The sequence below is a fragment of the Lagopus leucura genome, unplaced genomic scaffold (genome assembly GCF_019238085.1).
Source record: "Lagopus leucura isolate 7727_CA_CO unplaced genomic scaffold, USGS_WTPT01 Super-Scaffold_100159, whole genome shotgun sequence".
In the NCBI taxonomy this organism is placed as follows: domain Eukaryota; kingdom Metazoa; phylum Chordata; class Aves; order Galliformes; family Phasianidae; genus Lagopus; species Lagopus leucura.
Window position 1 is genome coordinate 15741441 of NW_024962335.1, and position 143284 is coordinate 15884724.

Here is a 143284-nt window from a genome sequence, read left to right on the forward strand (position 1 = left end):
AGCCGCAGGGAGCACAAGCAAAGGCAGCTGCCATTAGCGCCAAGGGGAGAGCGATGCCCAGCTCTGCCCTTTCTTTTCCTGCCGTCACCGAGAGCTGGGAAGCTGGGACTCATCCTCTTCCCTCGACAGCAGGGAACTGGCAGCAGCCATCTTTAGCCATATTCACTAAGTAGCAAAAACAAAGTTTTTGGGTGTTGTTTAGAGTAATTTTCTCATCACCATCCTGATAACTGCATTTAAAGCCCTTTTCATCAGTAAGGAAATTTACACTGCAAGCTCTAACATCTCTGGAATAGGGCACAGTTACTGTTTAATTATGTGCTGCAACTACTTTGGTCCTGAATCACGCCGGTTCAGCTCGTTGCAGCTTGAGTCTGGCTTTGTCTTTGTGGCCTTGCATTTAAATAGCTGATAGAAATTCTTCAGGCCTGAAAAGATACATGACCTGTCTGGCAGGAAAGAATGAAGAAAACGAACTCTTTTAAGTGAAAATGTCAGGGAGTTTATGGCAAATTTGTCAAATTATTTGGCAGATGACAAAATGTGACAACACCAACTAACTGTTTAAAGGCTGCATTATCTCATAAACCAAGAGCTGTAAATATAAGTAAATAAGTGTTCTAAGAAATTCCTTCACTTAATAAATGTTTTTACTGCTTGTATAAGGATAAAAGTTTTCACAAAGCTTTTAACTGCCAATATTGATAACAGTGCCTGCAGGCATTAAAAGAAAATACAACCAGCTTTGCAGAATTTGAAAACACTTCCACTGAGACCTGATAGATCCACCATAAACCTGCCATTAAAAAAAAAAAAAAAAAGGAAAGAGAAAGACAAAGCAAACAAAAAATAAGAAAAGCCAAAACTAAGTCTGTCTTAAAGAAATTGTTTCAGAGCTAATAACATTAGATCCTGCCGCAGCATATTGAACTCACTGGGCAGAGCTCTGTTCGCACTGCCTTGGAGCACAACCCAGCTGCAGAGTCAGAAGGAGGCACCCACAGCTAACCCTTGCTGTCTCTTGACTGAGTTTTCATTACACACTGCCAAGGCTGATTGTCAGTCCATGTATGATCTAGAAAGATAACAAGTTACGCAATATGACAGGAGCCCAAGTTATGGCACTTGGACCTTACTAATCAGTCACACTGTCATGGAAGGTTCAGGTGGTGGTCAAGCAGAAGCGCGTATGAGACCTGGTAACAATGAATGACCAAGACATTATGTGGAAAACCCAAATATCTAGTGAGACATGCATGTATCACAAGGTGTATTTGACTACAGTGTTTTCAGTGTATCACACTTCCCACTTTCCCTTCTCCCTGGGACTCCTTCCCAGTCTGATCCCCAGCATCTTCACCCTCAGTTGTACTGGCACAATAGTTTGAGCAATGATCAGAACCAGCTAAAAAAACTATCAGGCAAAATAAATTAATTAATATCCACTAGTAAACTGTAGCATAGACACAGCCTGATAATTCTGCTCTATTACACTGTGTGGAAACTATTATAATTTTATTAGCAAAGAATACAAATCAGGTGCTTTAATGGCATTTTGAAGATGTGCCTTTAAATACTACATCAACTATTTAATTTTGCAAGGATCAGAAAGGAATCATAATGAAGCACAGTAGTCCCTCAGCCTCTGGATACAAATACATGACATCTGCTTCCAACGTGAAGGAAAAGAGAAGACTCTTCAATTTTCTTACAAAGTAACTTGAAAATAGTTATGATGCAAACAAAAAATATAAATTGTTCCCAATGAGCTGTTGAAGAATGGATTTTTTAAAATTTATGAACTACTTCTGGCCTCTTTTCTTTTCAGTCTTAATCTTGCCAAGCCTCACAAAGCCTCAAGTATAAAAATATTTGTCTTCCATTAAATGTGTCCATCAATGCTTTTAACAACAAGAGTAAACTACAACTGAACTTATTTTTAGGAGTTGGAAGAGCAAAGGTCTGCATGACATTCTCTTGCCCCTGCCAGTCACCAAATGCTCTTCTCTTCATATTGACGCTCACATATATATTTATAATGGTGTTTTCCCAACTCAGTTGAGAAGGAAGGGCCTGGGGATTCCCCAAAACAGAGGAAAGCACATTAGAGCTTCTCAGGGACAGGAGTTTCCATGAGTTATTAGGAAAGAGGAGATGCACTGTACCTTAAATAGATCTTTGACAAATTAGTTGGACAAATGACCTCTTTCAGAAGTCCTGGAAGTCAGTTCCGAAAGGCCTCTCTCCACAGAGCCTGATTCAAGGTGAGGAATACAGCAGAGCTGCAGCGTATTGACAGTATGTTTAATGAGATAATTATTCTGTCTTGTTTGCATAATGATTATTGGCTTAGAATATCTACAGCCCAGAGGGAAAGAAAAAAAAAAAAAAAAGAGCATTTCCGTCTACCATGTCTGCCTGGCGAATAGCAAAAGCAACACAGAGGCCACCTGGGCACCATGATGCAGAGTAGAATAGGAGACGGGCTTGGTCGCAGCCAATGCTGGCTCCTGCAGCTGCTGTTCTGCCAAGTCTCAGAGTTTCTGCAGTGTGAGGGTCCCTTGCTCTCAGTCTCCTCTGGCCTTTAGAGGTCTCCATGTCCTGCTCAGCTCCAGGCAGGATGGCAGGGGCAGCTGGAGGGGCTGTGTGGTGCAGCTGGGAGGTGAGAACATACCCTGAACCAAGGTCACTGGATGCAGCCCTGGCAGGCAGGCCGATATCCTGAGGAGAAACTGAGCAGTTTTATGGAGGAAATAAAAAAACTCTGTAGTCACCTAATCTGAGCTGCACTTTGCCATACCTCTCAACCCTACAGTGGAACTAACTGTGCTGGATTTCTCTAGTTATGCCCTATCCTGTGATCTAGATGCGGTCATAAATTGGACATAATTTTGAATAGCTTTTTTTTTTTTTTACTCTGAAATTCTACTAGATGAACACACCTGTGTTCTAAAAAGATTTAAAAAGAGGTTTTTAGCAGTCACAGCATCAGAGCTTGCAGAATTACCAAGTGCTTATTTCATCATGGCCTCTTAAGTTGGGTGGGAATTCTTTTAATTAGCCTTCAGCTCTAGATCTGCTTCCATACTCCAAACTTTAAAGCGGTTTGTCAACAAGCACGGAATTTTACTGCATAGTCTGCACAGGAACTTATGTTTCTTCCACAAAAGTTTGCTTGGAAAAAGCAAACAAATTTTGCAAAAAGCAAACAGAAATACAAAAGTTATGCCTCTGGAATAAGTCCCTGCTGTTTGTACACCCAGAGATGTGGTGGATGTCAGAGATGATGCAAGGTCAGACTGGAAGGGTTCTGAGCACCCTGATCCAGCTGTAGCTGCTCACATTCGTTGCAGGGATTTGGACTAGATGACCTTTAAAGGTATTTTCCAGCTCATGATCCTATGATGAAACAGAGATATGCTGTGACCCAGATTACTGCCTGAGCCATGCAACAACTTGGATGGCACGGCTGCAACTGTCACACTCATTTTTATTCATGGCTGCTGTTTCTTAGGGCAGATGTAGAAAAAAGTAGAAATTACCTGTGAGCAAAAGGATATAAATATTTGGATAATGCGATTACCAAAGGGCAACAAAGTTTCAGTGGATTTACAAGAGATCCTATTGAAAAATGAATACTCAGAAGTGATGACAGACATAATTTCACAGTTCCTGTGACAAAGGAGAAACTCTTGTTATGCATACAGATCTTACCACCCCTCTAGGTTTTGTATTCATTGTTCTGAGAGGGAAGAGTTTCTCCTCTTTTCCTGCAGCATCTCTGCCATATGTCTCAGTACAAAGCTGCTCATCTGGCCTAGTAGACCAAGAGGAAGTGATTTTAACCAGCAGATTTGAGAGGCAAAAGCCATACCTGAGGTAGCTCAAGAGGCTGACTAATAGCCATTGAATTTCCTATGTCTAGTTTGCTGGTTGATGATGTTAGCCAGATATTACACCTATCACAAAACTGTTTCAGTGGAGTTGATGGGATGATGTTCCATCTTTCTAAAGAAAACCCTTAGTGCCCTGACACTATCTCCAAGTAAACGCTGAGGACTACCTGGTTCATTGATACTTTTACTTGTAGAAGTTAACTTGCTGAACGTTGTCTTAAACACACTACCATCCAACAAGCCCTATTTTTTTTTTTTTCAAGTGAAGCCTATATCTAATAACACTTCACTGTCTTGTGTCAATTGGTCATACCAACTTAGAGAACAAATCACTACTTTAAAGCAGTCTCCCTAAGGCAAGAGAGACTAGCTCTTTCTATCAGGATGAAGATAAAGCAGGATGCAGATAAAACAGGAATCAGATGCTCATGCTCAGGAAGGCCTGCTCTAGAACCTGATGGCAACTAACCAGAAACAAGATTCATATGCTGTATCTCCCCTTAGCACTGCTGGTTATCCCTACGTCTGACACTGAGAAGTCTAACCCTGCTGAAGTGGTGTGAGGGCTGACTGCAGCAGTACATTCAGAGCTTTTAAAGAGCTGCACTTTGAATGAAAGCAAAGAAAAATCACCTTCTGAAGCCTCAATCCACTGTAAAAACAAGACCTCATCAAGATCTCCTAGCCTGGCCCCTCTACGTTAGAAACAACATTGTATCCATAATGTGACAGGGCTTGGCAACCACTGGCTCCCATGAAGGGTGTCAAACTTAGTGAAATCAACCAAAATCAAGCAGAACAAGCTATTACAGCCAGCTAATCAAACACAGGGAGATCTTCTAAAGTGTAGGTTTAAGCAGATGATATAATCTCCCTTCTCTCTGCTGGCAAGTGAAAGGTTTGTAAGACCACATCAGGGCTATCTTCCAAACACCGCTCTTTCTGATTTCCCCATTGCTCAGACATTCCCAGTTCACAAAACAGCTCCTCTTTGACCGCCAAGGTGGACCTGCCACACAGAGCCTGGTTTCCCTCTTTGGTGCCTCATTTGTTGTCATCAGCTGGCAGGGCACGTATCCTTCAGTTAGCAAGCACGAGCTGTCATGAACATCAAGCTCCACAGGAAATCATGCCGGTGTCCTCCTCGGTTCTACACAGCCATCTCCTGTTCTTCCAAGAGACCTGCTCCTCAGGGATGACAGTGACACATGGCCTTGGTGCAGATGGTAGAGCTGCTACCCTGACAAGCTGCCAGATACCTTGGTGTTTTGTTTGTTAATCTAACTTTATTTCGCTTCCAACAGGGCAAAATGTCGGGCACTCTTGTTGCAGTCTCATTTCTTTTGTTCTCATTTCTTGGCATACAGTTTTCTTGGAACTATTTCAGGGTTAATGGACGTTGGTCCAGGGCCTTTACTAAATGTTGGCAGGAACATTTTCGTCCTTTTCCTTGCTCTCGTGATTCTGGTGAAGCATAGTCAGATATGCTATGATATCATAAGAATGTGAAGAATGACTCTTCAATCTCCAAAAACAATTTTGTTTTGTTTTGCCACGTCTACACTCCTTGTGATCTTCCTACTAACTTATTTGGTAAAGTACATTTTAAAAAAATTGGCATACTGTATTCAAAGAGATAAAAGAAAAATCACCACAGTTCATCATCATTACACTTATCTAGAACACACGTGTTGGAAAACTGCATTTTACGAGATGCTGCTTTCTTGTTACTTCATATCAAGCAGAAGTTATGCTAAATGCAACACACTCGTTTAAGTACTACATCCACAGGAGGTAATATTCCTTATTAAGAAGTGACATCCCAAACATAGGGCAAGACAGTTATAAGTCCTAGAATACAGGATTGCTCTGTGTATTGATTCTGGCCTTTAGGGCAGCATCTAACCCAGATCAGACAGGTCTTCTGAAGTGCTGTACGTTCCTTTCTTTGGGATCACATATATTACTATCATATTACTGGCTGAACACGTTTGTTAATCAGGAGTAGCCTTTTCAATCTCTCAGTTACACATCACATGGTATTATCATTCTTTGACAAGTAATTTTCAGCAGACCAGTAGTCACTAGTTATTTGGTTATTTGGTCACTAGTTATTAAGGCCATTCCTCATTTACAGTGAAGGAAATCTCCCTCAGTTCAATTTCAGCCCAGTGGCATTCTCTCACCTAAGATCGCTTAAGCTAATAACACCAGTATTTGATGAGTTCAGCTTTTCCAGGGCACATAACTTGCATGATTATGCAACTTACAGCCAATCTTATCATCAGTAGGATGGTTGCAAATACTGTGTGCTTTCCAAGCACCAACTCTGCCTATAAAGAAGAGTTCCCCATGCTTTCATAGCATGAAGCATTACAGATCCTCAGTCTTTCAGGGTCTGCTACGTGTAAATGCTACCATCTCCAATTTATCCACAGGTTCCTTTCAAGAAAATGCAGATATGCCTCTTTGTTGCTTCCAGTTCTATTCTCTCCTACTAGAAAGCACAGAGCTTCTTGATGCCCTTTTTGCTCCACATTTCATTGACTTCTTATATTGTACAATTAATGTAAAGCACACTGGAGACCTCCTAAGAGGATGGCTTCACTCCTACACGCCTGTCTCAACATCCATGATCCTCCTACTCTACAGCAGAAGTCAGCCTCTGTTCACAAGCTATTTGGGTTAGCATTCCCTCTGCTACCACAGTCCCTCAGCACGCCAGCATGCATGAGAAGACACAGAGTCTTCAAATCCTTAATTCAGCTCTGCTTCATCAGTGCACAGGGCTGGAGTCAATTGGCTCAATGGGAAGCCTGTGACTCAGCAAGCAACAGGATCTGCAGCGAGTGTCTGCAAAATGCTTCCCTCTGTCACAGGAGCTGATGGACCCAGCAGCCAAGCCAGCTTGGCACAGAAATGGAAGTACATTGGTAATACAGGACCGCAAAGGTGACAAAAAAAATTGTGAGACATAGGTGGAAAATGCAAAAAACACTGGTTGTGGGGCTTGGGGTGGTGAGAGATGAGGGAGAAGGAGTGTTGTTGGAGAGGAGGTGAAAAAGAAAAAGGAATAAGTAACAAGTAAAAGGATGTGTCAAAAATAAAGGGTGGGAGGAAAGAGAGTAACTATAGAGGAAAATTTTAGAAAAATGGGAAGAAAAAGCAGTCAGATCCTGGACTGGAACTACAGGGACCACAGAAATAGGACTACTGTAAACGTTTCTCATAAGAAACAGTAACGGAGAAACAGACGCTTATGTGCATAGAAAACCGAGGTGTAAGGATGCAATCACAGCACTAAAAAAGAGTCACTTGACTGAAGAAGAGTCAGAGATACTGTATTTGCTGAAGTAAAGGCCACCTTCCCTCACTTAATGCACATCCATTCCAAATCTAGCAGTTGCTCGCTACTGCCAAAGGATGCAGCCATTACATTACTCACAACCATTTTGTGAGCAAATACAGCTCTAACCAGACAGAAAAAATGAGCACCGTTTCTTTCAGCTCTCAAAAAGCACCCAGAGAATTAGCTGAAAGGACATTGATAAATCGTCATAATGTACTGCCACAAAGACAGCTACCTCACAGAACTAACCCGTGCACTTAGAGCACGCATTTCATACTATTAAATTCACAGCTTAAATGTGCTTCCCAGAAAGTCTTCACTCAGTCCCAATGTGTCTAGACTTTCAGATTCACAAACTTTGCACGAATTTGGTTCCTTCCACGCTGTCTCTTCCACCCTTTTAGAAAGTACTATGAAACTGGACCAGTGCTTTTAAAACCACGAGCCTGGCTTTTCTGAGAAGCCTCCAGTCTCCTCTGAACAATATGCAAAGCAAACTCAGGGAGGGAACATGAGAAAAAAGAGAAGTCTTCTTTCCTCCTCCTCTTTTTTTTTTTTTTTTTTGCCTAAGACTCACCAAAACAAGAGTCTAGTATTGAATATTCAGCACTGAATACTAACTGCTCAATAGATGGTCTGTTTGCAGAGCTCAAAGTGGAAATGACCCAGCAAGGAGAAGAGGTGAACACGCTGCTCCATCCATGTGATTAAAATGCTCTGCAAAAGCAGTCCTCCCCAGTTCTCCCCACCTCTATTCAATGGAGGCCATTTGCTGCCCCTACCACAACTCATTAAAAAAAATGTTTGCATTAGAGGGGCCCCTGCACAAGTATTGTCCCCATGGCTCTGCGCTTAGGAATGTTAGCTCTGGTGGTGGAAAACCTGTGCTAGCCAGCCTGTGTGACCAGTGGTACCTGTTATTGCTCCACTCAGGAGAAGGGGGAAGCAGAGGGTACCTGCTCTCCACCTGCAGGAGACATGGAGTAAATTTCTCCGGCAGCTGCAGTGCTCTGCAGCAGGTCTTGGAGGCCTCTTTTCAGGACTCCTCCCCAAAGACAGCATCCATTCGCACCCCTTACCCCAAAGCCAGGAAGAAGCAGCCTTTAATGGACACTGCACACATTCCACAGGCCTGCTGCAATTGGTGTGATAACTCTTACTTCGGTTCTCATGTCACATTTTCCTCTTATGGGATGTCCATCCCACCCACTTCAGGCATGCTTGCTGCTTGGGCTAGGTCTGGTGTGCAGAAGCCTAGAGCTGAAGCACCATGCCAAGTGCAAGGAAGGTTAAGCACCTAGCTATGGCACGAGCCAGTGTACCTGAAGGAAGCTCCATCCCTCAAGGCATCCAAGGCCAGGTTGGAGGGGCCCTGGTCAGTCTGGTGGGTGGCAGCCCTGCACAGAGGATAGGCATTAGGTTGGAACTAGATGGGCTTTAAGGTCCCTTTTGACACAAGCCGTTCTGTAACTCTATGAAAGCCCACCACACAAGCAGGAAACTCTTCTTACAGAGTGGCATAGCTGGGCCCAGACATGGCACCTGCAGAGCAGGACTCTTTGTCCACATTTGCTTGCACCACACTTTTATGGTCTGTATCCAGTCACTGTCGCTTGAGGAGCAGCCGGGGATTTTGTTTCATTGTGTTGGATTTAACTTTCCCCTGGGCATTGGAGATGGCAACAGGTTACACTGGAAAAAACTGACATTAAATACTCATTTGCTTAATTAGGACAACCTGCCTTATGAGCAAAAACTGAATGTCAGATAAGGTGGAAATCACATAAGACAGCTTCTTGATGATTTCTTTCTTCCTCTGAAGGATAAGATTGGGCCTGCTCCCTATGCCCATCCTGAAATTTTATTTAATGAATGACCTGTTTCTGCAAGATCCTACAATGTTAGAAAAAACATACAGCCTTTCCTGGTGGTCCTCTGACATGGGGAAGCTTTCAGTCTTGTAGGAAAGCATTATGGGTTGAGGAAAGGATGATACGCGGGGCCTTTTGAGTGAGGTAAGCATTGCTGCCACCAGGGAGGACCAGAACCCAGGACACAGGGGTTTCACACAGTGCTGGATGCCACCAGCTCCTGAGTCCCCATCAGTGAAATGGACTCTTGTCTATGCTGCCCTTCCTCAGCTGCAACTGAGGATGTTTTAGCACTCTGATTTAACCCGTTATTATTGCATTTAGTTTTGTGCATATTTACATTTCTTTCCCACTACCTTCTGATTTCCTTTACTACTTTTTTTTTTTTTTTTTTTTTTTTTTAATCTGCTTTACAAATTTTACACAAGCCAGCTCATACCTGCTGGAGAGAAAACAACAATTACACTGTGTGGTTGACTTAGTGGTCTCACGTGCACACTTACATGCATGTAAGATATTCTGCATGCAATGAAATGAGTTCTGTTCAATCTAATGCATTTTTAAGTCTTGTCCCAAATAGCCAAGCCAGTGAAAATACCTACAAAGAAAACAGGATAAAGAAGACCTGACAGTAATTCTCTAAGCAGGAAGAGTTTTAAAAGAGAAGAAAGCAAAGCTGAGCAACAAGTTTTATGTCTAGAGACAGCATTCCAGAAAATGACAAGAGTCATTTAGACAACAGTCTAAACCTGCAGTCCTTACTACCAAGGCAAATCTCCTTATCTTCTGGATACGATCTCAACAAGTAAATGAAGAAAAGGATTTTGTATTTCTAAGTGTTTGAGTTCATACTACAGGGCTCACAAGCAGCAGGAAATTTACAGAACGCTAACCACTGCATGCCTAGAAAACATGAGAAGTCCCATTATACATGTCTGCTCTGCTGCTCCCAAGTTACCGCCTCAAACTACTCATGCTGTACATTTCAGAGAACTTTCACAAACTGCTCCAGCTGTTGAAAATGTACTGTTTCCCATTACCATAATATTTGAGATCCTGAGAAAAAAAAATGCTCTGGATAAGCTGCTAATTAGCTGTGAACCTGTCATTCATAGCTGTGAATCATCCACTTGGTTGCTGTAACAAATTCCATTTTAGAGAAATTAAGTTCACTTACCAATAGAAGGGAACAAAGTGCTTAGCTGTAGTTGAAGGGAATGAAACAGTGCTGAGCTCCGCATTTCAGCCTTGAGACAATTTAAGCTGCAAATGAGCTTTTCCTTCGTTACTGGATGCAGCGAGAGCCAAGGTTCTATTTAACCCTCTCCACATTTCCTGATTTCAAGTTTATCAGAAAAGCAAGAATGGGTCAAAAGTACTTCTAACCTATTATTGACACATGGAGAACGTAGAAGCAGGGCTCCTGCAGCAAGCCATGCCACTTACTAAGCCCCATCTCTAGCACGGGCTAACATTTTGCTTCTAACAGACTGTTTCTTTTTTTGCTCGCCTCCTGGGAGAAAATAAATGGGAAGGAAGAATGAAGACAGCCCAGGACTGCTAGTTATGCATGTGAAATAGAGGCAGTTAAGTTATTACACACATTTGCTGCCATTAGGAAGGATCGTCATGAGCTGACCCTGCACACCTGCCCTTTGGGGCAGCTACACAGGGACTTTCAACAGGTGCTTCCCTCAGGGAGAAATTGCAGCATTGGGATCTCTGATAACAAACTATCACAGCTTTAAACACAAAAACTTCCACATGTATGCACAAGCGTGCAGGATCTAGCAGACATGCATAAGCATGTTTTAATGCAAGCATAATAAAAAGCTTACAGAGGTCTCTATTCCTTCATCGACACCGCATTCTCTTCCTGCTCTTGCTATCTATGGGATCGCTCAGCCATCAAATACCCTTTATGCTATCCATCCTCCTAACCCGAGTGTCAGCAATGCGATCGCCTCGGCCGCCGGGCTGCTGGGCTCCAGCAGGGCCGGATCGTACGGGGCATTCATTTCCAGACACAATGAAACCAATGGAAAATCCGGCGCAGATGTGGGGAAACGGACAAGCGGGTGAACTCGGAAAATTCGCAGACCTCCGGGCTCATGGAATTGTGAGCTAATTATTTGGACTTTAATGTCACATCAAGTATCCCCCAAAGGACTGACCCTATATTTGTATTGGTTACACGACAGCCCGCTGCGGCTCTCAAGGCTTTGTTACAAAGCCCCACGCCCTGGCTGTATTTAAGGCCGCCTCTTCAAAAGTCCCCGTGTGAAGAGGCACTACTGTTTCCCCACCGCACGCAGCCCGGTGCTCCCACAATGTCATTTATTTTACCATGGCAAAACCCCACGTATTGAAATTGTGTCCCAGGGGACGCATCCCTTCTGACTGCTCCAACTTGCAAAACGTGAAAATTAAGCTCAAAAAACGCAAAACCGCTTCCATTTGGAGATGCTGCTGATCGTATGGGTGTGCAAACCTTCCTTCTCGGTGACAGCACCAGTGGCTGGAAAGCAGCCTGGTTTCCCACCAGCAAACAAGCTGACAATGCTGATGGGAGCACTAATCTGTGCTTGAGGGCAGAGTCACGGTGACTTTCTGTGGGACAGCTCTAATGCCCAGCACAGGGATCTCACAGCTCACAGAGATCTCCTCTCACCACTTGTAGAAGTGTGGGACCACCAGGGCTGTGGAGCTCTCAGTGCAGTCCCACGGGCAAAAGTGTCATCTGCCTGAAGCAGGAGCCCCTTCTTTAACGAAGCTTTCACCCAAATAAAATCTTGAGGACCATGAGCCCTAAACTGTGACTTAAATAGATGAAATAATTTCCTGCAGCCGTCCAGCTATTCTTATGTAAAATCTTGTTTCGGTTCTTCCTTTTCATCCCTTTAAGGAGCTTTCCTTTAAGGCAGGTAAAGAGCGGACTGCGGAGCAGTGAAAGTCCCCCAGTTCTACCTCCCGGTGTATTTTAGAATTCAGACAAGTAAATCATAAAATCATCCTTCTCTCCGTGTCAGACTTCGAAGGCAAACTTCTTCACTCGGGAGAATTCCAGCCGACTCACAACTCACAAAGCCCTACAAAGCCCCTCAGCCTGCCCAACGTCTGGAATGCACCCTCAGGAGCAGGGACCAGCACAGCACTGGGATGGCTGTGAACGATGGCTGCTGCCAAGGAGTGGGCCCGGCCACAGCCAGCAAGAAACAAAACAGTTTTGCTGCATTTTGTTTTGTTCCATTTCTTTCACATCAAATCGCGTTAAGATGTGAAATCACATGAGAGAAACAGCCAGGTTTGGTTGCGTTAAGAACCAGCGGTGCTTCTGCTGCGTGTTTGCATCGTATTGAGTTTAGAATTCAAACAAATTGAAGGATCATCATAACGGCTCAGCAGGTGAGAACCTTTGTAAGCAAACTGCAGAGCGGTAAATAACTTCCTTCATTTTCTGGAACAAACATAAATCTCAGTTTGGGTTGCCTGAGAGCTTGTAAGGAAACAACAACAGCAGCCACTTCATCTATTAGTAAATCACGCTGCAACTGGTGAAGCAAACAATTTTCAGCAGCAAAATAAACCACTCACTTGGATTAAAAAAGAAAAAATAAAATAAAAATAGAAGTCAGACCTTGGGCTGCACGCTTCTGTGTTACAGACATGTTCTAAATTGTCCCAACTGCTTTGCCTGCCAGCTCTGAATGCTACCAGTATCGGTGATTTCATGAACTGAAGCAAACGATGAAGACCATTCGTTCCCTTCTGCCAGTGCTGGGTGCTGGGTCCTGTTACACCGGCAGGCCGATGGCAGCCCAGCACTGTGCTGGTATCCTGCAGGCAGACCGGCAGCACGGAGCGCTCTGAGGGCCTCATCCCAACCTCCCATCAGCACTGTAGGGCTCTCTGCTGAGTTCATGGGCTTTGGGTTCTCTCTGGAGGTTCAGCTCCACATCCCAAGGATCCCATCCAGGCAGCACTATGGAACCAGAGGTGCTCCTGCCCGACTATGGCACGCTGCAGAGCGTGGAGCCTCTGCCCGATGGCCATGGGATATTATTATTATTATTATTATTTCGAGATAAAGCATTAGGGAGAATTAAAACACGAGGGATTTTTTTCAATGAAGCCATATTTCTCCGCGATGCAAAAGGATCTTTACATAACAACTGCAACTCGGGAGAAAAGCTAATTGGATTAAGTCCTCTGAAAGGGAGGTTAAGGTGTCTGAATGAGACAACCGCAAAGCCCCACTTCTCTTGCCATCTGTTTAGCAAGACTAAAGCGTTTTCTGATTAATATTATCTTAATCAATCATGCTGCCATCTATTACAGCCGCGCTGAACTTAAGGAACGGACAGTGCAGAGCCTCTGCCCGAGGACGGGCGGCGCCGAATGCAGGGCTAGGGAACCCATTGCCTGCTTTGGTTTTTCGGTTTGGTTGTCGGTTCGGGCGGTGTCCCCTGAAGGCCGGTTCCTAACAACGAGAATCCGCCTGCAGCGCGCTCGGCGCCGTCCCGGCAACGGCGGAGCGAAGCGGGACAGCTCCATCCGACGTCCGTAACTCGCTCACGGGCGGGACACGAGCGCAGTTCCCCGCGGAGCACTTTCTCCCCTCAACACTATCGGGATATCGTCCCGGGGTGAGGGACGAAAGAGCCCCGGGATCCGTCGGGGAGCCGCGGGGAGCCGGGGCCGTCCCGCAGAGCCGTCGGGGAGGCGCGGGGGACTCGATCCGCTGCGGGGCTGCGAGTCCCGGAGGCTCTGCCCAGGGAGGGAGGGAAAGAGGGAAGGAGGAGGGCTCGCGTGCCGGCGCCGGTCAGATAAATTCAAGCTGCAAAGGTTGTTTTGGCGGCTGTGTGCCGGTGTCCGGGCTCCGGAGGGTTTCGGCCGCTGCGAGCGGGCGGGTAGTTGGGGCCGTAGAGACGGCAGGGCCCGGCTGCCAGCCGCAGAGGGAACGCACGGCCCTGGGCCCTGCCCGCGGGCGGCCCCCGGCACGGCCCCGCTGCACCGCCGCGTTCAGTCGGGCCGCGCCTGGCGGCAGCGGCGGCCGTCGGGGCGCGGGTTGCGGCCCTCAGGGAGAGCATCCCTTCGTCACGCTCCTGTTCCGGCTTCTCCCCTCCTTGGGAGGCGTGAGTGAACGGGCTGAGCGGCCGGGCCGGCAGTTTGGGGACCGGGAGTCCCCAGAGCTCTCCCCTTCGAGGCGCTGCCCGTTGGACGAGCTGCGCACCTCGCAAGCAACTTCCCCGATAAACCTCGCCGAAAGGCTCCCAAAAAACCTAAAGCCTACAACTAGAAGCAGAGAGGGAACGAGTTTGCCGGCCGGTAGCCCGGGGAGCAGAAAGGGAAAAGGAAAAAAAAGAGAAAAAAAGAAGAAAGGGAAAACCCCAGCGCTGCGTCGCGTCGGGCAGCGCAGACCCGGGGCTGCAGCGTCACGTCGGGAAGCGCTGCCCGGGGGGCGAGGGGAGGGAGGGGGCACTTACCTGTGGAGTCCATATCGGGTTCCTCCAGCAACCCACAATGCATGCTCTTCCCATGGACGGGACGGGAGCCCCAAGGTGCCGGGGTGTGCAGAGCCCCAGCTCGGGGGTGCGCGGAGCGAGGGGAGAGGGAGCGGGGCGGGAGGGAGGGCAGCGGCGGCTCGTGGGGAGGGGGAGCGCGGGAGAGGGGGACACTCCGTAATCCAGCAGGGCAAAGCCAGACCCGTCAAAATGTTTGCGGATGTTTCATGGGAAAAAGCATCATTTTATAGAAGCCCTGATGGGAGAAATGTCATTGATAGGCCAGCCAGCCTGATGAATGGCTGCTACTCAGATGGGGATGTGGCAAGGCTCAATGTGAAGCCCATTGTGATGCTGTTTTGAATAAGAAAAGCTTTCCTCCAAAAAGGGGGGCCTTAGATCTACGCAATCCCAACACTTCGACTTCCCTCTTCTATTAGAGCATTAGAAACGTTTTTCTTATTTAAAGTTCCAGCGGCCTTTCCACTCCTCCCTTCCCCCCGGCCCCCACCCAGCGCCTTTGGCTCATTACAACCACGGATCAAAATCGCCTCCGATATTCCAACGGGCTCGGGGCTGCGCTCCTCGGGGCGCGGCCGGGCGGGCAGCGCCCGCTCCCCTCCTCCTCGTGGCTTCCTCGTGGCTTCCCCGACGTCCCTCATGGGGCGGGGGCTGGGGGGGGGGGTTAAGAAAAAAGGGCGATGTGTGTGGGTAGCGAAGGAGCCGGGGGAAGAGGCTGCCAGCGTCCCGCCGGGCGGTGCTGGGGCAGCTCCGGGCCGGGGCTTCGCGTTCCCGGAGGGAGAGCACGGGGTGCCGCTGGGCACACGGGAATCGGAGCTTCTACCCCGAGGGAGCGGGGATCCGTCCCGCTTCGGGGTCAGGGAGGAGAGGCTGGGAAAAGTTGGTGATTCTGCAGGCGGCTGTGTGTGCTGGAAGTGGAAGTAAAAGTGCAAAGCTGGGGCTGTGATAAAAGTGGCTGGTCCGGGGAAGGAAAAGCTGTGATTAGAATATGAATGGAGCTCCAGGAGAGGAAGAGAAAGGGGGATTATAGCTGAATTACTTTGACCATGGACAGAGCCAACATTTTCCACTCTTCTCCCCCTCTCCCCTCCCATCACCCAGACTGCCCCCCTTCCCTCTGCCCGTCGGTTTGCGAAGCTTTTTTTTTTTTTTTTTTTTTTTTTTTGTTTTTAACACCACAAACCCGCAGCAAAACAAGCGGCGAGGTGGCTGAACGGGGCGCCTTCCCCGCCTGAGAGACGGCTCTCCCTCCCCTCGTGGGGCTGCCCCAGCCCGCCCGCCCCGCTAGGCCTCGCCCTGCGCTCAGTCAGAAGCAGCCTGGAGGCCTCGAGACACCTGCAAGCATAGCGAGCTCGGACGGAGCCCAGGAGGGGACCTCGCAAAGCGCAGTGCTTCCCTCAAGCGCGGCCCTCAGCTTCTGCAGGCTGCCAGGGCCCTGCTGCAGGCACTGCCAGAACCTGGGAGGTCGGCTTGTAAAGGAGCTGCTTCTGCGGGGCTGATGTCCCATTGATGAGTGGAATAAAGTGTGTGTGAGCTCTTTCTAGGGTGAGATTCCATTGGGAGTCTGTGCTGCATGGCTGGAGGCTCATCTTTCTCTTCAACAGAATGCATGCTCCCCACCTCTCCAGATTAGTTCCTGTCCTCACGTTCATATGTTGCCATCTTCCTGCTTACCTAATCCTCAGTAGGATACATCACTCTGGTATCCTTCCACAGCTCAGTGTTGGTTGGGTTGTCCTTACATTTCCAAAAAGTGCTTTTGGATTTCCCACGCGATTCTCAGCAAAGGACATAATTCTTCTAAAAGTGTGGGGCGTTCTCCTCCCACAAAAATCTGATTAACCTAACGTGCAGCAAGTTGGAAGCTTACAGATGGTTAGACTGCAAAGCTTTTTTCAGTAATGTCAGCTGCAGGATTGGATTTGATACAGAGTAAAGGGCAGGTCTTGGCAAGAATACAGAAACTCTACAATTGGGGATTTTTGCTCCAGATTCTTGTCTACGCAGAACATAGACAAACCACAAAACCAACAGGATAACCCTAGTGCCTCAGTGAGGTGTTTTCAGGGGAGAGAGGCTGTGTCACTTATTGTGAAAGGAGAATCATAGAATCATAGAATTGCTCAGGTTGGAAAAGACCTTAAAGATCATTGAGTCCCATCACAACCTAACCATACTACCCGAACTAACAACCCTCCACTAAATCATGTCCCTGAGCACCACATCCAAACGGTTTTTAAACTCATCCACGGATGGTGACCCGACCACCTCCCTGTGGAGCCTATTCCAGTGCTTAACAACCCTTTCTGCAAAGAAGTGTTTCCTGATATCCAACCTAAACTTATCCTGGCACAACTTAAAGCCATTTCCCCTTCTCCTGTCACCTTCATTCAAGAAAGATGAATGGGTGCTTGGAGCGTGGGTGCTTGGAGAGAAGGGAAGGGTCATCGAAGGGTAGGGAGGGTATCCACTTAAAATCCAATAGTTTGAGCTCTTTCAAAAACAGGTTTCCGTGAGTGTCCTCCATTCTGCAGCCATTTGTTGCAGTGGGCTGCAGCCACACAAAATTTCCTTGTCGTAAGATGTTCCTCATGGTGGTACTAGACCCCAAATATCATTTCTAGACCCTAGCATAAATACTTTGGGAGTAAGTGCCAAGGAGTGAGGGCAGTTTCAATGAATAGTAGGGGAAGAAACCAAAGCGTAGTAAGAGCTATCAATTTAGCCATAATACCCAAGGCAACAGTAGGCTGAAGTTCTAGACAAGTTTTCTCTTGTATTAGCAAGGACAGGAACTTGTGCTAATTTTAGTAATAAGTCAATGTCTTGTGAACAGTTGTATAAAATGGTGTTGACAACATGAGGGACCTGGAGCGAATGGCTTAGAGGACCCTTTTGGATCCCCAGCATCTCAGCATGTACAGAGTGAGATTTTAGCAGTGGCTGCAGTCTGGGAGTTTTTTCATATTTTCTTGCTTGCCTAAGCCTGCTACCTCTGTCCCAGAATGAACAAACACTTCTGTCTGCTCACTTTCCCAGCTCTGCAGCTGTTTTGTTTCTTTCCTTACCTACTAGGAAAATCCTGCAGAAGAAAAAAAGAGAAGGATCTTGTTTATGTACTGGTTTCCCTCTCCCAATTACCTTCCTTATCCATACAGGAAATGTTAACTTTATTTTACATATATTAACACTCCTTAGGAAGCTATACACATAGGTGAAGGACAGGATATAGAGTAAACTGACAGAAGGCTTCTGGAATCAACTGTGTGTGCGTGCTTGGGAGTGTGATGCTGACAGATGCAGGAACTGAAGAACATCAGAAAGCATCCTAGGTAAACATGCACACACTGATCCCTCTTTCACTGACACAAGCACTGAGAGAAAGTGGCTGTGGCAGGCACATAGGCAAGGATCTGGGAGAAAATGATCAGAAGAGCTGAAGCATGCAAATGATGGATTGCACATGCATTGGGCAAGGGGGTACCTTCTTCTTAGATTGAATGAAAAGTAACGTTAATTGCAGCTGGCTTGCTGGAACAGTAGAGATGTCCAAAGCCAACTTTTGTTGAAGATGAGTATAGGCCCACCTTAACTGGTCTGCTTTTATTAATGCCTGTCAAAGGAATTCTGCTCGGCTGCAGTTCCTGGGTTCAGGGAGAACTGGCAGCGCCAGAGTTGCCAAAGGAACCGTGCAAAACAACTTGTTCACACTGGTCAGCTTCAACCTGCACAGAAGGAGGGAATTCACTCTTCTGGTCTTGCAGGTCTGGGCGACATCAGTGTCTGTAGGAGTCCAGAAGAACTCCTGCATCTAGGGCTGCTGCCCTAGGAGTCCCTTTCTGACTTCAGTACGAGGAAAGGGCAAGGAGTCATCAATTTCTGAGCTTATACCAGATTTAGCTGGCTTTTGTTGTGCGTGGCTGGTACTAGTTACCAGAGGATTTGTACTGTGCGTTGGAAGAAGAGCATATAAAAGCTATTATAGACAACAGACACAGAAAAGATCCATTCCAGACTGCCGAACAACTGGACGTGAAGCCGTCATATCCTCTTAGATGACTGACTGATAATGAGTTTCTTTTGATCCACCTGGAGCACAGAGCATTGCCGTCAGTGCCTGCCGGTGACTGGCAGGCTGAGGCTTGAATGCAGAGCTAAGTTTTCAAGTCACTATGAATTAAAGGTAAATCCATTTCCATTATCAGAATGCAATTTAGCAAGAAATAAAAAGTTATGTTTAGTGCATTCATTCATTTTGCTCCTTAGTTTTTGTATTATTTTTTCTGTTCATCATGTTTTGATGTTAAGTCTGAGCGCGCTGCCTGAAATTGAAAAACATATGCTTAGCTCAAGCAGCTCCCTGAAACTCATAGCAAGGAAAAAGTCACCGCTACTGTGAGCAGGGAGATGCTTTTCATTTGAACCAACACACTGTTAATATGCTGACTGGGATGAGGGGATAAAAAACATGCAAAATGAAGCTATTAGAAAAAAATACTTGGTCTTTGCAAACACCTCAAAGGCACCTGCCTCAGGAAACAGGGGAGTAAAAGAATAACTGGAATTAGGAGAAACACATACTTACTCTTTCCTGCCCCCTCCCACCCCCCAGCTGCAGGATGCAAGGAGCAATGGCCTGCTTACAAGCTCAGAAAGATTTTTCTGAAGGAGGAACAATGGTCCAAATTCACTCACAGAGTGGCTAACAGGAATCATTGCTGTTGACTTTTATGAGACAGGAATTAAGCCATATAAACTGCTTTTTAAAAATCTCAGCTGCAAATAATAGTAGTAATAATAAGAATTATGTATCATCTCTGATGGGAGCTTGGAGAAAGTTTAACCAAGTTCTGGTGTTCCCCTGGACAAACATTCATATGCATCTGTGGCAAAGATGGTGCATACGTCCTGTGAGTCTGTATGGTGAGTTCTTAAATGACTGCCAAGAGGCAAAACTGATTCACTGGCTGACTCCAGCACCCATTACTACTCTGAGGAGGAGATACTGATCAGGTCTACAGGCAACAGGTAGAGCAAGGTTGGTGAAGCAGCCAGTCACTGCTCATGCACTTCCATACCTCTTCCCAAAGAATGAATTTCCCCACCGAAAGCAGGTAGAAACATTCCATGGGAAGGACAGATTCAAGCCAGAGCTTGTGTTCAAACGTGCTCAAGTTTCTAGGAACATTCAGGTCTAAAACATGGGTCAATTTCCTAGGCTTCTGAGCCTTAGACGTAGAAACTGGAATGCAGACCTTCACTGTGCCTTGCACACATTAAGCTTCCCAGCACCGGTCCAGATAATAGCAAAGAGTCACCATCTGGCTGGATTTTACGGTTTGATGAAGTGCTCAGTTTTAAGGCAAGCACGTGTCTGGCACCTGGGGACTGCAGAGTCCTGATCCCAGTTCTGGCACGGTCTTTCTGTGGCCCTGGGCAAGTCACGTCCTCTTCGGAGGAGGGAATTCATCAAGTGCCCCATGGCCCCACTGAACCAGCAACGGGCTGTTAAAACAATCCTCAGCTCCAAGTGGGGAGCGGTTGGCTGGGGGGGCATTGCAGCAGTGCCAAGCTAGCTCCATGCCACAGCTCAGAGCTGCTGGTCCTGGGGCACAACCGAGAGCCTGCGCTGCTCCTGCAGGGCCCTGCACAAGGCATGTGAGCTCAGGTAGGTTGTTCCAGGGCTTGGGAGTGCACAGGCTTGAAGCAGCCTAGTTCTAAGATCCTCACACGGAGGAAGCACTGGTAAGTTTTGAGCCCTTCTTATATTTGGTTTGGTCTGCACAATGATATTTATTGCTACAATCCAACCCTACAGGTGCATTCTGAGCAGGGTTTACAAACCAATTTGCAGAAGTACAGCACTATTTATTTGCCATTTGTTATCACTAAACAACGACACAATCTTCAGACTTCTAACTTACTCCCATATTACTATAAAGCACAGATGTTTTCTATTTATGAGCAAGAAACCCCAAGTAATGTCGCAGCGGTAATTTCTCATCATTGTGGTCTATTTTTTGTTGGTTTTCCTCCTCTTTTTTTAAGCAGCATGTAACTAGGAGCCCATGGAATTCAAAGCCCTCTTTGCTGCATGCTCAAGCTTCTTTGCAAGCAAAGCTCTTAAGATATGGATATTACAAACAAAACCTATTCATTTTCTACATCTTAAAATTATTAAATCCCAGTATACCTGTATTTGATATTGTAACCTCTCTGAATGCCAGAATTGGCCAGTCTGGTTTCATTTTTCTTTATAGTTTTCTTGTTCATATGTTTGGAAACATTTACCTTAGAAAAAAAAGAAAGAAAGAAAGAAAGAAAGAAAAAGTCTTAAAGGGTACACAAATGACTAAGTGAGGCTGTTTTTCTGAACTCTAAACAACACTTTACCCACAACTCCACAAACAGCTGTGCTTTTTCTGCCCCCTCCTTGACTTGATTCTGCTTCTCACACCAGAGCAGTACAGCTAGGCATGGATGCTGTTTGAAGGGGTAGCTTTTAATGTCTGTGTTTTGAAATGAAATAACAATTTCTGAATTCTATTCCAGAAATACTCCTGCCATTTGATAGTGCTGAATCCTTAATCTGCAAAGTAAATGGGAACTTATGATACATGGAGTTAGATAGCTCTTCCCACAGCAGCACACACCTCTGGGCACGGACTGTATTCTGCCGTTCAGTTGGGACTAATGCTGGTGACCTTCAAGTTGAATAGCAATTGGAGTAGAAAGCCTCTCCTGGAGGCTAACTAGTGAGAGATAAAGAAGTTGCAAAAGAATGAACATTTTTGGCAATTTTCTAGCCACAAGTCCTCCTGCTAATGCCTTAAGATTTTGTTACGTGCTGTTCAGAATACTGTATCTCTTTCAGCAAACGTCTTTCGTGGCAGGGCTGATCTGGGGAAGTTTACTTACAGCAATGCAGCCCCTAGCTGGCATGAGACCTCTTTGTGAAGGAACTCACTGTATAAAAAGGGGGGGAGGGGAGGTCGGCTGAAAGATAATTGAAAGGATTGCAAAGATGAGGCTCACCAGAGGAAAGCAGTGTGACAGCTGTGGGATTCTGAGGATATATTTTACTCCACTAGTCTCTGTGTTGTAATTTGCCCTGTCTGCAGTAGGATTCCTTCACTGAACTGCCTCTTTCACCACAGCTGTCTGCTCAGTTTCTGCTGCTGGTTTTGTACTGCTTATTCTACTGCAAAGAACTTACTTGTGAGTGTCTTAAGAAGGAACACAGGCATCCTTTTCAAGAGAGGCAAGAAGTAAAAACTGGGATTTCAGCTCAAATCTGCAGGCATATAAACTCCTATATATTCACAGATTTTGGCGAGACAACAATAACGTGTAAATGAAGCTGATCAAGTATCACCAAAGCAGTTCATAGGGGATGACTCTCCCTTGCTCCTAGACATGTCTAGTTTCTGTGCTCTGCTGGATACACCCAATGCTAAAATTGCAACCGGCTTCCTAAACTACAACAGAGGATTTCCTTTACTGTCTCAAGATCTTCTCAAAAGCCATTGCCATGCTTTCAACAGCATGAGGTATAACAGCTGCAAGGTCCCCCCTTCAGGACTGCACACAGATCTGTACTCTCAACAGGGTTACATGGGAGCATGCTACTTTACTCTTCTCTGCTGCGTCTGCTTAAATTTCTGCAGGTGTAATTGCTTGCATTGCTTAGTCTTGATAACATCCTGTAGTTCAGACCTCTTAAGCCAGGAGATCACTTAAAAGAGGACTGGATAGCCTTTATCCTAAGAGTGGTTTCCTTGTGCCAAGTCAACACTTCTCCCATCAACGTGCTAAAGCCTGTGAGGCTCACTCCCTCTGGTGGTGCACCCGAGCCTCAGTTTGGCAATCATGGAGAAAAACAAGTTTGTTAATTTGGCTGGGGCTGTTGATTAACCCCTTCCTCTAGTAGTTCGCAAATGACAATTTTTGGTTTATGTCATTCTGCTATAAATCATCATAAATAACCCAGAGCTGTTCAGATCTCAGTAGAGGTGCTTCAAGAGCTTTTCCAGTCCAAATGTGCTGTGCTGAGATCTACATTGCCATCAGTCCTACTGAAAAAAAAAAGAAAAAAGAAAAAAGAGAATAAAATCTCCCCTTTCAGATTTTGTCTGTAACCTAAGACACAAAATTGCTAGTTTACATATTTTGTTAGCAGCTTAGGAAGTCTATTCAAGCTGGTACTCATTTGTGCTTCTTATGTGGCTAAGAGAACAGCAGCAACGTGACTGGCATAGTCATGTCAGGATCAGCATCCACAATTCAGCTGTATGAAGAGGCAGAGGGCACCTCAGGACTTTCACAGTCAATATTCTGCATTCTGATTGATCTAGTGCAGTATATTTCTATCAAGCACCTAAACATGCTCACAATTCCTCCTGACTTCAGTTAAAAAGGTAAATGTGCTTTCCTAAGAAAGGACTCAGGAGAGTTTAGGGTTTTGAGTGAACTCTTGGTTCATCTGCTCCTTTAGGTCTCTTTAGACCTTGTATCTCATAAAAAAAAATTGCACTTAAAAATGACTATTTCAAATTCTTTAGGTGCTGTTCTTTCATATCTCTAAGACTGACTAATTAATGCTTTAACAACATGCTTTAGGAATAGCAAAATGTTTTAGGCATTACGAGAAGGCTTCACCATCCTTAACACAACACAGCACCACAGATTCGGGCACAATTATTTAAAACATTTATTAGCCTTTCATATTCCACTAGTCTGTAAAACATGTTTTTAACCTCTCTGAATAGGATGTGCCCTGAGGGCAGCTCATGCCTTAGTCCAGCAAAACATTTTTCAAAACAGAGTATGGGGTTGCTACATCCTTGAAAGGGATGGATGTGCCTTGCTGGATCATGACTTCATTCCACCATTCCCTCGTGCCTTGTTCACTACGACACATCAATGCTTTCAGAACTACTAGTGAATGTTACTGATGAAGTGTCTTCTGTGAATTTAAAACAGGTAGAATACACACAAAAGATTTCCTACAACTGGTCTGCACCTCCTTCTGCCCACTTAGGTTGTAGAGTTACTCCCGTACACCAAAAAAATCTTTCAGTTAGATACGCTGGATTTCAATTTATACAAAGTACTTTTTCTCTTCTTTTTCTTGTTCATTCGTTGTACTTAGCTAGTTTTAGCCTAGGTATGATGTTCATCGACTGCAGTTCTTGGAATAAGAGTTTACAGGCATAAGGTATCCGCAGAGAAGACACGTGACAAGATGATTTGCAGTAATGGCACCTGTGGAAACAAGCAAAAAGAAAGTCAGAGTTTATGCACAAATAAAGCTCTGCAGAAAAGAGCAGTTGCCACTATCCACCATTTCCTTTGTCCACCTGCATTTAAATACTGCCTTCAGTCCCAGAAGGAGGTGAGTGCTGGAGATGCATTAGCACTTAAGGAAGTCACAACTTTAGGCTCTTAAATAAATCTGACTGACGTCAACAAGAGCTTCATGTTAAACCTGCACTTTTCTTGGACAAGAATCACAGTGCTTAGCAGTTAACAGGCCTGACTTCTACTTCTTCACCACTTGCCTAACTGCCAACTAATATTCAGCATTACATAATGAGAAAGAAGGTGAACAGAACAAAGTATTTCTGAAACATGACTCATGATTCAGTTTCCATCTTATAGACAGTCACAGAAAAGAGGGAGGAAGAACGAAAGATCACATTTAGTTGGGATTTTTTTTTCCTTTATTCACAATGTTACCCTACTAAGCTGCCTGAAACCAATCCACATTCCTAGCTCTGAAAAGGAACATCTCTCTCCTTAGGTCCCTCTGTAGAAACAGCAAAATCTTTTGCAGAGATGGAGATCTGGTAAAACTGCTTTAACACGTAGTCTTTGCACTCTTTACTCAAACAATGATATTAAAATCTGGGAAAGAATATTTCCTTTTTATTCTGTTTATACCTCTGTATTTCCTCATTCTCTTGTATTCTCCATCTTCTGGCTTTGGAAGATTGATGATGAAAGTTGATGTGTTTGCCTTTGCAAACACAGAGTGTGTCCCGGCACCTCCCTAATGGCCTACTCTCCTTCTGCTTATATATTTCATATTTATATTCTCAGCATAAAGTCAAGACAGTCTAAAGTTCCAAGCAGCTACATGCTTCTGTGGTGCAGAATGAGATAAAGAACGAACATCTGCAATAAAGCCAATGCTTAGTCATTTGTTTCTGTTATCAGTGACCTTGATCTAGGGCCTGAGGGAGTCACTGCAGCCAGGCCTAATAAGGCTGACTGATGTTAAGCAAGGTTCTTGGTTATGAAACTCACCATTAGTTCCTTCGCAGTTGCTCTTCCCTGACTATGCTACTTCTCTTTTATGGATATATTTAAAAGAACATCCCCAACAGATGTTCTGAAAAATTGACCTCCTCATGCTCCATAATTGGGGTATTTTTTTTTTTTCCTCCTGAAAATCATCTAAGATTTGACAACTAACGGTATAGAAGATTTAATTACATTTCTCTAGTTTATGATGTCTTAAATCAGAACGGGCATCAATTACAGGTTGATAACTATTAACTTGGTCCAAATTTATAGTGATAGCTGTGTTTTTACGAAGGGTGAAGTAGCCTAAACAGAAGCAATTTTTGATGACAGCAAATAGCAAACAATTGTACTAAGAACAAACAAACAAACAAACAAATACTTTGCAAGCCCTGGAAGCTTGATGAGTCACAACGTTTCTGATTATCAGCAGTAATCTAGTGTTTGATAACAGCAGCTAAGAGCTGAGGAATCCAAATTACTCACTGCACCACACCTTGAAGCTAGACCCTCCTGTGCCTGTTTTGTAGGTGCACAAGGATCATCCATAAAGGTTACAAGATACAATGTGCACAAATTGTAAATTACTGTCAACAGAGATCATAGAAATTGAAGTATCCAAGAGACCATTTGAGTTTAGGATTGATGCCACATTGAACAGAAAAAGGCAACAGTGCCAAAGCTGATCTTAAGATTTTAAGATGCCCAGACTCTATGGAAAAGAATAACTTATCATCATCAAAAAAGGACCAAATTTCATTCGAAAAATTCAGTACATAACTCTGTAGCACAGCAAAGCTGAAGGATCTGCACGCAGCTGGTTTTGTTGCAGCAAGCTTCTACCTGTACCTTTTATGGGGACAAATTCTGTCACTGCCACAACAGTCCCCTTCCACGAAAAGTACCAGTCCAGGCCCCAACACCGATGCACTGTTAGTGTGCTGCAGAGAGACATACCCAACTGCTAGTCCCTGTCTGGGAGGAGAGCATATCTTCCTGTGGACAATTGTCCTTAATGACATCCACCAAACAATATGTTTCACAAGGTTTCTCACAGCAATGCCTGATTAATGCTGGAATCACTGACCAAGCCAGTTTGGAAGACGTGAGTTTCTCTTAATGACCGTCTCCTCTGTGATGCTCATTATAGGGCCACTTGCTTTGGCTACTGGTAGGTACTGTGTATTACATAGCAGAATCTACCTCTTTTTGATTACTCCTGCACTCCAGACAGCTTTTCACAGAACTCAACTGCAAGAATGTCTCGCTCTGTCTGAGAGCTTCTTTCAGTTATTTTAAAAACTTATTAAACTTTGTTATGTTACAAACTTCAAAACAGAAAGCATTTGGATTAGCAATCCTTTAAAAACAAAGTTTAACACTATCTCTAATGTTTAACTTCCCAATTTCTTCAACGTGCTTTCATTGAATCCAGTCTCTGAAATTCAATCTTCAATTGTACTACATCTGCATGAGGGTATTTTTAAGGCACTGCATTACACAGTGAGAAGCGGTTGTTTGAATTCATGCACGCTCTTCCTTCCAGGCAACTGCCTTCAACTCTTACTTGTGCTGCAGCACTTTTAAAAGACCTGGATCAGAAAGAAGGCTCACTTGTTACATACAGTGCATACACACGCAAAAAAAAACAAGAGCTTAAAAATGTTTATTGCACAAAAGCCAGTAGGGCAATGTCCAACTAAATATCACCAACCAAGGCTTTGTCTGTATTTCTGCTCCATAGGGAACAGAACTGCTACTGGTATTAGCAAGCACGGCGAGTTCTTTCTGGCCAGACACACTTCTGAAGAAAGATTTGACCACAGCAAGAAAGGATAGCTGTCACTTCTATGTCTATAAACTGAAAACATGCCTTACTTCCTCCCATATCACAGAAAAATTACTCTCCAAGAACCAAAGTAAATAAAGCCCAACGTCCTGCCCTTCCTAATTGATATTGATATCCAAGATGCTACAAACTTCCAACGTTATTAGGAAATATTTAGAAATGAATCCTCCTCCTCAAACTCCTCATCTTCCCCAACAAATAAGCACTGAAGTAACTTGCAACTTGAACACACACAATTGATATTTTCTTCCCTTAGTCATGGGACTCTTGGCCAAGGGCGAAGTTCTGTCACACAGAGGCACATTTACTCTCTCTATAACATGTTGATTTATGTACCTTAGAGTTGAGGGCTATCTTGAAAATAGGAACATGTAAGAAAGACACCACATGCACACAGTGAAGAAGGGACACCATGACCTACAAAAGGTCATAACCACTGCAGTTAGACAACTTACCAGCCAGAGTATCCCAGCAAGCCACACTGCCCACAAACATCCACTTCAAAGGCATCACTTGAAATCATCAGTCTCTCCAATAACAGCATGCTGGCTCCATAACCTATCAGGCAATCCCGTTCCATCTCTCCAAGACGTAAACCACCATCACGGGATCGACCTTCAGTGGGTTGCCTTGGAAATAAATATTAGGAAAATGCAGTAAGAATTCCAGAACACAGGTTCCACCACTCTAGGAATACCTGCTTTCAAACTACAGGAATGGTATAATATCATCAGATAACAACATTCTACAAACCAGTGCTGCTGATCTCACAGATGTCATTCAAATTGAAGAATTTCATCTTTGCTCCTGCATTGGCAATGTGACGCAGTTCTGTGAGCAACAACGGCAGTGTCGTGCCACATCTTTACCTCACAGAATGTAGCTGAGCAAGCAAGACCAAAACAGTATTCAAGAAGAATATCTAGCAACCACAAACCTGGATACAGATACTCTTTTTTAGCTGAAATGTTTATTGTATTTTATAGTCATTTAAATGACTATAAAACATATAAAAACGATATAAACTATATATAAAAACTATAAAATTCAGCAGCTAATGAATGCGTCATCAAGATGAACCACAACTAAGTGAGGCTAAATTGTTAAAATAAGACCAATTTTAATCAAAAGTATCAAAACAAAGCAACAAAAAGCATGATCAACTACTCCCTTCTGCTGTGTGCGTACTACTAACTCTTTACTTAAAAAAAAGAAAGGTGCAGAATTTCAGTAACAATTATCTCATTTACTTTTTCACATCTGATGGTCAACAAACTAATTTCAGTGCTGTATGGGCTCTCTCTAGCTCCTCAACACAAACTGAAGTCTCACTACTTGTCTGGAAAGACCTATTTATCCTCGTGGTGCCAGAAGGAAGGAAGTTTTAACAAACCACAGAATTGTAGGGGTTTGGAAGCGACCTCTGGAGATGATCAAGACCAACTCCCAAATCAATGGAAACAGACATTGAAAATTTTGAGACAAAAAAGCAAGGTAAAATCTATTACTTAACAGTATATATATATTTTTGGTTGGTCGTGGCCAGAATTTTCAATATTCATTTGTCATGCTGCAGTGTAGTTTGGTATTAGTTCTGCTCTCATATATTAGCACACACAGTAGCACTTGGGCTGCAAATATGAAGAGTGAACTACGAAGCAGAAACAATCTTAACTTCCTGAAGCACTAATATATTGCATGCATGTCATGAAATACTTCAATCTTAGTATATTCCCCGAAGCATGACAGCAAAGAGAAGGAATAAAAATTGTTATCAGCAATCACAGGAGGCTTTGTTGGTCATTGAAAGCCAGTGTTTATGTGCTGTTCCTTTCTGCTAGGGCACTGTAAATCATATAAAATATACAATGCATACATAACTTTTGGAGTATATTTAGTTGATATTATTTCAATCTACTAAACATGTTAAATATATTAGATAGATTTAAAATAAGTTTTTGCCAACTTAGGGAAAAGGATTTCTAAAACACTTCAACATCTAATAATTATTTACAAGTTAAAAAAAATAATAATGTATAGCTAATTACCAGACCAAACTGACCTTCCAAAGATGCAAGCTGTGTTTGTTTTTTAGGGGAAGTAGCTCCCTTTACTCTGACCACAGTGGAACTTTAAGACTAATCTGCTTGTAATTCAAATTGCCCTTTTCATTCACATAACCTTCTATTTTTCCCTGCTGTTGGGAGAATGGATAGAAGCTGTTTACATCCTGATTAAACTCCCAAGCCCCCCCCCCACTCGGGCGATGGCACCATCACTGTTCAGACACAGTTTTAAAGGCCTAACCCTGTGGGAATGCAGTTTTGTGAAGCGCTTTGAGGCAGATTTAAAAGCAGTTGAGGCGTCCAGTTGAGCACAGACATTTGCTGCAGCACTGCATTAGAAGTGCCCGAGTTTTCTTCTACCAGCTGACTTGTCCAATAATAGTTAAACTTGGAAGCCTACTTTCAAGAATTTCACCAGGTGTTGGTCCACAGGATAAAATGCCAACAGAGCTTTATAAACGTGACCCCCCTCCCATTGCCCCCTCCCAAATAAAGTCACAATCCAATTAAGGGAGGATAAAAGCACTTGAAAAAACTATGGGGTCTCGATTCCAGCCCTTGAAGAGATGGAGGACGAAGATTTTTAAGGCAGCTGAAATCCCATTAAAAAAACCCACGCACACATGAACAAAAATTTCAACTTCAATCTTAAGCTCTTAAACGTTTCACTCCCACTGAATGTCAAAATTATCTCACTAAAAACAAAAGAAAGCAAATAAAACCCTTCCTTTCAGGGAAGTAGTCTAGTTCTAAAGTACTCAAACTTTCAATATCAAGATTTGGCCTTTGAAAAGAGTCTGTCTTTGGCTCCTTAAGTTTATCAGAGTTTTTTCAGCTTACACGAGTTGGAAAATTTTTCATGCTAAGGGTCGTTTAAAATATTCAGACAGTTTTTAGGAAGCATCTGTGCTTCTATACACATACACTGCAGCTGTTGCCACGGGTAACTGCTGCTGTTATTTATTCTGAACATAACATTCTGAAGACAAAGCAGACACTCAAAAGATAAGATGAGGAATATACAAAAAAAATTACATCTTTCATATTTTAAGGAAAACAGAGATCTTAAGACTCTTAAATCTTACGTCAAATGAATGGATTTTTTAAATTAAAAGAACTAATAATCAGGCCAAGTGGTCTTCATACTACTCAACTGTTGCATTTAGGAAAAAAACCCATGAGACAATTAACTCCAGTGGTTTAATCACATTAAGGGTTTATTGGTACTATTTTCTGGAAGAGCAGCAGGTTCAGCTTCATGGTGCCATTCCTTGTTTCAGTGGCAGTGGAGGGAAATGTGACCTGCTCCCATGAGCAAGGGGACACCTCCTGGATCTCACCTCAACTCCTTGCCTGCACCAGAGCTCTTGGCTGAAATGCTGATCTCCCAGAAGTGTGGCACTACCTAAAAAAACCACAGCCCAACAGGAGGTGGGAGCACCGTGCTCTCCAGAGAGGAACTCTGACCACTCTCACATTACGGCTCCACGGTACAATAGGAACTGGCAATGATAAGTTCAAAGGACGTGCAGGTGGCAGCTCTGACTGCCCATCAAAACAACCATGCCTGCAGAAAGCTTACACTGTTCTCTCACAAACAAAACTAAAACCAGTTTATCTATTAGATATTTAGCAAGACTGAGCATCTGCACAACACCATCTATAGAATTACGTTTTAAATTAATTGTTAAACACTCATGGGAAAAAAATAGTGAAGTCTTGCATTTCATTTAGCAAATGCCAACTCAGAGGGTAACATCCTGGTGGTTTTTGATCATGCTGACAGAGTGCTGCTTTGCAATTTCACAAAGTCCTGTTTAAATCTGAGCAGTACTTAACATTAGCAATGTTCAGGGAACTCAAGTCTTCTGCCTTACTTCAGATGGAAATGTAACTCCGTCAGTTAAGGTACACTTGATATATAATAACATGTATTTCAAGATGATGATTGCTAAATTCCATGTTGGAAGCTGTTACAAGATTACCTCAAAAGGCAAAAAAAAACCAACAATGTTAGAGGCAATCTAACAGGAAGTGCAATGGATGAAAAAACAATAGTGAATATGAAAGCTGGCAGAGCAGGCTCCCTCAGCAGAGGCAATGGCAATAAGGGCAGTTTAATTAGTTGAGGAGAAAAAAGAAAATTCCTAAAGGGCTAGTCAAGTGGCAGCATAAATTGAACATTCACTAGCTTTCCTCAAAGTCAAATAAAGAGACCTAGCTCCATAGTGTGATGTTACTGACTGGAACAAAGGATTCAAAGCAAGGGGTGGGGGAAATCACAGCACATTCATTTTTACATACAAGTATTACCTTGACTTGGGATTTAAGTTTTATTTAAATTCATTATCTCTAAAAAGCTGAGAAAGCTGGGGGAGACAATATGAAAGCTGATGAAGGGATTTGGATAAGCTAGGAGCTCTAGTAAAACAACTGTGTGCACCTCTAGCTGAGACTAAGTTTTCATTTTCGTACGAAGGGACAACAGTATGACTAACACAGAAAATGGGGCAGACAGACCAGTAATTGGGAATATCATTCCCACTATACAAATCATCATCCAAATTGTCCAAATCATACTGGCAAGGAGCTATGACACAAAAATTAAGAAGGAAAGTGCAGCAAAACTATTAGAAGTTTAGAAATAAAAGTTTTTCATGTTTTCTCTCCCTGTTTAATCTTTGATATTTTTCTCTATGGAATGTGTGAGACAACTTCAATTTGCCCCAGAGAAAGCATGGGGTGAGAGAGCTAAAATACATGGGAAACATGCAGCAAAAAGCAAGAGAGAAAGATACTTCTTTATCAGGTAGAGCAGAGACCTGCACCTCCACTCTGTAACAATGTAAGAAAGGCAAAAGCTGCACCTGTTAAGAGGACCGAGTGGCTAACATAGTGTGTGGGCAGACAGGGCAAGCTGTCTGGCAAGATTTAGCTGATAATCCTCTGTGATGGACAGAGTTAGACTAAGGGATTCACTAGAAGCCTCCTCAAAACAAAGACTGTGCCACTGAGCCACCTTCTGTGAGACAGGGATGTCAGCAATACAGCTCATGAGCACAAGCAGCCTTAGAGCTGGAGCCAAAAAGCTTATTTGCCTCCAAGGAGAAAAGGTGAGTAGCACCAATGAAAGCAGAATGCTGCCAACTCCCCAAAGGTGCAGAGAATGTAAGCCCACCTCCAGGTGTTTTTGTTACATTTACCCTAGTGTACATCTTCAAAATTTACCCAAGAGGACATCAATGCAGCAATCAACATTTTTGTTGGAGAGAGAACCAAGTTCAGGCTCGGAGCAATCAACACAGCTCCACAGAAACTGAAGACATATTTAAACTAGGCAAATAAAAACAGAGATTTATTGTTGTTGTCTCTGTAACCTTTGCAATTTATTAGTGTGAAAGCACAGTTCTCTTGCACAGTATTGTACAAAAACTGTGGATCACCACATAAAACTCTAAATTAAGTTTTACAGTTGAATGGAAGTTTTGCAAGACCAAGTGCAGTGTACTGGGGATGCATGTTATGCTAATGCTGGTTTGTGCTACAGTTGGGCCACATCAGTATTAACCTGCTCCATATCACAGACTGTTGAAATATCTAAATTAATTTGTTTCTACTCGTATCTTATTTTGTAAAAGTACAGTTGTTAAAGGGGAGAACTGGTCCTCCTAAAATGCCTATGATAAAAACAGTCCAGTGGGGAAGGGCCAAATTGTGCCCTGAGAATCAGAGCATGGTGCTTTTTAACCAACTGCTAACAGAAGTCTGAGAAGCACTCAGTTTTTGTACAGCACAGAGCACACCTGGATATTCAGAACAACCTCCTACCACAGCGCACTGTGAGAGCTCCACTGTGTAGAAGCGTATCAATAGCTGACAGCATCTTTTGTCAAGCATCAATAAATAAACTGCTGAATAAACTGCTGAATAAACTGAATAAACTGCTTGACACCCATCTGTTGGATGAGCATATTTCTGAGTGCAGGTGAGGAATTCTGCATCCAGCCTTGAACAGTACCTGGTAAGTACTGCTCTGGGTCCTCGAGCTCTTGCATGCATTTTATCCAACACCATGTGCTTCAGTTTCTGGTAATACACAGGGCCAAAATAGATGTACGCTTCCAGAGGCTCCCTGGATGAATTAAGAAAAAACACAACATTCACAGTTAGCACATATTTACTTTAAGAGAGATAAGCGTGCCACAGACAAGAAGAATTTAAAACAATCCGGGAATCACAAGTCCTTAAAATGTGCGTTGGGGCTTCCAGGTCTGAAAATCCTCCAGAAAACCCCTCTGAACAGAAGAGCAGTGCACTGCCAGCACCACGCACTGCTGCATCAAGGGACAAGCAAGGAACAAGCTCCTCAACTCTTGCCACATGATGTTCTATCTGCAGCAGGTGGGGGCCTGCTCAGCAGCCGTGCGCCCAGCACAACACTCTCTGTCTGGGCAGGCACTGGAGGCTCAGACAAGCAGGGTAAAGGGACCATTCAGAACTGCACTTAAGATGCTGAGCTTTGCATCCACACAGGAACATTTAGAAGCAGCACAGAGGGTGTTACTCATTTCTGGGAGCTGGATTAATAGGTGAAGATTTCTGTCTTTAAAATAGCCCCAACTGTAAGAACAGCACAAACAACTAAAGATCAGAAAGCAACAGCTGAGAATACTTGGTCATTTCCCAGTTGCCACCTTCAGCACTCACTAACAGCCAGATTTAACACAAAAACTCAGCACACTGCCAGCCATTTCTTTCTAGAAACATGCATGTGATGCAAAATCAAACAGCAGACAACCTCCCAGTCACAGCCCCTATTGATATGGTAGAGTGTTAATCCAAAAGCCACCCATTTAAGCCAGTAACAATATGCAACTAGACATTTGGAATTTGCATACGTATTTGGAATTTTCACACACATTTGCTTCCAAATTTCATAAAAAAAGAATACATGAAGCACATGAAATTTTGCCTGTGAGAATACCAGCAACCTAAAGAAAAGTTTCTAAATAGGACAAAAATCAGTACAAAGCTGAAGTTCAGGAGCGGGAGAATTCTAGAGCAAGATTATTCTCAGTGGGAAACAAGATTAGGCATGTTTGTTAAAATCATGAGTTATCAACAAAAAGTTTTTCAAACATTCAAGTACTTCACAAAGAATGTAAGGTGTAAAAAATCTTTGGTCTTGAAACAAAAGACAAACAACATATGGAATAAGTTGGTAAGAATAGCAATTAAAAATAAAACAACTTACAGGAGAGATCCGAACTTATTCCTTGAGAAGAAACGGACTTGGAGAATAATAAAAATAGCAGGAAGGTGGGATTAAGATACATTTTGGAAGGCAGGCATGTGGAACCATATGGCCTTTTCCTGTTCCTAAACTATCTTGTGTTCTTTGAACTCCATGCCTCAGAAGCCAGTCCCATCGGCACAGCAGGAAGGTTGCAGATTAGAGTGCAATGCCAGACTGAATCATTGTGTAAGTGAAAGGAATAATAAAATAAAGCACACAAAAAATATTCCCAAGGAACAGACACCTGCTTCCAAATCTACATTTTACAGTACTATTAGAATCACTATGAAAATGCTCATCTGACTCCAAGTACATACAAGAACTGCTGCTAAAAGAAAACTGAAATTCCTCCCAATCCCTCAGAAGGAAAACCTTGATTTTAACTTTTTTGCCATACAGGAGAACTCAGCAGATTTTCACGTCTCCTACAATAGCCAGTCACATTACAGCATTTCCCCACTCCCCCAGACAGCTAAATTACGCAGCAAATTCTTACCCAGTGATACCAGATGTTACATAGTCCTTCCCTAGGTAGTTATAACCATGGCGAATGAGATCTTCACACACATCCTTCACTTTACTGCCTCCAAAAGCTGTTCCGTAGTGAAATCTGCCATCTAGGACCCCAGCCTTCCCAGCCAGGAGTTCAATTAACTTTCCTACCTACAAGGAAAAGCAGAGTTAACAGCCTGCTGACCAGCATATGCTAGAACATACCTGGATCAATCACAGCGTTAGTAAGGGAGATGTCTAGTGGGAGGTGCCCCTGCCTATAGGAGGGGGGATGGAAGTAGGTATCTCAAAGGCCCCTTCCAACACAAACCATTCTGTGATGGGCCTGAGATGGCAACCTGTGTTACTGTGTGCAACAGAAACAGTGGGAGAAACCCAAGGAGAACAAGGAGGTATTCCTGTAGTGAGGGATGAAAAGCAGACGGGGTCTGGGATCCCTTTAAGTACCAGAGTCAGACATTCCCTTTTTTTTTTTTTCCAGCTTGTCTGAAAAGTGAGCACGATCCAGTGTGGCCTTCTGCTGTGGGAGACTGCTGCAGAGTTTGACACTGACCCACAGTGCAGCAGTGGGAACAGGAGGAAGGCAGCTAACAAAGGAAGAACATCACAGAGGTGTACAAAATAATCAGTAGAGGTTCCATACAAAGGTCAGGTTCTGATGTACATGGTACAGCCCCACAACAAGGCTTGCATGAATTCCATGGAGATGTCAGTGATCTAAGGCCTAGAACTATTACTGAAACTCTGCTCTTCCCCTCACTTTTGCCCAGCTTACTGGGCACGGTCACTTGGGAGGGAAAGACTTTAAGTGAAGTAATTGGTCGCTCTTCTAATAGTTTGATGCGGAACAAAATGATTGTGATGCACAAACAAAAAGCCCACATCCCAACTCCTTTTACAGAAGGATGTTTCAAAACAGATGGTTGAAGGTTCATAAGAGGGCAAGCATGTGGCATGAGGACTGGAGAATATTCTGGCTGTGACTGTATGGCTCTCACATACACACAGTTTTGTTTTTCTGGCTTAACAACTTCACTTTCTATTGCAGGACGCTGCCTCTTTAATGACAACATAGCCACTAACCGTCATACGCGATGGGAAGCCATGAGGGTTCATTATGATATCTGGACAAATCCCTGTATCACAAAATGGCATGTCCTCCTGAGGAACAATCAGTCCACACACCCCTGCAGAAGAGAGAATATTTCAATTCACCAACAGCAAACCACCAGCAGGGCTGACGCCTCATCACCAGATTTTCTTCGGTGTTTTTCTCCTCCTCTCTTTCTCATGGATCACTTTTTACCCAGATTCATTACCGTGACCGCTGCTCGGACCTGCAGACTGGAAGAGAGCCCTTGTGACAGGACTGGCTGCATTAGCATAGCCCTGCATAATGCTCCCTGTGACGTGTCAGCTAGCAATTAGGGAAGAAAGCTTCAGATACAGTTTTCAGATGCAACCAGAAGCTTTTGACCATCAGTCTGGAACATCTCAAGTGAAACTATTTTTTAGAGCTGATACTATAATTGTCTGGGAGAAAAAAAAAGAAAAAAAAAAAGAAATCAGGTCTCTTGCATTACCTCTTCGGACAAACAAAATTAACACTGATTCAGAATCCCTTTATCACGTGCATCTTCACTAAACGCTTAATAAAGTCAGCATTTGATACAAGCTGGGGCAAATAAAGGGAAAATACAAAAACCCAACCTTTTTTCAGGTAGTGTTCATTTGCTGAGCAAAGACTGGTCTTGATGAACTACAGGCAGTATAAGGAGGGGTTGTACTTTGTATTTTGTCTGCCCCTGAACACACATCGTAACTTTAGGGATTTTTTTTTTTGTCTCACTGGGACAAAACAAAAGAACAAAACACCAAACTCTAAAATTACTTGTGATGTGTTAAGCGGAAGCACGAAAACTCACTTAAAAGTCTATCACGCATCGTGGCGTTTTCCTTTCCATTCTTACAGTCGAATGCTGCAGATCAGAACACTGCAGTGATAAATGACCACGAGATCTAACATACAACTTCAGGTGTTAAAATGCAGCTGCTTACGCCCATACTCCTTCGAGCCAATGCTACCGTTTGAGCGGCCAATTTCTTCCAGAAGCCCTTACAACTGGAAAAGCCAACAAGCTGTCTGAGATGAGCCCGTCACACTCTGGGAAGGGCCCCACAGTGGAGGGGCTACTAATGGCTGGGGGTGCTGGGCAGATCCCCAAGCAGGCAGCCCTGGCCGCCAGCACACAGGGGGATGGCGGCGGCAGCTCAGGAGGGAGCAGCAAGGCAGGGAGAGGTGCACCAAGAGCAGTCAACGGAGCGGGAATGGTAAGTATGGGGGGAGGGAGGAGAAGGATGAGAGTGCCTGGGAGGTGGGGGTAGCATTTAGTTTTGAGCTTATTTAAATTAATTTTCACTGTTCCATTATGATAAAGCGGCAGCACCTTTCTACCCTCCCCACCAAGAAGCAACCACTTGCTGAAAATGAAAAAAAAAAACCACCAAAAAACAAAAAACAAACCCCACTCTTTCTTGTGAGCACAAGTTCTTTATCCTACATTCGTACACATAAATACTTTACTATGGGTTTATTATGCCATTTGTGTTGTGCCTTATTCCTGTTTAGTTCTAAGAAAGCATTAGGCTACATCTGGACTTTGGGGCACCTGTAAGCCAAAAATTAAATCTTAGCTAACTTAAAATTACTTTAGGCTCTGAAAACCTTTTATATGCCACGCTGGTTCCCATAGCAGACAGCCACTGTGTTGTTTGTTTTGTGTGAAAGTGAATGATAAAAGATCCATGAAATCGACACAGAAAGGCAGAACAGCAGAAAGAACTGAGGGCTCTCCATCATAGCGGCTTCTACCCTCCGCTGACTTGCGGAACAATGGGACCTACACACCCAACTGCAGATCTAACACAGCTGTGCATTTCATTAGATGAAGAGCACTAGTGACACAAGTAAATAATTAACTTATTCTGGTCCGCTGGCTGTGGTTATGAGACCAGTCATAGCTGACAGATTTTAATACAAGTTAACACAAAGACAGCATAATGAGCTTAGAAGTTAAAAACAAAATATTTAGAATCCAGCAATGGGAAGCTCGCTAGGCCATTTATAAAGTTTCTGTTATAGCCCAGGAAAAAAAAAAAAAAAAGGAAAGAAAGAAAGAAAGGGAAAGCTATGAAACCTGGGTTCTGAGCGTCTGTATTTTAAGAAGTTGCTGAGTTTAGGTAGCAGATGTACAGCACATTCAATTGCAGAGAAATATGCAGAGAACGGGATGGAGAGCAGCTTCTACTTCTCCGTCTTTTAAGAAAGTTTATTTTTTCTCCTAAGGAGAAATGCACAAACCTGAAAGGCACCTTCCTGCACACAACACAACTTCTAAAAGCAAGCAGCTGCAACTCACTCCAAAACGTGAACTTGATTCACTTTGTAGTCCCTCTCTGTCGGAGGCTCTTTCAGAGATCAGCTAATGCCTGCAGGTCTGCTCTGAGAGTTCCTGACTCTGCTTCTCTCTTTCAGACCCGATTGCTGTACCAGGGTTTGCAGCAGGGCAACAAAATGCCAGTTTTGCATTGCCAGGCAGCTGCAAAAAGGTGACTGAGTGAATTAATCCATTAGAAGTAGAATAATCATTTGAAACTGGCACATAAAACAGTAAAGGAGAAAAGGCAGAAGCTGGATTTAATACAGCCTCAAGTTCCAAACGCTGTCCCGTGCAACACCAACTACATTTCACAGCCAAGCTGCCCGGCCGTTCCCTATGCAATATCCATAAGTAGGACATGCTCAAACCCGTACTTAACTTACTGCAGGTTTTTAGGACTTCCTGATTATTATTCATTCAGACATCACATGAAAACTGCTCCCCAGCTTTCATATAGAACAAACAAAATTACTTGGTTTCATTCTCCCCCCCTCCCCAGCACGCATGTTCATGTGCTGCATGTGAAATCCAGCAATACAGTTTTAGCTTACACGCTGTATTCTGATGGGCCTGAATCTTTTCTCACCCGTAACACTGTGAAGTTCTTTTCTAGGACCAGAATCAAACACTAACAACCAGAAAAGGCAGCAATTACTTTTCTAGACAAAACAAATGCCGTGCTGTTGTATGCCAGCCAGTAAATGCCAGCCCTCATCACTCCCGATGGCCTCATCTTATGCACAGCTGTCTGCATCCCAGCACCCCGTGCCTCCACATGGCCCTACAGGACACAGAGCTCTCCCACCTCTTTTCTCCATTCCCTGATGGGAGATATTCCCATTTCCAGAACCGGTGTCTGCCCTGCAGCCTGCTGACAGCCATGAAGGGCCGGGGGTGGTGGGAGGGGGCAGGGTCCCAGTGATGGTATGGGAAAGTTTGTCACCAGCTCTGTCAGGTGCCCTCTATGCACACATGCCAAATGGAAAAAAAAATAATCAAATAAGTCAAAACAACCTAATATAGAAAACTAATTACTAGCAGCAGGAGGGACATTAGCAAGCAAAGGAGACAAAGTGAATGGAAGCAGCAGTAATACCAGCTCCTATCAGCAAGACAAAAAGAACTGCATTACTAAGTTGTCCCTGTTTGTTTATTCCAATGATAGAACGGCAAAAGAGCTCAAACTGAAAAGTGCCTACTTTAGATCTGCCAGGTTTGACAGAGTTTGGAAATACCCCTGAGAAAAACAAGTAGGCCATGTAATGAAGAAGAGGGGTACCTACAACACAGCGCTGTATATTGCGGGCAAAGGACCAACTGATGGGCAATAGTGAATAAGGTTAAGCAAAAAAGTACGTCTGCATCAGAACTCTGACTGCACACTGCCATGGCTAACTAAGCACAAAACAACTCCAGGAGAGAAAAGTGCCGCATCACACGAGCTTTGTTCAATATCAAATCATTCGCTGATCTATCGTATCACTTCCTAGATCCCATTTGACATAAGAACAGAATTAAAATTAACAGATAAATAATGCATAAGTAAACTTGATTAGTTTTCTTATTAAAAACATCACTCTAAATGAGAGGAGGTGCTAGAAGACAATACAGTTTGTACACTGCTTTCCCATGAGCTGCTGAATGGTCTGATGTGATAAATTTGCATAGTCTGAAGCACACAAAGAGCTGATTAATTGAAACCCTTACAATGCTTCTGGAAGCAGCTATTGTAAAACAATAACCATAGGAACTTTACAAAATACACATGGCTGAATGAGTCAAGAGCTTAATAAAATGTGTGTTCAGGATACACTATTTGGAAACAGAATTAGAGATTTTTATTCTGTGCCATAAAATGCTAAATCACCCTAATTTCAGAGGTTGTTGAGGATTTACTGAAGAGGTCAGAAGGTTACCTGTTTGCTGCTTGAGATAAAAAATGCCCTGATTTTCTTCCTAAGCAAGCACGCCAAGCAGCGGTGTTGTGAAAAATAAATAAACAAAGCCCTTAAGGGAAGTTTTAACAACATTCTGACATCTCCTTTTCTCATAACCAACTTCTGAAGACAAAAATAAGGTAAGAAATTCCCACCTTCCCCAATGTCCAATAAACGCTAATCATCCTGCATTCCTGCAGTCAATAACAGCAAATTCTTTTTAATACCGCTTTAACCATTTAATTCCTATAAACCCACCTATGTGTTATTAGAGATAATGCACTAAGTCTGATTTATAAGGTGGGAAAATGACACCAGCAACGATTTAAAGCTCGCATCTCAGTTTACACACACTGCCTACGTGTAGTGCAAAAGCAGCCACTGAGAGGACAAAGATAAGTTGTTCTGAGCTATGAATTCAGGCAAGCACGAGGCAGATGCTCAAACTAGTAAAAATTTTAGAAAGTAAGCAAGGTCAGACTTTGGTATATAAATGGCATTGTAATGAAGTTTATGTAGTTGACAATGCTATGAATGGATTTTGTTTTGACAATAAAGAACACGGTTCATTTAGGAAAACAAAGACCATCTTTCATGAATTTAAACTCGCTTCCTTGTCTTTAGAGTTGTTTAAGTGCAGATACTTCAGAAAGGTTTAATCCTTTATCTTAGATCTTCAGCTATTAAAAAGCTTCTGTTTGCCAGTTCAAACAATCTCTTGCTTAAATACAGTTTTTCCACTCCTCAGGAATACTGTTCAGCGTTGCTGCTTAGTTCTGTGATCTACAGGACCTTTGTTGGAGGTGTTAATCCTTTTTCACATGAGAGACTGAGAAATGTTCTTTCAGAGAAGTGATATATTGCTTTTTTTCACATCAAAGGAGCCCAACTTTTTCCTCATTGTGACTTGTAGCAAAGCAAGAGGAAATCTGGAAATATAATAATTTAGTTTGTATGGAATTCAGATGAAGCTTCTTTAGCTTAACAATCCTTTAGCCTTCTGTGCTTTGAAAGTGAATTTTCTGAAGAATGCAAGATTAGAAAACAAAATAATACACCAAAAAAGTTTCTTTATCCTTCTGGAAAATGTATGATATGTTATAGTTAAAGCAAAGACCTACAGCTTAAGATAAGTCGTGTCTGGTATGTATACATTTAGTCCTGAAACATTAGAAGCTTAAGGACTTTAATAACTAAAGGGACAGCCCTAAGATTTTACTGTGACATCCTGTTTGAAGATGAATATTGAGATAGCACAAAATACTAGCCGGTGGGTTTCAGAACACAACGCAATGGCCTAACTTTCCTTCTTCTCCTGTACTTTGTTGACAAGTTTCAAAGGGAAGGCGAGGGCTTTCCGGGCAGTTTGGAAGAAGTGCACTTACAGCATGGACTTGCATGAAAAGAGTGGACAGGCCAGGAAGTGGTGACCCTTGCCCATACAGTGTTGACATGGGAGAGGACACAAAGAAAGTAGCAAATACAGATGCAGTGGCATAGATCTAAATTATTACAGGGGCCTACCAAATCTACATGCGTATTTAATGAAAGGCTCTTCTGTAACAAAAGGCTAAAGCTGGTTTGTGAGATTTAATCTGTTGTATCCCAGACACTTTCCAATTCTGTTACCCTGCTTCCTTCTGCCCCAGTGACAAAGTATACCTTCAGAATACAAATCAATTTGGAACACATGGAAAAAAAAAAAACCAACATGAAAAAAGCTTTGCACAATCTTGTATTTAATACATATTTAATTAGTTTAAAACTGTGACCACAATATCATGAAATCAAATCTCATCTTCATACACTCTCTCCAGAAAATAAAAAATACTGACAATAGAGAAAGGACAGTAATTTGCTTTCTCTCCTTCTTACTAAATTGAGGTACTTGTTTAAATGGCTCTATGATGGGCTTAAAACTAACACTCACAAATTAAACTTGAAGAGGTAATCAGCTGCATTCAGACAAAGAAAGAACAAATTCAAGGCTAATTAAAAATTCTCTCAATAGAAAATGTTAAACCATTAGTACTGTGATTTCTGTTTCACAGTTGCCTATATTCTTCTGCTACAACAGATCCTTCTCTGATTTGATGTTAGAGAAAGATGATACTAGCAGTATGTTTACACAGCTAGCGCAGGAGATTTTCCCCTTCTTTTCAAAGCTTTTGTTGCCTGTAATCTAACATTAAGTCAGCATCCAGTTCTTCACTGTATGCTGAAGTCACAAAACAGTAAGCTCCAGTGTTCTTGTCAGTATTTATTTCTATGTATCTAATGTATTTATCTTCTCCCCAAGCACATTTCTCCCTTCCACCACTCTTCCTAACATTTTTTCTTCTGAAGTACTACAAGACAATAAACTGAAAAGCCTGCTACCAGTAAGGGCATAAATCCCTGTAGGATATAATATTTAGAACATGCCAACTCCCAGGATCACAAGAGATTATTACAGATTGATGTACTGGACAGCTAACAAGCACACGCCTGCAAAATCTGTAACACAACTGTTGCAATGTTCCCACTCTTATCCCCCCCAGCAAGTGGAAAGGGACATTTGGCATTCTGAATAATTGACGTTGGCTTATCATCATCACAGGTCCAAAGAAGGGATGGAGTGGGCATCAGTCATTCTAACCTGATATGACGTCAGGTATAACTGTGGATGCTCCCAAATCCCCCTACAGCATTTAGGATGTTGTTTTTCATTACAATGGGACTCACACAGCTATTTTACTTTAGGGAAAAAATATTATTAACGCTCTCAGGTTTTCTGGATATTAAAGAAAATACCGTGATTCCACTACCATGATTATCGTGTCTGCATGTGACCACAGATAATATCAGAGCATGACAAGGAGCAAGAATATCCAGTGAAATGTCTGTCCTTCAAGACCTCTAAAATAAGCTCTCTCTACTGGGAGATGCCTTATGTACATTTAGTGGTACGGAAGGCCCTCTGCCACCTAAAGCTATATTGCAGTTTGCCTGACACTTCTGCTTCCTCCTGTCATTCTTCCACTTCTCCCTCTTCTCCTCTGATGAATCTCAATTTGTGGAGAATTCTTCTTGGTTTTTGGAGCAGTATGGGAAACAGTTCCATTTTAATGCTCTCCAACTATTTCAATTGATGCACATCGATAGCCCAAGTCAGGAGACAACCGTACATGCTTACATTTTTCATGCAAGATAAATATTTGTCATGATTAACATAGTAGCTTCTTAACTATAATGTATAGTTTTTAAATTCCAATAAGAAAAATTGTCACATGCAGCTACAATGCTGCATTATGCCTGAAAGAAGAACGAACCAATTAGATAAAGTTTAAGAAAGTATGAAGAAATGGGCTTTGCTATAAAAACAGTCTCAAGCTTAATGTACTTCACATCTCCTTTGTGTCTTAGGTTGTAAAATTACTTCAAACAAATTCTACAGGAATTCTTCATGAAAGAGAAAAAAGGAATGGAGCAGCTAAACTATCAAGTCTTTCTATTTCTCTCTTAAGCTAATGATCTTCCTTCTCACTTACAGAAACTATCCTATATGGCTGTTGTGGAAGAACTTGACTGGATTTTAAAGGGAAAGTCAAGAATGCACTGTTTCTTCTTTACTTTTTTGAAGCCTTCCATAGGTATTTTTTCCCCAGATATGTAGGGAAACAGTGGGAATCACTTCTGTTTTTAGATTAAAAGCCACCGTGAAAATAGAACTGAGAAAAACGTTTCAGTGTTCATCAGAGGGGTTTATCTCCATTTCTTAACAGTAGCAGAAAAAAGGCGAAAGACCAGTTTAATTTCAAGATGGCAGCCCAAGTTTTAAGCCGAGCTATTACTGCAAAGTTCATTAACTACAAGTAGTTTTAAGTATGTGTGTTTCAAATCTAAAGAGTGTTCTCCACTGTTTCCTCAGTTTCCTCTCTCTTTGCTCCACGTAGACCTCACAGATACTTGTGTCACCAGATAGAAGAAGTTGGTGTGCTAACACTGAACGCTGTGGTTCCAGTTCCTCAGAAATCAAACTAGGGAAGTATAGATTTTGTTATTGTTGTTGCTGGTCCAGTAGTTTTTAAAGTGGTATCACATTTGCCCAGTAGCAGGAGAGACGTGTATATGCCTCTTTCCTTCCCCATTCCTTAGTCTCACGTCAGATGCACTGCCTTCAGTGAGACTAAGCAATGATTTCAAACCAAAGCAGGATCTAAATACACACTAGGAATACAACATTCAGGTAGCAGGTTTAGTATAGCACATACAATGCGGCAAAGGGTCATGCTAAATTTCTAAATTTCTAGATTTTCCATGTGCAAAGATGAAAAAGTGACTAACAGTCAAAACCAGTCCCATATTTAGACCACAGGGAACAAGACATGTTCACAAATCATTCGCAGTCAGACTGCAAATCTTCAGCCACTTCTTTCACTACGCTCCTCCCATGCACCCCCAATACTTTGAGATTCAGAGAGGATATTCCATGTCATGTTTTATTGCCGTTCATGCCAAAGGGATTTCATTACTATCTTCAAAAGATAGGGAAACAAGCTTCTAACTTTCATTTTACAATTAATATTCAACCCTGGAGATCACCATGCCACTGAGCAGCTTCCTAGTAGGAAGCTATTTTACAGCTCTTGGTTTGAAGATCAAGAGGTGCCCCAGATCACGTTCCATCTCTAGTCTTCTCTGTTATTCAGAATAGGTCCTCTCACTCTTTCCTTCAACACCTTTCTTGATTACTCATTGATAAATCTATCTAAAATCAAATTCACACTTGGAAAAACTACTTTCTAGGTTCATATATCAACAGTTTTGTTTGCTGACTCCTCCTTCTCTTTCCAGAAACATAATTGCTCCATTAGGCAAACTCAACCAATAAGGAATGCTTCTTCTACCACTGTAGTCATAAAACATCTGAAACATGCATGATGCATATATGTGATGGGAATACTCAACACGTATTTCTTTTTATTAAATACATAGCTTACCCTTCTGTCCGTGACGACTGCTAAATTTATCTCCAATTTCTGGGCGCCTCGTTTGCCTCAATAACATTTTGATCAAGAAAGCATCCTCTGCATTTGATGAAATCATTACTTTTTCAATATAAGAATCAGTAGCACCTTTATAGCTAGCAAAAGAAGACAGAACATGAATTTTACATTTACGAACAAAATCAGTTAAAAACAAGTACCTGTTTATTGTTAATTTTCTGTCTGAGATGCAGCCTTAATGGAGCCAGGATTATAACTGAAGAAAGGAGCTTAAGAAATATTCTAAAATAATTTAAGAACAAAATGAAGGCACAATATCATGTACTGGTATAGAAACGAAGGATGGGCAGAACACAGTATGGGATACAGAAAGAGAAGAACTTTGCAGGAATCACCTGAGTTTATGCAGCAGGAGATGCAGAAATTAAAAAGATAAATGCAGAATGAGGTTATATCAGATTTCAGTATCTTATGTAGGAGATTGTTTTGTCTGTTGATCCAGTAGCTGAGATGGTTGAACTATGACACCTAAACTTAGAGCCCTGTATGCATGTCTCTATCTCTTGATAATTATCTTGTTATATCACTTCTTTATTAGTATTTCGTAGGAATAAATTTTCAGCTTCCTATTGGTTCTGAATCACAGAGAAGTGCAGCATGGCTCTATCTGCCTTTCTGACCTGGACACCAATTTTTGCCTTGCTCTCCAGTAATTTATCAACATGCCAAAGCTACTGCCGACTAAATAGTGAAAAACTTTTCATGCTTCCTAATTTATGTATTTTACTTCAAAGTTTTCATCTCAGAATTCTTCTGATCTTTCAGGACACTGAGGGAAAAAAAATCTTTTTAATTGTCCTTTCCTATTCATTTGGTGCTTTCATAAAGAACATCTGCTGGAGTGCCCAGAGCAAGCTGACCATCGGTCACCATCAGCCTCTGAGATAGGAAGGCCTCCATCTTCTGGACTCCTACCTGGAAAAATGAGAGCTAAGCAGCAGTCAGTGTTTTCTGAGAGCCTCCATGGAGGAGATGCACTCCCTCACTGAGCATACATGTGTTCTCTGCCCTCCCACTTGTTCTGCTTCTCTCCTGTTTCTCCATTGCTTAAGCTATGTATGACACCACTCCTTGCCCACAGTGTCATCACTTCTTTCTTGGATTCTCCTGGGAAACTCAATGATTCCTCTCTATACACATACATTCAGGAGAGTTCCTTGTACAGTGGGACCTTTCCTCTATGCTACCTTCCCCAGGTAGAAAGTCAAGATGCAACATACGTTACTGGCACGTCTTTGTACTGTGGTTGCTGTGGCACACTGCTTCCTTCCAGAGGTGTCTGGGTCACTGTTGGCATTGATTTGTTCACAAGGACTTGTTTATTTTCTACTTTTTCACCTACATCAAAGAGAAAATAAAATAAAATGTATCTGGCTACCTATATTAGAAATATATTCAAAGCTACAGAATAAGGAGTACTGGAAAACAAACTGTTAGGAACACATCCAGGAAGTAGGCCATGTTATATTATTGAATATCGCATGGTTAGGGAATCATCAAACCAGCTTTTTTGGCAATCAGAACAGTTGTGTGTCGAGGGCACTTTGAGAAGATCTATCGAACATAGCCAAGGTCTAAATATAAATATGAAAAGGCATCTAAGGTCATTTACCATAAGGAGAATATTAACAAGCAACACTGTAATTAATTTTAGAAATTTCCACCTAAATGTCTGGACATTACATAACATCCACGAGTTGTGCAAGAGCACTTTTAGTCTCTCTTTCCCTGCCCAATTGCATTTCCCATCATATTTGTTTTCCTCTCTCCCTCAAAATATATTTTTGAGGTGTTAAAATGACAAAGCCTTACCTCCTCAGGGAGCTGCATTAGCTGACAATGCACTAGGAGGTTTTAATAATGAAAAATAATATAAAATCTCTCCTTAAAAGTCAACAACAAAAAATCATGATGAATGGAACCAGTAAAAAACTACAATATTAAAAGTCTGCCATTTTGGGGATGTAAGAGGAGTATTAGTACTTCATAACAGTGAATCAATGTAAAGGTTAGGACTTATAGTATAAATTTTCTACTTAAGCACCTCTCTTTCCCATGCCCTCCCATCAAAAAAACAACCAACATACCCACAATATCAGGCACCACGTTGCCTTCACAGGCTAACACTTAAACATTTTCCTCTATAATATTGTCCACTACAAGAAAAAAAATACGCTAAGAACAAAACAAAGCACACAAGAAACAGTAACAGAACGTTCATGTCTACTTCAGATCCAGTAGGTGCTAGGCCTAAACGTGCAGTCTGACATACCAGGAGAGCAGATACCATCAGCATCTAAGATTTCATGGCGCCAGATTGGTTTGCGAGTAGCTGCATCCAACATCGGGCCCATCACTTTGTCAAATGTCTGATTTGTGTAACGCTTCAGTGTACACTTGGCATTCTTATACACGAGACACCTTCCAAAACCTAAAACGTGTTCAAAAATTCTTCACAACATGTTATCAGAACAAAAAAAATAAGAATGCTGAAACACGTGCTAAGCTATGAAATGATGTATTTTTAAGTTAGATTATTCATCATTGTGAATACACGTACTTGCCACTGCACAAAGGCACAATTTAAAATCAGATCATGTATGCTATCACTTCTTAAACACAGGACTGCACACCAATTTTGAAGTTCTGTCAACCCCTCCTATAGCTCTGTACACACACACACACACACACACACACCATTTTTCTTATCTTTGGTGGTCCACACATAGACATACCATAGGAGGAGATGTTTAAACAGGATGAGAACAGCCCCTCTTCCTTTCGGAGGTTCTAAAGGACCCAAACTTTCACTCATCCTTGTAGCTAACAAAGCCTAGCTTACCAGGAAAGTGATTAGTGGGCGTTTCATACAATCATTCCATTTTCTCCCAGTTCCAAGAAGTATGAATTGCATATGACTTACATGTACACATACACATACATACACGTGTATATGAATACAATTACATGTAGAGTTAGCTCATTTAGATGAGAGAAGCAGCACCTTTGGAAACTTCTCTCTAGGTGCAGCAACTAGCCATACTACAAAACTTCCATCACGCTTAGAGTTACAGACAGCCTAGAGTGGAGCTTTCTAACAATCCTACATTATTTTAGTCCATTTGAAAGATGGCTGTGGCCACATACAGTACATCTATATTGTTCGATTATGTCAAGTAACTCCTGACAGGCACCACAGCTCGCCCTGTAAATGCTACCAGTCTACCAGAAAAGAAAACATTCCCTTTTAAATCATGCCTGTTGTTGTTTTAGAAAAGGAGGCATAAATTAAATGCATCAGACATTAATGCCAAAGATACATGTCTAGGAATACTATTATTGCTGCCTAGCAACAGGGAGGAAGGGTGTATGGGGGGGAATAAAGTCATAGAAGAAACTGATTTTGGCCACCCAAAAATAAACCAATTTGATCACACTGCATTACGTCTCCTATCAAGGGAATTTATTGAGGAGAGAGAGAAGAGAAGAGACACCAAGTTTTCAGGGAACTCTGCTCTATCCCCCAGCAGCATTAACATAAAGCTCTGAGATCTGTGGAGAGGATGACACAGGCCAGAATAGCACAAATACAGGTTTCATTTTGTTAGCTTCTATTTGGTGCATTGAAATATTGAAATATTTGGTACATTGAAAGACACATGCAGTGCATTGGTTTTACTTTTCTGTTTTTAAAGAAAGAAGAAATTAACTTCTCTCGGAATAAATACTATTTTGTTTTAGCCAATACTATTAATTTTCCTCAGAAAACAAGCAATACTGTTACAGTGCCCTCAGAGCACCAAGATCACAGCACACAAAACACTACACGTTACACACACTTTCTGAATACATTCAAAAATCTGTTTTTATCTATTGCTTTCATTACTGACAAAAATTATGAGACCTGTGTCAGCACTGATGAAAGTCTCAGGCAGCCATCTAGAAAGCAAGTATCACACACATTTTATACAATACCTTTTTTTTTTTTGGCAAGCTAAATATTTCCCAAGAGACCATTTCTCCTTTTTTACTTGAAGTCAAAAGTTGTCATAGATTCTTATAATACTCACACTCAAGAGTTTATTCACATGTTGGCAACTTCACCCAACTATTACAACCATGGAATTACAGACACTGTACATGCAGGAAACAAAAGCACCCAAAGTGGTTTTGAAAACTGTTCATAACTGTTTGTAAGAGCAATAAAATATAATATATGATAACACCGTGAGACACCAAGGTTATTAAAGTATGTATTGCAGCACACAGTGGAGAACTGGGAAAGAATTGGTGGTTCTTACCTCTGTCCAGAGATGCTTTGTTTAGGACAAGAGCATCTTCAATATCGTAACCACTGTAGCTCATGACAGCAACTGTGGCATTCTGTCCAGCAGGCAGTTTCTCAAAATCTATCAGTTCAATTGTTTTTGTTTTTACCATTGGCTTTTGAGGATAGGCAAGAAGATACATAAGAGTATCTATCCTGTTTCTTTGATTGTATCCAATAGTACCTGTACATAAAAGAAAAACAACAGTCTGAAGGTCAGTGGGTTTCCTAGAAAAAAGCATTTCTTAGCAAAAAATTACCAACATGCATAGAAACTAAACTGACAAACTAAGAAATTTCATACAGTGAGATGAATTCCTCATGAAAAAAGTAAAAAAATCATACAAGAGACTGAAGCAAAACAACTTCACATTATTATACTCAGATAAACCCCCAAGAGGTTTCTTATTTTAAACTTACAGAAAGATTTTATTTTTTTTTTAGGGAAGACCTAAGCATCAAGGCAAAAAGAACAACAAAAGAAATCAAACTATTGTCTCCCATGACTGAATGCAAATAAGATTCTTTTAAAACACTGAATTACAGTACAAGTATTAAGTTTGTTGTTACTGTTGCAATAGCCACAGAATTTTTTAAGAGCTGAAACTGTGATCCAAAAATCATATCAGAACCAATAGAAGGACTCCCATTGTGTTCAAGGGGAACTCTGGATCGATCTCTGTCTCTTCTACTTTGTATTTTCTTCCTTTTTCCGGGCAATAATTAGTTTACCAGCAGCCTGTGATACAGTGTCACAAAGCACAAACAAAGCATACAGCTAGCAGCAGCCAAGACTGATTTACTTTTGGAATTAGAGACGCCTTTGCTAGAAAGACTACTGTAGAAGTTCACCCACAATACATTTGTCTTTTTACATGAAATTAATTTTAAATTTACAGTTCAGAATTCAATCCTTTGTATAGACCTCCCAGCTTGAGACTGAAATTTTTGGCCCTGTCCCATCAGACTGCCAGAGTGTCTCCTGAAATCTGAGGAAAAAATAATTAACACCCAGCAGGGAAACATAAACTGTTGTGTAGCAGAACAAAAGTTAAGGCAATCGTATGTTATTAGTTTGCTGTACCAGGACTATGCTATGTCTCTAAGCAATTAAGAAATTATAGCCTGAAAAGCTGAAGTACTAAATATTCTGCAGTACATGTGCTAAAGAACGAAGTCTTTCAGAACCTTTCCCATTTCTCCTGCAATTTCAAAGAGTGGCTTTTTTCAAAGAAAGGTCAAAGCAGCCTAACTATAATGAAGACTTCACATGGCCAGCATATAACATAGCTGAACGCAAAGCTGCTCCTAAGGGCTTTATATGTTATATGCACATACTTGCAATTTCCATTTGTCTGCATTTAAATAAAACATCTAGAATATCAATGATTTAAATGCAGGCAGCATCATGGGCAGTTCCAAAGGCCTACTGGGCTGCTTACTGCTAGGCTCACTGTTCTGAACCACCATTCTCAGGGATGAGAACAGGGAGATACCTCAACAAATAATGTCAAAAACAAACATCTTACTAACCATCTGGCAGACCTAGACTTTTCTTTGTTCGGGGAAGTAAACCTGAAGCCACAAGCACAATGTTCTTAAACACCTGGGACAATTTAGAATGCTTGACAGGCTTTACCCATCCCTTGTTTCTGAACAGCTGCTTTCCTGTCTTTTTCTTAGAGGAAGAAATAGTTCACCCCAGAGCAGTATTTTCTGCACACAGCAAGAAGCAAGCTCACAGGGCCTGGAATTTCCAACACTGAAGACTCTCCCAGTAATCCCTGAATAAGGCTCTACAACCTGAATGCTCTCTTACTTTTGATATTACTCTAGCCTAAGAACAAGACAATGTTTTCATTTCTACTGCCAAACAAAATGGAGCTTTAGACCACTCTTTTTCTTGGCACCTAGAATGAATAATGTGTGCCTTCAGGACAGGCTATCTGCTGCACAGCTCATCTTAGAAGTTTTAGACAGGTGTATTTCCTTGTTGTTGAGAGAAATATTCTCCTGAGTATGCCACCATCTTTCTCAACTTTCTCTTCTGAAATGCTTGCAATTTTTTTCTCCTCGGGCGTGTCAGATCTTAGCTAAATTTCTTCTTTTATACTCTAGGAACAATCTGAGTAATAGATGACACACTCAGATATTTCAGGTAATTCAAATTCAAATTCTATCTATGCCAGAGTAACAATGCTTCATGTGTTTCAAAGGTTCAGCTGTTACTGCTTATCTCGGACCAGAACTGACATTACTGAGATTTTGAGCCTCAGTAATAAAGTATTCAGGTAATTTTTAGAGCTGAGTGTTGTAGCATATCGAATGGAAAATGTACATGTAGACCAAGTAGTGGATATCCTAGCAGGAAAGAAATGTTAGTAGAGAATGATTCAAGAACACAAGTAAAATGATCAAACACCTGAGGGATGGGATGCCACTCAGAGGGACCTACACAGGCTTGAGCAGTGGGTCCAGGTGAACCTCATGAGGTTCAACAAATGCAAACATAAGGACTTGCACCTGGCCCTCAACCCAGGTGCAACCCCCCACTATCAATATAAGGATGGGGGATGAAAGGATTAAGCACAGCCCTTCCAAAAAAGACTCGGGGTGCTGGTCAATGGCAAACTGGACAGGAACCAGCAATGTGTCCTCACAGCTCAGAAACCCATCTGTATCCTGGGCACATCAAAAGAAGTGTGGCCAACAGTACAAGGGATGTGATCTTGCCCTTCTGCTCTGCACTGGTGAAGCCTCACTAGGAGCACTGTGTCCAGGTGTGAAGTCTTCAGTACAGGAGAGACAAGGACCTGTAGGAGCACATCCAGAGGAGGGCCACAAAAGTGATCAAAGGGATAGAACATACAGCCAGCTAGAATACACATTTATCCAATCCCCTGGTGTATTATTTATAGCAAGATTAAATTTAACAACCAAAATTAACATAAATACAGAAATTAATCTACTTGAGATAGGAGCACAAAGGGATATATTACTGCACAAGTCAAGAGAGGAACTTCCATACTTCTGTACTTCCCTTAGTTTCACCATGGATTTTCTATTATTCTGTCCTTCATATGAGCACAAACCAACAGAGAAAGGCTGCAGTGAACCCTGTAGAGAAGCTCCACCTCAGCTCACAGATTTTCTTTCACATTACATGTGTTGATTGATCTGGACATTCAGGATCTGAAATATTCTTCTCAAGGTAGAAAGATTAAGAAGTTGGTCTCAAAGATTATGGGGGAAATCTGGCTTGTTACTGCCTCAACAGGTGCCTGGTGCCAGCTCCAGACAAGGGCTGCCTCACAGGGGGCCAAGTGCTGCAGAACTGGGTCTGGCCACAAAGCAGCAAGCCCAGAAGAACAGCACAAGCTGGTGTTGCTTTGTTGGCTTAGTTCCCTGCCTACAGGCCGGCCATACACAACCTGGGAGCACTTCAGCTCTCAGCCCACCGACTGAAGTTGCATCAATGTTCTTGCTCACTCCCCAAAACTGCCCTCAAATATTCTCTGTTCTTTCACAGGCTGGAGCTACAACTGACATGCAGAGCCTTCCCTCCTTGCTCAGACTCGTGTTAAACACTTGGGTTGGAACCACCACACACAGCTTTGTGGACTTGCAAAGCCACCCTCACAGATAGGCCTGTGCAATACAGTGGACTGCTGGCAGGACTATGGGTGTTTTCATTTCTTACATTAGGTTTTTGTGTAACGCTTCTCAGTAACAGAGGTACAGCATATAAAACAGACCCATTTCCTGCAAGTTGAAGTGACTGAAAAGCTGCATTTAAAATCACACCTCTAGTCTTAGGTGCCTTTGATCATTTTAAACATTACTGTACCAACACATGGAATTCGAACAGTACAGATTCTTGTATTTTAGTCCTAAATATTCCTCAGATTTTATGCTTCTGCTGTTACTTCTGCACTCAAATGTCAGCCTTCCACTGAGGCCCTTGCAGCTGCTCCTGTATTTGCCAGCACAACTTCCCCTCGGTCTCACAGCACAACTGACAGTGCAGTACAGCACACGGTACATCGTCTATGACAAAACAAAGAGATTTCATTTCAATATCATCTCACTGAAATCCACTTTGCTCACTACACCGAGCGCAGCCCCAGTCCTCCAACAAAATGACCCACTCAGAAAGAGAGATATTTTTCCATATGTTTTAGACGGTCGTATTTTAACACCTAACACTCATCAAGGATGCTGGATTGCAGACCTCACTGCAACCTGACGGACACCCTCCCTTTATCTGTGCTTTCACATCTTTCTCTACAGCTGATATTTCTAAAAAGGGCTGACCAAGCACACAGGGCCCTCCTTCTGAACACGGGGCCCCCGCTGTGCTCCCCAGTTTCGGACAGACAGAAGTGACACCGTGCACTTGGACGTGTCTCCACATGGCAACATGGACCTTGGAGCCAGTCTGCAATTGTGAGATGGGGAAAGAAAGAAGGGTGGAGAACCGCAGAAAAGCTTGGGGTTTGTAGTGCAGCATTACATGCCCTCGTAAGTAAAGTCTGAACTACGTGTAACCTGTTTCAGGATTATCCTTTAGATCTACAGCTGTATAGAAAAAACAGTTTCTGCCCCTACATATTACCACTGAGGGTGTTTTTTTTAGAAAGCACTAATTAAAGAAAAGTTTGGGTGCTTGCAGATACTTCAGGCAGAGCAAAACAAAGCTCAGGTCACGTGCCAACATTTAAAATGTACTTTTATCTAGCTGCTTATTCTTAAAGTCAGGTGTTTTGTCATAACAAACTGAAACAAAAGCTTTTTTTATTGCTCAAGATATTCAATGGCTTTTGTGTTCCTAGCGTCAGCAGAAACGTCAGAGGATTGTATCCAAGGAGCTAAATGTGCAAGACCTGGGGTCAAAGCAGCTGAATACACCAACCTCAGAAAACACAGACAATGAATTGCAAATGACACTCAAAACAAAACGGGGAAAAAAACCTTCACACAGAAAACTACAAAAGAACTCCACAGATACTGAATTGGCTTTCTGTACACACTGATCCTGCTTAACTGTGTGTGGTAACTAACCAAACCTTCTGAGACTAATAGTCATAAAATAGAGACTCGGGGGTGGGAGGAAAGATAATGGGATGGGGGAGAACCGTAAGAAAAAAGATTGCATCGCCCTTCTCTCTTTTTTAAATTTTATTTAAAGGGGATAACACGCATCTGCTTCTATTTTCTGCTATTTTGGTGGCTGACCACGACAGTTCAGCATCAGGCAGTTAGTATGCTACTATTTCTGCTGGAAAAGGCTCACTAAAGGTGCTGAGGTTCAGATGCACAGCATTAACAGGAGTGGTGTGCTTTTTTTCTACAGTAACTCAGCTTCCAGGGGACCATCAATACAAGCACATGTACACCACCAGTCTGAGTGCAGCTGTCTGAGCTGATGCACTGCAGCTCAGATTTTTGTCAGCACTCACTCTGGTTTGATCACAGGCTGTATGACTGCAATGCTTTAATGCTAGCTTAGCTATGTAAGAATGGAAGAATGAGGACTTACTGTGTGTTAATTGCTCACCACTGCATACTTAGAAAATGGTTTGGTTTTTCTTTAATGATCAGCTGGTACATTTGTAAAAAGAATAATTAACTGATCATAAATTAATTTTGTTTCAATCATTTTTTTGGGAAGTCATTATTATATTGCATTCTTCATTTAAAAAGGGAAAAAAAAAGAGCCCCGAATCTAAACTGCTGCTGTGGGAAGTGGGCAAGTAACTAAGTGTGCTCTTTAGTAATTTGCTCACTGTGTTTCTATAATGTCAGTCTAACTTTTCATTTAAAAGACAACTGCTCAGCTACTGAGGAAAAGTCTCTTCTCTATGCACTGTCTCTCTTTGTGAGAATGCTTTATTTATTTATTTATTTATTTTTTGTCTGGAATCTCTTATCTCTTTTTGTCTGGAAACTCATAGCACATTGCAGCATAAAGAGAAAGGAAAACCTGACTGCCAATCCTTCCGTTATGTTGAAAACTTCAAAGTCATTATGATTTACCCCCCCAAAAAAAACAAAAAACAAAAAAACAGCAATAGTGCCCCCCCATTTTCTCCAAATGTAATTATTAAGACTTACAGATATGGTCTCCATTCAGCGTAACTGCTTTTTTTTTCTTTTATTTTTTCAAACTTTTTAGAAGTAACTTTTCCTTACTTCATCTCAGCAAGGAAGTATTCCCTTCCTAGAGAAACATTAATGTTGAGCAGGAAAGAATATCTCTGTTTTGTAACTTTCTCTACACAGCCTCAAAAACTACATAATATTCCAAAGTGGAGTAAAAATCATATAATCTTACCCATTGCTTGTTTCCCCATGGCACACTGGTAAGTGTTTCGTGGGGACTGGTTGTGGTGAGGATATGGAATCAGACCGGCACAGACACCAAGCAGTGTGAAAGGCTCAATCTCCAAATGTGTTGTATCCCTTAAAAAAAAAAGGGTACCAGTTACAGAAGGCTTGTGAACAAACATATAAATATCAGTTATTTAATTTAATAGTATCTCATAACTCTTTATTTCAGTTTTGCTAAGGAAAATGCAAGCCAGTAAGACTTCAAAATATGGATTCAATGTGGGATTTTTTTTTTAGCTTTTTTTTTTTCTTCCTAATTTTAACTGTTTCCACATGAAATGAATTAAAGGAAAATAAAGTTTCATCAAGGAGAGAAAAAGCCTCTAGGTAACAACAACCTGAGGGAGCTCAGCAAGACAATAAAACATCAGCTTATACAGCAAGTCCCAAAAATGCCTTAAGGAATGTCATCTCATATAACAAGAGTCCTCCGCATCAAGTTACCATTCTAGAGATCTAAAAATCTACAGGGGATGTGGAAGAAGGAGAAGCAAGACAGATTCAGGTATTGAAGAAAATCCCAAAGCGTAGTTTTAGTTTTCCAAGATCAGTTATATAATATCAGTTAGAAAGAAAACATCTGTTTCCAAACCAGATCCAGCACCATGGATGATACGCCATAATAAAATACTACTTGAAAAGCTCTGCAAATATTTTGATATTAATTACGTTGCTATATGGCACAACTGATGAGGAATAAAAAGACAGGGACAAGGCGTACAAAGGCTGAGAAATAAGAAAAAATCCATTCTACCTGGCTTGAGCTTAAGAAATTCCATGCACAATGAAGACAATTAAATCAATGTGTGCGAGGATGCACACAGAGCGACTAACAACTGAGGATGCAGTATACAATAAAGCTTGGTTGAAGCAGGCGTGTTTTTTAAAATCAACATAAGCAACTAGGAAATGCTTCATTTTAAAATAAAGATAATTATAACTAAACCTGCCCAAGGCATATCTTTCAAGAGCACAGCAGATGTATAGGTATACATTGCTTGTCTCACACATCTAAATCCACTGCACTCTGCAAATCTCATGTTTAATATCTGACTTATCTGGAAAGTCTCTTGGAAATTTTTTTTAATTGAAAACATGAATTTTATCACTTAACTTTAAGACCCTGCAAATGAAACAACTGGAAAAATATTTGTTATAACGACATTATAAAGGGGTAAAGCACTACAAGCTCAAGAAGGCTGAGGCACAACCTGGTAGTGCACACTGAAGAGAAAGACTAGCAGGAACTTACAGAAACAACACACAAACCACTGGAAAGTTGAATCTGAAAGAACTGGGAACCCTAAGAACCAAGCCTAGTGAAAACACCTGACAATCCCAGGCACCTCTATGAATCACAAATCTGTTTCAGCAGCCTAAAAATCACCTGCTGGTCAGAGGGTAGATGCTATTTTTCTCAGTTTATTATAAACGTTTATTGAAGCCTACCTTAAAAAACACAAATAATAGAATGCCAATTGCAGTCAAGGAATTGTAAAGTAGTCTTAAGAGCCAGCAGTTAACTTCAAGCACGGACTGCTCTCCCATTCTGTGCAACTTCACAGAACTAACAGCTTTTCACACAATAAAACAAGAGGTTTAAGAACCTACTGATGAGGAAGTTACCAAATTTCTCGAGAGGGTACTAATGCATGGATTTACATACAGATTTTCAGATAGCGTAAAGTTCAGCACAAATATTTTTCTATGGAGGTCAACCTCATTTCATCCACAGAAGATGCTAGATCCAAGGATGCATTTCATAATAATTTAAAGTTTAGAAGAGTTCAATTTCTGCAAGCCAAAATGCCTCTGCCAGAAATGGAACCAAGAAAGGAAGGCAAACTTGTCAGCTTGAAAATAAGAGTTACAAACGGGTAAGGAAGAAATTGAACACGCTAAATAGAAAAAAAACCTTAATTGGATTGGAAAGGCAAAGAGAAGATACCGTAACTAAAAGAAGCCTCCATTACAAAAGCAGGAATGTTAATGGGATACTTCACAATAGTGGATTGTATCCGTTGTATTATCAGAACAAGTTGTACCAACATAGTTGTACCATTTAAAATGCAAGATGATGTTGGGGGCAGGGGGTACTCAAGATGTAGGGAATATTATTACTAAAACCAAGGAGCAACGTGCCTGTATGGTGCATGCTTAGATACTTATGACCCTATTAATTACAAGGAATTATGCTAAACTCAAAGCAAGTTGATGGACAAGAATCTTCCAAACTTTTGGCAGCTATCTTGGAGTCATTTCTTCACACTCTCCATTGGAAGCTCACAGGCTCCTCCTATTTTTGAGTAATCTATAATTTCAGATGATATGTTCCCATTAACCTTCCTAAATGAGTCAGCTGTAGGATAACTTAAATTTTTTAGCTCTGACAGTGTAAGGAGGTTGCTTAATTTTGGCACAGAAGACAGCAGTTGTATGTACTCTTCTTTGCTCATGTATTCAGAAGCCAGACAAGAGCATGCAAGAGTAATTTCTTAAAGTGATGAAGTCTTCCAAGGCCTGGGCATGAGCAATGCAACTTAATTAGCAGAGTTAATGCATTTCAACTGGCAAAGGGTACAGACAATTGAAGGTCTCATCCAGATCCACTGAAATCAATGATGTATTTCTACTAGCCTCCATGAGCACTTGACAAGGACAGAACAGTTAGAAAACGCATTTTCTGCATAAACCTACTGATCAAATATTTCATGGAAGTAACCAATATCCTCCTATGTGTAGCCTTACTTGACAGAATGTTGTCAGAGCAATGCTGAAGTAGAAAGATATGAGGACTTAAAAATTTTAAAGAAACGTTCCTTTTATATGGAGTTTCAAATCACACTCACAAACTAGAGGGTCCTTTACCTATGCAGAAAACACACACACCCCAAAAAATAATCAGTGAATCTTTTTAAACAAAAACTACGTGCCAGGAATGGGCTTTAACATATGGTAAAGATACTTAGAATGATACAGACATTTTTATTGGGGCCTATTGTACATCAAAAAGTCAAATGGAATGTCTCATCCTGACACTTCAGGCATTTAATGTAACCCAGTTGTCTAGTATCCCCATATATTAAGAACAAAGAAACTTTTCCAAAGGACAATCACAAAATCTTAATATAATTGTTTAACAAATGGAACCATTTCCCTTCTGGCTTCCTAATGTATAAAACTATTTATGATGAGCAGCTCAATGATTAAAAAAAAACAAACAAACTAAACTACCTCCAGAGAAATGAATTATGTACCCTTAAATATTCCATATTATGGAGAATTAGAAGCTGGGGTAGATCTCCCAAAAAAGACAAAAGGTAAACCACATTTTGTAACTATCCCACAGATAATTAAGGATGTCTGGAAACTGATACCTTCTATCTGGGGTTGTTTTAATCATTAGCAAAGAAGCAGTATACATGTATAAAAATAATAACATAATATTCTTGCATTTTGGAGAATCACTCTATGAAATTTTTTTATACATCAGTGTTTAGTCTGAATGCATACTTACTTATTAATTGTATGTTCATACAGTGCAATATTGCAGTCATTTTCTTCATTCACATCCAAATATTCAACAAGGCCTTCATGCAAGAAATCTTCAAAATTCCTGTTGTTAAATTAAAAAATTACATTGGAAGTATGGTCTTTTCTTATGTTTCTGCAAAAACTGAATTACAGAATGCCTATATTGAAAGAGTGTAACGTGTAGAATACAATCTAGAGAATTCATTTATATTAAACCTCTGCATTTTTAGTATTCAAAGAAAACTGCATCTTCAAGCAATCAATTCCCTTATTTTGCTGCTTCACAAAGACTGACTGACCAGTGATACTTACTTGAACAATAAAGTAAAATATCCTGAATGTATTCATCATCACCATGATATCAGCAAAGCATAAACACTTCATTTTCAATCAAGAGGAAGATGGAAATCTCCCTGGAACTTCCACTTGTGGGAAAAGGAAACTCTGAGAGATTTTATTCTGTGTAATTGACAAATTTCATACCACAAAAAAAAAAAAAAAAAAAGAAAAAAGAAAAACACCAAGACAACTACACTTAAATTGACTCTGAAACAGAAAGCCTTCAAAACACTGATTTATACACATAACTTATATGTGCAAATGTATAGAAGAACACACTCCTCTTAATGGCTAACCAACACTGTAAAACGATGGACTGTCTAAATAATTTCCACATAGTATTTACAAAAAGATGTAAAGATTATGAAAATAGTATGCTTGAGCTGAGTACCTGTAACCCTGAGCCAGTTCTTCCATATGCTTGTTTGTTACTGCAGGTTTTTGCTTCTTTACAATTATATAGGGTCTACAAGTAAAAAGAAAAGAAAGGATTATAATAGCAAATACTTGGGTAACAGTTTGTACTTTCAGGACACTGCAGCCATATCTCCCATTTTATAAACTGATACAGCCAAATAGACACAACCAGCAATTATTCAGACCTTGGTTTGAAACACAGGTGTCCTGAACTGGCTCTTTGTCCTTTCAGTAGCAAAAAATTGCACCAGAAAAAAAATCAGATTTGAATTTTGACAAAGCCATCTTTTTTCTCCTCTAAACCTTTAAACTAACATTTTCTAAGTTTCACCTACACATTTTGTCAATGGCTTTAAGAGATTTAAACTTTATTCCACAAAGCTAAGAATAGCATTAAGTTCTACAGATATTTCAGGGACTCCATGCAAAAGAGAGTCATCAGTTTGTGCTGAAATGCCCACATGCAGAATGTATTTTGCTGATACTTAGAAAGTGCTGGCATTTACTATTGGTTACTTTACATGAATCCATAAATTTCAACCACACATGGGCTTCTGAAGGCTTCCTTATTGCAAGGAAACCCTAGCACAAAGGATGGCACGCAAGAATGAAACATCAAGGGCTGTTGCTATTTGGACAAGTTGCTCTTAAAAAGAGCAGCAAATAGCTACAAGATACTTGTGGAGTCCACTCTGAAGTCTAAATAACTGTTTGAAGACTAAGGAGCACTTTTAAATGGTTAATAAGGGGATCTGAACAATTACCGGGTGGGGAATGTCACAAAGCAATTTGGTTAATTCCTGGAAATACACACAATTTCACTTCTCACTCTTAAAAAAGAAAAGAAAGGAAGGAAATAAAAAAAAACCCACATCAAATCAGAACTTTTTCAAACCTGGATTAGCCTAACTGGTAAGGTGATTTCTGTGCTAATGGAATATGGCCGTACCACTGCATGTCTTGAGCGGGTGTGATTAGCTGATATTTACGAGTACTACTTCTGGGTCTTTACCATGCCTTACACAGCATTCAGTATGCTCTGAATTTCAATTAACAAATAAGGTGGAATGCCAACTGTAACTAACGTATGCACATAGTTCTTATGTCATTCTGCTCCCAATCTCTTTTTTGTTCTGTTACACCTTGTTCTTTAACCAATCAATTCCTTTTTGCTTGCCTTTGTGACATGACTGTTATCAAGGCACTCTCTGTGCAATAAGGAGTGTAAGCACTCAAGGCAGAGACCTTCCTTACAGATTTAATGAATTCCCTGCCTAGATAACAGCAAGCAGTGAACTAAACCAAAACTTTGAGACTTTCCTTTTACAACAGAGAGCACATGCAAGCCTGAGGAAGCTTTGTACCAGAAATAAGGGCTCTTGAAGGCAAAGGGTAGCCTCTCATTCTACAAAGTGGTATCATGTCCAAGAGGTGGCTGCTTGTACCTTGTTTAAGTACTCTGATAACTTAAAAAAAAGAAGTGAAGAAACAATCCAAGGAAATGGACTATCACTGCAGTTGCCAACTAAGTTGATTTCTCCTTCCTCCTTTTTTAAGAAGCTGGAAGCAATATTTTGCTCTAACTCCTTTATAGAGATAAAACTAATCTACTCAGGCTTTTTTTGGGAAGTTGATTGACTACATAATCAGACTACATAATGTCTTGCCTACCTATCTGCTTTGAATGAGGGTTATTTAAGGAGAAAATAAATGCTCAAATTCCCCTGAATTTGAAAACAGTTTTTATGTTTAAATCTGTAGTTCCTTCACCCAGTGTACTTACAGTGCACAGAACAGTGCTTACTAGATAATTCTGATAGGATGCTTACCTGCACAATCTCCCTCCATCAGAGGAAATGTAGACACATCTGTCAGAAAGATTTGTAGAGATGGAAACAAATTCATTGATATAACCAGCTCGTCGCATTATCCGAAACGTGTTGACTAGCTTTTGATGATCACGTATGACACCAAGGATGTTACCTATTCAGAAAGAGAACAAGTTCATGGCCCACTCAATATAAGCAGAGCTTTGGATGTGCAAACTCTGATCGTGTCTAACATGTACAGAAGTACTTCCCACTTCTTGCAATTAGTATACATATTTAAAATACATATCTAAGTATTCTGATGCATGATGAGCAAAGAAGACTAAAATTCATTTTTAAAGAGTCATCTAACCAAGTTTATCTTAACATATGGAACACAACTTAGTACAGTGTCATATTAAACAAAACACAGGGAGACAGCCTGATATAAATGTAGGAATATGCACTTGAAAGACTTTCTGTCCTCTTACATCACATACTTTAATTTGAAACAAATCAGACAACCACAAGGCTGGATTCTTCTAGAATTAAAACAAGAAACTAATTATATTGATCAGTTTTGCTTCATTAAGTATGAGATCATCTACATTTTGGAACATAAGTGATCTTGCTCCATACTACAAATGGAGTGTCTGAAGGAAGAATCCAATCCTTCTGCTCGGCACTTCCCTTTAGACCATAAAGCGAAACAGGAGGAGTGCATGTGGTTTCACTGAACCTTATCTTTAACATATTGCTAAAGAAAAGCAGAGCTAAGGAATGCAGTGTAGTCAAGTGTTTCTTTCATGTAACTGAGAAGAATAACTGCTGTTTAATTTGAAGGTAAATGGAGAACTTACGGTGACAGACCTTAAATACTAATCCCTGAAGTGGATGCTGCTGACAAAATCATAGTTGTAGTTTTTAACATGTCACTATTTTGAAATCTAATATTATAGTAACTGCTGATTAGAAATACTGAAAGATCAGCTGCAAAAGGAACTTAAGCGTGCAGAAGCAAAGCACATGTGCCAAATCATTCTTCTAACAAAGGAAAGCAATGCAGCTTGTTTTAAGTCTCATTTTTTATAATCATTCACAAAGCAAGTTGTTGCTTAAAAGGCAGTTTTAAAGAGAACAGCATTGCTAAATATTGCAAACAGTAAATGCTGGCTTCCTGTTTTTAAACACAGTTGCATGAATAGATACAAAAATATATGAAGATTGCAATAAGAAGAAATAAATTCTGTGAACGAAGCTCTGGATTTATAAAATTAAAGTTATCATTTTAAGAGCATTATTCTTTTTAAAAAGTACCTTAGGAAGGTTGACTAATTGGTGAATGACTAGAAAACCAACCAAACAAAAAAAATCTGTAATGGAGTATACATATATTTGTATGCATTCATGCAAACCTGTATACAAACAGTACTGAAACTCAAAAGAGCTTCAATATCCCAGCTATATGCATTTGCAGAGTTCTGAGGACAACTTCACACACAGATAAATGCCATCATTTGACCTGTGTCCTCTGCTTAACCCTATCAAATATTTGCTGATGAAATTGCAGGAGAAATTCACAGGGAATACAACTGTGTTTGGCCACGCTCCAAATATCGCAGCGTTTCTGAAGAGTAACTCAAAATTGGCAACAAATCAGAGTCAGACTGCTGAAGAGCTGCCTACCATTCAGGAAAACAAGGAACACATTAGGATATGAAAGTTCTTCACCACAGAGCAAATTCACATCTTCGACTCCAAGATTACTGGCTAGTTTAATGATTGGGCCATCTTCCATATCTGTAGTAATGTGAGTCATCAGAGCAAGGTTTTTAACCAAACCACAAGCCTAAAGAAAGAAAAAACAATTTAATCTTTTATCCATTCATGGAATCACAGAATCATTAAGGTCGGAAAATACCTCTAAGATCATGCAGTCCAAACATCCACCTACCACCAGTATTTCCCCATTAACCATGTCCCTTAATACCACATTTAAATGTTTTCTGAACACCTCCAGGGACGGTGATTCCACCACATCCCTGGGCAGCCTGTGCCACTGCAGCACCACTCTAAGAAGAAATTGTTCCTATTATCCAACCTGAACCTCCCCTGCCATTCCCTTTAGTCCATTGCTAGTTACACAGAAGAGGAGGCAGCCCCCACCTCACAACAGCCTCTTTTCAGGCCACTGCACAGAGTTACAGAAGAAATTCAAAGCACAAAACAAATTAAGTACACTGAAAATTAGGAAAGAAAAAAGTAAGTACTTTCTACATTGCACAGAAAGGTAATGTTTTAGCATTTAAAAATAAAAAGTACAGTTTGTAGATATGAAGTTAACCAAAACATGTATAACCATTTATTTTTCTCTCTTTAAAGCAACATCTTTATTATTTACATAGAAAAATCAAGGAAATAAAATTCAGCAGCATGACAATATTTGGACACTTTATTGTCATAGCACATAGTTTTTAAAGATAAAGTACATGAAGAAGTACAAACAATTCAGTTTTAGGTTAATAAAAAAAAAGTTAGGTTAATAAATTTTTAGTTATTAGAATCAATTGTTATAACTCCATACATCAAAACTTCTTAATTTTAATGTAATTTTACCACTATATCTTTGTGGAGACTTGAAAATAACAATATAATTGTTTGCAATTATTTGCAAAATAGGTAACAAAAAGCATTTAAGTATCTTAAACAGCATAATTTTACTTCAGCTGCTTAAGACTAGCTCATATTGATTACATATTTACTCCAGAAGTCCAAAGCTCTCACAGGGCTTTCCATTCAGGACGTAGAAAATGAAAAGATAGCAATATAAAGGAAGACTGCCAGCATCAATAATTTGGTTGAAAAAGCTCCATATTTAAAGGTAAGATAAAGCAGTTTCTGTAAAATTAATACAATTCTAGAAAAATTGCAGGTTGATTGTAATTTCAAAACAGTATACTCATTCTAGAACAAAGGGATAAGAGTTGAGGATTCCTTTTCCTGTCCAGATCAAAACAGAGCAAAGAGAGCAAAAATAATTCAACCTAATGATTTCTCAACAAAGCTTCTAGCCATTCCCTTCTGAAAGGAGAACAGTATAGTAAGGAGGACCAGGACGTAAACTGATGGGACGTGAGAAGACAAACAAGCAGTGCTACCTGACTAAGGATAATTTCTCTCATCAAGAACCCTCCTCAGCAAAATTCTTCCTCTGTCAGAGGACTGCTTCAAACCAAACAGTGCCACTGCTGCTCAGGAGGACAGAAATACTGACAGCAACATACAAGTCCCTTACCTCTCCTTCAGGAGTGTCCGATGGGCAGAGCATCCCCCACTGAGATGGCTGCAATGATCGAGGACCACTCACTTTCCTTGTCTTTTCAAACTGAGAAGAGATTCTAGTCATCATTCCCAGAGCAGATATGTAAGACAAGCGGGACAATACTTGAGTCACACCTTGGCGGTCCATTTTGAATCTCTTCAGAGACCAATTTCCCTGTAGAACACAACGAGCATTTAAAAAACAGTTATCACAGTTTATCTGTCTTTCAACACTGCATTCCTTTTTTCAAGATTTAGACTGAACAACCTCAGGAGCTTCGCACAGCCAATACTGCCCATTTCATAGAATCCCAGAATGGCTTGTGTTGGACAGGACCTTAAAGCTCATCCAGTCCAACCCCCTGCAGTGGGCAGGGCTGTCACTCTCTAGATCAGGTTGCCCAGGGCCCATCCAACCTGGGCATTTATGTCATACAGCTGTCTAACTACCCATCTGTATATAAACTACTGGTTATGACACACTTACTAACTGAAGTTGAAACAGAAGAATTGCTCTTCCAGATGATTTTGCTATAACATCTTCAATTACACAGAGACTGATCTTCACATGCACACAGGTATATCAACGCTCAAATTTAACAAAAGTAAAAGCTTTTCTGGCCTTTTTGAGTATGTCAACAAAAGGGGTGCTTCTTTTGTGTGTGAAATATACTTTTACAGTAGGTCCTGCTTCAGTTCTGTCTTTTTTGTGATTTATTTTGGTAGGAAACACAGATGGTTATACTGAAGCAATCTGACATCAAAGTCACGTGCGCTTTCTCAAAACCTTTGGGTATCAGAATCCAGAGGAAAAAGACTCATTCATGTGTCTTATCTTCAAAGAAGGGTGGGAGGTTTTAGGTCTATCCACACTTCTCCAGTGAGTTCACATCAACTAGAAGAGATTCATTCATATACCAATGATTTCATGCTTTGTGACTGTCAAGGGCAGTGTTACTTGTGGTTTCAACTAGAACAAAGGAGTTCAGAGAATGTTCTAGAACACAATTACGTTTAAATGGCAAGTAGATATATAATAATATCTATCAATACCCAGCAGTTCACTGCAACCTAAACTAATGTTTCAGCAGGCTATTAAATTTAGATACTACGTATCTTGATTTCAAGATCCATACTCCATATATAGAGAGTTCCTGGTACCTGAGTCAGTAGATACAGCACATTTTTGCCCAGTTGTTACTACTTGCCCCAGTCACAACACTACCAGTCAGTCCAAAGGGAGCCAAGAGCCTGAATGTTTTCTCTAGGACTGCCACCTCCTAATCACAGAATCACAGAATCACCCGGGTTGGAAGGGACCCCAAGGATCATGTAGTTCCAACCCCCCTGCCTAGCAGGGCCACCAAACATACACATTCAGATCAGGTTGCCCAGGACCATCCATGTAACCTTTTGACAAACTCATGCCAGCACAGCTAACAAAGAATTTAGAGTTTGCTTGCTATACTGCACTGAAATCTTTTTGCTAGGTTTCTTTATTTATACACTAACAGCATAATCTCATCTTTTGATTAACAGCAAGAAGAGAAAAATTGGGATGGATACTGGCTTATTTGCCTACATTACAGAGACTGTTAAGTAGTCATGAGAATCTGCCTTTTTCCCTTGTTGCAGAAAGGGCGAAGACATAATATCCAACGGCAAAAGGCCTCACTACTTGTTCATCCTTCTCACTCACTCACCATGACACTGTTACAGGACTGGAAATTAACAGAATATGAATGGAGAGTAAAATAAATCAGTAATTTATCCTCATGCTAGAAATGATTGTAACTTGAACTACCACGCAGTTTTTCTGTACTGTCCAAATGACTGAAATCTCAGCAACAGAAAAGGGAGGTAAAACACTCCCTGAAGAAATAATGTGAAAAAATTATTTATGCTTCGGAAGTGTCAGAGTGACTCCTTCAAAGCTGTCTAAAACAACCCAAACAGGTCAGGGCTGCTGCAAGATAGAGGACTTCCTACTGAAAACTCCCGTATCAAAATTCCTTCTGCAATGGCACTGCATGATTTTGTAGGCTCTGAAATGTCTGTTAGGTCTGTACCATTTCTGCTCACTTACTCTCCTCTGGTATTTCCAGGATACACAGACTAAGTACCACTGAACACCAGTGTACAGAGGATTTAGCAGTGTTATGAATTATTCTGCATGCTACTAGTGTAATTACAAGTCTGTTAAGTTATCTCATGCTCTTTGGGACTATCACTGAAGCATTCTGGTGAGATTGGAGATTGCTGTTTCCAAGAACGATGTTTATGGTATTTGCTTAATCTCTTGAATAGTATGCACTGGGCATTGTTCCTGAGAAATGATTTTCAATGCTTAAGAGCAGATGGTGTTTAACTGCTTATGTGACAGTAACAAAAAAAAAAAGTCCTAAGATAGCGGAAGAAGGAAGACTTTACAATATGTACTGAATAGTTTGCAGATTTATCTCTGTCAGTCCAAATGGAAAAACTGGCACCAGCTAGAAGAAAGCACAAGCATTTAGAGAAACAAATCTGTCAACTGTTTTGGGTACGTGCACTATAGAGATTTAACTACGTTTTGGGCACTCATAAAATTAAATAGTGATAAGCTTTAAACACTGGGATTTGTAAGTAACAGACTAGGTTGTTTCGAATGCAATTTGTGGAGTTAATTTTATTTACAAGAAATGAAGAAAAACTTCAGTTTTGTACTGGGCAGAAAAGCCCTCTCAAGAGTTCCAAAGATTAAGAAGCAAGTTGCATGCAGTCTACCAGCAACTAAAATACTTTCACTAATCTAATTTATTAAAAATTCACGTATTTCAAAGTCACTTACAAGCTACTAGCTAGATTGCAGGGATTATCACACAAACTGTTCTTGCAGATACGTGAGGTGAGAGACAAAGTTAATAATTACATCTTGCTCTCGTCCACTGGCATGAATGAAGATATCCACTCTAGTAGAAGGCAGATATGAGCAAAAATCTAACGACGACAAATTACACTTGATTCCAACCATTTTACAGTAACAACTGGTCTACTAGTTTTCCCAGTTAAATAGTTCAGTATCGTTATCATTGATGTAACAAAAAAAATACTGGCTCCTAGCTACAAATTTGCTCACACTAAATTTATTTCTACTAGCTAGCTCATATAATTAGAAAGGCATCACTCTTCAAAGAGCTCTTTTTTAGCAATCGTCTTTCCTTCACAATGTGTTCTTTTCCTGTCATATTTCAACCATATTTTGGACATATGATACAGCCTCAACTTAATTAGGTAATAAAAAAATATCACGAACCACATAATAAAGCAGAACGCACAAGACAGCAAGTTGGATTAACAATCTCTATTTTAAATTGGTCTGTTTCTACTGTTCCATCACAGATACTTCAAACACCTCTTTTAATTAAATGGGGAAATAAAAATTGGCTTGAAGAATAACGATTTTTCAGCCAATTCCAAAAGCCATGTCCATGACAGAACTTTGCAATTTTTGATAGATTTGACCAAAGACAGCGGAGCCATCAGAACAAAATTTACACCACTTCAGCACTCAGTACAGTGGAAAAATCTTGTATATTAGAATTAAACCAAAAGTACTTACTGTGGAAATGGCATTGACCATGCCATTGGTGATTTGGTCCTGACGCATGTGCTTCACTACATCAAACTGAGCTGCACGTTGCTTGGGGATTACCTGGTCAGCAATCTTTTTCAGCTCAGAGTTAAATTTTTTGAACAAATCTTCAAACAGAAGAGAAAGAAGCTGGAAATACAAAACAATTGGATTAAGGTCTGGGAAAAGTGGAAGAACGCAGGTGTTTCGATATTTCTACCCTTCTGGTCAGCTGAAATGCAGCGCTTGTTTCTTACATATTACTCTCATAAGTTTTTTTGCTTAAAATTTCTCAGATGTTTCACTTTAATAATTTCAAAATAGAAAGCAAAGTAAGAAGAAGAGTCTAAGCCTACCTATTCATCTTTTTTTTTGTTTTGTTTTGACCTTCGCAATATCTTTGCATATGCACCTATCAACAGTCAGAAAAAAACCAACCAAACAAACAGCAATAAATCTCTTAAGAAGCATTGCAATTTAAATTCCAAATGTCAGGAGGACTAAAAACACAGCAGCTATCAAATGCCAGAAATGGTAGTTCCCAGTGTCCAAGGCACTGTAAGGCAGAACAAGCTAGGCATTCAGCCATCAAAAGTCAAGATGTCCTGGTGTCAGTTGTGCAATTTAATTTTTTTATGTGAAGAATTAAAACTGAATTATAACTGTATCCATTAAACATAGTCTTAATATCTCCTTCTCTTCTGGAAAGAATGCAAAGTACTCTTCATACTATCAGCGGGATGGGCCATTAGATTTCACTTGCTTTTCTCCACTTACATGTCACAACCAGACTGATCAAAGTGTTAGCCAAATGACACTGTAAAGCAGCTACATAGATTATAAAATATCATTTTCACTAGCATCAGTGCATTTAAGTATGACAAGATCTACTAGAAACTCACACAGTTGTATGATTAGGCAATACAAGATTGTCACTACCTTTCACAGAGATTAAGAGTAGACTAAGTCTACACTAAAGATGTAAAGAGCATTTAGTGTGCAGTCATTAAATTGTAAAACCTTATATAGAACAGTGATCATGTCACTGCATGCTAACTCTTGACAAAAACAGAACCCTATTTCCATTCAGAATAGAGTCTTCAATAAAAACTTTTTTTTTTTAAACCTGGTCTTGATACATGATGAAGGTGTTGGAGACCCTCTTCCTTCCTGATCCTTGTGGGAACATTTTGCAATGCAACTTCCTCTTACTACTGTTAAAAGAAACTCAGTCACCTGAGACTCACTGCAGTGTCACAGCTTTTTTAAAGCCAAATTCAACTAGAAACGAAAACATCTTTCATGAAGTATTACATTAGGAAGGACAACCCACTGGCATCTCCAAAAATCAGATGAGATCAGATCAGATCAGATGAGAGATGTGTTTCAAATGGAGGGAAAAGGGATGTGCACAGTTTTAAGATGTCTGAAAGTCTTGTTAAACACAAAACAGACTCTTTTGAGGTCAATCCTGGTATACATTTAATCTCAACAGGTTTCTGTGCAGAAACTTTTGATAAAAACATGTCACATACAAAGACAATAGTTCCATTTTTGATTTCTTGATCTTAAAATCTTTACAAAGTCTCCTAGTTCCACGTGCTGTAGGGATTATAACATCATCCTTCTTCTCTGAAATAATAAAGCCAAACCCCAAGTACACAAACTTTGCCAGTCTGAAAAGTGTTATGCTTTGCTAATTTCACTCACGGACTCTCAGTTTGTAAGAGCTCTGACTATCTGGCAAGGCAGAGTCTCACAATAACCACATTATTTAGGTCAAGAGTGGGCGATTAAAGAAAAAGGATGGAATGCCAGTGATAATATTCAATGGATTTCATAGTTAGTCCAGGGCCTTTCAGCCTGCTTAAGTCAGGATCACTAAAGAGCAAATTATATTAAAGAAAAAAAAATACTGACAGCTCATCAATTGATTTTCATTGAAAATCCAAAGAAAAATTAATAAAGAAGTTAAGCTGCTGAAATACAGTTTCACCAATTAGCTTAATGTCAGAGAATTCTAATTAGGCGCCTTGAGATTGCTATTTAGCGTTTAAGCCTTTTGAGTGCCAAATTCTCCCTTTCACACAAACTGGTTGCAAAATTAAAGACATTAGGCAGCCTTAATTATATTATCAGAACAGCTGGGATTAGCCAATCTCTGAAGTCAAGGCGGTATTCTTTTGTCACAGGGTAGAAATCCCTTGCTTTCCAGGGTGCCGGATTTTGGTGCTGTTCCATATCTCACCCATACAAAGCAAGCTGCATTAGAAACAAAAAAAAAATGAGGACAAAGAACAGAGTAATGCTTAGCAAATAATGAACACATTAAGGAAACAGAAAAGGTAGGTGAAAAGATTAAGCCTGAAATCGGTAGGTTTTGCTAACACCTCAGCTGGCACCTGGCCTACCAAGCCTCTCGTGGCAGAAAGACTAAGAGAAAGCTCTGTAAACCAGCTTGGCTAGTGGATACAACTCTGTTATCTAAAGCTAAAGCACATTTCGTACTCTCTTGTCCCATGGGGTGTGAAATTAGCAGCTATTGTTTTCACACATCTTTATAAACACAATGCCTTTTATGTCTCTGCATTGTTTAGACCGCTATGTTTTTCTCCTCACATGGGAATCTTTTCTTTTTTTCCTTTATTCAAATTATAAATCAACAGGATTTTTATTCCAGGAACATGCTGGCATGAAAAGAAAAAAATAACAACAACAAAACCCCCTCACTGCTCATTTTATCCACACAAACTTTAGCTAAACACAAACATTTAGAAACTGACAAAAAAAAAAGATTTCTACACTTCTTAGTCAGTAATCAACAATATTAAACTGATAATACGGCAGAGAGGAATTCAAGTGTTCAGCTTGAAATGAGCATTTAAAATATCACAAGGGATCCATAACTGCTCTTAAACAAGTGTTACAGCCTCCCCCCTGTGCAGCTCTCCTTGATGTAGAAAAAATATGCATTGCCTTTGTTATGATGATCCTCTACATTTAAGACCCCTTCCCAGTTAATTTAAAACAACTTTGGTTGTTAACATCTGTGAGCAGAAGCCTTTTTCTTACAGCCTGTAAAAACTTCTTTCCGCTTTATTTTCTGCCTCTAAATTATCAAGAAAAATAACTACTTTTCAGTCCAGCTAAATAAGAGCATATGATAGAGCACTAATTACATTGATTTACAGCAACAATGCTACAGCAAAATAAAAAAAAAAAAAAGAAACAAAAAAAGCCCAACAAACCCAACAAATAAATCCATTGTAGACTGAAATATTTGTCCCACTAGAATATTGAAATTATGTCTTATTATTCTGCTTTGCTACAAGAGTAGAATCCTAACGGACAATTACACATTAACTTGAAGAAAAGAATTCCTTTCCTATGTGGTTAAGAATTTTCATTGTTTAATTTGTACTCAGAGCATCATCTTAATTCTGCTGACAACTAGGAAGCAAAGTACATTTTTATTCTGAAGTGACTGCAAACTGTGTGTGCACATGCAATCTGTATTTGCGTTCACACATGTGGATGAGAACAAGTGTGAGTGGGAAGGAAAACAGGGATGTGAGGCAACATGCACTGTACTCCTAAATAAAAGTACAGTAAGATGAGAATTCCCATAAGACTGGAACAGAAACTGATGGATACTGTTATTTGTACTGAAACAGAAACCCCAATGCAAAGCACGTGGGGAGCAGAAATGCAGTTTCCCATGGTAAATTATGTATATTTGTTTGGATTTTTGATGCGTGATCAATAATTACAGATTATATTGACTGCAATAACTCCAACTTAAATTCACAGAGATTAGAACAATGAAATCCAATCGTTATCTAAAGAAAACATCCATGCCAGGATAATTAAGCTGTTCCTTCACCCAATAGGCAAATTCGTACTGCTTTAGGAAAACATGGCGGGTTGATGGTTGGACTATATGATTTTAGTGGTCTTTTCCAACCTTAAACATCTATGACTTTCTAAACTTCATTTTGCCAACAGCAGTTAGCCACCAGCCTCTTTGCAAAAGAATGGTGCCAATCATGCATAAATTCAGCAAGCAAAGAAACCCATGCACTCTACTTTAATTAGTCAGTCAAGTTAACCTACTATTTTCAGAAATTTCAAATAATCCCTCCTAGTTCTGCCTTTAGTAAGCTGAAGATTTTTCCCACTAGTCATTTTCTGTCAGAACCAGAAGGCACACAGCTGCACCCAGAAAAGACAGCAAGAGCTTCTGAAGCAAATCAAGTGTTTGCGCTTTCATTTTTAAAGGCTCAAAACAGAGCTTATTGCCAGAAAAGAAGTATCTAGTAGGGCTTTAAACCACATACTAATCATGTTACTCTAAAGGCTAGATGAGCAGTTGATAACAAATAACTAATCATAGGGACTTCTCCAAATTAAAGATGGCTCAAGCAGTTGTTCTGCTAGCTGTTGCAGAAGCTGGGTTCTCCACAGAGGCTCAGCCCAGGCTTTATATGTAAGTTCTCTCAGTACAATGCTTCTGTATGGGGGGATGGATTTACTGCAGAAGTCTTGGCACTAACAAAGGTACAATGGAAGTAAAACTGATGCAGTATTTACAGTTTTGCCTTTTCATTTGTTGGAGGGGCAGAACAGAAGTCAGGATACAGTTTATTGGTCCTAACAACCTATCTATGAGTAAAAACAGAAAAGCTAATGAAAATAAAACCAGAGGAAAATGCTTCAATTGAGAAGGCAGGGATTCCCCTTACTATACCTCTTTTAAAAACAGGTACTAACAAAACCCCAAAAGAGCCTAAGCTCTGAAGTAAAAACCTACCTGCCCTGCCAACTCCAAGCGTTTATTTCCATAGTAGTCTCTGTCATCTACTTTATTTTCTCCTTGAGCCAGAATTACTCTGCGCACCATTACTGCTGTGTAAATGCATTTGGCACGGAAATTGAACTCCTTCACCTGTAATGAAAGAAATGAAGAACAAACTGATGTTTCAGGACCAATTCCTCAGTTTTGACTCAGACACCAATTTAAAACACAAGAGAACATGGCTGGACAAAAGGATTACAAAATAACATTCTGTAGTTGAGAATGTTCTCTATCAAATAGCGTTACTGTACTCTTTGTATCTGTTGTAGTTTCCATGGAAATAAACTGGAGGCATTACTTTCAGAGCAAGTAGTACAGGTACAGGTAAGGACCTGAAGTAACAGCTGACAGTGTCTGGCTATAATTCAGTGGTACAGCATTTCATAAACAGATTACTTTTGACTCAGTTAAAATATTTTTCTTCAGTTTGAGGATGATTTACTTCATCTCAACAACAAAGCAAACAAAGACATTTCTTCCATGTCAGCAAAGCTCTTCCACACGAATTGCACTGATTTTTCCATATAGAACAGTTTTTCGTCTCACAGTCAAAATCTGGGTAATCTGGGATAAGGATCATTTTTTTTACTGCTCATTTTCAAACTCTAGCATGTTGCTCTCACAGAGAAGATTTGCAGCTGTCTTATTTCATATTTTGACCACACAAACCAAATCCATACTTCTCCCTTGATTGAAATCACACTTTCCAGAAGTCCTCCTGTCTTATTCCCAAAACTAACCGGGATAAAACTTAAAGTTCTTGCATTATAGGAGCATTTCTGTGAGGAGGATGAGAGAGAGGTTTGTTCAAAACTTGTCGTTATTGCATCCTGATCAGCTTCTGTAAGACCATCAGTTCCTGTTTTGTTTTCAAAAGGACTGATGTCATTGCAACCAACACCACTTCTGGCCATCACTTTTGTAAAAGACTAAAAAAAAAATAATACTTTCATATTTTCCTTAAGTGAATGTTTTTCCATTGTGAATATTTTGCATATTTGGTCGTTTTTTGCTATGTTTTTTTCTTTTAAATCCCAACTAGCACCAAAGTTGCTCCTACGCCACCATGTTCTAAAGCAGGGCAAAAGAGTAACAGAGGCTGAACACAGACCAAACAGAACATCACCATCTAAAATACTCCAAAAGCATCTAAAGTCTCATATCACTTCTGGGTTTTCTCTCCTTAGCTGTATGATTTTATTAGAAGTCTGTTTAGCTCTAGAATGACACAGTCTGCAGTTCTTTGTGTGAGAAGTTTTCAGGTGCTATATCATTACAGACATACAGACATCATTACAGAACGAAGAAGAAAGAACTGGACATCTCTAAAAATAACCACGCAGATCTACTTCAGGGAAAGAAAACATTACATACAAGAACGTGGGTCAGAATAGTTGATGCTAGCAGTTCTCGTGCTTCTTCCATCTTCGTTTTCTTTGGGCCTCCCCACATCCTTTGCCTTCGTACTTTGTTTCCAATGTACTTCAATGCCTGTCAAGTGAAGCAATTAACTTCAGTTAATATCAGAGCTGTAACCTATAAAAACACACATATCTTCGCTTTCCTTAATCAATCAGTGCAAAGCCACAAGCTACAGACAACACAAACTTCAAGCAAGGTGGAAAATAAGAAACTGCATAAGCGATGCTAACAAAAAAAATCTCAAGAACTGAACACAACTATGATTATAATACATGCATACGTGTTGCCTATCTTGTCCTGATAACATCTGGAATTGGAAGTGTTGAAAGATTATGATTACTACAATGAGGACTGTAGGTATAAGAAAAAAGATTGTGTAAATACCAAAGACATCTAGTTTATCTCATTAGGCTTTTTCATCTCCAGTTCTTTTGTGTACTTGCTGAGTTTCATCTAGGTATAAAACGATGAGGTGCACTCTGAATTTAAGGATGTCACTACTTTTCACATGCATTACAACATAACCCCAGGCTTCTGAAAACAAAGAATTTATTGACTTTGCTTCCTTTCAGTTAAGCAGTTCAGAGCAAAGCCTAACTTTCGACAGGGCCTGCTGCCTAAAAGCCCCTGGCTTAAACTATCTCTGCAAAAAAACAAAGTGTATGTGGACTGCTGACAGAGCAAAGTGGTCAATATAATCATCTTTAGATTTTATGGCTACTTGCAAAAAGAAAAGATGCACCTGCATCTGTGTAAAAATTTGAGCTTTTTGGCACTCTTCCAGACTAGGAGCAAATGCAGCCATCACGTGTTCCTCTGTGCCAATCATCTGTACAATCTCTTGGTCACTTTCAACACCCATGGCCTAGGAAAAGAAGAAAAGACAGAAACAGCACAGGCTTTATGTTTACTCACTGACATTTGCTTATGCTAATTTGGTATTGTTTGTCTGCATTACTACTAAGCAAGAGCTAGTTCTTCCCTCAGAAACTGTGCCATCTGGCACTGGCAGTACATATTTTAGCTACGGAAGAACCCAAAATGGAAATCTTGATAAGCAGCAGGAACACACACGCACACTCTTTAGACAACAGTTAAATTCCACACTTCTTTTGTGAAAAATAAGTAACAACCCTACATGTGTAAAACCAAAACCAACTCAGAATCTACAACAAAGGAAGGTGAAATTACTTAAAAGATTACACATGGTCTCTTACCACAAGCAATTTGACAAATGCAATTGTCTACGATACAGCACGTCCTATTGGAGAATTATTATTATTATTTTTTTTTACAATACACCTCTTCTGCAGCTCTTTGCATCTAGAAGATGACTTCACTACACAGTTCCACTTGAAAGCCATTCTATTATTTCGGTGATCCTTGGACACCTTGTTAGGCTTTATACCACAAAAAAAGCTTAATAAACTAAGAAAGCGCTTAACAGGTTTAAAAAAAATCTCTCTATCAGTAAGTGTTTCAAGGTGGCAGCCAGCAGTGAAGGCCTTTGTGGATTCCAGATGGTGCTAAAGCTCCCCCTTCACACATTTGTCTGGAGCTCTGCCATATCAAGAAACAGAATAATCTCACTAAACCTCTTCTGGTTGACTTATAATACGTTTCTCAGAAGTTTGGGAGGAAGTTACGTTTGCATTCATACTGTTCTTCAAACTGCCAGCCACAAAGACCATTGTAAATAATGGCCTATGTAGACTCTGCATTCTGGTTTTCATTAAAAACTGGCAGTGTCTCAAAAAGCTACATTTTCCTCAAAAATGCACAAATACCTTTCCTTCTTTTTGCATTCATGGGGTGTTATTTTGCCTAATGCCTACCTAATGCTATCGCTTTGCAGAACTGATGCCCCAATTGTGAAGTACCCAGCTTTTTCTTTTTTCTCTTTTCTTCTTTCTTTCTCAACAGGAGGCCGAAGTTCTTTCAACTTAGAACTTTCTCTCTTCACCTTGTGGTTTATTGGAAATTAAAAGCAGCACAAAAATAGCACAACCCATTAAAACTGTGAGAATGGTTCAGTTTTGACATGAAGCACAGATCACTACTCCATTTATCTCAGACAAATTTGAGTGTCAAATCAAGACAGTTAACTGCACCAGGTAAGAGTGGTTCATCCCAGTTCATTCCTACCAGGTAGTCATACCATCGATCTCAAGGCACTTCTCAGAACCAGAATTTGTCTGTCTGATATGACTGTAGTTAACTTATGTGACTATTTTTCAGATACAACTATGCTACCTCATCCTTTCAAATAAGGTCACTTAGTAGTAAAAAACAAACAAACAAAAAAAACACTTCAGAGAAGTACATAAAATCCATCACAAATCAGTCTGATATGAAAAGCATGAAAGCTTTATCATAGTCATTTTCCACACTTCTAGAACTTAGAAGCTAACCAGCAAAACCAGTTTAGGAACCACTACTTGATTGACACCATTGTTACACTTAGTTCCAATAAGAAGAACATTTTATGAAGGGAATTCTTCATACTGCTCCAGGCACACATACCAGGAACACATTTACCTAGAACACATCAAATACAAGTTGATAAGGCATTGCTCCATATCCTGCCACCAGATTTAAGGTAAGAAGGCAACCAGACAGTAAGAATCATGTGAAATGTGAACAGAACAAGCAGGGAAGAAAAAAAACAACAAAAATATCAATCTGCAGTTTTATTATGTTCTTTTGTCCCTTTAAAAACAGAAAGTTGCAGTCAATTAGAAAAGGCTGATCATTTCTTCTAACTTGACAAATAGTCTGATTAAAATTTGGACAACATACAGATGAAAATAGGACATACCATCATACCACTACAGATTTTCTAGTTCAAATTTGCAGCAGCAAAACTCACTTGAAAATTTAAAAGCTGTTAAGTGGGAAAGGCTGTAACATAATGTATATTGTATTATTACAGAAATACAAACTGGGGAAATTAATTCATGAGTAGTAATAACTACGATTTCGGGCAAATAACTAAGAAAGATACGCTGATGTAGTAGCCTACAAATAAATCCATGTATTCTCTTCTGCGTTCTAAAAAACCAGTCAGAGCTGCACATACAAATCCACCTACATGCAGTGTGAATGGGGCAAACAAGAGACACATACTGGTATGAGATGTTTTCTTTGTTAGTAAGTTCAGGACAAGTGCAACTCAAGGGCTATCTTCTCCACTCACCCCCCAACAAAAGGAAAAAAAAAACCAACTAACCCAAGTCCCCCAGACAAAAACCCACTCCTGAATTAACCTATAACATCATTAGGATAGTAACATGACATTCTTGGGTTGCTACCTGTGTTACAGGAACACTGTCACAGGGTAAACCATGACAAACACCAAAGATGTGTGAAGTGCTACAAAGCTGATAGGAAGAGAATTAACATTACAGCACAGTTAGCCACAAGTTCTCTTGTTCGTTTTTGTTTGGAAGGCAATGCTGCAAAAGAACAACTTCACAGGAAAGTGGGGGACAGAAGGAAGGGACATGATGCAAAGGGATGACTTAGAAAGAGCAGTGACGGGATTAGAAAGGAGATGGCAGCAAGATGATGAAGAGCGTGGTTGGAAGTCTAGCAGTCAATGGATGCAATAGAAGTCCAAGCAAACATTAACAATACTCATATTATTCTGGGTTCAAGTGGGATAAAGTGCTCCAACTAGGGTCAACTGCTTCCTAGGACTGGGGAGGATCCTGTTGCACAAAGTCTGTGTGTGTATGTGTGGATACACACACTCGTAACACACGATAAAGTGTGCATGAAAGAGTGAGAGCCCAGTTCTTCCTCCCCCAGCTCGTGTCTTAATGATGATGTCTAGGCGTTTCCATGGCACTTGCCTAGAATGTAGCTCTGCAGTCCATCAGGCTATATTACAGAATGGAGACAGGCAGATGACTGGATTAAAAAGATGTCAGGGAAGTTCAAGGTTGACATCACAGACAGAATTGGTCTGGAGCTTTCATAATTCTAAAGATACGAGCTATGAAACTGTAGCCATGGAAACACATAATTCTGTGGGTCCAGCAAGACCACCACTCAGCTGTTCCTCCAGGGTTGCATCTTAACGGCTCCAAGGCTAACATAATTTTTTTTTTTTAATATGAAACTCAACCCACTGTTTACATCTTTTGCTGCAGGTCTTAGAGCATCTCCCTACAACCTCAAGATAATTCATCCAGCAACTTGTAACATAAAGTTCAGCTTTTGAGCCCGCCCTTGGCTACATATAACTCTCTTCCTTCTCCAGCTGGTTTTAGTGCAGCACTCAACCTTCATTTACTTCAGCGCCCAGAGCCTACCCAATCCAGGCCATACATCCAAACCAAAAATAGTCTTTACCTTAAAACAGCTCTAATTCCCTGCAAAAATGGCAGCAGCATCTCATCTGTAATCTGATGTTTTTCAAAATAGGAACATCAGACACTGTAAATATTGCTCTGGTTGCACGTGTATATTAACTAATAAAGCAACCTTATTCAGTAAGCAAGTTACTTTTGTCTGATGCTTTCTACTACAAGGAGTTCGAAAATCTTGGCAGATACATACTTTAGGGGACAAAATTGTTCACTTTATACTACTTCAAACCAGAAACTGCATTTACACATACAGGTGCTGCACAAGTGCTTCTGTCTCTTTCAAGAAAAAAAAAGAAAGTAAGGGAAAAATATCTGTGTTAGCACAGCAACAAAGGACTAAGTGCCCAAAAAGTAAAGAGCAGATACTTCCAAGTTTGTTCTAGTCTACTCTCAGGAATTTGTCTATTGTAACCTATCACATTTCATTTAGTTGTGGTCAATGCATTAAACTCCACAAAACCATGGCCTACATGTACTCATTCAGCACAACTTGCTGCTAAATCTTCTAATATGTCAATCACAAAGATTCTTACAGGTCAGATGGCAGAAGAACTCATTCAGGCTTGCAGTTTAGAACAGACTACAGGTAAGGACGAACTGCAAGGCAGATGCTCCTTCTAGGACGACCCTACACAGGCCGGTTCCCCTACCTACCCACCTTAAAGGACCTTTACAGCCACACCACTATTTCCTTCTGTATAGAAAGGTGATGACAAATAACCAGTTCTAAATTACCCAAAAAAGGATGATGGTCACAAACCAGTTAAAGAAAGAAAGATTTGCTTACCCATCCCAAAGATCAAGGCTCACCAAATACTTCAGAAAGAAGGATCGCTAGGTAAAGAACATTCCCCTGTGGCTGCCAGCCTCTAATTGAGGATTAGGGAAGCTGGTTCCACCCCTTCTGGTCACACTGGTGAAAGAACTACTTTCACCTGTGCTACCAGGGTTCCCTGTGTCCCTTCACCAGGTACTCCATCATTGGTTCAGTCTGTGAGTTAGCAATTCCCATGCTCCTTCCCTCCTCATGAAAGAAAAGAAAAGGTGGGAACAACATACAGAATCATATAACCATTAAGGTTGGAAAAGGCCACAAAGATCATCCAGTCTGACCATCAATCATATGTTCAGGCCTTGCCATAAAACGTTGTCAAGATGTGACCGTGAGTCATGCCTGAAACAGGAAAGTGATCTTAGATTCTAGTTAAAATAAGCACTTTTTGAGTTTTAGGCCTCAGTTCTGTTGGTCATTGGTATCTGTAATGCTCTCTACTTCACAGCCCTTGCACTTGAGATGAAAATGTCTAAGGGATGTTATTACCTCCACTTTGGAATTAAGGCACAGGCAGTCAAAACTTCAGACCTATGACTGTGTATACAACTTAACTTCAGCCCTTCCAGATGCACACTGTGATACAACCTCTACGTTAGAGAAGGAATACTTACTAGTAACAAGTAAGATCCACATTCTGTGCCCTTTCTACTGAAAAGAATTACTCTCCTTGTTTTTCCAACAGATGTCCTGAGCAGAATACTGGAATACTGCTGTGTGAGAGCTGAGGTACAAGGGGATCCTTTGGTTAGAAATTTTCTAATTTCAGAGCCAGAGACTTTTTAACTTGAGTTCCAGTAGTTAAATAAAAGCTATATTTACATTCCGCAGTGACCAAGAAGAAAAACATCAGAAGGCAGTGTCTTAATAATTAATTCAAAAAACTATTGGGATTTTTAGTTTGCAGCTGGAGAATCATCAGCAATGGAACGAAGATGTCTCAAGTTCACGTGACATTGAAAGAAAAAGTAAGGAGAATGATGTCTCATGAATTCACCAAGCACTAGTCAGGAATGGGGCAGTCAGAACAGTTAAAAGGGGTGCATCTAATTCCCTGCTGGACCAAATCGACATAAGGCTGTGAAAAGCACTACTGTGAGAATGTCCAACAACTGCAACCCCTTATTTAATAAATACATTTAAGTAAATATGCAACAGTTATCTGGAATTTTAAAAGTATATAAAGGCAGGTAAATAACTCTAACTCACATGGTTGGAAGGTGATCAAATAGACTATATAATGCTGCTAAAAAGAAAATAGAAAACCCACAAACCAACCCACAACCTCCTCAGACTTAATAACCCTGAGCAGTTACTCGTGCCTGTGGTCAGGTATTTATCTATACCAGCAGGGCGTGACAAAATGTAATAAAAGTCTGTTAGTGAAGGTGGAACCCAGCTGTTTGGTGCTTGAGCAAATAGATTATGGGCTACATTAACACTTTCCTGTAACAGAAAAGTTATGAATTTAATTCTGACATTCTTATGTGCATTTCTCCCCACAGATGGTCTCCCAGTCTCTTTCAACACTGGTCATGGAGACCAGATGATTTTCTCTAACCACTTCAAGTGATCAGCATCATCTGACATAAGACATTTGCTTCCCATGTCTAGAACCAATTATCTAGGTATATTCTAGAACCAAACCCAAAGCACTTCTCACAAGGAAGCTGATTCCTACAACTCAGAGCTGTGGTAACACAAAGCCTGTAGCTGCAAACTTCAGCACGCAGCACTGCTGGCAGGAACTTGATGGATGATGTGAGCGAGTGCTGACCTCTGCTGGCAATATATTTCCTCTGTAATTATCCCATTGCCAGCACTTGTTTGCCACGAAGCACTACAGGTGAAGACAGTAAAAGAGGTATAGAAGTTACTTCTGCTGGCTGGTGAATCTAGGGGGAAGGCCCTCGGTTTCCCTCTAGCAGCAAGTATCCTTGAGTGAATCAAAACGAAAGTGAAAAGCAGAGGGCAAAATAGGATAGTCTGTGGTTTCACAGGCAACGAGGGCCGTGGCATGATTCTGTCACCAGCTCAACTGGCAGGGCAAATACTCCATATTCACTCCAGTTCTTGCACTGCATCAAGTCTTTTCATTGGTCTCATCAGGGACCTCTTTAAAACTATCATAGCTGTCTACATTCACTGCACTGAAGAGAGGTGTGCCTGAACCAGAGATTCTGAAGGCTGTGAGACTCCATGAGTCTCCTGCCAAGAAATAAAAGCCACTCTAGTCATCTTAAAGGATTCTAGGTCTAAGAACTGCAGGGCCTCCCTAAAAGCAACCAGTTGTCTTCATGGTTATGACTGGAAGTTACATATGTCCAGTTCATGGCTATGTCATGTCACTGCATCTGAAATCAAAAGATACTGAGCTCCTCAGCAGCTCAGGGGTTCTGGGGAGAACAAAACCAGAAATGGAAACCCTTAACGTAAGTTTGCAACACAGTTCATTAGAAAGCAAGAAAAAAGAAAAAACCTTTACAACTTCCTGCAGCAACATGACTACAGGCAGAGAGACTTTACAAAGCAAGAAGGGGTAGCAACTGTTTGTCTTGGCACAGCAATGTTCTCCTTACTGAAAATAGCAGTGCTTTTCTCCTTTTTGCTGGACAACAAAGACAGTATCCCAGGGGAAAAAAAAGCTTTCTTTCTTTTTCTCAGCCATGCCACGTCTTTCTGTACATATTAACTTTTGAGAGCTGCAGTCGATCTTCATTTTTTACTACAGCATGGATACGTATTTTTTCAAACCAAGAGTTGTATTACCTTAAAGATGATAGCAATAGGAATATCTTCTGACAGAGTGTTATGCCTCAGGTAAAATCTTCCTTGTTTCACAACCAAGTTTGTTCTGCTCTTCTTCTCATGAGTGGAACTAAAGGCAAAAAAACAAACGTATTATGTGGAACATAAAGTTTGCACTGACACTCCAAGAATCTTCTGCATAAAACTTAGCAAGCTCGAGGAATCATTTAGCTGAACTAACATTGTGTTTTCTCTTTGAAAAATTACATGACAACTGCCAGATACCATCCTTTAGCTCCAAGATGGTGGGCTATTATCATTTGTGATCTGGAAGGCCAGTATTCAGTTTACATGTGCACAAGCCCACACTTTTCAAGAGCATCTGTGTATGGCTTTACCCCTGGTTCAGACATAACCAGCAAGGCCAGTCTGCGCACAGATACTGTGACATCAACAGTAACAAGATAACAGACTTCAAGTTGTACTTTTTGCATCGTTTAGGAGAGATGTGGGAGACTTCTAGGAAAAGACAAAATAGCCCTGACATCAGACAGTGACAAGAACTATACTATGCCAGCAGGCAGCTGCCAATAGGCAAAAAAGATAAATAAAACTCAGCTGAGGAGGAAAGGCCAGACTTAGACTACTTTTCAATTTTCAACAATTTCTGAAGTATAAAAAAAATTTGTTTCCTTCTCTACTGCCTTTAGAAGTTTTAACACCAATTTGATTGAGGCAGTCAAACAAAAGGTTATACCCTATTTCCACAGCAGTGACTTCATGTTACTTGCTACGAAATGAGGTCATACATCATCAGTTATGAGGTTCAACTTGTTATATTAAAAATTAGAATCCGCTTTTCCTAGTCTAGGATGAATACTGAAGCATATGAGCAATTCCCACTGATTTTCATAGGACTGCTCTCCTATTAGATTCTGGGACTGACATCTAACCATACAAAATGACAGAAGCAAGAGAGGAGCACTGAACACTTACACTTATTCTCCATTAAGCTATTTTAGAGAGAAAACTGCTCAGCTACTTCAACAACAACAACTAATGCTCAAACTGTCATTTTTATCTTCTTCATGTAATTGCAGGCATCTACCATACCTGGTAACAGAAGCACCCACTGTGCCTTTTCTATCAGCTTCCACAATTATTCTGTTTTTGGATAACTGCTCTTGGATGAGGATGACTTTCTCTACACCTTTAACAATGAAATAGCCACCTATTCAAAAGAAAAGAAAGGTTTTGCATATCAGTATCCCTGCACCTTACTCACCTCTTTCAGTATCTTTGAATAAAAATTATTAGACAGCAAACAGTGAGTATTTAAAGGACAACACAGGAGAGCAAATTTTCTCTTAATAAAGTAAAGAATAAACTGTCTAAAAGCTATGATTTCCAGGAAAATATTCCATTACACTAAATTGAACTTCTGCTAGGTTCAAATCCAGTCTTGGGGATCTAAGAATGTGTTTGGGAAGTGCTTGGACAGAATAAAAGTGGCCAGAGAGAGCTCTCAGTCAAACTAAACACTGTAAAGTTGGAAAAAAACAACCCTCAAACCTCCAAAGTAACCATGTTTATTTAAGGATGTTATAGAATTATTAATTTTACAGTATTGCCTGCCAGAAGAGCATATCACAAGGACGTCACAAGAGAGCTGGCCATTTCAGATACTGTTATAAAAGAGTAAGTCTCCCATAATTTACTCACTTGCACTCTCCAGCACTCCAGGAAGAAATTTACTTTGTATTACTTTTAAAAATGTATTTCAATGTTGCAGCTAAGACAATCTAAGGAATACGCACATAAGCAATGTTTGATTCCTGCCTTAAATTGTAGCTGTCTACTCATGCTCCTCCAGCACAGAACAGTATGTCACCGTATTTTCCCATCATGAGCAAGCACAGTCCAGTATGTGCTTCAAAGGCGGTCTATTAAAAGCCAAGACCTTGCTTGTTAGAATCCTTCATCTCCTCTCTGCATATTAAAGGTTATCATATAGCACCTTATTCTCGCTTCACAGAATGCAGTAAATGAATGTTCCTGCTCTGGAGAATACTGTTTTATTCCTCTGTTTCCTCTCTTCCCTGATCTATTTCACTGCCACAAACTAGCCCCATCACTTTCCCTTACAATACATCTCTGTACAATGCTATATGCACATCCCAACTTCTTCAAACTTGCAGAGTGTCGTTTCTGTGGTTGAAAGCTCTGTCTGCAAACACAAACATCCCCTGCTGTTATTTTCAAAAGCCTGATGATTTCTTTTAGCTACAGGTTTACATTTGAGAGTTCCCACAACGACTTCACAGTGATAAGAACCATAGCAATGGGGTATTCATCTGCTCAAAAAGAACTTGAATGGAAATGTACCTGGGTCTAAAGGACATTCATTGAGTTTTGCAAATTCTGCTGGAGTTTTTCCAGTAAGAACACAATTGGAGCTACGCAGCATGATAGGCATTCTGCAAGAAAATCACAGTTACAAGACAGAACGCACTTAAGGTACCCAAAACATAAGCAAAATACAAACAACAAACTTTTCCTTTAATCCAGCCTTATTTCACAGACTTCCGACATAACTTTATTTTTTAATGGAGAATATATGCTTTTTTTGAAGTTTCCTTCACCTATTGCATACATCACAAAATGACTCAAAGAACTCAAATTTAGATGTTCTTTTAAAAAATGACTCAAACCAATAAACGGTATGACACCTCCAGAAGCACAGGGTTCTAACTGCATTATTGTGTATCATGTTCTACTGACAAATGGGATGGATATTTACTACAGGAAGTGTAGCTTCTTAAGCACCTATCTTCTCTTTCCTGCCACTATTCCAGCTTTGGTCACATATTAAACAATGACAGTAATCCAGAGTTGGCCTTGAAAAATCTTGTCTACAAAAGACATCTTTGTGCCTTTAAACAGAGCTGTGCTATAACTGCCAGCTATTTTGCTTTTTTGGTATGGTTAAGAGCTTGTCTTTTTCTCATGCCCGTTATTATTTCTTTATGAAACCAGATGTTCTTCACAATATTAATACCCTCAAGTCATTTGATAGTTGATAGGAAAGCATCACCAGTAAATGATACTCATCATTTCTCCAAAAACTTTGCCTTGGCTCTAAAGCAAATAAATTTTAAAGTAGAGTTTAGTCTCATCTGGGGGAACCAGAGCTTGCTTTACTCATTTCACCCTCTGCTCCCACAGACATCTCTACATTTTACGTATGAAAGACTGAACAAAACACCTTTGGCTACCAAGTAAACACAATTATTCCCATTTTGCAAAAAAGGTCATTTGCAGCTCTACTTTTCTTTCATACAGTTTCCTCTAGTTTTATATCAATACAAACATAGGCAACATTCATCTTTATATCAATTCTAATAAATAACCTTCTTTGGAGGAGACCAATTTGCAAAAGCTTTTGAAAAATCAGATTTTGTAACGGAGCCTATGAGCCTCACTGTGTGCAGCTACTCATCAAGATTTCTCTATTGCCTCTTAAGAAGGAAGCAAGGTTGGCCTGCATTTATTTTGCAATGCAAACTTTTCCCAACACAGCGGCAAATAAAAACAAGTACCAGAAGTTTGACATCTTACCTGCCAATGGGTAATGCATTACGGATGATCCTCTGGCTACCTCGGGTATATTCAATGTCCACTGTAATCGGGGCAGAGTAAGTCATGTCTCTCAGGCGGCACTAAAAACAGAGCAGACCTATGGTTGGGTGGCTGAACAGTGTCTCAACACATCCCATGCTCTCTTTGTCTCTCTCTTGCTCAAGACTCAATCACTGCTATACTGATCTTTCTGGTCTGCTCTCCTCAGACTTGCTCTATCACTGTTGCTAACCCTTAGGTACTTCTGTATCTTCATGCAAGACAAGGTTTACTGCATATGCAGAACACAACAGAGCAACTGACAGAAGGTCATTTGTGACCTCATTGCACATTTTATACCTCTGATACCAGAACTGCAGATTTATCAGAATCCAGATGGCTCAACTTATGGTCCTATACAGCTTTTCTGTGTATGGATTATGCATTACTATAAGGGAATTAAGACTATACTGTGCACAGAGGGTGCATCTGTAAGGAAAAACAAGCCTCAAGAATCACTGCAAACTGGTTACTCCTTCTCACCACATGAAAAAGTAAACAATTTCTCTAGTAATAAAATACTGATGTGTACAAGGAGATATAAAATAGTAGATATAAAATAGACTTGTAGGAAACTGGATCCCACTGTGCTCCTGGCAACTTCATTGAATTTAAAAGTAATTGACAAGATATTCACTTCTAATTACTTCAAATTCATCTGTACAGTTGACGAAACTCACATAAGAACTGTGTAAGAAGGAGAGTTAGATCACTTCATCAGTATTACATGAGAAAAACAAGGCTTCAGTATTCTCTCTGTGTGCTTTGTCCACATAAAACACACTATAACCCATTGAAAGAAAAAGAAACAATATCTAGCAATAGGCATTAGTGAGAATACTTGAGATAGAAGAGTTGGTTATTCTAAATTCAGGGTGAATATGCTCCTTGAAGCATTTATTTTGCCTTCTTGTGCCTGTACAATCACCTCACTTTACAAGACAAGGATTTTGATTACCTTATTCTTAGGCCTGAGTTAGCCACTATTTCTCACATGCAATTTCATTCACATATAGAAAAAATCTTTCTCATCTCATTTTGTGCATGTTTAAATATATTGATTTAATGCTAGCTTAAAAAATTGTCAGAACCATGAGGTGGACTCTATTACATTTAATTTATTGTTGATGGCTGAGTTATTAGCTTTACTTAAAACACTTCCATTGAGCTAAATGAGAACTGAGCCAGATTGTAGAACACAGCAATGTGGCCATGCACAAGAGGCAACAACCAGTAGAGGGCTTTTTTACAGAATCTCTCCCAACCACAGAACATCTCTGTGAAAGCTTAAGTGTACCACATACATTACATGGAAAAAAAAAAAAAAGGAATAATAAATAAATAGATACAATTTCAAGTGTGAAATATATACAATAAAAAAGAAAACATCCAAAATGGCAACTGATCTATCAGGTTGACAATAGGCTGCATGTAGATAAACAGGAAAAAGAGATGCATGTTCCAAGCTCTGTTTTTCTTCTTCCTTATATGTAACGAAGCTAGCTTACTTTCTAGCAAAACCAGCAGACTTTCTAATTCCAGTCACAGCATCACTTGTTCTTCAGGAGTCTTTATTTTGGACACGCACAATCTATCTGTTAGCCTACATCTTTACAACAGGCAAAACAGCTTTACATGCAGTCCGTAAGACTAATGTTCTGCTGCAGTTTGTAAGTTATTATCAACTTCCAACTGCTCAGAATTTCTGTATTTGCTCTCTATCTGACTCAGACTTAAAAACTGCAAGGGATGTACTTCCAAAGAAGACTGGGTCTGAAGTGATCTACAGTGCAAAATGTAGCTGCCATGAAACACTGAACACAACTATTCACACACATCAGGGCAATAACAGAAGGAAGAGTTACTATGTGATGTTTAAATATGAAGCTTCTTTTTACAAGCATGTGTTGAATCATAAAACGTGGCACGCTTGTGCTTGAAGTAAAATCAGATGCAGCAGTTATCTAAGGCATTACTGAGGTCAAACAAAGAACTCCTCACAGACACAAATATCGGTACCTCGTGAGGCGATACAGGTCGTGTCACATTGAAACTTTCTTCCACATCTGGAGTACCCACATAGATGTTGAGGTATCTGTAACACAAAACAATTTAAAAATGAGCCAAATGTCTTCCGGGCAACCTGAAGGAAAAGGAGTTCTACAACAAGTAGAAAATGAATTTGCTTTGATGTGAAAGTAGGTTGATTAACAATAAGCAATGATTCTTCCCAAAGTAACCCACTGTACTTGAACACTGTTATAGTTAGTTAAAACTTAAACTCACATACAAAAATAAACCCAGATCACCTTTGCAAAAAGGGAAATGGAGATTCCCCTCCATCACCTGAAACTGCTAAGTTATGGAAAGATAGTGACATAAAGCATTGTTAACAACAGAGTTAACTCTATTTATCAGAATTATTATTTAAGCATCTGTGTGTATGTGTTCCAACTAAGAGGAAAGCATGCAAGAGCTTTGCTTCATTTATGCCCAGGCTGATGCTTATAAACACTTCACAGTCAATAACAAACCCATGTAACTTTATGCAAGCTAGTCCTGATAGGGAAACCAGCTTTATGCTTACTTCAAGTACCACATTGGATCAGCATCACTTGTCACTTTTTCATTGGCTTTCATGATTTTCTTTATCTGAAAAAAAAAAAAAGAAAAAGAACTGAATCATTTCTTTTTTTTCTGACTACTAACAGCCAGCCCATTCCCACCAGGAAAACATACCTCCACGTTGATAAAATAGTTGAATGAGTCTATATGCTGCTTCACGAGTCCTTTCACCTGAAAAATACATGCATGCAGCAAATAGCATCAGCTTTAATAACACTGATCATATAAGGCAGACATTGAAATATAAGCATTTATGAATGCTTCTGAATCACTGTTAAATTTTTTTGGTGGACAAATTTCTTAGAACTGAACAATCTGTCTGGTTCCACACTATATGTTTCCAAGTCTACACAAGAGCTGAAACAGAGAAGTAACTCAGGAAATGCAAAAGCAAGCACCAAGCAGATTCTGAAGTTATATAAGCAGAAGATAGTGACTGCATGTCAAAATATCTTTTGTCTTTTTGTAGCACAACTAACCATTTGTGTTACTTGAGAAAGCAGTGATCTGCACCCTGGGAAAGGCAGCTGCCAGAACGAGAGGGAGCCAGTGAGAGCAGAGAAGTGGGGTGTTAAGGAAGTTGATAAAGAAGGGAACAGCCACACAAGGACAAGACAGACTCTCATAATAAACCTGAATTTGATTTCTAGGTAGGAAGAGCACTTGCTCATATGTAGTATCACAGAACCAACAGCACCCTGTTTTCCTGCAAGATCACGATGCCACAGGAAAAAAAAAAAAAGCTGCAGGGACTGTACACTGAGAAGGAAGGGAATTAACAAAGTCAGGCTGAAAGATGCCTGGTTGAAGGGGGCAACACTTCCAGAAACTGATTAGAGAGGTGCAGAGGTGGCCGCTGTTCTGCAGAGGGACCTGTGTATATCATAGGTTTCACCTTCACCACACAGTTCTTTCACCACTCTGCCCCTTTCCATTCTCACTTCCAGCTGCCAACTACCTGTTATTGCAATTCATTTTAAGTAGAACTGTGCCTTTACCTCATACCAGATTATGAGAATAGCACTGAAATCAAGCAATCTCGGCGCTCAACCAAGCTCTGATATTTGTGAGCAGAGATATCCGCACACTGCAGCCTCTGCAGAATGCAGATCCGGGTTTCCCTGCAACAAAGACAACTGCAGATCCAACAGCAGCGTTTGCAGAGAGCTGATATAAAGACCACGATGAGGGCGTTGGGGTGCAGTGGGAGCCTAAACAACTGCACTGCCCTGCCAGAACTGTGAAGCACAAAGAGCTCAGGGTGTTCCCGCCTGGGACGGTGCATCCACTGACCTTGAGGAACGCGGGTAGGAGCCTCCATTTCTCCTGCAACCAAAACACACAGTGGGAAAGTTGGTTTCCAAAGGGTGACCAAACATGCGTGACAGCTAGTAATGGTTTTTGACAGTAGTTACATCTCACGTCACTTAGGAAAGAATAAAAGACCGCCCAAAGTCAGCTCAGACGAGCAGAAACACCCCGAGGGATGACTGGGACCACCTCAGCAGCCCCACGTGCTGCGCAGCACGGACCAGGGGCAACACCCAGGCGCCAGCAGCACTCTCAGGTCACCCTACTGCCGCAGAAGAATCGCCGCTCCTCGCCCCGCGGCTTCCCCCTGCCTCCTGCCCTCCGCCGCTGCCCTCACCTCCACTGCGCTCACGGGAGCTGCCGCCCGCTCCGCCGTCACGGCGCCCAACTCCGCCGCCAGCGCCTCCATCTCACCCGGCGGACCCGGAGGAGCGCGCCGCGGTGTAGCGACCAAACGGGTCCCTGCTCCTCCTCGCGGAGCCCGAACGTTCCGGGCACGGGCAGTTCCGAAGCGGTCCGGCCTCGCGCGGCTGAATGATTTGTTCCTAGCGCACAAATGCTCCAAACAATTCAATCTTCCCTTGAATGCCTCCGCTTGTTTGTTTGTTTGTTTGTTTGTTTGTTTGTTTGTTTGTTTGTTTGTTTGTTCTGGTTTTGTTGTCCTAAAAGCAGATTCGCCTCCCGGTGTGCAACGAGTCACTCATCACATGCTCAGAGGAGACATTGCTTATTTATTTCAGGATTGCAAACCTGGGTGCTGGTGGGTTCCCGTAGATCACACACAAGCACAAAATGATCTGCACAATTTTTATACACCAAAGTTATGGAGTGTGTATTTTTCCAGTCTGTTCTCCTCATGATAATGGGTCAGTGACAACATTGCTGACTCCACACTTACGCCGCTACTCATGCTCAGGGGAAAAGTCTGCATGTGGGCTGGGGTCTGTGTGACCTGTGGGTGTGAGGATCTGTGACCCGGTTGAGATCTGTGGGTTAAAACTGGGGACCAGACAAACAAAGGACATCTGGTGGTTGGGGTCTGCTGTAGCCACCCAAACCAGGGGGAGCAGTTGAGGAGCCTTCTCTCATCTGCTACAGGAGGTGCCAAATCGCAGGGCTCACCCTGCTGGGGAAAGAGCTCTCCTGCCTCTAGCATGAGGAATTCCACAGAGGAGGCAGGAAACTGCCATGGCTGAGCAAGGGCCCGCTGGTCAGTGACATCACCGAGCAGCGGGCTGTGATGTCACCAAGTCTTATGCCTGGACTCCCGCCAAGTGTGTGTGTGTGAGGCTTGGAGCAAGCATTTGTCTTGGGTGCTGGGCTGTGCTTTGGGCACTGCTGGCAGTGGCCCTCGCTGCCCATCCCTACAGCCATCACTTGCATTTCCCTGACCTGTCTGGCTCAGGCAGCTGGAGCCCCACAGGGTGCATGTGCAGCAGAAGAGGCGAGCTGGGTGGGGACATGTCCCCAAGGGTGGCAATGAACACTAGGACACGAGGAGCTGCCAGAGCCAGGGCTGCATCCTGAGGGTTCTCTGAATGTGTGGAGCATGGGGACAAATGTCACCTCAACTCTCCAACCTTAGCCTTCCACAAAGTCTCGGTTTTACATGGAACAGAGCTGAGGCACAACAAGCTCTGTAAACAAATATTTGCAATCAGGTCGGAGCAAATCTATGCAGCAAACTGAAGTTTAATGCTCTTCTTTCTCTCTCTCTTCTTCCTTTACCAATTTCCCACCAAAGGAGGTGGGAGAAATGAATTAAATCAATAACCAAAGGCTTCATTTTTACAAACCCTTTAACCATTAGAGCTCCCAGTCTTCACTGCACCCTTCACAGCCTCCCCCACCCCAGCACACACACCGCACATGTAGAAGAAATACTCCCAGCCTGGCCTTAACCATATTCAGTCCATGCTCTGTACTTCAAGGTTTCAAGTAATTGTTTCATTCCTTGATGTAACCCCATTCTGCCTGTTGAGCCTTTCTATTCTGCAGTTAGTATGCATTGCAATACGGGGCAAAGGCCCACTGTCATTCATCCTTAATTAAAAGGACACAAGCAGTGGAGTGGTGAATTAGAAGTGCAACAGCATACTATCTCAGAATCTGAGCTTACAAAATGTAAGAATAGGACTCATCAAATGCAGCCCTGACAGAGGAACAGAAATTATTTTTGCATTATTAAGAGAATCCAACAACCATCCTGCTTTCAGCACAGTCTCAGCACATTGTATCTGTGCCCAGGCCATACCTCAAGTCCATCAAAACTAGCCAACCTGGGCAGGTGATCAAGATAGAAATAAGAGGAAAAAGCAATATTGATACATTAACCACCTTTAATAAAAACTTCATTTACGAATATTCCACCAGCCCCTGTCACATTAATGGAATTCCTTGGCAATCAAAACAAACTTCTAATTACCCCCACTCATCCACCAGTCTGAAGCCTGTTATGATTAACATACTCCCCATAGAGTGTAGCTATAGAATCTATAAGGTTGGAAAAGACTGCTAAGATCACCTTGTCCAACTGCCAGCCCACCCCCACCACATGTACCTCAGCACCACATTCACACATTTCTTGAAACACCTCCAGGGACGGTGACTCCACAACCTCCCTGGGCAGCCTGTGCCACTGCAGCACCACTCTTCCTGAGAAGAACTTTTTTTTTTAATATCCAACCTGAACCTCCCCCAGTAAAACTGAAGGCCAATCCCTTTCATCCTATCACTGTTACCTGGGAGAAGCAGCTGTCCCCCATCTCCCTGCAACCTCCTTTCAGGTCACTGTAGAGAGCAATGAAATGTCCCCTGAGCCTCCCTCCTCCAGACTGAGCAACTCCAGTTCCCTCAGCCGCTCCCTATAAGACTTGTGCTCCAGACCCTTCACAACTCCACTACCCATCTCTGGACATGCTCCAGGGCCTCAGTGCGACCTATGATCACACAGAGTACGTTAATTTCATCAAGAGCCAGATGTCAAGGACAGCAATTACACAATGTGTAATATCTTTCGCTCTGTGCTCCAGCTGAAACTGAAAAGTTACAGAAAAAGAAAAGCGCCACAACATATTAGTGCAGTCCTTTATCTTCAGCATTTAACATGATCCATTACATTTCAGAAACAATTTGCGTAAGAGACTTCAGCACAATGGTATCACAATTGAATGCATACAAAACTTCAAAAATTCGTATTTCAATAAAAGAAGCTGTAACAGAATGGCATCTTGTTTCACAAGGACAGTTTCAGAGCAGAGGCAAGTGCTTTTCAGCCAGGGTAGCGTCAGCAGCATGCAGTAACATGACATTAAACAGATGCAATCCCGATGGTTGAAACATCAAATAAAAATTAAGATACATTAAACAAGCACTTGAAACATAGGCCATGCTATAAAACGCCCTTTTCAAATCACCAAAATTTTTTTTCCTTTGAACAGCAGAATGTATATCTTGTATTAAAGTTCATAGTTACATTATAAATGTTCTTCCAATACCCATTTAAAAAACCATCTTTTGGCTGAAACTTGACGTATGTATTTCCAAGGGTGTAGCAAATCACAGAGAATTAACTTCCCATAAGTGCTTTTGAAATGCATTCTTCTCTGGCTGACTTTGAATTGCATGTCGAAGTTCTGGATCTGTTTGAATCAATCCATTTTACCTCCTGGCACTGTTACTGTATTCTAAGAGTTCCTTTCTCAGGCTTCCATAGAAGTTCCCTTCAGAATACATATTCAGTTTTTACACCTTTTGTATTTTTTTAAAACAAAGGATAGAACAGAAGTGCACTACAGCCATTTGTTTTCTAAAAGGCCTTTCAAAAAATGATTTTCATACCATGTACATGTGGCCAAAGTCCTCAGACACTGAGGAACAGCTGACAAGAAGTCATTTCCCTTATTAAAAAGAGTACACAATTCTGTAAAAATGGACTACAAAACCACAGTGCTAATAATGCCCAGTTTTGTTATGATAGACATAGTAATATATATAATATGCGTGGCACATTAAGCTTTTATGGGCAACTCTTCACATCAATAAGAATATATCGTAGTATAAAATATTAAAAACAAGCTATTTAACTTGTACCACATGGAATTTATATATATCTGACACTTTAAAAGGACCATTGTATGATAATATAAAGGATCATTTTCAAGTAAATTATGATTCATTTCCATAGATAAGAACACATGTATATCAAGTATTGCAGCAGTATCTATTCCCAGTAATCTGAAATATGCAAAATAAAACATGTAAACTTACAGAAGTTTACTTCTGTATCTCTCAGTTCCAAGCCTATTCTATTTCTGTATGTAAGATTCTGGCTGTATTAAATGGGAACCAAGTATTGGGGCTGAATCTGCAGGGATTTTGAGAAAAGCAAATTCAGAACACCATAAATCTAAAATGAAGACGTACTTCTCTCTGACACCTACTGAGAGTGAACATGATCACATCTGCAAGAATTGCAAGGGATCTGGTTGTCTGCTTTCTGACACGAGTACTCAAAATACATTTTGAACATTCTAGGCCCTTATTCAACAGATTATAGAAGGTGAATGCTCTCTGTTGTACTCTGTAAGATCTCTCCCAAAGTCAAGTGCTTTCAAGAATAAAGGTCAGAAAGCCCAACCTCAAAAATACTTAATACCCATTAAGATCAATACAAGCATATATATTAGAGGTTAGACTTGGGATCTGTATGATATTCACTAGATGGGTATCATACAGATATTTGCATTCCCACCCCACCCCATGCCTGGCATCATGTTTCTGAAGTGTTTCATCTCTCTATCCTGTCCAGTTGACAACTACTGAATTATTCTTATTTTAAATAATGAACGCTTCTGCAACTTCTGTACCAGAACAACTTGCAATACTGGCATTCCTGAACATAACAGGGGCTAGGTTTAGTTCCAGTATTCACAGGAGCACCAGAAGTTGGCCAACTATAAACCTGGATTTGGTTACAAAAGCAGTTATGCTACATTTCTTTTTATACTTCAAAGTCTTTCCAGAATCATGTTTTTTTTTTTTTTTCATTAGACGCTGCTCTAAAAAATACAATGTAAGCATAATGCATTTTATCTACAATTATTCTGTCATCTCAAAATAGCATATGTAAATATATGTAAATATATATTTTTTAAAATATTATGTTTTAATGGTGGCAAAACAGTAAGTGCTTCACCACCTCCTACCCACCACAAATACAAATAATTGCTTGTCTCAAAAAGTGAAATACAAGTGCCACAATCCATTGAGCAGACTTAGTTCAATAAAATATATGTAATAGAAATTAATTTTCTTCCAGTGGATTTCAGAAATTATCCATCTACAACTTACAAGATTGCTCTCGTTAATAGTCACTGGAGTTCTTAGTGGGGGAGCCAGAACACAATCTCTATATTAAAAAAAGATAAAAGGTAAAAGAAAGGGGTACAGAAATAGTTTGGGTTTTTTTTTTTTCAGTTACTGGGTGCTTCTATTCCTGCTTTCCCTATTGCTGCCTCAGGAAAAAGTAGTTTTTTAAGTATGTTCGCATAGAATGGTCCATACACTTGTTTATTAAATTCTACAATGCTTGCAAATTGAGATCCAACAAGTTCCATCTCTGGTTGAATCACAGAAAGGCCTCCTGGCAATGCAGGCATACATTTCCGAAAACTTGGAGGAGCAAGCAAGCTTTTCATGAACAACTGGATCCGTTTATCTGAAACACAATATCAAGTATGCTCAGAACAGTGTAAATCCAAGATGAAGACACACTCACCTCCCAAGTGCTCTGTACATCAGTACAAGAAATTCAATAATAGAGGTAACTACACTTTCCTAAGCCTCATCTTTCAGAAGGAAGCAATATGAGAAGCCTTTTGCAGCTGGCTCCTAAGAGGCAGACAGAGCATTACCCTGTCGCAATGAAGTACTTTCACTAAAAGGCAGTAGATACTAACCAAAAACCCTCTGGGTTTAAACCCAAAAATGACAGAGGAGAGACTGAGTATCCTTCAAAGCTCTGCTATCTCTCGGCCTTTAAGGACACGTTTAGAATTTTTCCTCACTACACCAAACCACACCTTGCAGCATACCCAGAGCACAGACTCCAGGTAAGCAATATTTCTTTACTCTTAGCTAATCCAGTATTTTACTGCACTAAGAAAGTGCTTTTAAAACAGCTAATTAAATTTTAAAACTTACTTCCAGCAAGCTTATCTAAGAGCTTCTATATAGACACATACAGTAAGACAATGATGTATTTTCTTACTAACCAATCAAGGAACTGACAGGGTTATTCTTCTCAACAATACTTGTGATTTGAGCCATTAAATTATTCTGCATTTCTGCATTAAGAGTGGGAAGATCTCTTGCAGTGAGAGACTCATTCACTTTGATGCAAATCTGAACACCAATAGCATTTAGAGCTTCTTTCAAATCAAAAGTTCTGAAAGATAAAAAAAAAACAAAACAAAACAGAAAAGCATTAACAAGATTTACAGTTTCTGCACCAGTTTAAAGTGAATTTACTATCTCTTTTTCCCTTCATTTTCAACCTGCCCTCTGCAATGGTACAATATAAAAACATTATCAGCAGATTTCTGCACTTCTACAGATATAAGACAAGTTAGCATCTGTAAGATAAGGATGTCAATTGGCAAAAAAAGTCATTTTTAGCATGCAGCAATGACAGACTCACACTGACCTGGAGCTTATGCATTCCTTGGGGCTCGATTCACAGCATTTCACAAGGAAAAAGTAAAATGGAAGTTGTTGGGGTTTTGTTTTGTTTTGTTTTTTGAGACACTCTGAGATCACATCATACTTGCTTGTAGCACAAGCTGTAGCAACATTAGAGGCCATATAACTTCAGCTTCCTAAAGTAAACTTGAATCAACTGGCAAAAATGACTTGGGGAATATACTGCTGCAGCCCTCCTAGTATTAGAACAGTTCAGTTCAAAAGGATCTACCAACACCAAAGCCCAACTGCCTGCCTGACTTCAGGACTAACCAGAAGTTAAAGTGCAGTACAGAGAGCACCATCCAAACGCCTCCTTTTGCACAATCAACAAATGGTGGCTCTAACATTTAAACTGTTTTCCCCTGAGTTTTTAGACCTGCTTGGTATTCCCTGTTAAAAAGTAAGTATGAAGAGGGATAAACAAGGCCTTACTTCTTGCTCATGCCTTCAAGAAGGGGAACAGAGATTCTTTTCAGTAGGTTGGCAAAATCAGGCACATTTGCAATCGCTGCACCCACCATATTGTTTGTTATGAGACAAACACAAGCTATGATTTTTAATTGATTCAGCTTTTCTCTCAACTCCTGAAGACGAACTTCATCTGTTATTAGAGTCTAGAAACAAAACAATAACACCAGTTTAGGGATACAGAGGGAGAAAAGCAGGGAGGAGGACAAATAGGATTTAATCATGAAACATTAACGCTTTTAACCAACAAATATGCAAAGTCAGACAAGACAGCAGTTAAAACATTTTGAACATGCAGCACTGCACAAAATGGCATTATGCACAAGTACCAAAGTCAGACTGTGGTAGGGAAGAAAGATAAGGCCTCCAGTGAACAGAGCACCAAAGAAACTGCATTTTATTTCTCTTTGTTGCTGACAGTTATCTGCGGACAACAATTCAGGCCATGATGTGGCATGTTTCTGAGATCCAAAATACAGCAGCGATTAGGATTAGACAGAACAGTCTTCTGGAATCAGCTGTCTTTGGAAAAATGCCATCATCTGCAGTTGATGGACAGTGCATGACAAACTGTGCATAACAAACATCAGTTCAACCACCTGAGCAGGTTCTGTGAGTCACCTATAATGCTGCAGGCAAAAAGCCAGCAGATCACACCAAGAATGTAATTACCACAGCTAAATGTAGTTTTTTAAAAATCAGTTTTAAGTTTAAGAGCTCACGATAACCAAATCTCCCCACTGATGAGCTGGGCATTAATAGTCAACTGCTCAATAGTAATCTCATACTTCAACAGTCTAGATTCACCAGAAGATGCCTGTGTGGAGCTCTTATTCGGACTCAGTAGAAGAACGGTAAGATATTTTCCTTTTCTTCTGTTGACTAGGAGTGCTAAGAGCACCCCCATGTAGTCCAGGAATTCTCTGCCAAGCCACTAAGAATAGCAGCTAAGATGCTTGCTGCAGTTGCTAATTTTATCCTTGACTGATAGACAATTTCACACTGGCTTAATTTAAAGTGGCAGAGGTTGGTAATCAGGAGTTGGAGGGAAATACCAGTGATTCTTGAAGCAATAGTTTACATGCATAGAAAAACTATGAATATCCACTATAGTGAGCTTTAATTTCTTAATGACTCTGTCATAGAGTAAGAGATTCACAACCCGATCCCACCAATTCCAGTTTCTGCCATTTGTTTGGGAAAACAAGGTACTACAGACAGATCTCTCTCTCTCTCAAAAAAAAAGTATATGTATGTATATATATAATTAAAGAAAGCCAAGCATCATCAGTACAAGGTCCAGCTTTTGACCACAGGCATGACTGCTCTTAGGGTGGAGCTAGTGAGCTATATGGAGAGAAAAAACAAGCTTTTCTGGTTACTGAACTTGCCCCATCTCAGTTCAGAAAACAAAACTAGTCAATTTCCAAATTTACTACTCAGAAGATTAAGAACCACAAGAGAAATGTTTCACTCGTTGTCATTAATAGCATGATTATCACACTGCATCAATATTTTCATACAGCTAGAAAGCTTAAGACACCAGAACACACTGACCTCTGGAATTGTTTTGTGGTAGTCCCACTGTAGTAGTTTCAAGTAGCCATTGTTTAGCACCAGTGTAGGACTAATACTTGATTTACAACTATGATCAGCACCAGGGGATGAGGATGATTCATTGGAAATGGATGACAATTCATCTTCTATGGATTCCTTTATCCATTCTGTTGTGAGATCCAGAGCACCTAAGTATTGCAAATCAGCACAGATTTATCATATAATTCCATCAAAGCAGCAACTTGAGGCAGAAAGCTGAATAACGTAAGCAAGGTTAATATGTACTTCTGAATACTGAGAAAATGTGGTGGACACTATGCCCTCAGAGAAGCCAATCTTTCCCTTGCTTTTTTCATGACAATCTCAGCTGATCATCTTTGCACAAACCCAGTAAGAAACTGTTGGACTTCAGCCAAGATTAATGATAAAAACCCTCAAACTCCAAGGACCCAATTCACTTTTTCCTCTTTCAGGGAGGCCACTAAGTAGTTGGGTCACAGGATTGGAAAGAAGAGGTGAAAGGAGAAACTGCATTAACAGCAAATCAATCCCTTTTAAGTTACTTGACAGGCTGCATTTATAAACACAGCCGGCTGTATCAACGGCTTAGGGTTCCCATTTTAGAAGCCAACACTTAAGAAGCAAGTTTACTTTTTTCCTCTCCTTTTAAAAAAGTTCTCTTAAAGGCTGCTTTGCAACATTAAGGAAAATGCGTGCCAGTGGATCAAGGTGACCTAAAGAAGCTTTCTCAAAGTTTGCATTAAAAAAAAATTTCAGAACTTCTGCCCCTCTGACTTTTCAGGCACACTAACTGGTTTTCCACATATACTTCAGACTAACAGACTTGCTGGGTAGAAAGTAAGTCTCATCTTTCAATATATAACACCAGGCCTCTTTGTCTACAGACACGAAGAGTCGCTGTTTGTTTTTCAGATGCTACTCAATTAGACAAATACAAATTAGTCAGAAAACACCCAATAGACAAAAGATGCTTAACAATAAATCAGCGTTTTGGAGTTTTTCCTCTAAGTTAACTAGAGAGAGATTCTCTAACACATCCTTAAACATATACATATATATATAATAGAGATTTAAATGAAATACAGCTTCAAGGACACCTACTTGGTGTTTCTTCAAGAATTTCCTGGAATTTTGTTCTTTCATAGTCCACCAAATTACGCCGAAGGTATGGTCTAAGGCTTTCAATTGTGTAATTTGCTACATCCATTTTCATCAGGTCCAGGACATGGAAAATTTGCCTGAAAGAAGAGAGATCTTAAAATAAGAAAGCTAGAACAGTCCATTGATTTTCATCAGTAGAAGTGAAGCACGCCTTCATTAGCACTTTAATTCCCATTTTGGTCAGGATTCTCCTTCCTCGTTATTTAAATGTAGCAGTCCCAACTGTTACTTTTTTTTTTTGTCTGAATACTTGCAGGAAGCATGCAATTAAAAGTTCAAGGTAGATTGAATACGCCCTCTGAATTTTGAAAGAATGAACAAGACTGAAACAGCAGTCTCAGAAACATATTATTTCAAGTGGTGTTGTTGCTGTTCAGTGTTTAACTACTCGGAGTCAGTAGTTTTAATTCAGGCACTCAACTCACTGCATTAGGATGGACATTACATCCCAGTCACAGAATGTTACAGCAATTGCCTCTTGCCTTTAATGCTTCTGCTGCACAAGTTTTCTTACAGTATGAGAACAATTAAAAAATGCCACTATTTAAGACCTTCCCCACCATCTTTCTCTGCCCAGATGCTCTATGAGACTAGAGATAGTTTTTTTCCTGTGGAAAAACCACCCAAATACCAACCTCAGTAATTCTACAATATTTTCAGTTGCTTTTAACTGTTTTATATCGTTGTCTCTTATTGGAGCACACAATTTTCCCATAGTGTTGATGATATAGTTAGCTAGCCCATGAATATCAACAGCATTGTGTTCTGCCTGCTGCCTTATAAGATCTGTGTCCAAAACTTCACAAATTTGATTTTGAATCCTGTTTGCTCCTGGAGCCAGGAAGGAAAGAAGAATCTGAAGTAGGGGGAAAAAAAAACATGAAAAGCTTATCAATAAAAAACAAAGCACTTTGTAAACATGTTAAAATAAGATTAGTATTAGTGTCAAGTGTATTTAGCTGTAACAGGATAGATTAAGACTGGACACAATCTAAGGTAGCAAGAAAAAGGCTGTGTAATCAGACAGAAACCAGTGGAAATGTTAAGCTTTGAGAAGAGTTTTGACTTGCAGCTAACCATCCTGCACTGAAAGCTGATTGGACATGCAGCCATAATCACAATTAATATAAATTTATTATTAATATTCTGTATAATCATGGCTTCATTTTAAAAGCAGGAACTCAAAACGTTGGCTTCACTGTGAATTAACAGAACCTTCAGTGAATTACCAGACTCAGACCTGATAAAAATACTGGAAAGGGAGAAAAAAGTTACCTCCTTAATTTCCTCAAAGAGCTTGATAGCATGTTCATATTCTGGAGGGTCTTCATTCAGTTCCGATTCCAAGTGATCCCAAAATGCCTTGTGTACTATTTGTTTCACTGTGCCTGCTAAGCTGTGGAAGAAGTCAATTACAGACAGAGAGAAAGACCACTAAAGAGCCTTCATTCTTGGCAGAAGTATTTTAGGGTTAACCCAGTGACTTGCTGGAAACATACAACGCATTGCCAGCTGTCACATGACCTGAAAAAATACTTTCCTTGTACCGTAGACCATCAGCTCCCAAAACATGACCTACACCAAGAAGTCTTCCCCAAAACACTGTGTTAGAAAGTGCTGCAGGTAATTCAAACGCAGTTATAGAGATACTGCCTTTCCTTTTTCCTTACCAAATTTATTCTGTTAGTCCTAACCTTGTGTGTTATGTGCTAAGCTTTCTCAAAAAATGCATCCATCATATAATTATCACTTAAGGGATTTCTGCAACTAAAAATTTTATTTTCTGTCATGTTAATTTTCTCAAGAGATGAGGTTTATAAGTTAAAAAGTCATCTGTAATCAAGAACATTTTAATCACCTACAATGAGGAAAGTATTTCTCACTTCCTCTAGATCTCCAGATCCTTTTACGCCTCCTTCGGTGTAGTATTGGAGATAAATTAATGACAAGCCTTATCTTCCTTATTGTCATGAGACCAAATTGCTACTACAAGCAGCTACACAGAAGCTCACTATTTCACCTTCTCCACAGGACTTAAACTACACAGAATAAACCTATACTTGTTATTTTCACTATGTTAATTCATGTGACATTAGCCTTTTACCTTCCACATGACATATAAGACAGAGCATAAGATGCTCTATTTGTATCAAGCCAGTTGGATGGCAATACTTGCTCTGAGCAAGACAACTTTGACAGCGACTCTTGGAGTTGCGTTAGAAACATCCATAGCCTTTCAAAATGTAGTGTTGTTTGTTTGCTTTAATGCTACTTTAATGCTGCCTCTCTTTTTAATCTCCATCTTGCTTTGTGCAAAATCCATGCCCTTACCTGTTCTGTGGGAGGTCTTCGTGTTTTATACAGAAATTTGCATTTACAGCAATTTCATGAGCTAATGTCAAGTTGGATAAATTTCTTGCAGCTGCCATCAGTTCATCAAATGTAACCATCTTGGGAGGACTTGCTGCTGGATCAAACAAAATCAAGACAAAGCACTATGGTAGGTAAGTGCAATTCAAAGTATTATTAAAAATTAGCAGCCTTGCACACAAGTAACAAGGCAAGAAATTTTGCTTCTTGCTAATTGGACTCTAGTGCTTTGGAAGAAAAGAAGCTAGGATTACCAGACCTTTATATCTTCTTAAAACACTAACTCAGGAAACTCCCAGCTTATCGGGGGTGTGTGTGTGTGTGTGTGTGGATGGGTGGGTAACATCACATTTTTAAAAGCAGTTCTATATTTTTTCATCTTAACGGGGATAGTTTTCTTTCCTTCAAAATGGGACCTTACAATCCACAGACTTCCTGCCAGTTGTTCTATAGGATTCACCAGAAGAAAAGCACAGGCAATAACAAATATCAGACTTGCACTGTAATCTGGAGCACACGATAATGCTTCTCTTGCCTGCAGAGAAGGTTCTAACGTTACCCATTTAATAGCCCCCTACTAAAGAATCATAGCGAATGCATCATAAGTTAGTCCCTTCCTTAAACAAATAGGAATTAAGAATGTAAACATGTCTGAAGTTTATTTGAAAGCAGGAGTATTTCTAAGATCCCTGCTTTTAAATGCCAAGTTCTTCCATTTAATATCTGTGATTATTGTTCTGTCATTATTACTCTTTAGGAGTCTAGAGCTAATTGCCAATTGCTCCACTAATAAGCCTGTTTTAATGCAAGATTTCACTTATTTGGACACTAACCAGGTATGCATGGTTTGAGAATGCTTACAGACACCAATACTAAGCACATTTAATTAAGGTGTTATTTATCAGTACTCATTCAGGAAATATCATAGAAAGGTCTGGGTTGAAAAGGACCACAATGATCATTGAGTTTCAACCCCCCTGCTATGTGCAGGGTTGCCAACCAGCAGACCAGGCTGCCCAGAGCCACATCCAGCCTGGCCTTGAATGCCTCCAGGGATGGGGCATCCACAGCCTCCTTGGGCAACCTGTTCCAGTGTGTCACCACTTCTATGTGAAAAACTTCTTCCTAATATCTAACTTAAACCTCCCCTGTCTCAGTTTAAAACCATTCCCCCTTGTCCCATCACTATCTACCCTTGTAAACAGCCGTTCCCCTTCCTGTTCATACACTCCCTTCAAGTACTAGAAAGCCACAATGAGGTCTCCCTGGAGCCTTCTCTTCTCCAAGCTAAACAAGCCCAGTTCCCTCAACCTTTCCCCATAGAAGAGGTGCTCCAGCCCTCTGATCATCTTAGTGGCCCTCCTCTGGACCCACTCCAAGAGCTCTGCATCTTTCTTGTGCTGGGGGCCCCAGGCCTGGACGCAGTACTGAAATATCTTCCTTGTGCAAATGAGTGTTCAGTCCTAGTGTTTACCAGATAAATATTAAAATCATAGATTAAACTCATGCAACTTCAGGTAACACTGAGTTAATTTTATGTTGTAAAAGATTTCATTTCAAACAGCGTGGCCCAAAATCCACCCTTTGCACATAAAGGGCAAAGTGAGTTTGGTTGAGTGAGAGACTGCTACCAACACCAAGATTAACTCTAGACTAGGATACAGGTAGTGGCACACTTGCCTTGCATTTTCTAAAGGGAAGAAGCCAACAGAGATACCTCCACAGACACAGCTATCAGTGATACTCCACACAAAAAGAAATGTGCTGCTCCATGGCCATGACAATATCACACATTACATTTAATACCCTTAAACACAAATTCAGACTCCCAGGCTTTGACCACTACATGAAAGAGACAGAGGATAGGCTATCCTTAAGTGTCAAGCACAGGTAAGGTTGAAATAGGCTTACAAGCTGGGGAACTGGGTTTGCTTGAAGAATCGCTGTTAAAGCTCTGTCTTGAATATTCAGAGTCACTAGAAGAAACTGTACTTTCAGAAAGGCGAGAAGAATCTGAATCACTGTTCTGGTCATCGTTGAGAGGCATTGTGCTTCCCTTTAGCTGGTGAATTAAACAAGATCTGGAAAGACAAACACACTTCCTATGTTTTTTGGTTTTGAAAGTTGAGTACAGATTACGGTGTACAAGGAACAAGTCGTTGTCTTCCTTATAAAAAGTGCTACAAAAGCGACCTGTCTCAACATATGCAGCATCATGCAGTTATTAATAAATTGTATCTGTCCTGTACAAAATTTATATACTTTTGCCATTCCATATTTTACCATCTCTAACATAATCGATCTTTAAATGGATTAAATTGAAAACAAAAAACTCAACTACTGATAGCAACTCCCCTGATTGCTCACTGTCAGAATTTGGAAGCTCTCAATCTCAAAATATAAAGACATTTATCAGGGTGTTACCATCCCCCAGCTGACTTCACCATCAAGTGATGTTTAGCAATTAGCTTCCTGCCACAGACTGACACTGAGAGCAACAACTGAAGCAAGCAGAGATGTTGCTGGGGAAGAATGGGCAAGTAGTTCAGAGTGCCAAATTTCTGACATGATGCCTCAAGAAGCCCAGCCTGATGCTTTAGGGTGAGACCTTGCTCAAAAACAGACTGAAAATGGCAGAGACCCCAGACATACTGCTCTAGGGGTGAGAAGGCAGGTAGGTCTTTATGCTTTAATTTAAACAGTAACACTAAGTCTCTAGCACTACCTTCAGTGTACGTGACAAATAACATCCTATGAAGCTTCATGCTTCATTGTGCTGTCTTCATAAGGCAACTGCCTCCCAGGCAGATAATCTGCAACTACACAGAACTTGGACAGTTGCACTGTTCAATGAAGATGATTAATAGTTCTAAGTCAGGAAGTAAAAATATGTTAATCATCACATTAAAATGCAAAATTGGAAGACAGTCATAACTACTCCCAGAGGAATTTGGCCCAGATACCAAAAGGAGCAGACCATCATTGACGAAGTACCCTGTAGTACCCTGTAGTAGACTTTATGAAAAGACACAGCCAGCAAGTAACATGACTTCACTTACAATTAAACAGCATCAGCATAAGCAGGCAAAGGATACTGCACTTTGCAACTCCACTAAACCTGGAAAAAGCCACTTATGGCAGCAAAAGGATGATCATTGCATGTAGTTATACGAATCAATTATTGTGGGGTTGTGAGGTAGACAAAAGAGGACGAGGATTATGATCTCTTCTGTTAGCTCTTAATTACAGCTTAGAGTGATTTCTTGGGCACCAGCTCATGCTGAAGAGACCTTTACAACTTGAGTTATTCCATGATGAATACTCCCCTGTTAATTGTGTTGATTAATAGTTGTTCGGTGTTTCTTTCCTCCTCCGCCCCCAAGAGGAAAGATGATGCATTTGAGTGCCTTTCTGCTCTGTTTTTTAAGGGGATCACATCAACAAGGACAGCTTTACATCAGTGTATAGAAGGTCATAGGTTCAAGGCTTTCAGCCCTAGTTCACACAACCATAGAATCCTTACAATTGGAAGGGACTTCTGAAGGCCATCTAGTTCAACTCCCTGAACAGGGACACCACAGATAGATCAGGTGCCCAGGGCCTGATCCAGCCTTGCCTTGGAAGTTTCCAGGGACAGGGCATTCACCACAACTATGCTGTAGAGCCTCACCACCCTCACTGTAAAAGATTTTTTCCTTATATGTAACCTGAATCTCCCCACTTTAAGCTTGAGGCCATTTCTCTTTGTTCTATCACCACAGAACCCATTGAAGAGTCTGTACCCTTCTTTCCTGCAGCTCCCCTTTACATACTCATAGATCAATATCAGGTCACTTCAAAGCCTCTAGCTGTGGTACATAATATTAGAAGTCTTTTAATAAAACAGTGATTTTATCATACTTAAACTGAAATATATATTTCTAGTACTGTCTAGGCAAAATAAAGAGTTGTGAAGAAACTTGGCAAGCCAAAAGCCTCAGAAATATTTTCAGTGGAAATGGCACTCATTTAAGTTACAATTAGAAATGAGTCACTCATTCGTGTCATGCAGAAGTAGAACCCCTCTACTGTACTTGTGTTATACATCTCAAAGCTAAACCTGACTAGAAATCAGCTGTGACAAGTAACCTCACCACAGACATACACAGCAGGTTCCTGATGTGGAACCGCTTGCTTACAGTAACTTCTGAGCCTGCAAAGCATGTGTTACTCACCCACCTAATGCTTCTGCATCGACACAGAACTGAAATTCCTAGCTAGAATCATGCCTAAACCCTCTTTATTCATATTCAAATAACTAACCTCCAGAAGGTCAATGTTGCATGTGGTCCATGGAAAAAACTGCTGTGTGTTGTTAGATGTGTACTGGCCCAAGAGGTCTTGTAAATCCCTTGCCTTCACAGTGTGTCTACTGTTTCAGTCTAGATATTAAAAGAACAGGAAAGAGATCAAATAGATATTAAAAAGAAATTAAATATCGCAGCATTTATACATCAAGAACTTCCCCTTAGCCATATGATAGTTTTAATAACATATTCAAATAATCAAATATTCAGACTTGCAAAGCATTTCTAACAGTACGCAGTACCAAACCATCCAGAGAACCAAGACAGCATTTTCTATCACAATCTTATGCTCAAAATAATTCAAATAGTTAAGGCAAAAATTAGATTTCTATAAATGTTAAGTACTTACACAGTACTCCAAAGCAAAGGATCTTTCAGCAACAAATAGTTGCATCTGAAAGACAGCCATGACTTATTTTGATGTACTGAGAATGTACCTGCTCCTACAATTCATGCTTACAAACACACACACAGCAGAGAAGCTGTTAAGAGTGTTTTAGGAGACTTAAGTCCCAACAAACAAACACAAGACGGCACATTAAAAAAAGCACTGCAATTTTTGCTGTAATAAATATACTTCCTAGTAGAATGCCTCAAGTGGTGAGGAAGAAAATGGGTGTACTCTGCACATTCAGAACATTACTGCTAAACTTGAAGTTTATAAGATAGAGAAGGCAGCAGCACATCAAAGAAAACAAATGAATATGTAAGCAGGATCCAGAAATGCCATCTAGGTTTTAATGTTACCCAACAGCTAAAGATAAAGGAAAGAACACTCATTGAGAACATCAAAATACAAACCAAAAAGGGCTTTTTTAATTAGTCACAATTAAGGATCAAGCTACCTATTCCATTCTTTATAACATACACAGCAAGAGCTTCTTGTCCTAATGCTTCTCAGAAGTTACTTAGGGCCAAGTTCACAAGTAATTTTAAGTGACTATTAATGCAGTTTCCAAGTAAGAAATACGATGGCTGCTCTGAAAGAAATGCCTCCTGTTTTATGTTGGCTCACAACACCAGAGGTGGCTGTTGGTGGTATGGCACAAGAGGTCAAACCTTCCCACTAATATACCATTACATTTTGTTGCCATGTGACAGATGGCAGCAGAGGGGCAGTCTGACAGAACAGCACCTGACACAGAAGTAAGCGTGAAGCAAAGGTGTGTCAGTGAATTCCTCCACACACAGAAATGGCACTTGTTGACATTCATCAACGTTTGCTGAATGTTTACAGAGACCAAGCAGTGGATGCAAGCACAGTAAGGTGGTGGATGGTAAAATACCGTGCATCGTCTACAGAGGACAGAATATTACAAAGGCAGCACGCTTTTTATTGCTGATGGAGATACAGTTAATGACAGCAAACACTCTCAGAAATAGTGTTTTGTTATTGAGAATGCACTCTGTTCACTGATTTTATTGTGCTCTTCGTAGCTGTTGTAGTTTCCTTAGAAATAAACAGGAGGCATTGCTTTCAGAGTGACCTACATATATATATTAAAAAAAACCTTTAGCCTTCCAGGAGCTTTTTAACTCTCTATCCTGAATAAGCAACACCCTCTTCTAATTTTTAATATGTTCGTTAAGCTTTATATATTAGGGTCTTGTTTTAACACACAGCCTTTCTATCAAAGGCTCTGTCTGTGCTTACAACTTGCTCTGCTCCTCCTGCTTTAAAAAACAATGCTTTTACTTTAGGTATGATATGTTTGGCAGTGGATTTTATTATAGAGTGCTTTCTTTTGATCAGTCCCATTTTGTTTGTTGCTTTTATTTACCCCTCCCCACACAATCTGAGGGGCTGGAAAGGAACTCTGCAGATCACCTGCCCAACCCACTGCTAAAACATGCTCCCTACAGTAGGGGAATCTACTGTAGCCTAAATATGATGTCAAGTTAAAAATACCTTCTACACATATAAAGCTTTAGTCTATTTTTCTACCTGCAAGTTTCCAGCTAACGTAACAAGGAACCATAGAATCACGAGGTTGGAAACGACCTACAACATCATCTAGTCCAACCGTCCCTTGCACAGATGGCCCTGCTGTTGAGGCAGCTCTGGATCACTCCATATAGGAAAGAAGTGCACTGTACAGAGGTATTGTATAGCTGTGCTCTTGCAGTTACCCTTCACCCCACCTGACCGCTGTGGAGGTGCCCAAGATCACAAGGTGTGATTAGTTCTCAAGAACACACTTTTTATTCCCGAGGGCTTCCTTTAGCCGTTATCTTAAGAGGCACCTGGGGAAAAAAGTTCAGAAAGCTTTTTTTCCTTCAGATAACAGCTTCACAGACCACCTTTCCACAGTGCAGCTTTGTTCAACAGAGCCCTTCATCCATACACACTCCCCTCTCAGTGCTCTGTCCAGCTGGACCACTGCACGGGATTTTATCTCGCTCATTTCGCCGCACTGATGCTCTATCAGCGAGGCGGCATCGGCTCGGGTTTCCCTTCTCGCTGCCTGTCAGCCCTCTGCCGCAGGGCACAGGAGCAGAAAAGCGCCTTTGTTGAGCGTTACTCCGGACAGCTTCGACTCTCCGCACGCGGAGCTCTCCCTTCATCCCGAGGGCTGCACGCAGGACGGATCAGAGCCCTCCGCCCCGCACAGCCGAGGGGCCTCAGACAACAGCTCTGCCCCCGCCACCCGCTCCTCCTCTTCCTCCCCGGCCTGTCTCCTCCCCCGGCCCCATGTTTTTAACAGTTTGGCACTGCTCGACCAAAACAAACAGCGTTACCAAGGACGGGCCCGGGGGGGGAAGGGAGGAAAGACAGGGAAGGGCGAGCCGCTCCGCCAGCCCGGCTGTCCTAACCTCAGCGTCCGTCCCCGGGTGCCCTCGTTGCTCGCTGCCCACGGAACTCCGCGGCTGTGCCCACGAAAGGGGATACCCCCGACGGACAGCGGGACAGCCGCCCCCCGCACCACACCGGAGGGCAGCGACCCTCGGAGCAGGACTCGCCCCACAGCCCCCCGTCCCAGAGCCACCACACGGCACGGCTGCCCGTTCCTGCTCACTTACCGCAGCCCCGCAGCACCAGCAGCCCAGCTCCCCGTACGACGCGCGCCGGGGTTTTAAACACCCCCCGGGTTTATGTAGCAGCCCGGACTATGAGTGCCTTCCTCGGGCGCGCCCATCTCTGACGGGAATGGGGAAAGGAGTGTGGGGGGGAAGTAACTTCTGCCCGTCAGCTGTCGGCTATCCTGAGAGATTCAGGTCATCTCCTCCTCATCCCCACAGAAACAATGTGTGTCCCCCGGAGCCGAGCACTAAGCGAGGAGCAAGAGGAGGTAACGGAGGAAAAACTCCGTCGCGCCCCCCCCCGTGCAGAATGGGCCCGACCGGGAGAAGGCCGGCCAGAGGGCTGGGTGGTGTTTACGGAAGAGCGGCGTCGAGCCGGGCTGACCCCCCCCCCCCATCCACGGCGATGGGCGCGGCCTCCTCACAAAGCCCTGCCCCCGAGCCGCCCTAAGGCTGGGCGGTGTGTGGGCTTCCGCGGGGGGGGTTGGATGGGGGTGAGTGAGGTGGGTAAAGGCAGCATATCACGGCAGGCCCGTCTTTTGTTCGTTCTGCTGCTGAGGAAGCTTTAAATTTGCTCCTAGCCCCAATACCCTGCTCAGTGACGGGTGAGACTCCCCCCGCCGCCATCTTGCCTCCCCCACTGTCCCCCCGCCGCCATCTTGGCCTCAGGGCAAGTATGAGGCATTGAGTACCTGTGGCATTAGGAGGCCTGGTTAGCACCTGCTGAGGAACGCAGCGCTGAAGCAGTTGTTACCGATGCCTTGCTCATTGCTGAGTGGCCTTACCAACGAGCAGGCTCACACACCTGCTGGGCAGCAATGCCTGACGGGGCTGCCATCGCTTCCTGCCACAGGAGCTGTGTGCTGCCCTCGCCCTGCCTCCCAGCAAGCACGGAGGGCAGAACGCTGGCAGTCATTAGTAGCTGCCTCAGAGATGAAACCAAGCCCTGCTGCTTAGGGAGACAGAGAGCTCCCCTTCCTGTGGACAACGACACTTATGACAAGACTCGTGTGGACAGTTGTTGCATTCTCAAAGACCAAAGCCTGCTGTAGGTTTTATGAATGCAGCCTCTGATGAATGCAAGGTGCACTGTTTGCCCTTGCAAGAGCCAAGGGTCCTGTTCAGGCAGCAGTAGTGGCTCCTAGAGAAGAGAACACCTGTCAGCCCTGATGCTCTAGTCCAGCCTTTGGAGACGTTAAATGAGATTAAATGCAACAGCCTAATCCGCTTGCGTCCATAAAGAAGACAGCATTTTAAATAACTATGTTTGTACTACTTTGTCCTAGTTTTTGCATGACACATGGCGGCGATCATCTCAGAGAAGCTTGTAAGAGCTTTGGAGAAGACTGACAGGCTACAGGTGGACTGCCATGTACAGGACTGTTTTTACTTACAAATACATTATTTACTATATATTTCATACATTTTGGATGGGAGCGAAGAAAACACAAACTCTGATCTTTGCTGTGATGGCTGCTGTTGTCCTTTGTTAATTAAACAGCTGTATCATATAAACTTGCACAAACAGTGCTTGGAACAAGCACCAGGGGCAGTGGCTCAGGGACCATTTGGTGTGCTTTCTGCACAGGCCAGCAACTGCAGAAGCCTCTGGTGCTCAGGACTAGCTTAGACAGGGGAAGGGGATGCCCCGCCAAGTAAACTAGCTTATAAAAGTACTCCTGAAAAAATGGCTTTAAAACAGTATTTTCTTTTTATTTACAGCACTGCCCTTCCCCATAGCACACTGGCTGATTGAAAGCCATCTATAGTACCCAGCTTTCTTTATTGCTCTACAGAGAGACCAAGGCAATGAGGCACCAAATTCTTGCTTGAAGATTCCAGTGTACAGGCCTACACACTGTAGTACTTAGCACTTAACCACCTTTTTAGTTTCAGTTCCTCATTGTCCAGAGAATATGAAGCTATAGTCCACTCTGCAGATCTGGAGGAAAACTATTTACTGTAGAGATTTTCACCATGGAGAAATGTCATTCATTTCTCATCACCTGTGTCTTCTGCAATGTTAGCCAGGAAAATAATTGTACAGCCTTTACATTTGTTCTAGTCAATCAAGAAGATCAATGTCCATGTCTCATAAGGACGTACAGGCACAATTTAAGTTTGACTGGTGTCTCAGGTTGGCCTTCATTATTGGCCTTTCTTTAGAGAACCACTATTAACTGAAATAATAATTTGTGCTCAGCCTTTGCAGCAAGCTAGCTCATAACTTTTCCTTATCAGTAAAACTGGCAGAGACAATAAAGCTTACATTTAACACACTGTTTTATCCTCCCCAAGGCAACGTGGCTACTGAATGATAAGTGCAGCTGCATCTGGCCCTGCAGGTCAGAAATGTCCCAGTGTGTGACTGACTGATGGCTACGGTGGGAGGAGAGGGAAAGGGCAAGGCATGTTGTTGTTTACACCAGGGCTCATGACAACAAAGTTGAGAACATATCTTAAAGTCACAAGATATTTCGCCCTAATCCTAATAACTGAGCCAGGCAGACTGGCTTTATCACTAACAGATGGATGTTAAGACTTTGAGTTGCCTGAGACCATCAGGCCCAGATTTCATAATAGGCTCAAGGGCAAGACAAAAAGTCTGCAAAACAGGTGTAAAAATACTATATCCACCTGCGCTTCAATTAGGTATTCCAGGGAGAAGTCAGTCCTGTGAGAAGGAAACAAGACTGCTGCTGCTTTTTCCCACTGACTATTCAAATTTAATACAGGCAAAACTGACCCTATGTGAGTGCTGAGTTCCTCACTAGGGTCAGGGCAGTCAGCTAACCAAGTTCTGCTGTGGCATCTGTAACCTGGAGTCACTCCAGCATCCTTTCCAGTGAGAGGCTTTTGACCTCATATCTGTGTGTGTGACAGAATTATGGTGATACATGCCCAAGACATTTAACTGCTATGTTTTCCTTTCATGACCCATGCCAGTAGTTACTAAGTGGAATATCATGGATAGGCTGAATACTTTGGTTCATACAAATCCTTGGCAGAAAGATCAGATGGCTGAAATATGGGGCTGTGTGATCCTGCCTAGGTTTAGGATTCACTGTCTCTGAGGAATACTCAATCCAAACTTTATTTTAAAAAAAGAGAAGAATGTTCTGGAAATCAAAGTGAAAACAGACAAGAAAATGTCTTCCAAGACAAGACTTGGTCGGATTTCTTGCTGTAATCAAATAGTGGAATAGATACATTAGCACCCCAAGCTTTTCTCTTGTAAGGAGTTACGGCTTGCATGTATGCATAAAGAACTTCCACTCATGGAATGATTCCTGGCAAACAAATGCATTTCAGCATAACACAAAAGCACACGAAGGAAATAAATCAAATTTGCACTAGTAGTTCAGCAGCCTGGGTACAGAACTGGAAAGAGCTTCTTGCTTGTAACATTTTGTTATGTCTTCAAGACCCAAAACTATGTATGAAAGATCTCTGCCCAGAAGTCTGAATAGAGCTTTGAAGGATTATTTTCATTGATTGTATGTCTTGCACAAAATTGCTCTTCACTTTCATCCCACGCATTTCTTTAATACAGGCAAATAACAGATACAAACATGAACACAGACTTTTTCAAAGATAGCTTTACATAGAAAGATACATACTAAAATGCAGGGAAAAAAGGCAAAGTCTGAGGGAGTAACCAACTGCCAAGAGCTTTTTGTTGCATTGTTCCTTAAAAACAAACCAGCAAATCGTTTTGAAATCAACACCAGTACTATTTATTGTTTGATAGTTGTTTGCTCTTAGCCCAGGTCTAACTCCATGATTGCTTTGCATGTTACTCCTTGTGAGCCTCCTGAGAAAATTCAAGGCAAAAGCATTGATACAAGTCTACCAGGTAAGCCTCTTCCCTAATAGCTGTGAAAGAAAGGGGCAATAAAGAATCACCTTACATTGTTCACCATCTGGTGATTAAACGATAAAATAAAAAAGAATCCTTGAGTGTCCATCCTGGTGACCTAGTTGCTCAGCATGTCTATCAGGAAAAAAGGAGGCGGCATTAAAAACTGAGCGGCCTCATTTCAGTCCGAAGTAAAGGTAAGCGCTGGGACAAAGCAGCAGAGAAGACATTTTTGCATGTTTTGCTATTTAGGATTCTCCAGTTACAAACTCTGTCATATTGGATGCTTTATCACATCACTGTTCCAAGTCGAGAATGCTGGCTCCAAGGATTGGAAGCTGCCAGCTTTATGCAGACACCACCTGACTGCAAACTGTCCCTAACCAGCTTTGGAATATCATCTCCAATATGCATTTTGCTCTGAATCTTCAGACACCTCACTAAACAGAAAAAAAGTTTTTTTGGTAGGAGTGGTGAGACACTGGCAGAGAGTTGTCCAGAGAGTTGGTGGACCCCCATCCCGGGAAACATCTAAGGTCAGAGTGGAGGGGCTCTGAGCACCCTGGTCTAGCTGTGGGTGTCCTGGTTCATTGCAGGGAGTTGGATTAGATGGCCTTTGGGGGTCCCTTCCAACTCAGATGATTCTGTGATTCTGTGGACAGAACAAACTTTGCTTTCACTTTCAGAGGGAACAGTGCTTCACTGTTCAGCACAGGGGGTTCAAGAACTGAGGAAAGGCGAGCAAACTGCAAGTGCAATGTATTCCATCAGCATATACAAAGAAGTCTGTATTGCTGCTGCCTGGATGTTGAGGTTAAAAGAAAGCATCCCTTAGTTGCTTTTTGTCAGTTAGGACTCACTTCCAGAACTATAACCCACAGTTAAAAAAGTCAGATGCTGTGACCACCTTTGCCTTGCCCCTGTGTGCAATCACAGAGTCATTAAGGTTGGAAAGACCACTACGCTCATCTAGTCCAACCATCAGCCCATGTCTGTGACTGCTTTAGCCCATGTCACTGATGGAATCATAGAATGGCCTGGGTTGAAAAGGACCACAATGATCATCTAGTTTCAACCCCACTGCTCTGTGCAGGGTCACCAACGACCAGACCAGGCTGCCCAGAGCCACATCCAGCCTGGGTTTGAATGCCTCCAGGGATGGGGCATCCACCACCTCCTTGGGCAACCCAGCACGACAGCTTCTCTTTTCTGGAACACTTCCAGGGACAGTGACTCCACCACCTCCCTGGGCAGACTGTGCCAGTGCAGCGCCACTCTTACAGAGATTTTTTTCCTAATATCCAACCTGATGTGTGGACACTTTTACGTTAAGGGACATTGTTACCTGAAAGGTCACCAATTCCCCATCCCTTAATCCATCACTGACTAAGGGGGTACACTGAAAGGTCTATGCCCAGAACATCCTTACATCTTTCAGTGAGCTGGCAGAGAAGCTGGGTGCCTATCAGCCAACAGTCACTATGCTAACTGCTGCCACCAGCGCAAAAGAAATTAAAAAGAGGTACGATGCTGATGAATTGAAGGCGTGTTTTTGATACGCCTAAATTTTCCTGCAGCACGGTCTGTCCTATAGCCCGCACAGGGCTTCGGTGCCGCGCAGTGCAGCGCCGCGATCCCCTTGGCGCTGGGGACGGCCTCGCTGCCCGCCCCCACAGAGACGGCTCTGTCCCCGTCTGCGTGGCGGCGGGCTGCCCCGCGGGGGCCCAGGCCCGGCCCCGCGTGCGTGGCGGTTTCGCGGAGCGGGGCGGGGCGGGGAGCGGGCGCTGCCCGGGCCGGCGCCCCCGCCCCATCGCACGGCGGCGGCGGCTTCCATCCTTCCTTTCCTCCCTCCCTCCTTTCCTCCCGCCTTCGCTCCCGTCCTGCCTCCTTCGCTCCCGCCGCTCCCGCTCGGCGTACGGGGTCGGCCCCGTCCCGCCATGTCGGCCGCCAAGCACCGGGGCCCCAAGGGGGGCAGCCCGCCCGCCGCCGCCAACGAGCGGGGCGCGCAGCCGGGCGGCTCCGAGGAGGCGGCGGCCAAGAAGCCGGCGGCGGCGGCGGCGTCTCACGGCCGGGGCGGCCGGTCCGGGGCGGGGGGCGGAGGGGGACGTTCCGGAGCCGGCCCGCGGCGCGGCTGGGCGCTGCTGCTGGGCGCCGCCGTGGTGCTGGGTGCCGCGCTGCCCGCCGGCTGGTACGTGCGGCAGCTGCGGGAGGAGGTCGGGCGGAGCGCCCGCGAGAGGGAGGCCTCGGGGCGGCAGCGGCAAGAGCTGGCCGCCACGCTGGACGCCGTGGTGCAGAAGGTAGCGGGGGCGGCGGGCGGGGGGAGAGCGCCCCGAGGCGGACGTCGGGCGTGGGGGAAGGGGGTGCGCCGCCGGGCCGCGTCAGTGAGGATGCTGTCGTGGACCGCGGGGCCTCCTGAGGAGTCCGCCCAGCTGGGCTCGCTCGGTGCGAAGCCATTTTATGTAAAGCGGCCGGCACGCTGACGTGGTGGTGGGAGAGCAGACCGTGCCGCCGGGATTTCCACCATCGCGAAGTTAAAAGGGAGCCTTCTGGACACGTCCGATGTGCGCCGAGGCCGGAGGTGTCAGTAGTACGGCTGAGCGTGGATGTGGACGTGGCAGGAGCTGCTGTGATGCTGCGCACAGACCCTCGGTCGACAGTGGAGCTGCAGAGCCGGGCCACGAGCACTGCTCCAGCTACAGGGCCTGCCCGGCTCCTGCCGTCTGTAGCACGGAGTGCGGGGCCAGGATGGCCAGCATCGCAGCAGAGATGTGGAGTGGTTGACAAAGGGTGTGGCTCGAGGGACGCAGAGGAAACGCTCCTGAGTTTTTTCACTTGAGCATTACTAGCCCTCGAGCCAGAGCTTCACAAATGCACTGCCCATCTGGATATGTCCCTGGGTGCTTAAAACCTTAATAACACGGTGAATGTGAAAGCATATAATCAAAATATATATCAGTCTTCCATCTGGGGTGTAGTGCAGTGGGCTTGCAGGCAGTGTTTGAAGTTAGGGCCAAGATCAAGGCCGGGAAATTCCTGTCTCAGATTAACTGCTGGGAGCTGCCTCCTGCGGGTGCCTGGCTCCCTGCGGGCCAAGAGCTTGTAGGATGAGCCTCGGCCATAGCTCTGTCACAGGAAGGGAACAGAAGATTCCCGTGAGAGGGGAAAGGGATGTAAGAATGCAGGGCCTTAGCAGCGTTTCAGAAGCAGACTGTAAGTAAGCCCGTCAAATTCACGAAAGGGTGCTGTTTGCTGCCTCTGTCTCTGCATTGTTGCAGGTAACCTCAGGTATCTTTTGCATATTCTGTGATATAGGTATGTAGAGTTAGTTTATAAATAGTTGCTTTGAAAGAGAACCAAAACTTCGCTTGCCTGTTCCTAACAGATGGCTGAGGTGAGACACACTAATACAAGAGTAAGAGGTGGGAAATGAAGGTAACACAGAGTTTTGGTGTAACCCTTGAAAGCTCTGTGGCTTTGTACTGCACTTACTGAAGAGTGTACTTGAAGGAGAGGAGCCCAGACTTTTATTTTGCCATTGCACATACATGTGGGGTCCTGCACTGTACTTAGAGGGTGCTGGGTGGAGCTATCTCCTCTTCAGTCTTCTACTGCAGAAGGCTTTTGTCAGGAGTGTTATATAAACTCATCTGCTTTACAAATCAGTAGGAGGAGGAAAAAGGAAATGATGTGGAAGTCTGGACTAATATAGCACAGTTTTCAGAGAGACGTCCCCTGCCTTTTTCTGATGGCTTTTCTCAGGCTGACGTGTGAAGATGGTTAATTAAAAATATGAGTTTGGCAGTTTGGCAAATTCCCTCATAAGATGGGAAGGAGAACTTTGGTATACTCTCCTCCCAGATTTCTGAATTTCTGAATATAGTGATATGGAAAACACTCTCTGTGTGGAAAAAAGTCAGAATGAATGACAGTCAAGACATAATGAAAGTGAGGTTGGTGAGTCAGAGGAATGGCTCTTGCCTAGCTGCAATAAGTGTAGCAGTATCACCTGCATTTTTCCCCCTCTTTCATTCATTTCTTGTTTCATGTATGAGCATGAGACAGTACAAGTGTGAGGAATGTAAAGTTGTTGCAAATGTTTTTACAGAGGAGAGGATAAAGGAAGTAATCTTTATGGGTGTTCTTAAAACTTCAGGGATCCTTTGGAGCAAGGCCAGGTTACATGGCTGAAGCCTGCAGTCCTTTCTTTGTGCAGACTTCCCTTAAAATCTTGGCAAGGGGTTTAGTTTTGCAAAAATACAAATGAATAACTTATTTTCTTGTTAGTAAGTCTATTAAGTGTTTTGAGATGAATTTCTAGGCTCAGAGGCTGACAAGGAACTGCTAGAGCCATTCTCAGTTGAAAAGAAAATTTTCTTTCTAATATATGTATTTCTTTCTAATACATAAAATAAAACCACCTTTCCAGCTGTGTATCTAATCAGTAAACGTGGCAGCACATGTGGCATGACTGATTAATATACCCTTCAGCAATAGGCATGAGGCAAGGCTGTACACATTACTCAGCACTTGCCATCCTGCCAAAGCCTTGAGGTATTTTGTTCATGATGAGTTCCTGTTGCAGCCAGTGGGAGTGCTTACTCTACTTTACAAACTAAAAAAGTACAACCCACACATGCACAAAAAGAAAACCCAAAAACTTCTCAGCAGTCTTGAGACCAGTATTCTACTTGGCCCCAAAATGAAGTAACACATTCTTTCCTGTTGGTGTGCCTGGGCAAATATGAGAGCAGATGAGCTTGATGGCTACTCACCCCTTGCCCTTTTCCCTGTTGCTGCCATTAGAACCCCAATAAAGACAGTTTTTGTAGTTGAGAAGCTTAATAGCACACCTGAGCTGTGGTAATAACCTTCTGTGTTAACTTGAGACAGAAGTCAGTCAGTCCCTTTGACTGCTGCTACAGCTTTGTTCTCAGCCCATGTGCATGCATGCACCCCTGCTCACTAACAGTGTGTTTGTATATGCGTAATCAGGTACTGCTAATTTAGAACAATGAAGCCTTTCTCTGTTTTTATGTTAAAAACTAGTTAACAAGAAAAACTGGTCTTCAGGAACAGCAAAATGTCATGATTAATGCTTCCATTCCCCAGCCATTCCCAGCTCTCCTTTTCCCCTAGTTTTTCTGAGTTATACTTCGTGTTCAGGTGCTGACCTCAGGTTTAATCTCCTGGTAGAGTGTAATCTCAGCTGTTCTGTATTCAGAAGTGCATGCAGGATAGTGTTTGTTCTTTGTTTTGTTTTCTTCCTTAGTAAAGACTTGCAGCCCACAGGAATCATATAGAGTAGGAGTGGCTCAGGGTTACAGATGCAAACTCTGGAGGCTTGAGCTTGATTTTTCACTGCCATGGATTTCCTGGATAATCTAAGGCAGGTCAGTGAGGTCAAGGGTCCTCACTGGAGGGTATGTATGTAGATCTGTAAGGCTTAAATGATGTATCTGTGTGCCATAGGGTGATTTCAGGTAGGGAGCATGAGGGGACTACATGAGGGAGCAAGGGCCATCAGGATCTTAGTAAGGATGCAGGTAAGGATAAAATTGTGTTAACCATCTGGATTTTTGTTTTAGGTGCGTTCCCTTCAAGCCACATTTGGAGATTTTGAATCCATGATGAAAATTGCTCAGCAGAAGCAGGAGGTTACTGAGAAGGCGGTGAAGCAAGGGGAGAATGAAATTAATCGGATCAGCGAAGTGCTTCAGAAGCTGCAAAATGAAATTTTGAAAGACTTGTCTGATGGCATCCACATGGTGAAGGATGCAAGGGAACGAGACTTTACATCACTGGAAAACACAGTGGAAGAGAGACTAACGGAGCTAACCAAGTCTATCAATGATAACATTGCTGTATTCACTGAAGTCCAGCAGAGGAGCCAAGATGAAATAAAAAACATGAAAGCAAAAGTTGATTCACTAGAAAAAGCGGATGAGTATAAGCATGAAATAAAGGTGCTAAAGGATGCATTTGGCGAGATGCAAGCATCCATGAAAACCAAAGAAAAAGACATAGAGACCTTGAAGAATACAATAAACTCCATGGAGTCTGATGTTTATACTGAAGTGAAAGAGTTAGTCAATCTCAAACAGGAGCATGAGAAATTCAAAGAGGCTGCAGACACTGAGCACCTCTCATTAAAAGCTTTACAAGATAAAGTTCTGAGAGCAGAGGAGTCTATTATGCAGCTCCCTGATGACGTTAAAAGACTTGATGAAGATTTACTGCGTATTAAAGCTGAGCTCAGCAAATGGGAAGAAAATGAACTCTTTAGAAAAGCATTAGAAACTTTTGAAAATAACAGCGAAGGACTGGAGTCTCGATTGAGGCACATAGAGGAGAGCTTGAAGTCTGTAAGCTCTGTTGCTTCTCAGCATGACGAGAAGTTACAATCATTCCTTTCTAAGGAGGCAGAGTATGACAACAAGCTCAGTACTCTAGAACAAAGCATGAGTGGTCTTCAGGGAATCACAGATATAGACATAACTTCAGTCTCAGACGTTCTGAAAAATCTTGGTGAATCACAGACTTCACTGTACAATGATGTAGAGGACTTAAGAAGAAGTATCAATGACTTGCCATCCTCAGGTGTCCTTCAGGATGTCCAGAAGCAAATCAGTATTTTGTTGGATCAAGGAAGTCTTCAGATGGGTCAAGCACATTCTCAAGGATATCTTGAAAAATTTAATTCTGTGGAAGGCTCTGTAGATGAACTGAGATCTTCTGTCAGCCAGGTTGATTCTGATTTGAAAATGATCAGAACTGCAGTGGATAGTTTAGTCTCCTACTCTGTGAAAATCGAGAATAATGAGAACAACTTGGAGTCTGTCAAGAGCTCCATAGAGGACCTGAGGAATGATCTGGAAAGATTGTTTGTGAAAGTTGAAAAAATACATGAAAAAGTTTAGGCAGCATTGCTCCCTGTGCATATATTGGATTGAAGAAAATAGCTTTTGTATGCCCAGTTTTTTACTCTTTTTAAAAGCAATTTGATACCTCCAAAGAGAATACTTTAATAATAGAGACAGTTCTGCTTATTTCCTTTATTTCTCTTCTTGTGTAGTTGGTTTTTTTTTTCTTTTTTCTTTTTTTTTTTTCTATTTTTATTTTGAGAAAACATGAGTTTAATTATGGGTTGAGTTTCTAAGCGCTTCTGTTCTCTGTAAAGTTGTACCACTGCAACTGTAGTGGTGTAACTAAGGCACTACAGCCTCATCAGCGTGGGCACATATTTAACGGTATGAAGGTGTTTCACACTATGACATTAGAAATCCCACACCAAAGGACCACAGCTATTCTGGTATGAAAAGTGTACTGCCATATGCACTGAGGATTTTACTTGTGAGTGTGGTTTAAAAAGCAGATGAACAAACCCGTCACCCTGTCAAATGAAGAGACCTATCACCCTGATCAGCTTTGAAGCAAATCACCCATTTCTGCAGTTGTGGCTCAGCCATGGGGTCTGTTTACCAGCTACCAGCTGAGTTATAGTCCATTTCTTTGTGCCCTTAAACTGTACCGTGGAACTAATGGGAAAGCTGGACCTCCAGTAGGGAGAGGTTTGAAGTGGTATTGCTTGGGCATGAGACCTAAGAGAGGTGCTCCACCATATGGCTGGAGAGGTCAATTGCTTGTGGGTTTCTGTACCGGCAACTTTAGCTGCTGGTGCAAAAGACTGGTGCTCAGAAGGAATGTCTGCAAAGTGGGTACAGTAATTCCTGTTGTATTTTTGGACTGTTTACATGACAAGGCTGTTTCTTTTTCATAGAGACCTAAGACGCCATGATACAGTATTTTCTGTAAAAATGATCACAAATGAGAAAAGAGGACTAAAATTGCAGCAGTCATATTTCCTGTATAGCAGTCATGTTAATAATAATAATAATAATAATATACTTCACAACACAGAAGGGGGGAAATCAACATGAAATCAGCAGAATTGCTTCTAAGGTATATACATTTCCAACTTTTCACACAGCTGACAATGACCTGAACTTAGAGACAATTCCTTATGACTGGTTGCCCTTTGTATCTGCCTGGGGCACCACTAGTGAAGGATTCTTCCTGTGACTGGTTGAGAGAGAAGAAAATGCGTCACAGTTCTCCAGGTGTTTATGTTCATTTCAAAATCACTTTCATACTGAACTTTTTTGGTTTTCTGCCTGAAAGGATATCCCTCTGTTTCAAGTTTACTTTTGAACTTTGAAGATTTGGTACAGGGTTCTGCACATAGATATCTTGAAAATAGGGACCACCGCTGGCTTTTGTGCATTGTGCCCACCTCAGCCTGCACTTTGGCTACATTAGGAAAATCATTCCTGGAAATAGCACTTGTCTAAAGTGGTGTGTTGGTGGGAACAGCACAGGTAAAAGGGAGTTCTCTTAGTTAAATAAGATAGCAAACTGTATCTTGTGTTGTTCACACAGTAAACAGGAAAGAACTGCTGGCAAAGAAAGGGACCCATGGCATTAAGATAACTGTTGTCACTGTTTGAACTGCACTGTTCTTCTTCTCAAGTTCTTGAACAATGTTGTTTAGGTTACTGTGAAATGAACTGTATGGCTTGTTTGCAGTATTTTTAATGCATAATAAATGTTCGGAATATTCTTTGCACCTTTTTTTTTTTGTTTGTTTGCTGTAGTGTTTGCCTCTACTTAATGTAAAGGTTCCCATTGGGTAGAGGAAAGGGCCTGAGGGAAGGACCAGAGCTTTATACTGAGGAGGTACACAGCCCTTGACTTTTCAGCTTTCACTGGAGGTAGTTTAGCTGCTGTGCTTACAGAGGAACTCTTCATGGATTTGGAGCCTCATCAGTGCTGCAGTGTTGTCTAGAATGGATGATAGGTGAGAAATATGTGATGAATGCAGTGAATGCATGTGAGGCTAGATGCCACTAGCAATGCCATTGGTGAGACTTTCTCAATGCCCAAAGTATGTAGAACAGAAATAATGTACAGAAAGGACCTACATAACCTTTGTGAAATGTCTGCACCTTGTAGGTAGCTTTGAACACTGGACTGCAAGGTCTGAAGCTGGCAACATCTCCATGAAGAGTGCCTGACTTGAAAAAGTTTAGGAAAGGCGGATATCATTTTGATTACCGTGAAGATGAATACAAGCCTGCTGCGTAAGTAGCTTTGGTATGGTAAGGGCCAAAGCTTATTTCTCCTGTTCTGCTTACAGTGTTGGCAAAGAATTTGGCCCATGATGATGTAACTGCACCAGTGGACAAGGGAGGAGCCACTGATGTCATCTGTCTGGACTTCAGTAAGACATTTGATATAGTCTCACATAACATTCTTCTCTCCATGGATGAAAAGACATGGATTTGACAAGTGGACTGTTTCATGACAAGAATCTGGTTGCAAAATCGTACCTGGAAAGTAGTGGTGAATGGCTCAGTGTCCAGATGGAGACCAGTGACACATGGTGTCCCTCAGGGGTCAGCACTGGGACCAGTGCTCTTTAGTATCTTCATCAATGACATCAGCAGTAGACAAGTTTGCAGATGACACCAAGCTGTATGCTATGATGGACATGCATGAGGGATGGAATGCCATTCAGAGAGACCTAGACAGTGAGCAGGGGAGAACCTCATGAGGTTCAACAAATCCAAGCGCAAGATCTGCAGCTGGGTCATGGCAACCCCTGTTACCAGTACGAGCTGGAGGATGAAAGGATTGATCGATCGCAGCCCTGCCAAAAAAGGCTTGTGGGCACTGGTGGACAGCAAGCTGGACATGAGCCGGTAATGTGCCTTCAAAGCCCAGAAAGCCAACTGTATCCTTGGCGGCATCGAAGGAAGCATGGCCAACAGAGTGAGGGAGGTGATCCTGCCCTCCAACTCTGTGCTGGTGAGACCTTGCCTGGAGTACTGAGTTCAGATGTGGAATCCTCAGTACAGGAGAGCCATGGACCTGTTGGAGTCCATCCAGAGGGCCACAAAAATGATCCGAGGGATGGAACACCTCTCCTATGAGGATAGGCTATAGAGTTGGGGCTGTTCAGCCCAGAGAAGAGAAGGATCCAGGGAGACCTGAGAGTGGTCTGAGAGAGTATCTAAAAGGGGGCTGTAAGAAGGTGAGGGACAGACTGTTTAGCAAGGTCTGTTGTGAGAAGACAAGGGGAAATGGTTTCAAACTACAAGAGGGAAAATTTAGATTGGACATAAGGGAGATGATTTTTACAATCAAGTTGGTGAGGCACTGGCCCAGGTTGCTCAGTGAGGAGGTGGATCCCCTATCCATGGAGGCACCCAAGGTCAGGCTGGAGAGGCTCTGATCACCCTAATCTCCCTGTGGGAGTCAAAGCATTTGACTAGATGGCTTTTAATGGTCCTTTCCAAGTCAGATGATTCCACGATGATTCTATCAGTGTGGGCATCATCATGTCCTGATAGTTCCAAGGCCCACTACACAGAGATAGGTAATGCATGTTATTAGACTACATGTGTGTAGTCTAAACAGTGGAGCACCCAAACCCTTCCTGCTAAAGGAGAATCAGCACAGCCTGTTGACAGGAAGGCACTCAAGTCCATGTAATGGCTTTGAAGGGTAGTATCCTCATAACAAGGGAGCGTAATGACACTTTAAAGCCAGCCACATGGCCAGGCCACATTGGACCTCAGAGGTTAAATGTAAAACAACTAGTTATATGTCTAGTAACTTCAATTCTGTGGCAAACTTTTGAAATTACTTCACTCAGAAAGAATAATTGTTCATAAATAATAATGTGGCTGGAGGCAGGCACAGCTGCAAAGATCCCTTTGTATACCTCAAGCCCAGCTTTTGTATTTGGCTTGACAGCTTCATGCAGCACAAACACTTCCTAATGTCCTAATAAATGCTCAAAGAGCACACTGCGTCTTAGCACTGCTTTACCATCATTTTTACACTTTCCAATGAAAGAGAAGAGACGGCCTCAAGCAGTTCCATAGTCAGTCGCCAATGTTATTTTACATTAATAGTTGTTCGTGAATAAACTGCTGTTTCAGTAACAAATTTCAGCTGAAACTGTCCAGCTGATTCATGAGGTATTATTGATCAAGTTGGCTCACTAACATTTGTCTTTATTTTCATCTCTGATTTTACAAATGGGGAAGCCATTAGACTCGGGCACTGAGGACTTGGTTACACTTGAAAGGACTTACCTGTATTCTGCCTGGCAAACTGGGTGGAGGTAAACCTGGCACTTACTGGTGCTTGAACATCTCCCAGTGGGGATGAGACCACTGTCTCAAGTGAAATAACCTATAGCAGCAAAAAGAATTGCTGGTGGCATGGATGTGTATGTTAGAGGTTTTGTTGAAACACAGATTAGTGGTTTAATCTTTTCACCGTTTTATTTGACATAACTCAGCTGGTAGTATAAACAAAGTCGTAGAAAATTTAAACAGCTACAGGAAAAAAAGGCTTACTGAGATGTGCAAACACCAGAACTGCCTAAAAACTTGCAATGTGGGCCCTCTGTTCTGCTCGGCACTGCTAAGGATATCCTTAGCAGAGACTGAGGAAAGGTGTAGCTCAGCTGGAGAGGCTCTGGCAGAGAAAGATAGTGATGATCAGAGGTAAAATATTTTGTGAAAAAAAGATTGAACAGCTATGCTCGTTTAGACTTGAAAACAGTGGAGGGGCTGAAGGGAAAGAAGGGAGGAAACAAATAGAACAGTTCTCAAATATGTAAGAGGTAGTTCTGAAGAAAGAAAGGGCCCGTTTGCTTATTGTGGAGAGGGTGAGATTGAGCTGAAATGCAGCAAGGCAAAGATAAGGACATTACAGGGGCAGCAGAGAGCTTCAGTGCCATCACTGCTTTCTGGTGAACCTTCCCAGGCTGCAACATTGAGAGCTCATGCTGGGAATAGCACGAGGAAGATGCGCAGTGTGTTTCTCTTCCCCTATGGTCTGCAGTGCTCTCCCCACTGGTACTTATTCTGCCCATTTTGCTAATAACTGGTCCCTGATGTATTTGTTGTGCCCTCAGCTGCTTTGTTTATAGGTGTTTCAGGATGGGAAACCTGTAGTCATTTTGCTTTTAATGTTAACCAGAATATGATACTTAGCACTGCAAGATGCTCATCCCTGTTGGTTCTCAAAGTACCCTGTGTTGCTGCTATCCTGCTCTTCCTGCATGCATGTTAGCCCTTGCCATCCTCTGCCAGCAGTGAGCAGGTGTTCACGGACATCAGAGGTGCGGGGTCGCAATATTTACACAACATTTATTTCCAAATCCTGGTAGGAAATGCTCAAAGAACATGCAAATCCATTCCTTTTTCAAACAATCCGTTTGCTCCAATGGTGACCAGAGATGCTTAAAATAATTCCACCCCGCACACCAAAGCAACAAGTGTATTTTCTGTTGGCTCACATAACAAAACCTCTCCAGAATCTCTTGATATAAATCATTTTGCCAGCTCCTAAAATAATGTCTTTTCAGTAGTTGGAGCTTGCTCATGCACTGAGAGAGGAAACTCAGGAATCTGTTCATAAGAGCAGAATTTGAAGATTCTGACATTTATAATGCAAGTGCTAAAACCCAGAGGTATTTGAAGTTAATGCAGCATCACAGTTTTAGCCTGCTAGACCTAAGACAAAGAGATCCCAGAGCTGTTTTTTAAGTATGAGAACATATGAAACAGGTGTTCCTTTGGCTGACAATGATGCATCCCAAAATCTTTTCCCCAATGGTGTTGCCTAGGAGCTCAGCTCAGCATTTTGCCACAAATCTTTTGTCAAGCGATTCCAGTTTCATTTTGAGAGGAATAAAAACCAAAGAAGAAATTTCTCATTTTCTTATATCCTCTTGAGAAGAAATTAGTGTATGAAGTATTTATCAGCCAGTTAACTCCTGTGCCCTGCCCTGATGTCCATCACGGTTGCAGAGGAAGAAGCTGGTTCAAATAAGGCCGGCTTTGTTCCGCTCAGAAAGATTTTCCCTTGGCACTCTCTAGATGTAAATATGTCAGATTCCTGTGGATAATCCTTTCCTGTCAATACTGCCTAGGTTGGGGCTGGGATGGAGTCCTGCAGTGATGAGTAAGGATGGAAAACATAACAAGCACAGAAAAAAATCAGACTTGAAACTCTCTCGCAAATTTTTAGTGCTCTGGCTTTCAAACAAGGTTCCAATAATTTTGTGGGGTTTTTTTTTTTTTCCTTTCTCTTTTGACCAAAATTCCCATAAATATATATGTGCCAAGAGATACAGAATATAATGTTTAAACGTTATTTGCTCTGCAGTAATAATTTGAAGCTTCAAGCTAGATTAGGTCTTTAAATGTCAGCCACCACAGACTTTCACCTTTATGGAGAGCACTGCAAAAGGCATTATCTAGACAAATTAATTGACAGCTGTTAATGGCAGATGAAAAGGAAAGAATGCAGTTCCCAGGATATTTCTCATTTTGGTGTCACTCAGGCAAAAAATAAAAATAAAATCATGCCAAGAGTTTCCCAGCCCTGGAAACCCCAAATGCTCTGCAAAAGGAAACAGGACCCAGCCTGCAAGTGGTCTGCCTGGGAGCCAAAGTCCCAGGCTGGGCAGCAGTACGTAACTGAGCTGTGCTGCCCAAGCTGCCTCACCTGGATGACCTTGTTGCTCAAGGTCTCCAAATGGAAAACTGCAGGTCTTCAATAAAGATTTGCAAACCACTCCTTTATAGTTCCTACATACAAATGAGAAACTTACAAGTTCTGGTCCCAGTCAAGGGACAAGGAAGGGTCCCAATCCAGATCCCTCTGAAGTCAATAGCTATACTCCACTTCCTTCTCTGGTATAAAATTAAGACCAAAGCACTTTGCCCAAAGCCACACAGAAAATGTGTAATAAACCCAGCAATGATTTCCATTACCTAAAACTCCAAAAATCCTCCCTTCCCCTACGAGTGTGTCAGAGCAGCTTACCAAAACACCTAATAGTTACCAGAACTTCTCATACTGAGCGAGGCTTTCCTTTCTTAAGTCTGCTTCTCCGTGTCTGGACATATACGTAGAAGATTATCAAAGTGTGGAATACAGATTTCTATGATTTATGGTTTAAACAAATATGGTTTATGCTATTAGGGAAGCAGACTGGGCCCCAGGGCACAATTACTAGCTATTTGTGTTCAAAAGATTGCAAATATAAGCAATAGAGATGGTCCAATGCTCATTATTACACTCCAGAGTAAATAACTCACTGAGAGTGAGCCTTTCCTGCACTGTTGTTTCACAGAATCATTAAGGTTAGAAAAGACCTCTAAGACCGTGTAGTCCGTTTGTCTATCCCCACCATGCCCACTAACCATGTCCGTCCCTCAGTGCCACATCCGTACGGTTCTGGATAGTACCTCCAGGGATGGTGACTCCACCACCTCCCTGGGAAGCCTGTACTAATATCTCACCCGCTGCCTGGAGCTGTGAGCAGAGCATGTTACACTGGCACCATTCAGCTGTGAGTTCAGAGATCCCATTACTAGGAACAAAAGTGACACTGAGGCATCACAAGTATTGCCCCAAATGAATGGAGCTATTGTTACTCCCACCCCAGAGGGTTCAGCCCTCTCCCAACAGCCCTGGTTGAGAAGGCTTATTTAGGGGCACCTGTCTGCTGGAATGCTCTGGGCACCAAACAACTCTCTTAGTGGCATATTTTGTAGGATTAAATGTGGACTTCAAGCACCCTGCTATGATCATCTTAGTCTCATCCTCATTCCAGATTTCTAACATCATATATTCAGGTCTGAAGATGGTTTTGTTCTTAGCGATTTCATTAAGTGTTGTACATTCTTGGGATGGTTTCTGAGAAAGAAAAGAAACTCAGTTTTGTCTAATGTGCTTAACATTTAAAAATAAGATGTGCAAGAGGAAGAACAGCTTTTCCATTCAGGAAGGAGATAGTTGTACAGATAGTCCTTACTAAGCTTTCATGAACATGAGATTGATGAAGGGACATTTTCATAACATTTGCTGGAGTCTGAATCCTTAGAGAGAGGTGACCCTTAACTGAGGTGATAGTAACCTCCTAGACCCTCGAAAAATTCCCCTGTACTTGAATGCATTCAGTGCTCAAGCAGCATTACAGCATCTCAGAAGTATGTCGCAGCCTTTCAGTGACTGCAGGCAGGGTGGTAGCAGGACTGGAGAAAGCCCTGACCTCTTCAACCCTCAGCCATTGGGTGTTTGCAGCCACAGCAGCTGTAGGGTGTAGCAGCCTGGCAGCTCACAGCCCATTTGGGTGCAGGGCAGCCTCCTGCTCAAGGCAAGGATAAAGTATCTTGAAGCCTTCAAGATGAAGACTACCATTCTCTCCCTTCCCTGCCTTTTTGGGGTCTTACCTCTCATGCAACACGACCCAAGGCCCATGGACATTGAGGAATTGTTCTCTGTTGGTTTGCACACTTTCTGGAGGTGCAGGATATTGTGAAAAAATTATTTTCAGAAAGACTGGTGGCACAGGCTGCCTGGGGAAGTGGTGGAGTCACCATCCCTGGAGGTGTTCCGGAACCACGTGGATGTGGGACTGAGGGATGTGGTTAGTGGGCATGGTGGGGATGGGCTGGCATTTGCACTAGGTGATCTTAGAGGTCTTTTCCAACTTTAATGATTCTATGATTCTACGAAGTGGACAGAGAAAGGTGAAGAATTCAGTGACAAAGCAAAATTTGCAAGGGCTGAATAGGATGGATACCTGCTTTACAGCCTCCAGCCCCACAACATATTTTCCAGTGTTTGGGGAGCTTTCTTATTAGTTTCTAACTTTTTTTCCAGAACAAAGAGTCTTCTGTTTCTTCAGTCCACCTCTCAGTATGGACAGGGCGTTGTTAAAAATACAGTTGGCATTAGATAGTGGAACTCCAGTATTATTTCATAAATATCATCCTCAAAAGTAGTTTTTGGTTCAGGACATATGCAAGGATCAAGGACAAGTGTTGCAATGAAGTGCTCCAGAAATGCTGGGCAGCTGCATTACACAGCAAGAGAAATCTTGTGTTTGAACTTTCAGGAATCAGTCCCTATTCACCAAAGTCCACACACAAAGTCCACCACAGAAATCGCTGAGGATTGGCAGGAGGTTTGCTTTTAGGTTTCATTTATCTATTCATACAGTTTGCAGAATCACTACTCGTATATAACCTTGCTGTTTTAGTAGAAGTTCTGCAAATAGTTCTGGAAGAGAAATATGTGTGTTGCAGCTATGCCAATGGTCCCTGGGCCTTGAAGCACAAGTGCTGACTGCCTGCTGAGCATGTCTGGGTAATGCAGCTCTTACGGATGTGGAGTAGTATCCAAGCATTAAACTTGCAGAAAAAGCTTCATCTATCCAAGAGTCCCATTACATTAGCTTTTGTTTAGATCCTAGTTTGCCTTTATTTGCCTACATAAAGCTTTTCTGTAGGCTTGCTATTTAGCAGTCATTAGAAAAGATATAGTTTATCACTTTACCTATGAAATTAATTCAATAACAGAGCTGATTCAATAACAGAGCTGCTGTTTCAAATAATGGTACAGGGCTAAACCCCTATTAATGAAAGTATTTAAAGAGAAGCACAACTGTTAAAAAGCCTTTTTTGAGCATTGCTTATTGTTCTTCTTGAGTACTCTCATCTCACAGTAACAAAAACCCTGATCCTGAAGAGCAATAAGACACATCCAAGATCTACAGAGAAGGAACTGGGTGTCCTGGTGGGCAATAGGTTGGTCATAAGCCAGTGAGTGGCTATCAGATCAAGGGGGGTGATCGTCTTGCTCTCCTCTGCCCTGCAGAGGCCACATCTGGAGTGCTGTGTTCAGGTCTGGGTTTAAGAAAGACAGGGAACTTCTAGAGAGAGCCCTATGGAGGGCCACTTAGATGATGAGGGGCCTGGAGCACCTCTGTTATGAGGAATGGCTGAGAGCCGTGGGACTACTCGGCCAGGAGAAGGCTGAGGGGGGATCTCATCAGTGCTTGTAAATATCTCACGGGTTGGAGTCAGGAGCATGGGGCCAGGCTCTTTTCAGTGGTGCCCAGTGACAGAGCACAGGGCAAAGAACACAGACTGGAACACAAAGCTCCATAGACACATGAGGAAGAACTTTTTTACTGTGAGGGTGACAGAACAGTGGAACAGGCTGCCCGGAGAAGTGATGGAGTGTCCTTCTATGGAGAAATTCAAAACCTGCCTGGACACTTCCCTGTGGAACCTACTGTAGGGAACCTGCTTTAGCCTGGGCCTGGACTGGATGATCTCCAGAGGTCCCCCCCAACACCTCAATTCACAGGGCCTGCACCCCTCTGAAGGCTGTACCCTCTAATGACAAGACACATGCTGCAGTGCTTTGCTAGCATCATAGGGGTGGCTTTGATATTCAGGCCTCACTGGAAAGAGGAATTCTCCACAACAGATGAGGAACTCATCTCAATAGATGATATGTGAGATGCAGCCTGGAGCTTTGGACACAGGCTGTCCATCAGTCACTGCCACCGGACCACTCCCTTTCTTTTTTCTTGAGGTTCACCCCTTACACCTCCCTCTGCTCCAGCCTGCTGGTTATATGTTTCCCTGCATTTGAGTCCTGAGCATTCCTCACTAATTCACCTGCTGAAATGATTTTCCTGCAGGAGAAATCCTCTTTCCACATTATCTTCAGTAAATAAAGCAGAGAAAGTTGCAGTGAAGGGAAACTCCTGGGGAAAACCCCGGAGAGCAGTGAGAGACTCAAGGCCAGCAGTTAGCTTGTCTTCAAAACTAACGGCAGCATTTAAAGTACAGCTGAAATTCTTTTTGTGCCTTTTGGTCTTAGTCACCATAAGCACATTTCTCTTGCTGGCTGCATTTTGAGTCTCCTTTGCAGCTAACAAAGAAAAGGGTTGGGTGTGTTGGCAGACATTGGCTTCTACCACTAAGTTTATTCAGTACAACTAGTGAGTCTTGATGTTGTAGGGAATCTTATGCTGTTGTACTAAGCACCTAGTAAGGAAGTATAAGGTCTATCTGTTCATTCCGTGCCTCCTTCTGCTCCTTTCTTTGGATGTATTTATTGCAAATGCTGCACTTCAAGGCAGTTCACTCAATTCACTCTTTTCAAGGACAAAACTAAGCAGATTTGTTATCCCATCCATACCTGTTAACAAGAAGAAAACAGCACTTTGTTATGATGGTCTAAAGATGTAAAACATCAAGAGCAAGGAGCTATGTGGGAGGCCACACAAGCACATCTGGAGCAGCTGGGTGCAGAGCTGCAGCAGTGCCTGTTTGCCCCTGTGCAAAAGAGGAGAACAGTGTCCTTAGGATGGGATGTTGTGCTGAGTGTCCCTAGGATAGGTTGTTGTACTGAAGTCCCCAGTGCAACAGTTTCATCTATGGAGATGTGAGAGCCCTTCCTCATCACCCTGGCAGTGTGGATGTATTCTAAAGTTATTAAAAAATAAATCCACAATCCGTCGAGAATATGCCTTACTTCACGTGTTATGCAGAATAAATCTGGTAGTGCCCATCTCCAGGTTGACTGATCTGCTGTCTGCTGCTGCCCTAAATCTTGTAACATTCTCAAGCTGGGCAGAGTTTCCCATTTGCTGTCCCAGTGATGCATGGAGAGACAGGCTGCTGTTAACCAGGTTCTTTGTGCCTCTTGAAGAAATGAATTGGATGCTGAGAGTGGAAGGAGCAGCCACCCACTGAGTCAAGCTACCAGCAAGAGACCATCTAGTGCTAATATAAAGGATGACCGGGCATGTGAGGCTTTTGAGGTGTAGATTTAAATCCCCTTGGCCAATGGTTTTTCTGCTCCAGAGGATCTCTAAGCCAGTGGGGCTGAGCTTTGCTTCTATGAATCTTTCTCTTTTGAGTTTCACTGCCCATAAACTTCCCATTAGTCTCCTTAATATGAGGCAAAAAGTCTTCACACTAGCACTTTTTGAGTCTGTTTTTATAAGATGAGGGACTCATTGGTTCCACAGGGCATTCAGAAATAAAATGCATTCAGTAGCCATAAAGATTTTCTATTAGCTTTATGTTTCTTTTCCTTTCAAAACTTGGGACTATATAGCCTATATATGCTGCTTGCCACTGCTCCTTTTCAGTGCAAATCTTCATTTTTCTCCTTTAAACTTGGTGCCAGATTCTGGCCATGTAAATCCAAGCCAAATCCTCTGGCTCTGCCCTCAGACTGCCCAGTGGAGCAGAGTGACGGATTGATGCTGGCCCTGGCACTACCTCCAAAGTTGGGCCCTGATCTTCGGTATGGGTGTCTTCAATGCAGGGCCTCGTCTGACAGCCAAAGAGGGGGCAATGCTGGGGACAGTGGGGAAAACAGCATCAGACAGTGGGGAGACAGCTATCCAAGGAAGACAGTGGGGACTTCCCCACCATGTCCTGGGTATGGTTATTATGTAGCCTCTTCTGCTGTGGCCTCTTTTAGAAGCCTGTGTAAAGCTGCCATTTGAAATGGTGTTACCTGTTCTGGCAATGGTTTTCAGGAATGCAAAACTTAAAAAATGGAAAATTGTTTTTGGTGGAATTCAATGCAAAGCTGGGTCCAGCAAGGCCGAGTCCAACAGTAAAAGGGGCAGAGACACATGTATGCTTCTTGCTGGCTGCATCACAGGGCAGCTAAGGCTATCTTCCTTCTGGTCTGCTCTCCAGACCACTAAATATTCATTCATTTGGTTGGCTCTGATGCTCCACAGTGCACCTGCTATTTTGCACGCTCTCATTTCCTACCTGATCTTATTGATGCAGCCTGGGCTACCAACGGCAAGCTACTTCCTTGGGGAAAATTAGGCTGTCTGAACAACTCACAAGGAAGAAAAGGAACGCCCTATGTGCATGACCCCTCTGCCTCCAGTCTTTGGGCAGTTAGCAAGTAGCACTGATGAACGACTGAAGGATGCAACCCCTGGTGGTGGCTGAGGGAGCACAATGCCTGTGAAGGGAACAGGGCAATCCCTAACACCATTGATGGTCTGTACAGTGGGAATAAACATCTCTGCTACAGAGCAGGTGTCAGGTGAGGGCTGAGGGCCCACCTGCTTTCTTGTTGGGCTGAACTATAATACATAAGTAAATGTGGAAAATCAGAGAAACTGCACCTCCAGAAAAATTAGAACAAAGCAGAAAAAGAAACCAGCTATGGATGTTGTTATCTTGCACCTGTGTTTTAAAAAGAAAAATAAAAATTCCCTGTGGCTTACACTGGCATAAATTAATATTATTTCTACCAAAGTGAGTGGGGTTACACTAGCATAAGCACAGAGAGCAACAAGGTCTCACAAAGAACAAAACCCCTGGATGAAATTGCTGGCGCACGCAAATGCATTTCACAGACCTCAAAGGTGCCCTGCCTGTTTGTACCCATGGTGAATTTGGTTCGTTTTCCCCAGAGGCCTTTTTCCATTTTAAATATAGCACACACGCAGATGGCTGGGACTACAATGGGCTGCATGGCTTTGTATTACAGCAGGCAGCTTGACGTCGGCTTGAGCACAGTGACGCGCTCTGCCATGATTGCATTTGGAGCTATCAGTGAGCAGTATTTCAGCTCCTTGTCACCTTCAGCTTGGGGATGGTTTGCAGACCCTCAGGCTTCAAAGCAAGCATAAAAGGATGTTTAATGCTGACAGGATTTCTTGTGTGGCCATTTAAGCAGTACAATCACACATATGTACACGGAGGTATTATTTATACACACACTCATATATATGTTTGCTGCTGCTGGCTCTAACATAGACTCACACCTGCACATACACATGCAGTTTTTATTGATTACAACAATCTCTTGGAAATCAGACACTGCTGTGTATTTTGACTCCTTTCCCTCGTGCTCAGTGTAGCCTTCTTTTGAGCAGTCCTGCATACCCACTGCTCCCACCAAGCACTGTGGCAGTCATGCATAATCTCCTCCTCTGAAAATCCTATTTTGCTCTCACGAGCTTGCTTGCAATGGTCTGCTTCTGTTGTAGCTTCAAGTAAATATATGTGCATGACTTCTGCAGTATCTTCAAACACTGGAGGTTGTGTCCCACCAGAGCACCTCTGGCAGCTGCTGATCTTAAAATGTGACTCTAAAGCTTTGCCTCAGACTGAAAAAGCTGCTTTGAGCTTTACCTTTCCTGCAAAAATGTGTGTTTTTGACAGTATCTGTCTGTCATCAGGAATGATGGGTCCTCCGCTGCATTCCCAAAGGTGCAGCCACAATACCAACACATAAGCATTCAGATTTGATCAGTCTCTTCATGACTGCTTTGAGTGCAGTATGCCTAATACTATCCTCACCCACACTCTGTCTGGCTTCAGTGATGCTAAGCCCAACTTACACCCAGGTTTGCATGCCAAAAATTATATTTACTGCTAAAAAGTAGTTGAAAAGTGTTGCTGGGTAGCACCGCTGGGTGATTCTGTTTTGCAGACGCATTTTTCTACAGCCACTGGGTGGTGCTACAGAAAGGGATGCTCTGCTTTCTAGAGCAAAGCAGGTTTCTTCTCTCGCAACGTACGCTATCCAGAGACATCTATCGTTAGATAAAGTGGTGATGAGAAACACCCTTTTTCCCTTCACATCTCCAGTACAAGTATTGCCTTTGCATTGTTCAAGTTGAAATTTTAGAAACCTAGCTATTTCATTTCTCTATTAAATGCTAGTTTAAATAATCTCACTGTCAGGTATTTGATCTACACATTGCCAGTGGAGCTGAATATCGCAGGGGCACCACAGGAGAACTGTCCCATCTGAACATGAACGTGTTCCATGCCACCGTTTGCTTGCTTTCCCCGATGATCCAGAACCAGTGTTTATTTTTCTTTGGCAGCATTGCTCACAGAAAGCTTTTGGATTGCACAAGCAAAAAGAGCTCTCGGAACAGAGGATGCACCTTTGCTTGGCACAAAGTCAGTAAGAGATGGTCACAAACAACCCCTGTTCTCTGGAATATCCTGTCGCACCCTGTGGGTGTCAGCTGGCACGAGGGGATGAAAGGTAACAATCTTCCTTCAAATAATGGCAGGAGGGTGATGAGAGGCCCTGAGGCAGCGAGTTCTGAAGCTTCCAATCCAGGTCCTAAGGGGGAAAGCCTAAAGCAAAGCTGACTCATCTGCCCACAGTGAGAAGGGAGCAGAGGCAGGTAGAATTCAGGTGTCATCATGCTGATGGGGGATGAGTGTGCAGGGAGAAGGTCCATCATTTCCAGAGGTTTTGCGGAAGCATCTGTTGATTCCAAGCAGTCGAAGTGGTGAACAAAATCTTTGTAGGCTTCAGTACCAGAAAAGCCTCCTGTGCATGGAGCCCTCACAGAGATTAGTGCAAGCTGAGGTAAAGTGAGAAGGATCCAGCCTTGCTAAAGCAATGGGAAGTATGCGGAGGTCACATTGCTCCTCTTATTAAAATCGGATGCTTTTTTCATCTTGGTAACAGGCCTTTAAGAATGTTCTTTAGAAATAAGTGTCCTATTCCATTAAAAATAAATGTTTCTTTCTTATAACACAATTAATGTCAGCAAAGCATTCTGCGGATCCGAGGAGATTTATTTTTGTATAATTCTTGGGAGGCAGGAAAGAGTATTCCAGTTCTGCAGGAGAGATAAGGAGACACAAGCTTAAAAGTGTTTTTAGGCACTGGGCCAAGTTTTCACCATGGCTGATGGAGGACAGAGAGGAATCTCTCCAAGTCTCTACAGACGTGCTGGGGAAGGTAGCTCTTCCCTTCTATCAGCATTTTCTAGAATGTCATGTGCTCTGAATTGATGTAGAAGAGCTGGTGGCATCCATATGTTGCTTTGATTCTTCCTGTAGGATTCCTCCTGTAGTTCTCCTAAGACTTGTGTTGTCTTAGAATCACAGAATCATTAAGGTTGGAAAAGATCTCTAAGATCACCTGGTCCAGCCACCAATCCACCCTCACCATGTCCACTGACCACATCCCTCAGTGCCACATCCACACAGTTCTGGAACGCCTCCAGGGGCAGTGACTCCACCACCTCCCCGGGCAGTCTGATCCAACACATCCACGCTTTCTGAGAAGAATTTTTTCCCAATACCTAATCTGAAATGAACTGTGGCCGTTACCTCTCATCTTAGGGTTGTTCACTGTGCCTGTCGGTGCCCTAGCTGATGTGTTGGAGAAGGGTGCAGAGTGGAGGAGCTAGCACCATGTAAAAACTGCTGGCATCTCAGCAGAGCAAGCACAGCTCTTCCCCGCCCTGAGGCCCAGCCCACCCCTGTGCCTGCCCTACTGTAGGCTCAGTGGTAGGGATGGTGCTGGAGTCACTGCTGCCCTCCTGGGCACAAAGACATGAAAGGTGGCATCCCCCTGTTTGCCATTTTGACATTTGCTATTCCTTTTATACTGCCTTAGAAGCACAAAAGATGCGCAGGAAGCAATGAAACCTTCCCCCTCGCAATTCCCTAGTCAGCATAATGAAATTTTCATGCATAATAAGTCTTTGATCATGTTTGTCACTTAGCCAATTTGCTATTGATTTAAAGAGCTCTCTCTGCTAGAAAATAGACAAAGAGAATGTGCTTTTAAAAAGATCTAATGGAAGATCATATTAGATCCTTGTGCATCTATGCACAAACAGAATCATTTTCCATTTAACTGTGCTCTGTGCTTTGCTGCCCCAGATTTCTGGGTATGTCTTTTCCTGTGGAAATCATGTTATATCATTGGTATACATCCTAAAGTTGTAATATTCTGTTTTCATCTTTGTAATTGCTTACCATAAAATGATTAGTCTGCCATTAATGGCTTTTATTATTTGACCTAATTTTATTTACAAGTCATAGACAACACTGTTCTCCAAAGCCAGGAAGTGGCTGTAGACAAATGAAAAGTAAACAAAATAAAACCAAAGGAAGCTGGCAGCCCCTGTACTGAGTGTATTTTCTAGTTTAGTATTGTCTCCACTTTAACAAAATAATTTTCAGTGAATAAAAAAACAGGGACAGAATCACAGCTACAAAGGGGAGCCATGATGCAGGCCTAGTGCTGAATTCCGGTATGTCAGTGGGAATTTTGAGGAATGAAAAGACAGGGAGGTGGTTTCTCAACGTTCCTAGCATGGAGATGGTGGTGAGGGGAGCAGTTCTGTGCTGCCATCTGAAACATCCCAAGGAAGAAGAAAGGCTTTGCCTGGGGAAGGCACACACATTAACCGGAAAGTGATATGTGTTATCAACTGATGCTGTTCTTTCTGAAGGTATGGTATGCATCCCCCATACCACAGCAGATAATATGTTTTAGGTGCTGTGGGGTGGATTTTCAGCAATAGGGCAGGATTTGCTGTCATTATCCCAGTCTTTGGAAAAGCTTGTTTGAATGAGTGCATCCAAAGGTGCTATCATCCAAAAACTGATTGATGCTACATTTAGCATAACATCTTATGCTTAAGCTTCTTCAATCTAAAATGTATATGTATATTTGAAAGACAAAAAGAAATCTGTACTTTTTTACTCCACGCATTATTAGAATAGCCTTATCCTCGTGTTTCCAAAGAAACTATTTGTGCATCTAAGAACAGCGAGAGAAGATCTACAATCCAGTCACAGACCCCCAAGACCTCAATATCAGAACAAACATCTTGTGCAAAACATGCATTTGGTTTTCCTCATCGCAGGCACAGAGCAAAGAACACCACACAGAAGCCACATCTGAAGCTAAAATGCCGCTTCTCGTAGGATCTGCCGGGTGGTGATCAGACTGGGCAGGAAATCCCAAAGTCCTGGAGGGATGTATCTGCCCCATCTCATCCGTGAGTCATCCAGGACGAAGAGGTCAAAATGGCAAAAGTTCATGGCTCTCCATTATGTTCCTGTACAAATGTCTCTGGGTGAAGGCTCCTATGGCGTGGGCTGGGGATCGGTTGCAGGATGCCCCCAAGTTGGGGAGTGCCTCGGGTGCATTTTGGTTACTGCTTCCCCTTTCACCGCTTCAGCTGCCTCCTGGCCACACGCCTCCACCCTTTTCCGCCACAACCCACAGGCACCGCTATGGTCTGAGCTCGGGGTTGCAACACCAACAAGCGAGGCTGAGATGGTTTACTCGCTTTACCGCACGCACTGCTGCGCTGGGGAAGTTGGTGACAGAGGCATTGTGATAATGGTGCTGGGGGGACAACTGCTTGTGGTGGTCCTTTGGAGAATCTGTGTGCTATAAGAGATGCTGATGTCGTTCCACATGCGAGGTCACGGTGCGGGCACAGTGACCCCAACTGAGATCCAGCAGTGCACACATGGCTTGATGTGCTGATGGTTGAGGTGATGCAGCCAGCTTATTTCTCAAAGAATCGGCAAAAAAACAGCTGTGGCGGAAGGGAGGCAACCAAGGGCAAGGAGGGGAAGTGATGAGAGGAGGGCAGCGTGCTGTTGAGTGACTTAGTGACTTTTGTCACTTCTTTTTTTGTGCTTTTCATTGGTGACATGTGCAAGCCAGCAACCCCCAGCCCACCTTCCTGCCAACGCTGCTGAAAGCTGTAATGTTGGGCTTCCTTTTTACAGCCTGCTGATGTGAGTGGACTTTAATGTGGAAAGGATTTATGTTCAGTGGGCTGAAGGGAAGCCTTTATTGTTTATTTAATAAAAGTAATATATAAATAACACAGTAAACACTTATACCATCACCAATATTTACTGAAGGAGTACCTAAGCCAAACAAGAAATTTGAAAGCAGAAGGAAATGCATGCGCTTAATCTCCCTGGAAATCCTGTACGCTGCAATAGGAGAAACACTGGGCCTCAGCATCTACATGTTGGTTTTCTCACTGGTAAATTTTGGATACCTTCTCCCTCTTGGTCAGCCACACTGAGTGTCCCAGTGTAGGCACTGCAAAGGTTTTGGGAACTGTGCATAATGGCTGAGTATGGAAAAGCAGATGTGAAATGGATTAAAAATCTCTGTGTGTGTGTGACATAAGCATGCAGACATGCATATGTAAATATGTAAATGAATTTCAAACCTGGAGATGTAAATCCAGCTGGTTGGTATCCTCTGTGCTTCACATCAACTAGCAGAAAAAAGCAATGAGTGTGAAGGAAAAGATGATAACATAGTCATTGCCTAAATTCCTCGTTAAATCCATTGAAGAAAGGTCGAGGTTTCTAAATGGAATTTTAGAATATGCTCCATGGACATATAAGTGCCTGGTTGAGCTACACCTCAAAAGGTGACTGCTTGTCAAGGTAAAGATTTACAGGAATCAGTACAGAGAAAATGAGCGTTACAGCCTTAATCCTGAACTGGCGTGACTGCTGTAATTTCCATAGCACACGCAATTTCAAGGATTGGATGTGGTCTGGCAGGGCAGATAATATGCAGATACCTGCTGCAGGAAGCAGATGGATGCCAGGCGCATCTCCTTCTACAGGATAATCCCTATCATTGAGTGGAGCACATTAGCTTGCTTTCACTTCATCCGGCCAAAAAGCTCCCTATCAGTGTGAGCTCATAGAGAGGAGAAAGTTCAGTTGAGGGAATGTCCTCTGGATTTGCCTGCCAGCATCTTCCAAATATTTGCAGTTATGCAATCTTTAGATTTGAAGGCTGAACAGTGCTGAGCACTTCAACTTGATCCAGCAAGCTGCACTTTGCTTGAAAATATTAAATGGCAAGGATGTCTCTATGTCAAATACCAAAGAAATTGTGCTGCTTGAAAGTTCACAGCAAAAATTAATCCTAAAAATGTACTGAGTTTTGTGATAAACTTATATTGCTGACATGTTGCCATCTTAAGATTTTTCTTCAATTCACACTGACTTCAGGAAGATAAGCCCACTGAAATCAATGGTTTTATTGTTGTTATTCTGATCATTGATATAGTTCAGATTTAGTACAACATATTCTGCAATGCTATTTTGCAAATTAAAGCCTAATCCTATTTCCTTTGAAGCTGGTTAGCAGAGATCTACTGGTTTCAATGGGAGGATAATTCCTTCTGTGAATAAAGAAAAACATTTACATAAAATAACAATGTCAGAAATGAAGAATCCCCTGGTGGTGCCTGCAAACTCAGAGCACTGAAATCCTCACCAACTGTTCACAGCAGAAACAAGGAGACACTGCATTTCTTACAGTGACACAGAACAGCTAGAGTGATGCAAAATATCTTGAAAAAGCCATATTTAAGACTGTCCACCTCCATTCTATCATTGCCTCTCATTTCTTCTGTGATTTTTACTTCTTGGTATTCTTGTAGATATTGTAAAGGGCACTGCTTGACTATTTGCTCTCATGATTTTTATTCCTGTAATGACAATATAGATTACAAAGGTGACAGTATGTTACAACTGAAAAGGAAACATTTCCACATACCAGCGATACACTTCATCTTACGTATACTTCTCCAGTTATCATTATTTTCCATTTCCATTATTTCATGTGAGCACAGAGATGCTCCTGTGCCCAGTTTTAATTTGTACACTTAATTTGCTTAATGCCCTCTGGCTTCACATTGACGAGTGTGGAGATTTGAAAGGAACCATGGCATTTGCATGCTACAGAGTACTGTGCTTATTCCATTATAAAAATGGCATTTTTCATTTTGGAGCTTCTGCTATTTACTATGCCTTATATCAATCACAGTATGCCCCAACGATTCTTGTGACAGACTTCCTTGTGGAATTGTTGCTGTAGGTCTCCAGGTAGTTAAAATAGACTAATCTCAGGAATATTAACAATACTCATGCATGCAACATAATGAAATGTATTTTAATAGCTGGGATTATCCAAGAGCTGCACAGGAGGCTACACCAAGCTCAGCTTAGAAGGAGCTCCCAGGCCAACCACAACCAGACACGCTTCCCTCCCGCCCCAGGGGGGCACCCAGGGCACAGCCAGCTGCCTGGGTGCTGCAGGAGCCAGGCAGGACTTTCATCTGGACAGACTGCTGCACCTTTGGCACTTGGTGAGATTGAGAGCCAGATTTAATCTATTTAAGTAAAGTTGTGTTGAGGTGAACATGCGCCAAGACAGTTTGTCACTCCTTGTGGCAGACAAAGGCACCATTCTGTGCTGCCAGTTCTCTGACAAGATTTCATCCTTTCCACGATTAAAGTAAAGGAAGGGGCTGCAGGAGGACACAGCTCTCTTTCTGTATGGTAACAGAGAAGCAGGCTTCTCTTGCTCTTTCTGCTTTGGACCAGACAGTGCATTCTGTGAGGGATGCTGCATTTCAGGCTCTGGGGCTCAAGCTGATAACCTGTCTCCCAACGATCTAGAATCAAGTGTGGAAGGCAAGATAAGGGTATTGGTGGGCATTTTGGCATTTATGGGGATACTGCTGGATGGGAAGCTGGATGTGGGCCAGCAGTGTGCCCTCACAGCCAAGAAAGCCAACTATGTCCTAGGCTGCATCAAGGGAAGTTTGCAGACAGCAGGGCAAGGGAGGTGATCCTGCCTCTCTATTCTGTGCTGTGAGACCTCGCCTGGAGTACTGTGTCCAGATCTGGAGTCCTCAGTACGGGAGAGATGCAGTTGGAGTGCATCCAGAGGCCACTAAAGTGATCAAGGGATGGAACACCTCTCCTATGAGGACAGACTGAGAGAGCTCGGACTGTTCAGCCCAGAGAAGAGAAGGCTCTGGGGGAGGCCTGAGCCTTTCAGTACTGATAGGGAGGCTGTAAGAAAGACAGGGACAGACTGTTTAGCAGGGTCTGTTGTGATAGGACAAGTGGAAACGGTTTCAAACTAAAAGGGGAAATTCAGGCTGGATGTAAGGAAGACTTTTACACTAAATGCTGAGAGGCACTGGCACAGGTTGCCCAGACAGGCAGTAGATGCCCCAACCCTGGAGAAATCCAAGGTCAGGCTGGAGGGGCTCTGAGCACCCTGATCTAGTTGTGGGTGTCCCTATTAATTGCAGCACAGCTAGATTAGATGGCCTTTAAAGGTCCCTTCCAACACAAACAGTTTCGTGATTCTATGATTTCAGGGTTTCCAAAGGTCGTTGTGAAAGCCTGTTCAGCTTGTGTTTGTGAGGCTGCACTGCCTGAATGGGGACCACAGCAGCACTGGGGCACAGTGGGCTCCATATGGCAAACCTCCCTGGCAGCCCTGACAATGTGAGCCCTGCCAAGCAGGGGCTGGGCGTGCCCATGTTTT

At 41.9% G+C, this 143284-nt stretch overlaps 3 protein-coding genes across 8 annotated transcripts; 1 reads left to right on the forward strand and 2 right to left on the reverse strand.

The window, feature by feature from the left end:
- Positions 1-23327: 23327 nt before the first annotated feature.
- Positions 23328-91116, reverse strand: POLR3B (RNA polymerase III subunit B). Its single transcript, XM_042889791.1, has 28 exons — positions 91026-91116; positions 90671-90703; positions 89492-89548; positions 89340-89404; positions 88772-88847; positions 86693-86793; positions 85460-85551; positions 84188-84305; positions 83096-83204; positions 75864-75986; positions 75074-75190; positions 73655-73789; positions 68833-68994; positions 65206-65406; positions 63597-63759; positions 61932-62085; positions 60077-60151; positions 59330-59428; positions 55757-55884; positions 49397-49606; positions 47368-47526; positions 46316-46433; positions 45030-45172; positions 35754-35857; positions 34654-34820; positions 32880-32993; positions 27251-27424; positions 23328-23905 (listed from the first exon to the last, which is right to left on the reverse strand). The coding sequence occupies exons 1-28, from the start codon at positions 91095-91097 to the stop codon at positions 23776-23778; spliced, it is 3399 nt and encodes a 1132-aa protein (XP_042745725.1). The 5' UTR covers positions 91098-91116; the 3' UTR covers positions 23328-23775.
- Positions 91117-93761: 2645 nt separating this feature from the next.
- TCP11L2 (t-complex 11 like 2) lies at positions 93762-110582 on the reverse strand. 6 transcript variants are annotated; one of them, XM_042890161.1, is made up of 12 exons: positions 110377-110579; positions 109498-109599; positions 107312-107430; positions 104921-105090; positions 102971-103106; positions 101915-102035; positions 101275-101495; positions 100580-100716; positions 99458-99645; positions 97865-98046; positions 96964-97136; positions 93762-96407 (listed from the first exon to the last, which is right to left on the reverse strand). In XM_042890161.1, the coding sequence occupies exons 4-12, from the start codon at positions 105054-105056 to the stop codon at positions 96163-96165; spliced, it is 1539 nt and encodes a 512-aa protein (XP_042746095.1). In that variant the 5' UTR covers positions 105057-105090; positions 107312-107430; positions 109498-109599; positions 110377-110579; the 3' UTR covers positions 93762-96162. The 6 variants fall into 6 exon arrangements, with proteins under 6 accessions (XP_042746095.1, XP_042746096.1, XP_042746094.1 ...); XM_042890162.1 differs by lacking the exons at positions 109498-109599; positions 110377-110579 and adding exons at positions 107705-107749; positions 109301-109474; XM_042890160.1 differs by lacking the exon at positions 109498-109599.
- A 5575-nt stretch (positions 110583-116157) lies between these two features.
- CKAP4 (cytoskeleton associated protein 4) lies at positions 116158-122852 on the forward strand. The gene is made up of 2 exons (XM_042890391.1): positions 116158-116532; positions 119821-122852. Exons 1-2 carry the CDS (start codon positions 116173-116175, stop codon positions 121150-121152), a joined length of 1692 nt encoding a protein of 563 aa, XP_042746325.1. The 5' UTR covers positions 116158-116172; the 3' UTR covers positions 121153-122852.
- The last annotated feature ends 20432 nt before the right edge of the window (positions 122853-143284 follow it).

Bases quoted from the DNA above. Each gene is read 5' to 3' on its own strand.
- POLR3B (XM_042889791.1), bottom strand. From the start codon at position 91,097: ATGGAGGCGCTGGCGGCGGAGTTGGGCGCCGTGACGGCGGAGCGGGCG. The intron at 84,306-85,459 runs GTACATTTCCAT...TCTTTTGAATAG, and splicing joins TGAATGTCCTTTAGACCCAG to GTGGCTATTTCATTGTTAAA. The intron at 75,191-75,863 runs GTGCATCTTTTC...TTCACTTGACAG, and splicing joins AAATTTTTACACAGATGCAG to GCATTGAAGTACATTGGAAA.
- TCP11L2 (XM_042890160.1), bottom strand. From the start codon at position 105,056: ATGCCTCTCAACGATGACCAGAACAGTGATTCAGATTCTTCTCGCCTT. The intron at 99,646-100,579 runs GTAGGTGTCCTT...TGCAATACTTAG, and splicing joins AATTCTTGAAGAAACACCAA to GTGCTCTGGATCTCACAACA. The intron at 97,137-97,864 runs GTAAGGCCTTGT...TTTATCTTTCAG, and splicing joins CTTGAAGGCATGAGCAAGAA to AACTTTTGATTTGAAAGAAG.
- CKAP4 (XM_042890391.1), top strand. From the start codon at position 116,173: ATGTCGGCCGCCAAGCACCGGGGCCCCAAGGGGGGCAGCCCGCCCGCC. The intron at 116,533-119,820 runs GTAGCGGGGGCG...TTTTTGTTTTAG, and splicing joins TGGACGCCGTGGTGCAGAAG to GTGCGTTCCCTTCAAGCCAC.